The 121,896-nt window shown below is 37.1% G+C and overlaps 4 protein-coding genes across 7 annotated transcripts; 3 read left to right on the top strand and 1 right to left on the bottom strand.

Moving 5' to 3' along the window:
* Positions 1-399: 399 nt before the first annotated feature.
* Positions 400-15,245, bottom strand: serpini1 (serpin peptidase inhibitor, clade I (neuroserpin), member 1). The gene is made up of 9 exons (XM_066709390.1): positions 15,137-15,245; positions 5,909-6,178; positions 5,317-5,547; positions 4,658-4,852; positions 2,931-3,135; positions 2,509-2,606; positions 1,915-2,001; positions 1,534-1,623; positions 400-1,111 (listed from the first exon to the last, which is right to left on the bottom strand). The coding sequence occupies exons 2-9, from the start codon at positions 6,156-6,158 to the stop codon at positions 1,035-1,037; spliced, it is 1,233 nt and encodes a 410-aa protein (XP_066565487.1). The 5' UTR covers positions 6,159-6,178; positions 15,137-15,245; the 3' UTR covers positions 400-1,034.
* A 412-nt stretch (positions 15,246-15,657) lies between these two features.
* Positions 15,658-25,944, top strand: pdcd10a (programmed cell death 10a). Its single transcript, XM_066709391.1, has 8 exons — positions 15,658-15,808; positions 19,862-20,068; positions 20,880-20,933; positions 21,265-21,382; positions 22,185-22,311; positions 22,877-22,955; positions 25,104-25,186; positions 25,458-25,944. The coding sequence occupies exons 2-8, from the start codon at positions 19,979-19,981 to the stop codon at positions 25,537-25,539; spliced, it is 633 nt and encodes a 210-aa protein (XP_066565488.1). The 5' UTR covers positions 15,658-15,808; positions 19,862-19,978; the 3' UTR covers positions 25,540-25,944.
* Positions 25,945-26,170: 226 nt separating this feature from the next.
* Positions 26,171-45,245, top strand: LOC136753361 (cilia- and flagella-associated protein 337). Of its 2 annotated transcripts, none has more exons than XM_066709389.1 (20): positions 26,171-27,128; positions 28,245-28,376; positions 29,189-29,299; positions 29,790-29,966; positions 30,153-30,324; positions 32,084-32,251; positions 32,786-32,934; positions 33,053-33,286; positions 34,009-34,173; positions 35,153-35,268; positions 35,781-35,911; positions 39,635-39,733; positions 39,847-40,014; positions 40,570-40,757; positions 41,426-41,623; positions 42,120-42,331; positions 42,572-42,675; positions 42,772-42,918; positions 43,022-43,151; positions 43,525-45,245. In XM_066709389.1, the coding sequence occupies exons 2-20, from the start codon at positions 28,287-28,289 to the stop codon at positions 43,562-43,564; spliced, it is 2,799 nt and encodes a 932-aa protein (XP_066565486.1). In that variant the 5' UTR covers positions 26,171-27,128; positions 28,245-28,286; the 3' UTR covers positions 43,565-45,245. The 2 variants fall into 2 exon arrangements, with proteins under 2 accessions (XP_066565486.1, XP_066565485.1); XM_066709388.1 differs by having other exon boundaries at positions 29,189-29,629.
* Positions 45,246-61,645: 16,400 nt separating this feature from the next.
* zbbx (zinc finger, B-box domain containing) lies at positions 61,646-95,468 on the top strand. Of its 3 annotated transcripts, none has more exons than XM_066709385.1 (20): positions 61,646-61,767; positions 62,577-62,680; positions 62,964-63,077; positions 65,796-65,892; positions 67,336-67,384; positions 67,514-67,626; positions 69,450-69,545; positions 76,576-76,737; positions 78,031-78,214; positions 79,529-79,649; positions 81,656-81,759; positions 82,384-82,493; positions 82,744-82,805; positions 83,143-83,300; positions 83,928-84,229; positions 86,498-86,654; positions 89,635-89,805; positions 92,334-92,549; positions 92,820-92,904; positions 93,794-95,468. In XM_066709385.1, the coding sequence occupies exons 2-20, from the start codon at positions 62,622-62,624 to the stop codon at positions 93,870-93,872; spliced, it is 2,439 nt and encodes an 812-aa protein (XP_066565482.1). In that variant the 5' UTR covers positions 61,646-61,767; positions 62,577-62,621; the 3' UTR covers positions 93,873-95,468. The 3 variants fall into 3 exon arrangements, with proteins under 3 accessions (XP_066565482.1, XP_066565481.1, XP_066565480.1); XM_066709384.1 differs by having other exon boundaries at positions 83,125-83,300; positions 92,832-92,904; XM_066709383.1 differs by having other exon boundaries at positions 83,125-83,300.
* Positions 95,469-121,896: the final 26,428 nt, after the last annotated feature.

Genomic DNA, 121,896 nt, shown 5'->3' with positions numbered 1-121,896 from the left:
TATTCTTGTTGTTTTAATAATTGACTGCTATCGAGGGTTGCTGCCATCGCTGTTGTTTACTGTGAGACAGAGCAGTGAAACCAAAAATCACTGGCAATACACAGTGGAAGTTTCCATAGAGTAGCAGAACAGTGCAGTCTGGTGTGGTGAGTGGACATTGTGAAGTTAAGCACATACATTATTAGTATGTCTGGCACTCTCTCGCCATCGATAAGGTATATTTACGTTCTTATACAGGTCTTCAGGTCGACACAGAAACCATGAATTCATTGCAGTGAGACAGAGAATAAGGATGGATGCCAGTATAGCTTAACAGGATCGATGAGAGGGGAAATGGGATAACCAGATAACTTGGTAGGTTCCGGGTTGGATGTGGAAGAAATGAAGAGAAGCGATCCGTCAATTGTAACACATTCATTTTATTTCTGAAAAGAGCTGCGCCACCTTGCATCCTTCTCTGTACACCACAGTCAGATTTGCATTTTTGAATTTGCCAATTCGTTCGCACACTGCTTGATTCACGCCTTCCGCTTCTGCTGTTACATATATGTACTCATGCACATGGTAAGGAAATCACATATAATAAGGCATATTAGTGTATAAGCGGATTTTAGGTGACGAAATAACAAAATTAATTCAGTTATTCAGCAATTTAAATACAGAACTGCATATGTGATGCAATAAATATCTATTCTCAAATGGAACACAATAGCAAATGTAAACATATTGTAATAATTTCAATAAAATCCACTCTGTTATGCCAATGTACTGTATATTAAGGCCACTGGAAAGTAACAGTGAAAAAGCCTTAGGGTATACTGAATATTTTCCTGGAATGAAAATGCAGTGGAACACATCTTTAATTTAAACTTGGCAGCAATAATAATTCAGTTTTATACCACCTTCTTCATCTCCACGGGTAAAACTTAAATTATCAAAATACTGAACCTATTTTTATAGCGTTATAAAAACACAGCGACAATGGTACAGTGATTCATTGATGAAGTGCCCATTTTTTGACAGAATAAATAGAATTACAGTGCATCAAAGTCACGGTCATTGGTATCAATAACCTCTGGGTTCATCACTCTCCCCATGAAAAGGATTGTTCCTGAAAAAAAAAAAATGAATACATCAATGTCAGGAAAGACATTCATAAAAGATCACAACCGTCTTTACCTATGTAAAAAGAAACCCCCAGATTCCCTTTTTTACTCTTTCACTCTTAGTGTTCAGCTTTATACTTTACTTTATACTTGACTTCCTTAGATTAATAATATTAATTGAACAAAGCATTCAAGTGATTCCATTTTAAATAGATTTTTCTACTTAGCAGGATATAGAAAAACAATGAAAAGGCAGCTAAGTCATTAAAAGTAAGTCATTAAATTCTGACACATTATATTTTCTAATATTATTAGATCGTTTGAGTCATTAATCCTGTTAGCACAGAAAACTCAGTTTCCAAAGTGAGAGTAATAACTCTAGAAGACGCAGTACTGTAGTCTGTAAACAGCATTATGATGCTCTCACCTGTCTTTCTGGCTCTGATAATGAAGAAAAACGGGTGATCTGCCATCACTTGTGGATACAACACTAATGTCCTTGTGAGAGCAATCATCCCTACAGTATAGGAAATAAGTATTTTAAGTACAAGGATGCCTGTGTTCACATGCCTGTGTAGTTTTTCTGTAGTAAAAAGCAATGAAAGTTGTATTTGCACTGGTGCATGTGGCAGAGTAGAAGCACGGTAGAGAAGATGAGTGATCTTAAATAAATGGAGTCCATTGTGACCAGGAGGGGGCATTGTTAGCATTTGTGATAGGGAATTCACCGCTCTGAGTTTGGAGTACAGCAGGATCAGGACTGAATTACAGATTCGTAGCAGGGAGACGATAAAAGAGGGGAACTCGCCTGAAGCTGCGGCACCTTCGGCTCCCTCCTCTGTGACCTCCAGGAATGCCTTCTGAACGGCTTTCCTAATGAATAGACCTTTCCCATCTATGACACAAGGACAGACTCATATTAAAGTCTACAGGTAGTCTGCTGAGCTGCGGCAATATATTCTCAAAGAGTTTAATCTGTTTAGTTTTGGAGCAAAGTGTAAATGCTTTACTACACAGCTATTGATCGGCACAAGTGAAAAATAACCTATTCAAGCTATAAATGTTTTTCACTTACACAAGTATATTGTTTCCGGTCTAGAAATGATTTAGAAACTAGTTAGTTACCTTTTAGTTGAAACATAGGGTCAAAATAATGTACATCATCATGAAAATTACCTAAAACAATCCAATTTGTAATTCAGAAAAGTGGTTAGAGTCAGAGTCAGAACAGCAAACAATGTTTGATAAAAACTAAACAAAAAAATCAATTCACTGGAATCCAATGTTGTTAATAATAATTAGAAAACACAGCAAACTGCCTCAGACTGCACTATCTTGCAAACTGTGTCCAAGAAGTGATTAGACCACATGCGAATGTACATTAGGAAGAAGAAAATCTTACCAGTCATAGCTGAAAGATCAGCATCTTTAGTAAAAATATTCTTAATGCCCAGACCTTCCAAGGTTTCCTTTAAGTCAATCTTCTGTTCTACTTTAAATCTGCCAACATAATTAACCAATATGAATCACAATGATGGGATAAATTATGTTTTTATCCAGCACCCCACAGATTGTATGAAAATGTCTTTACTTGATTTGCTCAAATTGATTGTATTATCCTGCAAAAGTGTTTCCTTTAACCTTCAGGCAAACAGAGGTGACAGCTGTGCAATCTGTTAGTGCAGAAAGAATCCAGTTGAATTGATATAAAGCGTTACCCAAAGTTATCATTATACTGAACTTCTACTATATGTGAATTAAGTAATGGGGCAAAGCAAAAAAAAAGGAAAGCTTTTATTCTAGTACAGTAATATAATATCTCACCTTGGCAAGTAGACTTCTACCTTTTGCTTCTTAACACTGCTGGCCCATTCCTCTATCAGCTGAGCTTTAATAATTGGCTCCAGTGCAGCCAAAGGCACTTCTTGACGAGGCAGAACTAGCATCATGCTCATCTCCTCTCCTTCATATGGCATTTCCAACACCTGGTACACCCCGCCCGCCTCTGTAGTGCCATCACTGAATTCACCTGTACAGGAAGAGACGCGGCACACGGACCAATCAGAACCCTGTAGTGTCTAAGCCCTCACACACTGGGTGTGTTTCATGAAAACATCGGCGTCAAGATGTTTTTTGACATCGTTTCACACCGAACACATCAAATCTTTAGGACGCAAGAAACGATAAACCTGTTCATGCTGGGGGAGAAGAGGCAGAAAATAAAACCCAGATAATGAACATCATTTACTCACTGCATTTAAAATGTATAAATCAAATGGCATTATTAATAATCCATATTTGTCTATTAGTAGTAGTATCTGCTGAAGCCTGATGACACAGGCCCCAGAATCTGATTGCGTTCTCCAGTGAAGTGTATGAATGTAATTATTAATCCTATTATTGTTCTTTCCATTAGTGGGTCAGGCATGATGTTATTTGATTTCCAAACAAAAACTTAATTAAAAGGCAGATTGTTAGTCAGTAACATGAAGTACGTTTTCTTTAAATACTTTTAAAACAAGGATGGGGAACAATGCAGCTGATGACTTCTACATTACTACATGTGTATTCAACCTTATACTCCCTTCCTAAGGAGACAAACTATGCTATACATATATAGAGTATACAGTATGTGGAGGGAACTGATCCATATCGGCAGTACTTATCAAGCTTCATGTCTGTCAATCGGTAAAGGACACTGCACTGAGAAAAAGCAGTCTTCTGGGAGACATGGGGCAGTTGATTACAACACACTGTTGTAAAATCCCACGCTACTGTACTTAGTACTAAAATGCTTTTTTGTTTTCTTCCTTATGTCTTTTACAATGATTTTCTTATTGATGAGTTAAAAACACAGCATTAGCCATTCGAATATATACATTGGATTTATGGATCATGCACCAAACACAAACATCTTAAACTTTAATTCTTTGAAGTGGTATGTCCTCCGCAGAGTATTTCATACCGCATGTTAGGAAAGCAAACCTACGTCTAGCTGTTCTGCAAGACTGCACTGCATTGCAGCATTTCTTAACAATGTGAGGCTCTGATGGAGAGCACAGGGAGACTTTAAGACTTGGGGGAAACACTATACGGGTTAACAGTTAATGCAGGTTTGAGCAGATTTCCACGAGTGATTAAATGTTCTTGACTTTTTATGCAGGAGTTACACGGAATATCAGAAATAATTAATCCAATAATATCATAAGATCATATACATTATTTATACTAAAACTGCATATATATATATATATATATATATATATATATATGTATGTATGTATGTATGTATGCATACTATAAGTTGCACAGTAATGAGTCTGAACCACTTGAAAGACATCTAGGTTAAGTTTTTTCATATAGAATAGTTCTGAGAAGGACTGGCTTTCCCAGGCACAGATATGTTTAGTAGAGTATTTTACTTTTAGGTAAGTACCAGCAGCACACCCCTGTGGTAGGTAGATATCCATATATTTAAGGGGATACTATATGAACACAGAACTATTACAACCTGTAAAGCAAGTGAAAGTGGTCTACAAAGATTTACTTACCGTAGTAGAAATCCCCCTGCTGGTACATCATTAGAGTCTGCACCTCATTGCCGTCGTCTTTCGTGAAAGAGAAAGTGCGAGTGTGCTCGGGCCGAAACTGGTTTTTCCAGTTTCCTCGGAAATAGATGGCGTTAATAAGGGTCAGCCGAGTAGCACTGCTGAAATCATCCGCCGAGAGTAGGTCATGAATTTTCACTGCAAAGAAATTATATCAGATTCTTTCTTTCACCAACTTTTTTTTTTATGGAGTTTAGCACTGCAGTAATCTGTTCGAAGAGGTAATGTGAACTCTTTCTACAGAGGACAGTAATTCACACATCCTTAGTATAGTAAATTTATATATATTGTTGCATAGCTGTAGACACATGCATGCATTAGGCCTACTTCATTCTTTTTACTTTGGTTACCACTTTCCCTGAAAAAAGTGAAAGGGAATCTTGAGGAAAAATAATTAATACATGGCACACCCCTAAATAAATGTTTTGTCAGTTACAGCCACCTATGGTATAGTTTTTAGAAAATAAGAGTTTCAATTATTCTATTTTTAAACTGCTCTTTAGTGCGCTGCAAGCTACCACTTTGAGCTTTTGTGAGGAAATAAAGCTTTTGTCTGTACACTGCATAGTCAAGACAGAACTACAACAAAAATCTGCACTTACTCTCCGTGTGATTTTCCACCCACTTGTTAATATGATCGGCAATAGCGGCCGACTGACTGAAGTCCACCGTTTCCAGTTCTGCGTGAAAATACTTTTTCATCATCTGCAGAAAGTCTTCGTTAAAGTGGATCCCAGTTTGTAGGAAAAGGGCATTAGCCAGTTTAACTACGTACTGATTATCTTCTTCGGCCAGGGCCTGTGTGAGGTTCTTTAGCATTGTGAACTCCTCTCCTGCATTGCAATTAAAAAGGAATGACAGTTTAGGTTATTAATGAGAAAAACGGTAAACGGTTTAGAGATTTACATCAATATTCATTTTTTTTAATTTTTTTATCGATTTTATTTTTTAATCAAGATGTGATTTCAAAACCCTACTGCATTGAAATTTGCAAAAGTACATTTCAGCCTGCTGGACCAATTGTCCAAATGTGGATATGTTCAGGATATCTCTGTTATGTGCCCAGGATTTGTCAAGCTTGTATTATATCTTGTGTATTGGTTAAATGTGGCAGGGCTCTGTATTTGTTTTAACTTCACAGCTTTGCTGAGGTGGAGTTTTACAAGCCATCAGGCTGCTCTTTTCTATACTCACCCACTTTCAAGTTGCCATATCCCATTACTTGTCTTATTTCTTTCAAAGTTGAACCACGGGCCCCTAGCTCCACCATTCCTAAAGCAACTGCAATGCTTAGTGGGGAATAGATGATGTTTTCTTCATTTCCCACTGCCTTTAGCTGGTGATAGAGCTTCACAGAGAAGTCTGCAATTATTTCATCTTGGAGATCTGCTTGTCCACACAGGATGTGCAACAAAAGCAGAGGCAATATTCCAAGGAAAATCATGGCTCTAGAGATTTCAGAAGCTGTAATATAAGAATAGAAAAGATAAAAAATAATCTTTAAATAATGCCTCATTAACTTCTAATGTGTTTCAAACAACAGACCTCCATAAATGTCATACTGTTTAGTTTATAGAACATCTTTGCATCATATGCATTTAAAGAGCTGTTACAAAAACCATTAAATCCCTGTTCTCAGTTTGAATGTGGCTTTATGCGATCTTGGTAGAACAGAGAATTTTGAAACGTCTTTTCTCTGAGCAAACTCTGCTGCTACAGTAACCATTTATTCAATCTCACACCAACACTGTCATAAATTATTGAATAGAAACGTTTTACCTCTTGTGGTTTTTACACATTTAAGATGGCATATTTCAATGCCTCTTGTTATCATGCTGTTGCACTTTTCAGCACACTGTAATGCATCTGCAGTTGCTGAGCCTTACTATTAGACAAATAAGAGACATGCCTGTGTTTAAATTAATCGAAAGACACCTAGGACAAAACACACAGAATAAAAGGTCTGAACAACAGTTTCAAATTTCCTCTATAAATCCAATGGGATGGCATTCAACACAACAGACCTGTTCAATAGAAGCCTCAAATTCATTAAATATATGTCAGGTTTTGCAGCTGCTTATTTGCAGGTTTCCTCTGTGCTCTGCATATTGCTACACAAGCAAAACAACATTGCTGTTTTGTTTTGAACTGGAACAGTGACCTCATGCATTCCAGTGTGCCATATCCATGAATCACATGACCTAGATACACCACCTGAACACACCAGTACACAAGCCTTTGTGAGTTTTGGACGAAAAAAAAAAGCAGTGCATAGCTTTTCTACCTCCGTGAAATTGATTCCCTATTCCTTGACAGTTTTCCTGTTCTACTGCAGTAGAAACATAACAGCTAACATTCCTGGTAATCAAAAGCAATTGGCCAGTGATTGCAATTTATTTATTTTTCCCCGTAGCTTTTTTTTCCTTAAACAGAATACACATTGGAAGTACCTCCTAAAAGATGTCATGTAATCATTTGCATTATGATGTGGTTTAAACAAGGCACTGGTAAAATGGCACATACTTGAATGTAAGATAAGATGAATACAGGAAGTGTCGAATGCTCCCGAGCCTATTTATTTTCTTTCATAACATAACATCTCAGTAGTTGTGAAAACCCCCTATGGAAGTAGGTGGAAAAGGCTAGTGATTGAAGTAAAAGTTTATTTTGGCATTAAACTGAAACTGAAATGGGGAACCCCACAATATGGCAAATGGAGGTAAGGAGCTGCTGCAAAGGCGGAGACTAGCGAGGCGGAAGGATGTTGTTCTTGAGTTTGAGCAAATGGGAAACATGGTTATAATGCTCTGGAAGCGAACCACTGACGCAGGGAGAAGGAACTTGTTATGTGGTATTTATGATAGGTGATGGAGTATTGATAGTGGTATTCTTTGGGTGGGTAACATTTTGTGTCTTTCCTCCTCGATGTCTTGTCCATTTGGATTTATAAAAACAGTCCAGGGTGACAAATGTTTTTATAACCAAGTTAAAAATAAAACAGCAATACACTACTTCACTGTAGATTTAGTATGCCAATATTCCTTGCTTGTTAGATTAATTTACCTAAAGAGATGTGAAGCCCCCAATTTATCCATGTGAGTCAAAGTAACCCACCAGAAGAGGAGAATCACCCAGTTGATGGTTGGAACAAACCAGCCAAGAAAACCCACAATAATGTACTTAAACCTGTCCACTTCTGATCTTTCACAAAACCAGCAACTTTCCTTTTTCATTCTAGCATTCGTCAGTAAAACCCAAGCATGAGATCCCCTGGACTGATAAAATATTAATCTCCCATCCATCTCAGAGCAGGACAAAAACCTTCCTCTCAAGCTGAACAGATGCAGATAAAATAATAATAAAAAAGGTCAGACATACAAACAAACGAAACCGGCACTTATGTAAGAAAAATGTCTGAATAATCTCCTCACCTTTTCTCCAAGAAGGAAAATATAAAGAGATCTGAATCTGCACCCCAAAAGGTGACTGTCTATACCACAGTGAAAGCCCTGTACAGTTTTAAACTACAGTTTTCTGTTTTAGAGATCATCAGGACCTGAATGCATTGTGGGAGTGTCTTGTTTTCAAGATTAAAGACACTCTGTATAGTTTAATATTTCCAGTTCTCTGATTCTGAAGTCACAACAAATGTTTATTAATTCATCAGTGAGATAAGACAGCTTCCTGGGAACATGAAAGAGATTAAGGTATTAGTGAAATCCAAAATGCTCCAGACTCGTAATCCCTCCTGCCAGAACCACATCTCCTGATGCCTCCTCACTGGTTCTCCTATTGATTTTCCCAGTACCTCTAATTTCTGCAGAGGTGCATGATCAATACTTCCCAGAGCAAAATGGGAACACTTTCACAGTTCTTGTCATGTTGCCAGCATGAAGAGGCTTTAAAACTTATTATTTTCTTTTTCTTTTCTACACCATGATCTTTTTTTAGACTCACTTCATGTAAAAGCTCTTGCTCCAATTATGTCACAGACGAACACAACACTTCTAGTGTTTCAAAGGGAGGAATGCACCGGTTGTGTAACAAATATTCTAGAGTGGATCACCTTCTCGAAAGTCTCCGGACTGAGGCTCTGAATGTGTTTCATCATAGTTTAAATAGTTAAGAAAACAGAAACTAAAGTGCTTTGTTTTTCAACCAGATAAACAGAGTACTTCCAAAGTCCTTAAATCGAAACATATCCTTCTGGTCAGTTTCTCTAAGACGAAACTGCCTTTGTAATTCGGAGAGATCCAATGCAGCATATATTACAAGATTCTGTCTTATATGTCTTTGGGATCTTTTAGTTTTTTCTCTTAATCTCTTGGAACGCAAGAGGGGGGTGTGGGAGAGAAAAAACCTGCCTATAGGCCAGTTTTTATTGTGGTCTATTTCATGCTCAACTGACAACAACAACAGCTGAGTACTGCCATATAGAGCTGTCAGCTGCAATCAGTGTAATCTTGGCTACAAGGGCACACAGAGGGATATAGGAGAGCAGGATTAAAAAGCATGAAGTTTGTTGCAGGAATTATGCCAAATACATGGCTTTACTGCTCTGACAACGAATGACCTATCTATCACAAACACTAAGCCGGGGAATGAACTGGGTTGGTGCAGTGGTATAAAAAAAAGGTGAAAGGACAGTTACATTAATATAGAAAATTATTATATTTGTAATGCATGAATATTTAATGCTATTTTTAACTTCATGCCCGTATTACCATTTTCTTTAGATAATGGTGTTAAAATGTAATTTTACACTGTTGCAGAACCAAATGTGCCAACTGCCTTATTCTATAAATACACAACCGCCTTGTGTTCAACATCTATGCAAATGTAGATCTCCTCAATATTTATCTCCATGATATCAACAATATAATTGCAGTCTGGCTTGCTTGTGAAAGCAACCAGGATACATTTTCCCCATCTTCGCTTCGTCAATTGAAATGGAGGGGAAACAATTACGATTTTGTTTCCTTTCTTTATGATTAAACACAGCATTGAAAGCGAAGAACAGCCAGATAAAATCACTTTATATGCCCCTTTTTCCATCAGGAGTGTTGCAAATGTTAAAACAGGGATACGTTTTCTATAAAAGCACAGAACAATGTGTAATTAAATAGAGTGGTTCGATGACTGAAAAGGAATTAACAATTTTTGGTTTCATGTTACCCTTTCTTTCAAATCTAACTTTCATTCCCTTCAAAACCACACACAGTCAGACGATATACTGAAGCCCATAATACATGTTATACCACAAGGATCAGTCGATTAGCACAGAACAGGTGTGAGGACAGCATTTCCGCAGCAAGCAGAGCCGTCCCCTTTAAATTCAGCGAAGGCTTCCATGTGTAGAATACGGTTTCTGGGAAAGCAGCCCGCAACAATCCCTGAGGAACTGTGCAGAACTCCTTCCGAGAAGAATTTGTCAGATTTGGAATTGAGCATTTTCTTGATCAACATTCACTGTTAGACCTACAGCGAACAGATTTTGCATGGAACCACAATCCTTTGCCAATCAAGTTATGCATGTGTTGAACTGCATAGGCTGTTGTCATGCTGTGACAGCCGTTGAAGACAACTTTATGTGAAAATAAATGTTTCTTAGATGAGCACTTCAGTGAAGAGTAAAGAAGAACAGACTTATTTTTATTTTTAAAAGTAAAAACAGTTATCTGAGAGTTAATTTCACCATAATCTAAAATGAAAACTCGTTTTTTTGGCCAGGCCACATTTTATTCCAAAGAACCCCAGCAATCCTTGGTATGAACATCACTCTGCAGAGCAAAAACACATTGCATTATATTGTTATATAGAAGCATGTCGGAGGTCATTTGTGAAAGAGTATTTTATACAAGACACAATGCCTTACAGCCATATTTTGAGCCTGACTGTGCCAAGGGTTAACAGTTTTTTTTCTTGCAAGTACTGCTTCCAACTAAACTTTATCCTAATTCACCCTTACCATGCATTGCAGTTCCACAGGTAATGAATGCTTGTCATGTACAAATCCTCCCACATACTGTTGATTTCCCACTTCATTGTTGTGAATAATCACACTGGACTCATTCCTAGAACAGTACCTGAGACTTCTAAAAAAGCAGACTGCAAAACAGGCCAGAAGATTCTTTATTCATGGATTATGACAATCAGGAACGGTAACAGCCCCCTCCCAACCAAAAAACTAAACAAAAAAACAACAGTGGGCTGGGGTGTTTATTAATTCACTGCAGAAACCAGTGGAATAACAATCAGCTGTACCCTGAAACAAGAAACAACCTTTTTTTCTTCCTTCAGAGTTCCTAATTAAAACGAAAAACAAAAAAGGTTTAATCTTGACTACACATCCGTTCAGGCTCATAAATCATAATAACCATGATTCAGTAATGGATATACGACACGTCCCTTGGGGATCAAACTTAATTGAGCAGCAATCAATAGTAACCAGCTCTGCAGATTTGTTTATGGAAATAGGCACCTTGGAAAACTTGTCAGTATGATTTACATCTTCTGAAACATATGTGCAACTCTGTATGCTTTGCACAGATTCATCACAGACAATCACAATGACAAGTTAAGTAAGAACTCAAGCTGAAGTAGTGAGGGCTGTTTTTCCGAAGTTTAATTTGCAAATAAACTAGTAGTTTGATCTTTGATCTAATATTAGAAAGCCTTTCTTTCTCTGTCTGTGTGCCCCATTTGTCAGCTATCCACAAAAAAGGGGATACAGAAGCCGAAATAAAATGCTGTGTCTTCCATTACCAGAGCCCTAAATAACCACCAATGGCAATCGTTATGCTGCCCAAGGTCTTTGCTGCAATATCTGTCGAAATTTTAAAAGTTCAAAAAGCCCTCATGTTTGCATTGTTGCTGGCGTCCATCACCAATCTATTACCCATTCTCAGACTTGCTAAAGGTCAACTGATATTCTTGTCATGTAAAATGAAAAAGAGGGTAATCTTGTATGGGTTAAGAGATGCCACTTTTTTCCATCACTGCTGCCAAGTTTGTGAACCGCAGACTATGGCTATAGGCCTAACTTTTACAACTGAAATATTCACACTGTAGAATAAATATTACAACAGTCCACATAACTAATAAAGCAGTTTTTAAAACAGACAAGACTGCTAAAGTGTCCTATGGGACAGGAAACAATGTTGTATGGGACACATCTGAATGTCGATTACGTTTGGATCCTCATACAATAAAAACTTTGCTTCAATGAACAGAGCTGTATAGAAGCATTTCATATAGCAACGAAGCATATTTTTCCAGAACACCAACCATAATATTAATAACAATGTAAAAATGTAGGTAAAATAATCTTAACCTGCGAGAACTGCCTTATTGTTCATGCCCATGAATGGTAATTTTGCCTTGCCCTTCATGACCGTACATTCATGTGGATGTTATTGACACTTGTAAGGAAAGAGAGAAGTCAGATCAAATCAATTGATTTAACCAATGTTTCTGCAACAGAGGGCAGTACGACTTTATTATATATATATTTATGTATTTATCATTCATTACCTGGATTAGTAAAGGGCTTTAGAAACAACAGAATTTCAGATATGCAATGGATGAGCTGCACTGAGTCCCTTTATGGATTCTGTCTCTTTAAGGTGACAGGTGACTAGCTTACATTCATAATGCAGCAAACATATTATTGCAGAAACAACAGTGTCCCCTTCGATTATTGAGCCAAATGGTCGTCTAGCTTTGTAATACTATTAGAATGAGATCTGCATCTAAAATGATTACATTATATGAATGCTCTTTTTAACTGTAACATCAACCCTATAAAAATATCCTCTGACCAAACCTGCCTTTTGCAGAATAAAGTATAACAGAATGAGCATATATGGTGTTGGAGAAAATATTATGATGCATAAATTGTCAAAATGTAAGGAATTTCTATCCACAGATATTAACCTTATTAAGAGGGGACATTCTGTATACTATTTAGAATGATTACGCCCTAAAATATAGACCTAGGTTATTATTTATGCATTAGTCTAATTTATTATTCCAAGCTTTGTGTATAAAATCTAGTTTCACTCAAAATGTTGGCTAATTATATCTTGAATAAGAAGGTGCAATGGTTTTAATTGAAAAAACAACACCTAAAATCACAGATGGCCAATTTCTCTGAAAACATACTTCAAATTACTGCAGATAAAAGGTGCCACATAAAACTGCATTTGAGTTGCATCTCATTGCAGTCTAAGTCTTTCACTTGAGGCACAAGATGAATAAATCTTTCAATCCCTTCCCCACTGTCAAACAGAATAATATAGCCAAAGCCATTTTTGATCAACTTCTGCTGGAGGTGTAGTTCTATAAATGTAATTGAAATACATACACTGCCTCTGTTTCGGTGGATAAATGGTCCATTTTATTTTGTTCACAGCGACCTATAGTAAGTGTTCGTCTAGGAGATTAAGTTCAGCTTTTCTTCAAGTAAAGCAAGGAGGCATTATGCCCTGCTTCTTGGCACTTGTTCCTATGTACATTTTAATGAACTTGATTTTTTCCTTTTTTGGTTCCACTCAAGTTTACTCAACTCGAATGGAAATATAAATAAAAGCTATATGGAGTGAACTTCATAATGGTTAGTGGGAGCTTAAGCCTTTAGATCAGTATAACAATGTTTAATGTGGCAGGGTTATAGAAACCCTCCTCTTTAGCAGCGCATACATGTCTCCTCAGTATGTGCCTGAATAACTCTCTGAGACACCAATGAGGGTTGTGCTTCAGAGATTTAAACAGTAATTGGATCTGCTGCTATTTAGATTAATTGAGTTGAATAGGAGACGTTACGACTCTAAAACGTACTAAAGACATATAGTGGATTTCAGTCAAAGCACAAATATCATATCATATATATATATATATATATATATATATATATATATATATATATATATATATATATATAAACAACTACAAATACTATATTTTTACAACCACAATACCAAAAAAATTATAATAAAAAAAATATGTTCCTATTTTTACCAATTACTACTGAGAATATCTAACCATAATCAATCAATCAAGTAAAACTACTAAGTTCTTCCATCTAGATGTCATCTCCACGGGAGAACATAGGGATGGTCCTCTAATTGAAACATTTCATAACATTTTCATGCTCACAACTAGAAGACAGCCATGCCTGGGTTTCCATGTGCTTGTGAAGGCTGAGCTCTTTACACCAATAATGCAAACGAACATATTGTGGGAGAAAAATGCAAATGGCACTTTTTTTCTTGCTGTGAACTGCACCATTGTAACTTACAACATGACACCTCTCCTAAAACATTTAAGACCAATCTCTACATCATCCAGTAATGTATTGCGTGCCATTATGTTTCCTCCAGCTCTAGTCTGAAAGTGTTCCCAGCCAGAAATACTGTAAAGAATGTGACAGCCATGTACCCTCATTGGAAAGAAGGGTGCTAATGATTGCTGACTTGATGTGCTTTGTTAAGGCAACGTGGAAAACAACAAAAGCAATCAGACCTCAATAGCACACATGCAGTACACAATATTACACTTCAACAAATTGGACCATCATACACAATGAATACTAATTCACGTATCGTTCCCATTATAACATTGTGTAAATTAAGCCACCCTGTCGGAAACCCCCCCCTGTATTGTATTCACCTGCATGTCAAGCACTTGTGATTTACCCCCCACCCCTCTGTACCGTTAACACACTGTACGTATTTAATGCCTAGGCGCTTCATGCCCCCCTGAACACATTCTGCGCTTTTCTGTCATGATTTCAGGTTTGCGGTCCATGGCTTTCCCGCACGGCCAAGCAGGTTTATTCTCTTTAATCTGGAAGATCTGATACCTAGAACTTCAACTTTATATAATTCAGCAGCAGATCGCAAGCTGGCAAAAAACAAACAAAAAAAAAAAACACGCGTATTTAAAGACATCATTCTCAAACTGTAATACAGATGTGCCCCTACTACTGTCACTGACACCACTATGTCATTTATATTTCCCACCCCCCTTACAAATCATTTACACGTGTAACTTCATCTTCTTTCACTCATCTGAAACACAAAGAGGTGCGACAACTGATCTAGTATTTGATTAGTGTTGTTTGCATGAACTTTTCCAGAAAGGCAATGAGAACAAAGAGCATGACTTTGCTAGTCGCAGTCAGTCTCGCAGTAACTGAAAATGCGTCTCAAGCATCTACAAGGCTGGTGAAATAGCTACAATATCATAATGCTAATAATCATCATCATCATCATCGTCATCATACAAATAAAAAAGAACAGAGAAGCAACGCGCAACACTGACCGCGGCTGAATGGAAATGAATCACGACAATGTGGCACATCTGTTCAAGAAAAATTAATATACGAGCTGTTATTTTAAGGTATTTAAATCCCCTTCTTACCAAGTGCTATTTCTGCTAAAGATGCTAAGCTAGCTCTCCGCCTCTGGGTGCTGCCTATTCCTTACGACGCCGCGGCTGCTTCAACATAGAGCTAAATATTTCCACAGCTGCCCCGCCTGCCTCTTTGCCCATTGGCTCCTCAACGTCCTATCTTAAGAATAATTTTAACTCAAGACAACGCGATTTCATTCTTTTATTTCCAACGCAGCATATGCTTATTTCCAACATCTGCCCCCTTATACCCGTCCAGCTCCCGCAGCGCAGCACAGAAATACACAATAGCAAACGCGTGCGATTTAGTCAATGAATGACCTCGCCTCGCCGCTCCATTGGCTACGCGAGCTGTCACTCAGCGTGGGCCCGTGCGCTGACGACCAGGCGAGGGGGCGTCTGGGAGTTGTAGTTCTCCGGGCAGACGCTCCTGTCGGCGAAGGCGGAACGGGCGCGCTCGAAAGACGACAACTCCCATCCTCCACCGAGGAAGGGTGTGTCTTCTGTGGGGTGAGCCCATTGGTCGGTGCTGGTGAGACCTTGCCTCCGCTCCCTGCGCCGCTCGCTGTTCATGCGGAAAACTTCCGTCTTCGGTTAAAAAAAAAAAAAAAAATAGAAAAAGAAAACCTCAAAAAACAACAACGTAAAGAGGAGTTTTCTGAATCGAGGCGAAACAAGCAGGTACGTACGGCATCCCCAACTCGTACCGAATGTGTGTATTGGTGCCACTTCATGACATTTGCAGATCACCGGTGCACACTCAAAAACACAACTATTTCTAGCACCATCGTTATTATTCTGATTGTTGTCGATCGTACTATTCTCCCTCTGTTTCCTGCCTGTGGCCAATTCTTTCAACGTTCACGCCCGGTTGGCGCGTAGTCGGGCTGCTTGGCTTTGGGGTGAAAGTCGAGGCGAAGTGAGGAAGAGATGTGCGGAGGAAGAGAGGGCCTCGCCTCGGCCTGTTCGCGGAACTCGGTTAGAAAGGTGTCCGACGGCCCTGCCCTGTTAGCCGGGGACGGATCCGCACCTGCCGTGTACACAGTCCCCTCCAACTGGGCCTTGGTGTGCGGGCGAAGGGTGTTTCTGGTGCATGAGTACATCATCACTGATGCTCACTTAAACGGACGCGAACAGGCAGAATTAGACCGGGTTCAGTTATTAAAGTTGAAAGGATGTGCAGTAACCTTGGAAAGCCTAGTCGATCTCTGTGTGCAAGATCCATTCAGATGCGCTTCCCCACACCAAACACATTTGCAGAATCTATCAAGTTAGAAGGTATTGAGCAACAGAAATGCCAAATAGCTAACACACATAATCCTGTAAGCAGTAGCCTAATCCTCACAGGGAACTTCAGATACAATGCCAATTTGATAGGCCTGATGTTGTCGGAAATGTAGCCTAAGTGTGAAATTATGTGTAATGAGAGAATGTACTAAAGTGTATGCATTGCATGTACTGCTACCCCCGGCTGAATTGCACAACATGTTTACAAGAGTCATGACAATCGCCAAATACATATAACTTGTATGTTCGTGCACTGTATTCAGAAAGCCCTCATATCGGTCTTATTCGTGTGATGTGGTGATAATACCGTTGCTGTCAGTTTCCTGTATAAAGTATTCCAGGAACAACGTCTTAACCTTCACTTCAGAGCTGGATGAGGTAACCAGCAGTCACTTTGGCGGCAAGCCTATTTACATTGCAATTTCCCTAATTGAAATACTCCATCTCCACCAGCTTTGCACAGCCTTCTGACATTGACATATGTCCAGCACGGTACATGTAGAAAATGTTTCCAGGGGAGGTTAATTGCTGTCTTTGTACCTAAGTTTATTTAGAAACGTGCTGACCCAAACACAAGCACTCCTGGTTTATAAAACGTGCATAGAATGGACTCTATAATGGCAATGTGGTGTATCTATCCAAACATGAAGTACTATATTAGATGACTGTCGCTGATTTTTACATTTTCACTCTTGCGCCAATTTGACTTTTGTGTTTTGATTTAACGTATTTGTTTCTTAACTTGTGCCCAAACAGATTCTTCCCTGTTTGAGTGTTCTGAACCATTTATCTAATTGAAATGTCCTCCTCAACATATTTAGTCATGGGGAGGTAGACTAGATGAGATGGTGTATGCTACAGAAAGCATTAAAACAAATAAAATGAGTCGCACCCTTTTCAGAACTACATCTTCAAATGCGTGTGAATGCCGGATATAATGGAATGGAATAACACAACCGAAATAAAGTAAATCTTGAAACAGTTTGAATCTGTAAATATCTATATAGTGCAGGTTTTCAGGAGAAGGAGAAAAACAATACAATGAGTTGTATTTCAAATGCAACATGAATATGTTTTCAAATCATACTTTGCATATTTTGTAATCCTAAGGCTAGCCTGAGTAAATATTGGATGTAGATTTGCTTTCTGTTTAAAAGATTGACCTTTATACAGATACCATATAATAATGATACATCACATGCTGGAACGAGCTCTTTGAGACAGTCAATATTCATAGACTTTACTCCGTTTAATTGTGCAAGGCAGCAATGGAAAGAAGACCTTTAGCCCAATTACAAGATGTGATTGTGATTTCACTGTTCTTTTTGGATATATGTTGAGTAGTTGTCAGGTGTTTTGATCTTAAGCTCTATTCAGTATCGGTTTTGTTGTTCCACCCACAATATATATACCATACAAATATGTACTTATCAGTTTTCCAAGATTAGAGTATTTATTTTAATTCTGTGACTGGTGCATGTTATGGACAAGGAACTGAGTAAGGGCAGTGCAAAATGCTCAGAGGGAATTATGTGAGTTATGTCAGCAGCTTGGTGCAAATAAAAAATAATACAAAACCCTGCATGGTACAAATTTAGAGTGCGGGTCATATCCTCATCCCCCATTGGCACGAGAAATTACCTTGTGTGAAGTACAAACAGAGCATTGATCTAGACAATGGTTTGGCATTCAATAATACATCAAACTAAGCATTCCTTTCATTTACGATCCAAAACACATGTATCAGTCAAATATTGGATCTTCCAATTCTCTATAATAGAAGTTCCTTAGTGACAGTTGAGAATTGACAGCTTGTTGCATCACAGTCCTGCAGTGCAATGGATTGGACAGTCAGGTTTTCAACTCTCCTCTGAGCTATAGCTATTTCAGGCCAGACTTTACTTACTCTAGATCAGTGGTTCTCAGTCCTGGTCCTGTTTGAATACTGACCCTGCTGGTTTTAGTTCCAGCCAAGCTCTCAATTAATTAATTGAACCCTTAATTGAAGTGATTTCCTAAATCAGAGCCTTTTAATTATTTTTAAGAGTAGGGGTTTAAGTTAAGTATAAAATTGTATAAAGAAATGATATTATCAAGGAACCAACTTTTTTTTATCAGTTACACAATTTAAAGATTCAAATAATCAAATGACTTCAATAAAGGGTTCAATTAATTAATGAAAAGATCAGTTGAACAAAAAGGAGCAGGTCAGTATTCAGCAAGGACCAGGATTGAGAACCACTGGTGTAGATCCTAGTTATCATCTTGCAGGGTAATACTAATTTATACATTCATTACATCATTGTAATGCATCAGCCACCTTTTAAGTATTTACATAGAATCATTGCAGTATGCCTTGAATTTATCATGGCTTTAATTAAGAATACAAAAAAAACGGGTCCTCTCCAGCTTGTTATCCTTTCCACTTTAAGAATAATAAGGCACCATCATCAGCAATTACCATTCTTGCCAAAGCAATTAACTAGGAGGTGTTTTTCATCATTATCCCACCTAAAAGGTTTGAAAAGTAGGTGTGCTTTTAAAGATGCAATCACATTTTGAGGTTCTCATTTGGAGATTAATAATTAAAAAAAAGAATGCAAGAGATATTGTAACATAATTCAAACAGCTGGCAGCATTGTTTTAGAAGTTGATGCTTCCATTGATGAGTTTAATGTGAGGCTCAGAATAAAGTGAAGCCAGGTTTAGAAAAGTAGCTTTAATAGCTAGCTGTAAACCACTTAATTATAACAATGTAGCAAAGTGCATTTTGCCTACTTAATATAAAGCCTAATGAAATGGATTGTAGTTTTTGCATTGGGACAAGCAGGCAATTTAAAAGGTAATTTTATGATGGAGTGAATACAACTTTTTCTTTGGGCTATTGGCCATAATCTTGGAATCAGCTTTGAAATGTACTATTGTACTAGAATACACTACACATACAGATATTAAAGTAATGTAGTGGTTTATAAAATAGTTTGACTTTCCAAGTTGCTTACTTGATGGTCTATATTCATTAGGTGACGTAAGTGAGGTATTTCAAATCTTGAAAGGGATTTACAAAGCCAGTCTAATCACACTGATTTCCTTTCTAGCTGAGAGCAAATGTGGAAAAATTATAAATCTTTGATTTCCCATTGTTTTTCGTGTTGCAGATTGTTTTGTTCTTATACAAAAACATGTCTATTTGAAAAACAAAAAGGCAAATAGTGCAACCATTTTGCTTTATACTTAAATTATTTATGTGAATGTACTATGGACTATGTATTTGTCTTGTTAGACTCACCATTATGCAGGATATAAAATTACACGGGTAGTAACACACGAGGAAATAAAATGTTACTGTGACTAATGTCTTTCCAGTAAAGTATGTGCAAGGGACTGGCGTCTGTAGTGAACTATACTGGAGTACTAGCGGCATTGTTACTTTCTCTTTTTCTGAAGGAAATCACTCTTTGCAGCTGAAGTTTCGTTGCACCCAAAACGGAGTAACACTGCAGTGGATGAAGAGTATCCTGCTTCTGTAGCACTTTTTCACCAAAAGTGGGCCTTTGGACGAGGATGACAATGGAAGAGATGAAGAATGAAGCTGAGACGACCTCGATGGTTTCCATGACACTCTACGCTGTCATGTACCCAGTTTTCAATGAGGTAATGGGTTTTATAAATGTGGCGGGGGGGAGGTGCTTTTGTCGGAAAGGTATTCGTAAACTTAGACTTCAGGTCATGTCACATTGTGTCACGGTTTGCTTGTTTTAATATTGCAGGACTCTGTGGGCGTCGGGCAGTTTCAGCCTTGGTTTACTACATATAAATAATGATATAAGTTAATGAAGTGCACAAAATACAAGCTTCACTTAGCTTCATAATTAGCTGATATAAGTCTGTGGGCTTTATAATGCAAATTAATTGGCCGTCCACTTTGATTGTCAGTGGCCTACATTTGAACAGCAGAGCAACATGATAATCCAGGTATTTATCTGGCACTGCAGTGGGACACACACAGAGAAGTAGCTGCACAGCATCCTTACCATCTGTATGACCTTCGGGGAGTTAGACCTGTAGTGTATATATAATATATATATATTAAATAAATATACTCATTATTTTCCTCACTTCTGTCTTCTGAATCACCTGTTAGTCATTATCTCTTTATGGAAATCAGAGCTGGGTGGTTTGAATTAAGGGACAGCCTGCTGTGAGTTTCTTATCCATCTTAATATTAGAGAAATTACTGATTTATTAACCTACCGCACACAACACTATTATAATCAAAGGAAAATAAATAGAATTTAAAGCCATAGTCTGTGGAACATTTAATGACCTGTTTAGTTTTTGCATGCTTGTTTTTTTTTTTTTTTTTTTCATCACCGTTTCAGATCCGTGCTTCTGTTCTCCTGAACTTCAGTGTTTAGCTTTTCACACTTTTCATGTCACGGTGTTTGCTCTCTCTCTGTTATAGCTGGAGCGAGTAAATTTATCTGCAGCACAAACTCTGAGGGCAGCTTTCATTAAGGTATGTGGCTAATTGACTTTTTTTTTTTTTTTTTAAGTCGTTTGTAGGGTGCCTTTCATCTCTTGTTTTAATTAATACTTCAGTTTAGATTTATGCATATTGTATCAGGCTTTCAATTTTGTTTTTCACTTTTTTTTACCTTCAACTCTGCATGTTACTCCAGGTATTTTTTTAGTATTACAGACTTTAAAAGTATTTCTTCAGATGTACGTGTTCTGTAAAGAAACAGATTAATCATAGATTGAAGAGCTGCCTTACTCTGCCTCGCAGCCATTTCCTCAGCGTTTTTGAATTCTCTTCAGTATATAATGAGTGTTCCTTACCAATACAGGCTGAAAAGGAGAATCCAGGTCTGACTCAGGAAATTATAGTGAAGATTTTAGAGAAGAAAAACGTGGAAGTTAACTTCACTGAGTCTCTGCTTCGCATGGCTGCTGATGATGTGGAAGGTGCGTTTACGGATGCACAGATGCACACATACTCGAATATTTTGTTGGACCAAATCCAGTTATATTTTATTAAGTACTTTGAAACCAATTGAACCACTATGCTATGTATGCAGGGCTGGTGCCCCTTACTCATAGATGGTGCTGTTTCACCACAAATAAAAAATACTTTCAGGTTCATTCTTCCCCTGAGTTTTTAGTTTGGATTTGTTTATACCACTACAATTGGCAGTGAACTTATAATTAAAATGTTTTGTTCCCCACAGATCTCTGTATATAGGTATGCTATTCATGACTCTATGGTTGTGAGTTATGAAATCTAGATTCCATCAATATAAATCGCATACAAATGTAAACTGTACCTTGAAGTCTTGCTTCATCTCTATAAATGACTGTACAAATCTTTGCATAGTTTCTAGGCAATTGTATGTAATAGTAATGAAACATAATGTATTGTTACTGCCTTAAAATACTTAAACAATTCATTATAGCATCTAGTGCCCCCCCAAAAAACCAAAAAGAAATATGTATATATATATATACGGTTATAACTGACACACAATTACATTGCAGAGGAATAAAAAAGATAAATATTCAATATAAAAAGGTAAAAAATAATATAATGGGTCTCTGAAATTGTGTGTGTGTATCATATTTTAATTGGTGCCTTTCTCTTGTCTAGAAGTTTCATTACCTCAGCAATTACCATGTAGCCCCGTGGATGCATTTCAAATCTATAGGAAAAACTTTTCGGCTTGGCTTTCATATTGTGCATACTGACTTTCTTCTCTGGGTTCTACTTCAGAGTACATGATTGACAGGCCAGAACAAGAGTTCAAGGATTTGAATGAAAAGGCACGAGCACTGAAACAGATTCTCAGCAAAATACCCGACGAGATTAATGACCGAGTCAGATTTCTTCAGACAATCAAGTTGGTATTGATTCTAAACCTCATCCAAATCCTACATAAGACTGGTTTTAGTTGTTGGTTTATTTATTCTTTGCTTACTCTTTTATTTATAGACGTATAGATAGAAAATAATCAAATAATCTATAAATATCTATCTGAAATAAGTGATTCTCAAAGTAATATACCTAGACAATGATTTTCTTGTCTTTTTGCTCCAGGAAACATTTTACTCACCCTTTTCTAAATAAATGTTAAACCTTTAATGTGCTAATTTTTTAATTTTTATTTGCTGCATCTCATTACAGATAAGAAAAATGGCACATTTGAGAAATCATCTTGTAGTTTTTTAACTGCTTGTGAGATTTTGTGAAGCAGCCTGCAAATATGCTTTATCCTACAAAAGCTACAATATAAATGTTAATGAGTTAATTTTATTTTGAGACTCTTCAAATAAAAATGCATTTAAGTTACAGGCCTCTAGTTTAATTTCAACCCAGTATCTGAAAAGCTAGAGGTATATACAAAAATAAACTCCAATTTTATTTTTCGAATTATTATTTAATCTATTTCCAATCTTTGCCTACAGAGACATTGCCAGTGCAATAAAAGAACTTCTTGACACCGTGAACAACGTATTTAAGAAATACCAATATCAGAACCGCAGAGTAAGTACAACAGAACTGTATTTGGTATCATAAACTTAAACAAGTGAGTATTTTATTATGTAACCAGTTGATTTGTTGAGGTGAGACCATGTGCTTTCTCCATTAAATGTGGTTAATTGCAGTGATGTTTGGAGCATCTCGGCTGCATGGGTCACACTTTCCAGAGGATTCACTTTTTCCATTTTGACAAGTTATAGTTTTTTCATATAGATAATATGCATGCTTTGCAGTGTTACTCCTGTCATGTGGCCTAAACAGACTTTCTGCACTATGCAGGAGAAATTAATACCAAGAAAGCTTGAGGAGAGTTGCTTCTCCTGCTGCAAGCTGGGAATGTGCTATGATCTTCTGGCATGGCTGCATATATTAGCCATTCTTGTTCTGTATTATGCATACTGATAACCAAATCAAAACATTTTCGGGAGATTCAGCACCTTGTCATTTTCTTATTTTATGTATGAAAAACCAAAATATAATCAGTGTGTAAACATTGAGGGTATGTTCAGCACTGGTATTGAGGTATTGACTCTAATTGAGTCATACACAAGTGAAATCATATTCTATTAGGACTATTTATTTTCCTAATTTTAACTCTGTAAAATGATTATAAGGGCAGTCATTCTATCTGGATGTTGTCATTCCACATGTTTTGACCACTCCATTGCAACTGCTGTAATCTGAGTGGGAATTAAATGCAATGAAACAAGAATTTACAACCTAATTTCCATGGGAACCATGTTAATCATTTTGGACAAAGAATACTAAGAACCTGTTCTAAAGAAACTAATGAGGCGTTCATCACCCAAGGTTAGGGCTAATGGACTGAAGATGTGACAAAAGTTTCTATGCCACCCTGTAGACTCATACCCTTGTTTTTAGAGATGGAAATTGGTGCTATTTTTTCAGACTAATGGTATGCATAAGAGCACTCTTTGCTTATACTTGTTTAAGTTTCACTATGTTTAAATGAAGTCAATGTAGTGGTTTATATTTCCATTGATAAACAATTTTCTGGCTAAATATAAAGTAGGCTAATCATTGTTTTTGTAAGCTTTAATTTCATTACATTTTGAAATAGGAATGCTCAAAAGCTTAACTTATTAATAAGATGTGCCTATTTATTGTTAAGGCTTTTTTCTTTTTTTACCCAGCATTAATAAATGATATAGCTTTTTTAGGCTTTACTTAAATTATTAAAGAATGCATTTACCACACGTTTTGTTTATCTTTTCAAAATATCATCTTATTTTGTCTGCTGCGGCTGGCAGTTACATTTCCAGCAGTACGATGAATGCATTGTTCATTAGTGATATGTCCTTAACACAATTTTTCTGTTTCTCTGGAGCACCCCTTAGGAGTGTCTCATTCTAGGACTTTATTATGCAGATATAAATGTTTAATTACAGCTGCAAAACAGTTAATATTTAAATGTCAAGCATCGTAAAACACTGTGCATTACAGCAGAGCAGAAATCAAAGCAAATATAATTCACTATTCATTAGAAGCCAAACAAAAAAGGTAATTGTACCTAAGTAATGTTTTTTTTTCTGTCAAGTCATTGACTCCAGAGTCCCAGGTGTATTGTGGCTGGGCACTCCACAATGGCTGTACAAGGAGAGAGTGTTCTCTCGTTTTCTCTCTCTCTCGTTCTCCCATTCTCTTTTCCTCCCAGGGTGCATCAGTTGAGCTTTCAGTGTAGCTAGGAGAATTAGCTTTAAGCAGGTCATTGAAGTATGTACGAGTCAAGCTGTTTAATACCTTGTGTGTAAATGCCGAAATGTAAAGCAGCATGTCTGTGCACCAGTACCTCTCACTGTCAGTCAAAGGGTCTCTTGGTTAATAATGAAATCACAGTACCATGTACCGTTAATGCTAAATCAAGGCTCCCACAACAAATGACAGCCTGTCAGTGTGCTAAAACAACCTGCAGAGATGCATAGGGTTACTGAAGACAGTAGCAGTATCATTTTAAACCTGCAGAAGTCTCAATTTAATGCTGATCAGATTCAATGTAACCTGTCCCTTGTCCAGATGTTAAAGTGAGATGGATGGAGAACCAAGGTCCCCAAATAAAAGAATATATAGATAACGACTGGAATGTGATATTTTATATAATGTAACAAAACAACACTTTTATTTTATTTTTAGGCACTTGAACACCAAAAGAAAGAGTTTGTAAAGTACTCTAAAAGCTTCAGTGATACACTGAAAACATACTTCAAAGATGGAAAGTAAGTAGCAGTTTTCAAAAATAGTTTTTAAAGTATTAAGTATTATTCATCGTGTATCAGTAATTGTCGTCCCTGAATCTGTAACTTTCAGAATATTCTACTGTAAGATCTAGGTTCTAGACTGAACAGTGTATATTAATGTATATTTTGCAGTTCTAAAAATAACATCCTGACCTTAGGTACTCTTTAATCATTTTAATACGTGTCTTGGGTGTGACCTTGACTGAAGGACCAGATTACTGACTGACATTACTTTTCTCCCCATTTATAGGGCAATAAACGTGTTTGTGAGCGCCAACCGTCTAATCCATCAAACCAACTTGATACTGCAGACCTTCAGAACTGTTGCTTAGAAGCATCAATACCTAGAGGTGTAATTTTTAATGTTGGATAGGATAACCTTTATATGTAAAATGTAAAGTTTTTTGACTGTATAATTTATAAGTCTTGCTTCGTGGAATTTGAAGCAGGATGTTGGATGGATTTATTGCCAGCTTCCACCATATTTTTGTATTACTTTATTGTAGCTTAATCATGATCTCACAATGAAGATTCTGCATCACTTTTGCTATTACTATCATTCTATCCAAAAGAAAGCCAAAAGATTTTGCGCCTTAATGTGTCATGTAACATTCCTTATATGAAGTGTAAATAGTGGTATTCTGTTTCTGACATTTTAACTTGAAGAAGAAATGCAAGGTATGTATTTAACAATATTTGGTGGCAAATGTTCAATAAATAGTTTACATATGTTGAAATTGTTACCTCTTTTTTTTTTTTTTAACTGTGTGATGTTCTTTATGACTGGTTTGTACAATCTGGGAGGGAGAGAGTGAGTTGTGTGGTTAAACAGTAATATCCTTGAACTAGTTCTTTTGGTACCCTATGACATTGCCCAGCCATACTTTCACACAACAAAAATCTATCTACTATTCAATCGGTGGAAAACAAAGAAACCCAAGCAGTAAACAAGCTGTCAAAAAAAAAAAAAAGCTATTCCTCTATTGGCTTGAATGAGCTGCACTTACATACACAACAGATGGTTTTATCTAGCTTGAATTCATTGTGAACATTACATCTTGTTAAAAACAGAATTAATTCAAGTCTTTATAATGATTGAGAAACACCTGTACACCTCTGAAATAGGGCTGTTTCCTTTCTTTCATAGATAAAGGCTAATCTAGCTTTGCGGTTTTGGGCAACCAAACGTAACCCTGACAGAGATTAAGATAAGGATTTCAGATATCGGGCTAGAACTTTTAAACCGAATAGAAGATGGGGGAGGGGTGGAGGGGAGGAACAACCAATGAGTTCACAAGCAATCTCATGTGGGTGGAAACTATTAAAAGAAACTTTCTAGATTTTCATTTACAGTTTGTATGGTGTAAAAGATGCTTAGAATATAATTATTACTACTATTATTAATGGGAGAAAACCCGAAAGCCCAAGAGTAATTTTAAGTGGTATAGCTAAGTGTTCTCTGTGTTGTCAAATACAATCTAATGGAAGGCTTTGAAGTACACTGAAACCGACTGATACAATGCTTTGTTGCAGTGTAATTGTAGGTTTGGTAAATTCTCTTGACAGCAGGCTAATTTCAGTTGCCCTACAGTTGTTTGTGGCCTGCTCTGATCACCCTTGCTCAGGGGTTGTTCTCGGCTCAGATAAGTACCTCTCCACTGTCCCGTCTTTGAATGGAGCCAGACGCACACAAACGCAGTGGCTTCTCCTGTTGGTTGCCAGGAAACGTTTCCAAGGCATTGAGTGAAAAGAAAAGCTAGACTTTCTCAACACTGCTCTTAAAACAGAAGTTGCCTCCACCACATACTACTGGATACTGATTTCAACACAGGATTTTGCCAGAAACTAAACTTGCACCGAAACGAGCTACCCTGCAACCTTAAAGATTTCTTTGGGTATGATAATGTTCAGTCGCTTATAGGTAGGCTAAAGGTTTGTTTATATTTCCAATGTGTTTTGTTCGGTCTTTAGTTTTAAATCAATGGCTGCTTTTTTGGCTTCAGTCTTTGTGTTGATGTTTTAAGTTTCTTTTCAGATACAGTACATGTGATTTATTTCTAAACCAAATTAAATAAACCAATATCATTATTTTCCCTTAGTATCTTTTTTTTCTCCTTGTCTTTGGGAATTTTTGAATTTTCAATCTTTTAATGTGATTATGAAACTGAATGCATACTTGCTGTCTTTTCTGACCTTTGCTAAATAATGACTGCTACCTTCTGAGGTTATTCAGGTGAGCATATTTTTTCTTTCACAGTTCTCTGTATTAATATGAAATTTATGACATTTGTTAAAATGATTTGCTGCATTATTATGATTGGTTGTATTTGGTGAGGTCACATTCTTATTTCATTATTAACTCCTTTGTATTTTATGTTTGTGTAAAAGCTTTATGAATAGTTCTGCCAATCTACTCAAATTGTCTTTAACCTCTTCAGAAAGCAAAATCTATTGCAGGGTAAGCAGATCTGTATGAACATACCTGTTAACAGGGTGTGATTTAAACATGGGGACACAAATGGAAATTGGGCTTCAAGGCATTAAAAACAGAAAACAGGAGACACTTCTTCACACAGAGAGTTGTCACAATCTGGAACAAACTCCCCAGCGATGTGGTTGAAGCTGAAAATTTGAGAACATTTAAAAATAGACTGGATAGGATCCTTGGATCACTTAGATATTAATGGACACCAAACGAGCACGATGGGGCGAATGGCCTCCTCTCAATTGTAAACTTGCTTATATCCCTAACCTGCAACAGATTTACTGCTTTATGTGCAATACATTTTTTTAAATTCCTTTACAGTATATGTGTATACAGTTATACAATGGAAACATCTGTTTATTCTTTGTTTATTGTGTTCAGGCATGCATTTGTGATCTGTCTTGGTAATTGTTTAAAATGGTGAGAACTGTGCACAACATTAAATGGTTTGTGCAGCCCGGTTTAATTAAGTTTTAGGAAACACATTGGCCACCCTGCTGAGAGTTTTAAAATCCTGAATTATACAAGCAGCTTGCACATTTTGTTTGGAAGGTGCTGAGCAAGGACAAACTAGGAACCCTCATTGCTGTCAAAATGGATCCCAGTGAAATGAAGAGCGAGACAGAGCTGCTGGAAAACAGACTAAGCAAGAAGGATTTTGCAAAAATGCAAACCCTTTTCTTGGTAAGCTGAAAACTAATGTAATGTAAAAGTTGCAGCCCTCTTAAACCGATAAGCCTTTGCACTTCTGGAATTTTGTATATTTTTTCTTGGGCTTTTACACATGCACACAAGTCAGGGAAGATCTTTTAGACTGCACACTTCACAGATTGTCTCCATTCATAGCACTGTGTTCTTTCCTACCAAAGCAATATTCAGTGGGGGATTTACAATCTCATTTTGTTGTTTGGTACCAAAAGCAAATTGTATAGGTATCCTATTCCCCTGATAGAAAGCTACTAATGTGCCCTTGGGTTTAACATCAAGGACAGCTTTTGCACATCCATCCACTTGCTTTGGCATCTGACTGAAGTATTGATTGATTTATTTATTTTTAACCACACAGCTGGTGTAGTGGTCTGTCATATCTTGGATTGTTCTCACCTAGAAATTAGATTTTTCTGCTTCTGGCCTCCAGGGTCAATTACTGGACATCTCCTTTAGATGTGAGTTATGGATAGGCATGGCCATTTGTTCTAGTGTTTCTCAAGAGCCTAAAAATGTGAGGCTGCAAGTCATAAGGTTTCCTTGCTGTATGTTCATACCGTAAGTCATTGTGAGTCCCTTTATGCACTATGATGATTAATTAGAAATACAATCTTGTTGATAATAGGCAGTTTTCTTTAGCCGCCTGAGTTATCCAAAGTAGATAAGCTAGTTTTAGTAAAAGGTCAAGAATGAAGTGGGGGTGAGGGATGATCATCAACTGACTTTTAAAAGCACAAACCCTAGCATATAATTTCAATATCTCTTGCATTTGACATTTGTTTTTGCAGTTACCAGAGGTAAAGCAGCCAGTATCCATGATGAAAGAAGAGTTTGTAGATAAGGTCTCTTCACTTGTTGGCCGAGGCACAAAGGATGAGTATGGAGAGCTGTTTGACAAGGTAGACGTGACACGAGAAGGGTTTGTCGACTGGGACAAGCTGACGTCTTTTCTGCTCTTAGAGCTCAACGAGAAAGATGAGCATTCTAAGAGCACTGTGGTTCCTCAATGGAAACCCCTTAAAGTTCTCCCAATGTCACACAAGGAACCTATCCAGTCAATTGTGTACTTGAGGAATACCAACAGATATCTTAGCATCAGTAAGGAGGGGCAGCTGGGAATTTGGGCGGATGGCTTTACCCTGCAGAAAACAATCCGCATTGTCACAGATTCTGTCAAACTCAAAGACCTTTGGGTTACAAGTTTGGTGCTGTTGCCAAATGTGAACAAGGTAAGACGGCCACTTGTGACTTATATAATATTACACACAAGGGCGTCTGCTAAAAAATAAATGTATAAATAAAAATAATGTGATTTTTATATGTGTAGTTTAAATATTATACTGTTAATATAAGGTAAACAGAATAATGTGTTTTATTGTTCTTTCTCAGATTGCTGTTGGATTTACCAGCAAGGAAATTTGCTTTTATGACCTGCTATCTAAGCAGGAGTTCTCCTGCCAGTATAAAATCCTGGACCTTGAGCACACACCACTAAGTATGGACTACTGGTACAATCCCACTGATGCAGATGAAGCTGTCCTCAGCTTTGGGGACCTTGGTGGAGAGGTAACAAAACTTGCATCTTCATTACTGTTGGTTCTGTGTGAACTGTACTTTTTTTCTGGAAATATACAGTATATTTTGACCAACAAAAATGCAATTCAAATTTTGCAGTGCTTGGATACATAGATCACTATTATTCTCTGGTCAGCCAATAACCAAAATGTTTGTCTCCTGCATTTTATTTTGCAGGTCAATGGAATGTGTTTTACAACTGCGCTAATAGCGTTGTTTGAGAGACCCACCACCACAGTAGAGCAGGACTCTGTTATAACCATTAAATGGCAGGAGCTTGTCAATGGCAATCACAAGTGTTGCTATGTTGTGAGACACAAGGGTCATGGAAAGAGCTGGGTTCGACGAGGTAACACCAATGCATACTTCGTGTGATTATTTTTCCCTTAAATGAGCAAATAAAAAAAAATAAAAAAGGAATTTAATCCAGTGGGTGGCAGAGACCCCTAAATCTTGAGCAGTCCTTAGAAATGGCTGGCACTATAAAATACGATTCAATTAAACAAACAAACAAACAATCAAACAACACAAAGAGTCAGGAATGCCAGATGTCAGATGCCCTGGAAAAGGAAAATTGAGATGTGGCTGAAAGAAACCCACTAAACAGATATATTCTGCCTGGCTTATATTTATTGATGTATAGTTCACTATTCATAGGTTTATGTTTCAGGTATACACTTCTTTCTAGTGATTAATTCACCAATACAGTTATTTAAGAGGTACACAGAACTCCATGTTGTTTGAGGCAAAATGTAACCTATTATATCACTCATGAATTTGAGTTCAAGAGCACTGGCACTGTCTTTATTTTTTATTTTTTAATGCACTTCATATACAGTTCATGTTTGAATCATAAAGGCAGCCTCACTGTGCTTCTGTTATTAAAATATTTCTGCAGATATCTAGTGAAGAGGCTGCTTTTATTTTCGTTACCACAACAACGCACTGTAGTAGGTATACAGCCATGTGCATAGAACCGCAGTTTCTTAATTATGTCATTAATTACTTTATTATTCATAGCTCTGTCCATGCAGAGTACAGAGAGAAAGCAGCGTGTGTTTATTTATGTTGGTTGACTTCCGAGAATACAGATACAAAAAGTATGCAATGCATGCACTCGGTTCACTTTAGAAATCGAGACCATACAGAGGGGTTGCAAAAATAACACTGACACTAAACATTATAAATATATCAATACAACAAAGTATGTATAAGTGTATATTTTAAATCAGTGGGAGAAATGTTCTTTCCACTAAGATTCAGGGGTGTTAAACTCCAGTCCTAGAGGGTTCGGGTGTCTCCTGGTTTTTGTTCCAAACCAGCTCTTGACTCCTTAATTGCTCTAAGTAAATGATTAACTGGATGAATTTAACACTTCTCTCCAGACTCTGAAGGGTTCTGTGAGGACAATATTTTGAGCAATCAACATATTTTAACTTCTCAGCTATGAGACTAAAAGGTGAAAGTCTTCGATAAGCCTAGCTGAGAAAATAATGACATTAATTGGATAATTGAGAGCCCCTGTTGGAAAATAACCAGCAGACACTGCAGACCTTGGCAACTGGAGTCTGACGGCCCTGCTTTGGAGTTTTAGCTCTTCTTTTTGAAGATAAATCCTTTAGACGTTTACTATGAGAATTTGTAGTTGACATTCTCACAGATTTGTGTGATGTGGCAGAAGAACATCAAGGGGATATATGTATGACCACAGCTGGACCCCTGGTCTGAGTTTGCTGTGAACAGACAGTAGTGGTAGCAGTTGGAGAGAAAGTGAAATATTTGGGACACGTCTATCTGAAAGGAAACTCTCTAATGAACCAAAGAGATACCGGATTTAATTAATTAAAGAGAAAAATCAAGGTATAGTGAAATGATTGTACTGTAGAGAATATATATATCTGAGAATGGATCATTGTTCTGGGGGGCCTACTGGGCCCATGAACCATTGGTCCTCAATTAATAAATGATGGCAAGTGGTCCACATGTAGTTCTAATGCTGGAGGATTATGATTGATTGATTGGTTGGTTGATTTTTTTTTTTTTTTTCACAGACATCTAAAATGCAACCTCCTCCTGAAATATTTGTTTTTCCTCTTGTTTTCCATCAGTGCGATACCTTGGCAATCTGGACGCTTTTATCTCTTGCGCCACCAGCAATGTCAACAGCATAGTACTGGCTTGGAAGGAGAAGGAAAGAATGCCACTACGGACCACTGCCATCCACATCGGCAAAGGAACCAACGACTTTGACTATCACCCTGGCCTGAATTTAATTGGTAGTTCTGCTTCTTTCATCAGCTCTTCATCACACACACACGCACGCACACAGCTCTGCCATGCAATTATTATTTGTTGCACTGGGATTTATTTAATGGCATTAACTGCATTGTAATATCAGTAACTTCTTTATTAAAGTGCCATATTTTCTTTTGCCCATCATCAATGGGGGGTAAATTGCATATTTCTTAACTGAAATGAATCAAAGGGAATCAAAGTGTATGTAACAGCAGGTTTTTAATTGTAAGGGTGTCAAAGCTTACGTCGGCTAATTCAGATCTTTCAATTATTTGTCACTAATGTCTTCAACTTGCTGAGGCCTTAAGGATGTTTGCTTCTACATAATCCATGCTCCCTCTGGTATGCACGATGGGTTTCATTTCGTATATTCAGATTTGCTTTTATGTAGTTCTCCTGCACTGCAATTTGATGTATTTTATATGGCATGATCCTAATTTCAAGAAGCACCCAGTTTCAGGTTGTTCAATATTAACAAGTTCAGTGTCAGGCCTGATTCTTTCATTTTCCTGCAGCATCTGCTGGCATTGACAACAAAGTGTGTCTCTGGAACCCTTACGTGATTTCCAAGCCAGTGGGGGTTCTGCGCGGTCACATGGCCAGTGTCATTGCAGTTCAGTTCATCGTCTCAAAAAAGCAACTCTTGAGCTTCTCGAAGGATAAGGTTGGTTTTGCATGTGTTGTAATGGAGTTTAAAACTAAAATTCTGAAGCAGGACAACCTCCCATAATGCTTCACTCTGCTCCACGCAATTAGAAATACATACCTCTCTCCCTTTTCAGGTGTTGAGAGTGTGGGATGTGCATCATCAGCTGTGTATCCAACGCATAGCGGGTGTGTTCCCGAAATGCATGGAGTTCCACATGGTCCTATACTTCGACGAAGAGCACGGCAGGCTTTTGACTACCTTTAACAACCAGATCACACTGCTGGAAGCGAAACAGGAGATTGGACAGAGAGTGACAAGCCATGCAAAAGTGGTCAGCTGTGTGCTTTACAATCAGCTTTTCAAGCAGGTGAGCTTTCTTCTGTATTTCTGCTTGCAGGATGGAGGCCAGTGAGACTTCAGAAGCTGTGTAGTTAACATACTGTGATTCCCTGTCGCAATGTCTCAGAACACTGACTTTCCACTCTAGTGACCAAGTCAAACACTGATATGCTCACCAGTTGCCTTTGTGGAAAGACATAAAACCAACAACACTTCAAACGTAAGACCAACACCATATGTTTGAAGTTATAAATATATGAAGTCGTATAATTACCAGGGGAAAGCATTGAAACTGTGGTAAAAGGAGAGGGGGAGGAAGTGGGTTAGCTCCCTCAGGTGTAAACTGAGGAACGGTGGCAAAGTGACCAAAATATCTTCCAATAGGATGCTCAATTGAGTACTTTAGTGTTTTCTAACAACTGTAGAAATTACAGAGTTTGGTCTTTGAGGTTGTACTTCCCTTATACACAGTACAATCACTGCATAACAGTTGTGTTTACCTGCATCTATCCTTAATTAAATTAAACTTGTTTTTTTTTTTCTTCTCTCTACTGAAAGTACCAGGCTAAGGGAGTGCAACCACAATGGCTTGCTTTGGGCACTGCAATGCTTAGTGGCAGCTCTGGTGTTTTGAATGAGATGAGATTTTACTTTCCAGATACATTTTAAACCATGTGACCCCCTGTATTATCTGTCTGACAACGGATAGGACTTAGTGCATTGCTTCTTCCCTTTTTTTTTTTTTTAAAGGTAATTAGCTCTGATGCTGATTCCACCATTATATACTGGATGATTGATACAGGACAGAAGATTAAGCAGTTCACCAAGTGCCACGGTGATGCTGAGATCTCCACAATGGCCCTTGACGCTACCGAAACCAGGCTCTTCACTGGAGGCACTGATGGGACTGTCAAGGTCAGAGTGGCCACACAGTCACATGTCATGAATCTCTTCTCAACTGACAGCCAACTGCAGGCCTGCCCCCTGACCCTGCATCAACAAATTTGTCACTAGCTTTTCTGGCTCTCAATGTTTTGCCCTGAAGCAGCATATAAAGATCCTCCTCATGATCTGGGGCACATTTTACATCTTATTACTCCTGTCCTTTGAAAGCAGCATTTCTGAGCATGGGATTGTCCTCCTTGTTTAATTAGGAAATCCCCTTCACCTCTTGTTAGCCATCGCGTACTGAGAATTAGCTCAGAGAGGTTTCACACTGTTGCACTTGACGCAGCCCTGGTTAAGGTTGGAAATGATCTTTTGATGGCTGCTGATACCAGCTCTATATTGTTCTTGTTTCTTTGCACTGTACTGCTGCATTTGATACAAGTCTCCTTTGAGGATTGTAGGCCTGCTTGTGGAGGGGGGGTAAGGATGCAAGTCTGACAAGGGTAGGCTGTTACTGAATGCTCATATAATGTTGCTATATTGTACTAATCGAATAGTCGGGGATTCAAGTTAATTAATACAAATTATGGAAAGGAATTACTCCCAGATCCAGGAGTGGGCAATAATTCACACACAGATAAAAATGGTCCTCAGGCTGGCTTTTGAAATCTCATGTTTGAAATGAAAGCAGGTAGTCGTTTTTTTCCATTTACACAAAAGTGGTATTGACTTCTTCTAATCTTTACTCCTTCTATCTGTGGAGAAGATGGAACATGTTTGTACTAGAGATCATTTTTTTTTTTTTGTGTGTGTTATTGCGGCAAACTTGTAGTCAGTTTCAAATTTTGCATCTCTTTTGGATATTTATACTTAATATAAATATAAAAAATAACAAAATAAATAATAGAGGATATGTATGTTGTTATATCACTGACACTATCAGTGAAAAGGTGAAACACAATTTTCTGCTGCTGATACTACTCTTTATTTATGTTTTTATTTAAAGGTTTGGGATTTCAATGGACATTGTTACCATAAACTTAATGCCGGTCTGGATCAAGCAGTTGAAATCTCTCAGATCTTGATGCTGAAGAGGACAGTCTTAGTTCTGGGCTGGGAAAGGTACTCTCTATATCACCATTTAGTTATTAATATACACCAAACGAGCATGATGGGTTGAATGGCCTCCTTTTGTTTGTAAACTTTCTTATGTTCTAAGTCTTCCCTAGAGCTTGTCTGGATTTAACCCTTGCTAACCCAGTGTGACATATACATCAAATACAGAGGCCTGGTAAATTGAAAAAATATATTTTTGTCAAGCCTGTTGAATGTTTGTGACATACACATCAAAACGAGTTCTTTCGGGTAAATGCTGAGAAACAGGCTGTATTTTTCTTCCCCCTGAGTCTGCTGGTTCATTGGTCCTGAAGCTTTGTTTGTTGGTGTGACCTTTCGGCACCGCTGACATCTCCGTCCAGCGCCAACTCCATCTGACATTTAGTTCAGTAGTTTAGAAATAACTTAAACGATGTAGAGTTTGCTTTGTCTAATACCAGGGGCGAAACGACGGCCAGCTTCTCATCCTTATGTGACCTCTTGTAGGCACGGATGACTCACTGGTCTGCTCTTTCCAGGATGATCACAGTGTTCCGGATGAACAGCTTCACGCAGTTTTTCGTGCAGCCCTCAGAATGGAAGGGAGGAGTGCAGCACCAGAACGACATCCTCTGCGCAGCCATCCTCCCCCCGCAGACCTTGGCCACCGGTACACCATACTGACACATGGGCTTTTCCTGTAGATGCTCTTTTCCAAAACTGTGACATAGTTGTGAATTTTTTTGTACAACCCCAATTCTGTAAAAGTTGGGACAGTATGGAAAATGCAAAAAAACAGAGTCATTTGAAAATTCAATTCACCTTGTACTATATTGAAAACACATTATTAACACATTATTTAATGTTTTACTTTGTGAATTTAATTTATTTTTGAAAATATACACTCATTTCAAATCTGATAACTGCAACACACTCCAAAAAAGTTGGGACAGTCGACTGTTTACCACTGTGTAACATCACCTTTTCTTTTAATAACACTTATTAAGCGTTTGGGCACTGAAGACACCAGTTGGTTAAGTCTAGCAAGCTGAATTTTCCCCCATTCATCCATTATGCATTTCTTCAACTGCGCATCTGTACAGGGCCTTCGTTGCCTTATTCTGCGCTTCATAATGTGCCACACATTCTCAATGGGAGACGGGTCAGGACTGCAGGCAGGCCATGCTAGCACCCGCACTCTGCTTACAAAACCATGCGCTTGTAATCCGGGCAGAATGTGGTTTGGCGTTGTCCTGCTGGAAAATGCAGGGACGTCCCTGGAAAAGACGACGTCTGTATGGCAGCATATGTTGCTCCAAAATGTGTACATATCTTTCTGCATTAATGGTGCCCTCACAGATGTGCAAGTTACCCATGCCATGGGCACTGACACACCCCCATACCATGACAGATGCTGGCTTTTGGACCTGACGCTGATAACAGCTTGGATGGTCCTTTTCCTCTTTGGCCCGGAGAACACGACGGCTGTTTTGTCCAAAAACTATTTGAAATGTTGATTCGTCAGACCACAAAACTCGATTCCACTGTGCTACTGTCCATCTCAGATGAGACCGAGCCCAGAGAAGTCGGCGGCACTTCTGGACAGTGTTGATGAATTGGCATCTGCTTTGCACAGTAAAGCCTTAACTTGCATCTGTGGATGCAGCGGCGAATGGTGTTGACTGACAAAGGTTTACCAAAGTATTCCCGAGCCCATGTCAGGATATCCATTACAGACTCATGACGGTTTTTAAGACAGTGACGTCTGAGGGATTGGAGATCACGAGCATTCAGAAGTAGTTTTCAGCCTTGCCCTTTACGCACCGATTTTTGACCGGATTCCTTAAATCTTTTAATTTTATTGTGCACTGTAGAAGGTGAAATGCCCCAAATCCTACCGATTTGTCTTTGGGGAATGTTGTTCTCAAAGTGTTGGGTTATTCGCAGATGCATCTGTTGGCAGATTGACGAGCCTCAACCCATCCTTTATACGTATTTTAGCATTTTCCATACTGTCCCAACTTTTTCGGAATTGGGGTTGTATATTATTCGCTCTGATCTATTGCCTACCTTTTCCATGTCACAACTGCAAAGTTTATTATTTAATCTTCCCATCCTTTTTCATCTTTGGGTATCCATTCCATAGCTTCCTTTGTCCATTTTTGAACTAGTTTTCTTGCAATGTGTCTGGCCCATTGCCATTTTAACATTTTCACCCCCCACCTTTTTATAGGGATGTCCCATATTTATTCTTGTTCTCGGATCCATTCATTTATTATTCTATCTCCTGTTATATATATAATTTTTGTTTACAGGTTAACCCACATATTGGCCCCATTTGCCCTAGATCAGATGTGTAAATATTGATTTACTCATGATAGGTTTACAGACTGGTTTGTGTTTGTGTGTGTGTGAGAGAGAGAGAGAGATAGTGTATTCCATGTGCACCAGCCTGTTTCAGAAATGTATAGCATCAGAACCTCCCTTTAGACAATGCGCAGCCAGGCATAGTCTAAAATCTATGAGCAATTAAAACTTAATTTTTTTTTTAAGGAAGGTATTCTTTTTTATACTCCATTACCAACTCCTAAACTGAAAATGACCAGAGGTAAATAAAACAATACCTAATTTACATGGTGCAGAACTGAAGTGAAATAAAAATAAAAAAACATAAAGGATAATCGGTGCGAATGGGGGAGGGGGAGAATGCATGATTAGAAGTTACAACCCTTTACTAAAATATAGGTTGAGGGAAATGAACAGATAAGCTGATGGCACTCAGGAGTATCTCAAATGACTTCACAGAGCTTCACAGAGCTGTTCCAGGCCCCAGCTGGAGTACAGCTCCAGTCTCTTACTCTGGCTGTTAAAACAGATCACTGAAGTCTTTGTTCTCTTCAAGGGTATGAATTTTCTGTCTCTTGATTTATATCACATATCATCCAACTATTGTCAGGGATAAGTAAGGAAATGATACTGACAGATTTTCTGTCCATACCATGCAGTGCATGCTCTGTACATTTAATAGGAGCCTTTTGCAGCTTTGTTGCGAGTCGCCTATGCACAGAGAATACAAAAGAGCGGAGAAGTGGGCTGAGAGTAACTAACAAGCCACTTGGAACATAAGCATGCTCTCTGGATTATGCAAATCGGCAAATTAAATTATGTTTATTAGCGCGAGGAGAGGAGAAATTTGCTTTGCGGGCTGTGAATCAAAATGCAAGAGAACATTTTGCTGGTGGGATGTGCTGCTTGGAGTTTTTCCTCAGTTTTGAAATGCTGTGCAGCATGCCATTACATATGGCCAGTATGCTGCTGCAGTACATTTTCGACGAGGAAGACCATTATTAAACAGAGCGGTTTTGGCATTGCTTTTATATGTGTGGTGTTAGGGACTCAATAGCACTTGTCCACCTGAACCCGTCTGTTAACATGAGTGGTTCTGTTGAAAGGCTACCTCTTCATCAAATGAAAATGGGAATAATCAGTTGATTATGACTACAGTACAAATGTTTAAAACAAAAAATAAACACAACAAAGCTGTTCTTGACCCAATTCATAATTGTCTCTGTTGGTTCCAATCACAATCACCCTCACCCTGTTCTTGTGGAATATTAACTTTGAAGTATAATAATAATAATAATAATAATAATAATAATAATAATAATAATAATAATAATAATAATAATAACATCAGTAGTGTTTGTAATTCTCCCTGCAGTTTGATTTTATCTAGCCCTCCACTTTTCTTAAATGGCCAATCAATGTGTTATATGTATTTAACCATAAAATTATTAATTACTTAAATACAATCATTGTCCAGGGGCACGACAGTCCATCATTTGACAAAGCGTAACATCAATGCAGGACTTGACCATATTCACACATTGATATTGCTCTTGCTTTTATCTTTTGGAAATAAAAACATGGAGGCAGGCTCTTACAGTCTTGGACGGTTGTGGTGCCTTTAGGTTTCCAATCCATCTGCTCCTTCTAACTGTGACTAGCTCAAATGGACCAGTGTTAGCACTTCCCAGTTCTTTGTGGTTTGAGTAGAGCATCACAGACCTGCTGTTGTGTAGTCCTCCTGGAATATGTACCCTTGTGCTTTAGTGATGCCTACATGGTTTTCAATTGGGAAGAATGCTGTGTACTATCTTTTACTCTTTGTATAACTCTCGCTACATTTGACATTATCTGCCTTAAAGACAAGTCACTGTTAATCATAATTTGTTATGCCATTCATTTTCCAAGGGGGCTTAAGTTAATTATGAGCAATTAAGGTCATCTGTGTTAAATTAGTATTGCTTCACTGCCCCCCACCTCCTTAACATTTTTTTTAAAGAAGACTGTTAATATTGATTTTTTTTATATTTCCATTATTTCAACACAGGTAGTTACGATGGCGAAATAATTATATGGAACAACAACACTGAAAATGCTCGTTACAAACTTCATCCGGACGGCACGGGTACACTGAAATCGAAGTCAGGTGCGTCTGCTGTCTTTTGATTGGTTAATAAGTCCGTGCTTTTCAGAAAACGTATTTCTTTGATGTATAAGTTTCTAAAGAATCTGAACAAACTGGAGGTCTTAATTCCGCAGACAGTGAGCTGTTAAAGGAAAGGAAGACCTCCATTCCACCTCGGACCTCCTCTGCTTCCTCAGGAAAATTCTCCCCTTCTGTTGTGTTTAGTGAAAGTGATGCCGAATGTAACTACACTGTTACGAGACTCATCTTTTTGGAAGCTAGAAAAAGCCTTGCTGCTGGAGGTATGAAAGACAGTGTATCAAAACCAGTGTGTTCATACTAATGGCAAATGTTGTGAAGAGATGTATGTAATAATTGTGAATACAAATGTTATATACAGTACCTATAGAAAGTCTACACCTCCTTTCAAAGTTTTCACCTTTTGTTGCTTTATAGCCAACCTTAATAGTGTGGAGTATGGTATGTACATATATATGGGGGGAAAAAATACTAATTTAAATGCATGAAACTGAGACACTGACACCATTTTTTTTTTTTTTAAGTGACTGTAGTTTGTTTACACATGAAAAGATTTATTCATGCAGATATGTTTTATTTTCATTGTTTTTTTTCTTCTGTTTGCTTTTGGGTTTTGACAGCGCAGAAGAAATATACAGCATGAAAAAAGCATACAAATATTTTAAACATTGTCACTGTCACACATTTAATAACCTGTTTTACATGAATACAGTCATGTGTAGCCTAATTGACCAGTGGAGTTGCTCATCTCACTGCAAATGATAGTAATACAAAATCTGCAGCATGAAGAATAACTGCTTTTCTTGTCATGTTTTTAGACGCTGCAGACCTGGTGTCGTGTGGAGGGCTGGGATTGGTGAGATTCTGGAGCACCACGAGAATCTGCCTGGGCGCAGAATTCATTGCTCACAGGGACGCCGGCTCCATCATCATGACTGTGGATAAAACGGGCCAATACCTCATCACCGGGGACATTGATGGATGGGTAAAAGTTTGGGATATACAGGTTAGAGACACTGTCGCCGAGATCTCATTTATCAATGTAGCCTTCTGAAGCCATTTCCCAACACTGCACACTAAAGATAATATTTTCTTTTTTCGTTTGAATATGAAATGCTTTATAGCAGTCTTAGGATTGTATTCTGAAATGTAATTTTCCTTCTTCTGCAATGGGATCAGAATATAATGTCCTTCTGCCTTGAATTTGTATGGGCAGAACATGATGCCGATGTATTATTTCATTTTAAAATAGACGACAGATAAGTCAAGAACATGTTATTACAGGCAACTGGCAACACTGAAGTATTAACCATCCAAACTGTTTTTGTTTTCATGAAATGCTCAAATAAATAAATGTCATTTGAACTGATTTCAGAATTATGTATGTGACACTAGGGATGAACAGCAGCTGCACCGGATTTCAAAATAGGATATGGAGTTTCACCCTTCAGTTCCTCGACCGATTCCTTTATCCCTGAATAGAGTCGGCAGTGTATGAAAGTCTGGGCTGTGCCATTTTCCTGGAGCACTGTTTCCAGAAGCTCAGACTACGCCCTGGATTCCCTGAGCATTTGAAGTCCGGGTTCCTTGAACAACCAGCTTGCATCATATTGATTGAAACATGCATCTTGTATCTAATGGCGTTTAATGATGTTGTTCTTGGCTTTCAATTAGGAGTATTGCCTTCATTGCACTGATAGTGTGATCAATCAGCCTCCTGCTCTGCTGACAACCTTTCAGCCCCATGTGGACTGTGTCACTCACCTTGAAACATGTGTACACAATGGACAATTACTCCTCACCTCTGCATCTGCTGACTGCAGTGTGGCACTTAGCCACATCTCCGGGTCGATTGTAGGAATATTTGGACAGGTAAACACTGACTGGTGATGCACTGGGGTTTGCCAGATTGATCCTGAAGTAGCAATAATAAATACGAGAGAGACATAATGCATTAAACAACAATCTGACAGCCCTTATTGAATTGAGCGGTAGATATCTGCAAAATATTTAAATAAATAATAAATCAAGAAAGAAATTATGAAAGCAGCTTGTCACAGTGGTTTCCCTCAATATGCATTAGTACACCATTACAAAATATTTAAGCAGAGCATTTTGGCTGTGGAGACATAATTAGATTGACATTGACGGAGTGCTAATGAGATCACGGAGAAGTATCACAAAGATATTTAATTTTGATTTCGGATTATGGGATTTACATGTGCTAATCTTCCATATGCATATATGTTACTATAGATTATATCTAGTAATCCAGTGTACTGATCTTTGGCTATGTGAAAACCGATAACCTGTATCCCTGTGCCGTACAGCAAGTGGTCACTGTACTTGAGCTGTTTGCCATCCCTAGGAAGAACACTGGCGCATAAATGATATCATTGGTGAGGCTGGCGTGTGGAACTCACAGCTGACAGGATACAGGGAACAGAGCCCAGAGGAAGACTCGCATTCAGTCACCACTCCTGAGGAGATATCAGCTGGAAAGAATTCCCCAAAGCTCGCACAGGACCTTCCAGAGCAAGCTAGGGATAGTGACCTGGAAATAATGGGGCAGCCCACCCTGTAGGTCTTTTTGGTATTGGATAGATTCAATTCAACACAACTCATATTGTAGGGTATTTATTTTTAATCCACACAACTAAGATGACATTTTACTATAGCTCAAGGCACCTGAACATAATTAGAAGATGTCAACATTTTGTATATACATACATGAACACATAGTAGTAGTATGATTATTAGTAGAAATTTGGCCAAAACTAAACTTTTCTTGATGGAAAATCTAATATTGGTATGTTCCAGAACCAACCCATGGCAAAACACCATTCTATGGAAAAGATACCAAGAAAGTAAAAAAGAAATTGACCACAAACCTGCAGCATGGAAGGAGTCACAAAGTTCAATTGGTAAGACATAAATTCTCTCTCTCTCTCTCTCTCTCTCTCTCTCTCTCTCTCTCTCTCTCTCCGATAGACATTTTTAACTAAATATTGTCAATGCAGGTACTTTCAGTTGGCTGCACATTGAAGACCTCAGCAGTGTCTATGAGCTGGAGAAGCCAGATTTTGTCACAAATCCTCACAGATACTTTGGGGAGAAGCCTGAGAAAAAATCTCCCGATCCCCCAGAGATCCATGTCATTTCTGAAAGTGAGATTCATCTTATTTCAGAACACTCTTAATACAATATTGGGTTCGGCTGAAAATATCATCCAAACAATAAGTAAGAACATATTTTCTTCTCTCCCAACAGCTGTGAAAGCTGCCTTTGATGAGAAGAGTTTATTTCCCAGGGATATCCTGCAAAGTGAACATAAAGCAAGGAGATCACACAGACAGCATGGGTCTCGACTCTGTCAGAAGCCAGGCCACACACAGAGCAGGTAGGTCCCTTTAAAGATGAGAAAAGAATGTGAACATGGGGAATTGAGCTGCTTTATGTGTAGATGTTAACTGATGGTACTAATATTCTGTTAGCAACACAATACTGTGCTATTAATAGAATTTCAGAATAACCTTTGGGCTGACATTCATCATCAGAGTATAATGCAAACTCCATCACTCCCTGAAAAGCACGGCCCAGAACGAGTGTGAAATCATTTACTGGTCCTTTTGTGGCTGGCTGCAGCAGTATGTGGACAATCGAATCACATCGGAACTGCAGCTCTACATTAATATTACAATTTACACTGAGGCCAGTCAGTGTATTTGAGTCACTGTTATTTTGTGGTAAAGAACCTTCTCCTCTTCACACAGAAAACCCAAAGCAAGTTCTTCAGCAGTTTTCAGACCTTGAAGTCAAGTGATGGAGTACACACGCACAGCTGGATAATTAATCAAAGGCAAAGCGCTCCAGCTGAGGAGGGGGGTTTAAAGAACAAGGAACCATTTGGAAATGAACCTGAGTGTGTTTAAAATTCTCATTAACTGCAAGTTTCTCGAATTAGAAAGACCTTTAAAATCCATAAGGTACCTTCAGAAATACTTGACATTATCATTACTAGTAGTATTAGTAGTAGTATATTTATTACTCTGAACACAAGCTAGACAGCCCTGGAAATTCACATGCACCTATGTATATAACTATAAAAAATAAAACAAAATGTCTATTTTATCCTGATTTGTTTTCATGCCGGAAAGAACTGTACAGCTTTCAATAGAGATAATCTGTGAGGAACTGTGATTCACAGCTGGTTGTATGCTTTTGTATGACAGTTTATTTGTATTCAATGCATCCTGTAATAATGTGATGTACAGTTCAGAGGTCTGGCATACAAGTCTGAACTGTAGAGTTACTTCTTTCACTTTCAACAACATCAGGCTATCCTTATAGTCTGTAGAATTGAGTCCCATTTGAGACTCGGTTGTCTGCTGATGGTCTTATACTCATTTCCCAGGACTCCTACAAAAGTAGAATCTTTAAAAGGTTATGTCTGAGGAAGTATCACTCAATTTATGTACAAAATTTAACTCTAACCAGTAATGAGGTCTTAGTTGTTGTTGTGTTCAATTTCCAAATAGTTGTTGTGCTACATATTACTGGTGTATTTTGCAGCACTTGATTAAAATAAATCGATCAAGATTAATACACTGTTACTGATATTCAGCTCTTCATTGCATAGACGGTAAATGAGCGCTGCAGTGTAACCCAATCTTAAACTGAGATAATTTATAACCGAAGGGTTTGCCGCTTACAAGCAATACAAAAACCTCCTCCCTGCACTAATGAAACTCTTCAGCTAAGTATGTTTTTCATTACCACAGGTGATGATCTCTGAAAGTGTAACCGATCTTATTAACATTGCTTGCCTGGTTATAAGTTCCCATCCCTGATGTTAATGAAGTGGCTGAGGTCTGCGCTGGTGCAGCCATGGTTAACCGCCACTCTCTTTACTGTCTCGTAAAGATTAATGCAGATTCTTCATTCAGTGTTTGCAAGTTTTAAGTAAACTTGGACAGCTGTCATGCTATATAAAAAAAACATTATTTCCAATTCATGGCGAAGGAAGCAATGCTGAGATTTTGGGGAACTGCCAGCTGGAGAAAACGAATGGCCAAATTTAATTAAAGAAACCCTTCTATTACTCTGAATAAGGGTTTCAGCTCCTTTAGAGGCAAATTTGCTTTTCCAACTGACAGGTTTACAGGAATGCTACTAGTTGAGGAAGGAGCCCTTGTGTTATTGATAGGCCTCAACCAACATTTTAATTTAACTCCAGCTACAGAAGAGTTCGATTACACGGCGGAAAAGTGAAATCATTCTTTTCCTCAATTTTTGAGGTCACAAGAAAATCATGTTTGAAACTAAACCCCTTACTTTGGAGTTTTAATAGAATCTAAAATTAGAAGAATAAAAATACACCATAATCTATCATGTGTTATTCTAATTGGACTTAATGAATTGAAACCGCCTTAATGGTAAATTTGTAATTTATGAAAAAATAAGCAGTAACTATTAATAAACCCAGTTGATGTTGTTTCCATGGCATTTCTTCCTTACATACATACACATATTATCATGGTTGTAACTAAATGTCTGAAATCCAGTTGCTGTTGATGTTCTGGGAAGATGTGACATATTTCTTGATTAAAAAAATAAGCAAATGTTTTATGAAAATCATTATAAAATATCACATTTTTGGCTTTTTTCTACTTGGATACACCAGCGCAAACAAAACAAAAAATAATGAGATAGCGAATCGGGGCTGCAAGCAACCGTTTTTATTCTCAGATAGCCACACGCCACACACAACTCTGCCTCTCTCTAAAACTACTTCTGCCTGGCAGGAACTGGGCCCCTGTATATATCTCCTTGCCTCCCATGACCAACTCCACAAATCACAGCGCCCCCCTGTTCCCGTGTCGGGTTAACCTTCAACCCCGAAAGCTAGAATAATTCCCCTAAATATATCAGACTCCCAAATGATCCCCCACCTGCCAACAAAACAAACTGACAGACACCCACACAAATGCTGCACACAAGTCCCTCCATTTCACATAAAATCGCTACAATATGTGGTAGTGGCTTAGAATCAACAAGGTCAATTAATAAAGCGAGTTAAATTTGTGATGCCTCATTATACACTGAACAAAAATAAAAATGCAACAGTTTCAGGTTACAGTTCATATAATGGAAATCAGTGAATTGAAATAAATTCTTCAGGTCCTAATCTAAGGATTTCAAGTCTCAAGTTTTGAGGGAGCATGCGATTGACATGCTGACTGCAGTAATGTCCACCAGAGCTGCAGGCGGGTCAAGACCCTGGTGAGGATGACGGGATGCAGATGACCTTCTCTGTGATGGTAGCTGACAGTTCGTGCAGAAATTAATCAGCTGTCCGGGTGGCTGGTCTCAGATGATCCTGCAAGTGAAGGAGCCGGATGTGGAGGTCCTGGTTGTGTGATAAAAACTGCACATTTTAGAGTGGCCTTTTATTGTCAGCACAAGGTGTACCTGTGTAATCATGCCGTTTGATCAGCTTCTTGATATGCCACACATATCAGGTGGATGGATTATCTTGGAAAAGGGGAAATGCTCACTAACAGTGATGTAAAAAAATGTGTGCACACAATTTGAGAGAAATAAGCTTTTTGTGCGTATGGACATTTTCTGGCATCTTTCATTTCAGCTCATGAAACACGGGACCAACACTTTTCATGTTAATTTATATTTTTGTACAGTATACATACAGTACTGTGCAAAAGTTTTAGGCAGGTGTGAAAAAATGTGTAAAGTAAGAATGCTTTCAAAAATAGACATGTTAATAGATTATATTTATCTGCAAAATGCAAAGTGAGTGAACAGAAGAAAAATCTAAATCAAATCCATATTTGGTGTGACCACCCTTTGCCTTCAAAACAGCATCAATTCTTCTAGGTTCACTTGCACAAAGTCAGGGATTTTGTAGGCATATAGTCAGGTGTATGATTAAACAATTATACCAAACAGGTGCTAATGATCATCAATTCAATATGTAGGTTGAAACACAAACATTAACTGAAACAGAAACAGCTGTGTAGGAGGAATAAAACTGGGTGAGGAACAGCCAAACTCAGCTAACAAGGTGAGGTTACTGAAGACAGTTTAGTGTCAAAAGTCAAACACCATGGCAAGACTGAGCACAGGAATAAGACACAAGGCAGTTATACTGCATCAGCAAGGTCTCTCCCAGGCAGAAATTTCAAGGCAGACAGGTTTCCAGATGTGCTGTCCAAGCTCTTTTGAAGAAGCACAAAGAAACGGGCAACGTTGAGGACCGTAGACGCAGTGGTCGGCCAAGGAAACTTACTGCAGCAGATGAAAGACACATCATGCGTACTTCACAATCAGAAGATGTCCAGCGGCACCATTAGCTCAGAATTGGCAGAAAACAGTGGGGCCAAAAAGCCATACCTCCGACGTGGCAACATGCAGTGTTTTCAGCTTCTTGGAGCATTGTATCTCAACAATACAACAGCTGCAAATCAACTGTGAAAACCCCTAAATTCCCCCAGGCTGAAACAATTATCCCCCAAGATTTCCCCCATACAAATGTTGCCCCCAAATTCCACCCTGGGCACTTAAAAATCTGGCAACAGTGTACAGACTGTAATATGTAGCACTTTGCTCTCTACCCTATGTGATAGAAGCTTGAAGTTATCTGTGAACTGTTACCATGCCCAGGGGCGTCGCAAGGGGGTAGGCATCCCAGACAATTGCTCTCACCGGCGAAGGCTCTCACAGGAAAACTCATTACTCGTTTTATCTCCTCTTACTAGTGTCTCTCCAGTTCTTGGAATGGTGGGGCTGAGGGCAAAGGGCAGGACCCTTGATGAGCTGAGGAAAGCCTTCAGATACAATGACTCTCAAGAAGGGAAAGTTCATTACAGCAGAATTATGAACACTGCTAGAGTACATCTGTGATTAGACAAAAATAGATGGTGCAGCAGTTAGACAGTGAAGCAAATATACAGTGCACGGTAGAGAAGCTACTTCAAATGAGGTTAAGGATCATTAAATTATATATGTGAATATAGGCAAAGTATTAAAATGAAGAGAAACAACAAATCGCTTTTACTCTCATCCTCCATTGTGGGGAGTGATAATACGGCAGTGTGGGTGATGACTGCAACGCAGAGAAGTGGATCATAGGACTTGTGGCCTTTGAATCGATATGGAGGATCTAGAAGAGAACACTAGTTTCAACTCTATCAACGATTATAAACTGTATGGGATAAAAACACTCCACGAAGATGATTTCAGTAACGGTGTGTAAATAGGTTCTCAGAGCAATGCCCACTTTGTATAATGTAGGCTGTACCGTCATTTCACACTGGTTTGTAAAGAAAATAAGTGTCTGAATATGCAGCAAATACACATTGCATTTAACAGTGTGTGATAATTGAGAAAATTAAATTGCTATGTGGTCCTGTTTCTGTTTGTTTATGTATTGATTCTGGTAGGAGATACATTCTTGGCACTCAAAAGCACTGCAAAAGCAATATCGACTCAAAGGAAAGAACACACATTAAAACTGGCCAGCTCTCTCTGTGTTCAAGAGGGCTTTCTCTTAAGGGTTCAATATCTCCAGGGCAGTAGAGATTATTTTAACATGAATATCAAACGAATGAACTTCCTACATTCAGATGCATCTGCTAAAAGTCTGAAGTCCTTGGTAGATCAAACAAATAGTAAGTTCTCTGGATGGTACATTCTCACTAGAATAAATACCTAAATGTGCAGTGCAGTTAACATTAAAGTCTATGTATTAAGTCAACTATTTAGATACAAATCCAGTTTTTCCTAAAAGTTTTTATATATATGTGTGTGTCTGTATGTGTGCACGCTTAGAAGCTTAGTAGAAAGTTAACTAGCATTCAATTATATTTACGTGCAATAATAAAATGACCAGCCAGATGGAGAGCTCAGTGTTATTGTAATATAAGAATAAATACAATAAATAAACATACATACTATATAAAAGAAGAAAACTGCAGCATAACTCTATGAGTGTGTCATTATGATTATGAATTATTTAAAATTCAGATGAGCAAACCAAATGATTCTGTTTGAGACTGTCAATTAAGATTATTCCTAGTGTGTAATATTTCTGTTATGTTCTTCACTGTTAAAGATTCAATGAATAAATTGCTAGGAACTTGTAGCATTTTAATATTCCCCAGAGCTAAGAGAACCATTTAAAATTGATATATATGGTTATAATAGATACCACGCAGCATACAACCTTTTTTTTTTTTTTTCATATTACTTTTTCTTCCCAAGATGCCACTGCAAAACAATATTTGTGTAACTCCTGTTGAAATTATACTTCAGAAAAATAAAAATCTATACAATCGAGATCCATTTCCAAGTACAAGGTGTTATTATTTTCTAACCTTTAAAATATATTCTTTTCAGGAAGGCAAGGAGATTTTAATTAAAGGTAGTTTTCTATTTTATCTCAATAGAATTGCCACTATATATTTTAAAAGTTGCATTTCTAGACAAGTCTATTTACAGCACATTACAAATGTTATCTTTCATTGTAGTTTCAGACATTGAAAAATAAATTGCTTTTGTCAGAAATATCTAGGGGATTAAATATCGTGTTGTTGTTTTTAAATACAAACCTTGATTCGACCTCCTCAGTAAACATTAGGCATGTTATTGCAGTAGGGAATGAGAGAGGTGGGGCAGAAACCAAGATACCGGATTTAGACAGATTTCTTTCTTATTAATATAGAAAGAAAGCTTCACAGCGGAGTGCTTTGGTGCCACTCTTGTCATCTTCTGTTTTAATTAATAACATAAATTTAAATAAATAAATAAAGCATTAGTTTGCTTTAGGGTTGCTTTGTGTTTGTTTTTGCTTGGGTTTGACAAAGAAAGTATTAATGTGGGGTGAGCTCAGCACTCCGTGATATTACCAGTGTTCCTGTTCAAGAAAAATAGCCCCAGGTGATATGAATTCACCCTTTCATCTCAAGACAGAAATTGGCAGCATTATACACACTAATAAAAACACACGCAGCTTCTTCATAATCAGCTCAGTGTAGGCAATCAAATAAGCTTCTCTGCACAATACGAAGCTGTGTGCAAATGCATTTCATAGCTGCTGGGAAGAGAGGAATGAGTCCTTTATTGTCCCTGGTTGAACTGCAATGGAAGAACAGCATCAGCAATGTAGAAGACCACTTCTTCTGTTGGGGTTGCACTCACATTCATTTATGTATTTACATCTATATTAACTTTTAGATGCTTAATATTCACGTGGGTAATTCAAAATAATTAATTAACACATTTCTGGGAAGAGGACACCCAGTCTCTTTGTACATGGGAACAGAACTGGACCCCTGAGGTTTGCACATCATTCTTTTCCAAATTCCCAGTAATCTGCCAGTGCTGCTCCTGGGTACAACCGACATCCCAGCCAGCTAAATCTGTTTTCAGATCATCACTGGCAAACATTTAATGCAGGCATTAGAAAAACCTATGCTTTACAATCAGACATCCTTCTTTATTACAGTGGGCCAGTTTGGGAGGCTGCAATCTCTGTTGTTTTAGCAGCACCCCAGCTGAATATCACAGATGGTTAAAATATGGAAAAAGAAATTGGCATGAAACCAGGAACATGTTATGTTTTTGTTCTCAGTTTATTCAATGGAAAATACCAATAAATTGTAAAATTGAAACTGTCTAACATAAATAAGATATTTATATCCTTTGAGATGGGGAAAAAAGACCCTTTAAATTATCTCCCTCTAAAGCACTTAATAGCATTTAGCTCTGTCAAAACAGTCATAACACCAAGATATTACTTTAATATGATCCCAATTGTTCAACCTTCAGCAGTGGGTGTTACAATAGTATTAAACATGTAAATCTGCGACTACAGAGGGATACAAAAAAATGTATAATTCAATTTTAATATATCATATCAAGAACATCACTCCCAGTCAAACGGAGGAAATAATTATATTCTTGGCTCATAATTGGTTGTCTTGAGAGCCCATATTTCCCTTTCTTTACGTCACTCTGTAGAACCTGGCTGATGATTCATTCCAAACCTTTGAAAAGTTAAAACAATCAGCCTTGTAGTTTTCCTGATAGGCAAAATAAAGTGTTTGTTTTTAAGCCAAGATTTCAGCCCTTTTCAGTAGATTGGTTCTAGTGAATGCCATCTACTTCAAAGGACTGCAGGAGAACAGGTTTAATCTAGAACACACATTATTGATGGATCCTACTAAGAAGGATGGTCCTGTAATACAAATTCCAATGATGTACCTGAAGTTAACAACTAATATTGGTAAGAGCTTCAGTGTGATCGCGGAGATCTGTGAAAGGGCACCTTGTGTTGAGTTTGGAAAGTTCACTGCCGTGTGCGCGGAATACAGATCAGTCTTTATTTAGGATTAAATGATGAGGCAGCAAGCCACACATTCTGAGAATTCAATAATAGCCAGTTTTACCCACTGTCAAAAAAGGGCAAATGCATTTTCAGAAAAGTCCCAGAGTATTACTTTCAGGGAGAAGGAAAAAGGCTTGCAGTCAAACATGTAATAAAGGAGAACTGAACAGTATTTAGTGATAACCTCATTATGAAAAAAAACTTTATTTGAGTTCTAATATTAAGATGGTAAATTGTGATGATAATATTTGAGGTTTCACTCTAATTAAAATTACCAATTACATATATCTCTGACTCTATTCCACAGAGGTGACGCATGGCTTCACTGCACCATATGGGAACATCGCAAACAAAACCTATATCACCTTAATATTATCATGGAAATAGTATTTTCTTTTTAAATTGATAATTATGTGTTCATGAAGTATTGTTCAGTTGAACTTCAATGCCATTTTTCTTTCATCTGTAAATTACCAGTAAACAAATTGATTCCTTCACTTTTTTACAGTTTCACAGTTTTCTAGTGGTATTCCCATTTGTCAAGACAATGTATGTATTAGATAAGAATAATTCTACATAGTAATTGGCTTAGAACCTGTATTTCTTTCCATGAAGAGGTTTTATGTATCACATGTCCCTTTTAATTTTATTTATAGCTAGATTAATATAAATCCTGGAGTAGTCCAGCATGAACAAGAACATTACCCATTCAAACTATTTTTTTCTCCTTAATAAGTTTTAATGTATCACATTTTCATTATGCTAATTTAAGAGCCCTAAAGCGTGTCCACAATCCTCCACCAATTTTGTTATGTATATAAATTGCTCATTTACTTTGGTATCTTGCGTAAAGGTTATTTTACAAATGACAACACTAAGATGCAACTGTTGGAGCCGCCGTACAATGGGGATCAGGCGAGTATAATACTGGCCCTCCCTGGAGACAGCAATGCTATTGAACAAGTGGAAAACTTTTAACAGCGGAGCAGATAGACTTGTGGCTCTCTGAAATGACAGAGGAAGATGTGGAATTAAACTTGCCAAGGTCAGAGACAGAGGTCGATCCATTAGCATTGCTCTCTTTCAATGCGGAGTAAAACTATTGCCTTGTCGTAACCATCATTTAGGGATTGCAAATTATATAAAGTGTGTTTGAAAGGCCTTCTTATAGCTGAAATGCATTTGAACAGCTCATAGGATGCATTCAAAACACGGAGCGATGGAGAAGGTTTTAATCTGCAGAAGGCTTGATCAACTGGCTTTTGTGAAAAGAAATGCTGTGATAGTGTCAAAAAGTTTATTTCTCCACTGTGACTCTATAGAAGCTTTTTTTTTTTTTGATAAAATCATATTTACTTTTGGGCTTGTGTGAAGGCTGAATACTATATGATTAAAATCAAAGACTAATTATATTGCTGTTAATCACACTGTAAACTATACCCACTGTTGACATTTAATTTAACTATATTTTGTTGGTCAGCTGTTTCCTTTCATGTCTTGAAATAGCTCTCTGTGACTTAATACTTGTCTCTCAAGTTTCATAACTTAACAGTTATAAAATAGAGTAAACAGTGCATCTAAGACAATGAGACTGGAATATTTGCAAATAGATCCATTCTATCTATAATGTCAGGTATGCAGAAAATTAATTTACACCTATCCCCAAGGTATCTTTAGAAGTATTATAATACAGCCCAGCCATATTGAAACATTGTCTAATGTTCCCACAACATTCACATGCTATTACTATTAACCTAGTGCTTCAACCTCTGCTTCCAACATTGTATGCATGGCCTAGCTGCCATAAACTGCTATGGTTATGTGCTCCATATTCTGTGATGTACATAATTTCTTTAGGGCAAGGTCAGTTATTTGAACATGGAAGGGCATTGCTTAGTTACACAACTTTGAATATAATTATTTAAAAGGAAGCTTATAATTTGAATTTGAATTCAGTGCACTTTTATAAGCTGTAAAAAACAAAACCAAAAAAAACATCTCAGTCTGTTCAGTGGATACAGTATTTATCCACACTGGAGCACAGAAAGTTTACCAAATTGAAAGAAAATATATTGGTACTTTTCAGCTGTATTGAATATATATTTTCTCAAGTATTGCCTTCAGTCTTTTATTACAATGATTAAAATCTTCTCTACAATGACAAGTGGCCATAGTCTTTTTTCCTAATGCACATCAGACCATTACTTTCTACCCAAGGAAAAAAAAAAAAAGACCTTGACTGAAGCCTTATTAAGATATGATTTATTCAAAAAGTGGCAAGGCAGTAAAAAAAAATTGAATAGAATTATAATGATGTGATAGGTTTCAAAAGGGCCTGAACAAAAGACTCAGTCCTCATTAAGTTGATTGAAGTATGTGGTCAAAAGGCAATCAGTTTGAACTCCTCCAAAGGGGGCAAGGCACACTCATGAATTCTCTTTAAAATAATTTTGTCAGGAATATTCACAGTGGAGGAACAATAGTGTTTCACCCATCTTCAAGATTCTCGTTGCTCTGCTTAGGGAATGATCGGGACGGTCATAATTAATAGGAGTATCACCCCATGTAATAGACAGCAGACTGGAGTAGTGATTGGGGTTGCGGACATGTATGTGGAGGGTCATGGGTTTGAATTCCAGGTGGGCTACTACTGTTGCACTCTTAAAAGGCACCCAGATTGCTCAAGGAAAAACACAAAGAGAGGGAGCCTATGTACATTACTTGGGATAAAATCATCAGCCAAATAAGGAAATAATAATAAAACATTTTATTGTGGAAATTATGAGAAGAACCACTCTGAGGTTACAAAAAATAAAAATAAATCTCCTGCTGCCCATTTTAGTGGCTCAAGGCTTCAATGTTTATAATGTCTATGGATTTGGTGGGTGCAATATTGCAGCTTATTTTTGCTACATCCTATTGCGATGCAACAGAAAGAATAAGAAAAAAACGAACCATTAATGCAGCAAAATGTCAAATGGCTTGTGGCACATGTAAACACCAATTCTTTTTTACTTACACAACAGAATCTGCAGTTAAGCATTTCCAAAGCAGACCATCCGGCATTCGTTGAGGTCAATGAACAAGGAAGTGAAACATCAGCATCGGCAGGTAAGCAGAGATTCCCTTCTCCTTGTTTGTATGAAAGTAAAGGAATACAGTACTGTGTACAGCATAAGTTTGAAAAGAGATTTCATCAAAGTGGCAGTGAAAAGTTCTGTGGGGTTATATGTTTTGGCTATATTATTCTGGAATAAGTTAATGTGCATTTGGCTATCCAATATGCAGTGGGCTGATGGGACATTTTTCTCAATTAACCTCTCACAGACTATTCCTTTTATACATTTTAAAATGTCACAGGATATTAGCAATATCAAAACAAAAACTTCTCATTGCTTCTGTGTTGAACTCAATTAAAAACAATAACTTTTTTCATAATGGTCTTGTCTGCATCTGAGTGTTATAAATGAGGTTTTCTGCATACTTGAGAGACTAATACCTAAGCAGAAAATCCAGACACAGTTTGTACTACTCTAATGGCAGATCTATAACTTTGTCTAAAGGGCATTTCCCTTGAATGGCTCACTTCCATTCACTAAATGTTTAAGAAATAGGATTTCTGGGAATGGACACTTGATCGATACAATGTTTTCTCTGCATGTATTTAATTTAGTCTGGGTCACTTTGTAAATGCACAGACCTCACTGCACTGAATATGAAGGTGATATCCTACACTTTCTAACAATTTCTCCTTTCCATAAGAATTCAAGTTGCAGTTATAATGAGCATTCAGGATTATATATTCATCTTATTCTTTCCTTTTCCTCATAAACCAAAAAGTTAGTTATACAGTCTGTTCCAATACCATATATTTTCAATCATTTAATATGTAGCCCAGCAAAATGAAAAATATTAGGTTTAAGCAGTTTTGTGCCATTACAAAAAAAGGAAGTTATTATAACTCGTTAAAATAAAGTTTTGTTGATTCTGCTAAGCTTCATACTGTAATCCTCTTGAAAATCATGCCGAATATATTGTTAATTAGTTTATACTGAAATAATTACCTCCCATGGCAGACTTATTGAGGCCCTTTAAAATGGTGGCAAAAATATTTCACATCTTTGATTTAACTGGTCGTGTTTTTGAGGGGTGATAACCCAGTTCTTAATTAATTTATTAATAATGCATGAACTGTTCAATCTATCACTCAATTGTGTGGTCTTTGTGTGTTCTTCCATGAAATTAAAATTGTTTAAGCCCATATTTAATCATCTAAGGAAAAGTGCTGTGTTGAGAAAATGTTTGGTGGGCATTAAACCAGAAACAATTTATAATCAGGAAACAATATTATAAAGATTTAAATCACAGGTACCCTTACATGATCTTAAACAATCTATTGATGTATGCTTTATGATCTGAATTTTAAAAAAAATGGTAATCTGCATAATTTGCTTTACAACATGAGAAAATGTACAAAAAACACAACTTTTTAGAAGTATGTACTCGCTTCTCCCCCAAACACTACTGTTTGTGTGGATGAGCTGGCATGAATCTTTCTATGAATTTGTGAACGCAAAAGACTAAGCACTGTTAGGTAGTGATGTGACCTGTCACTGAAGAATACCTTGGTAGTACAAATTCCCTGCACCACTGGCCTTTTGCCCAGGCAAAGGTGAGAAACTGCCAGTTCAGTACCCATGAGGGAGAACATCAGTCACATATAATTTGTTATTTTTAAATAAAGTTATTAGGATATATTAATCTATCTGAGTGCTGTCGAGAGATTTTGGGAGTGTTTCCAAGATACAGGAGATGTTCATAGACATCGGAGCTATCTATAGGCAAGGTACATAGCCATTGCCAGGGAGTATCTACAGGACCTCATAGCAGCTAATGAAAAAGGTGTTTTAATGCAGTGAGATAGTAGCCACTTGAATATAATTGCTATTTTGGTTGTTTTTACTTGTTTTAAGGGAAGCTCTTTTTTGCTGGAAAATGTCATCCTTGGGATATCAGACTTGCCTTGTTGGCACTTTTCTCATTTAGACAAAGGCTTATTGTGCTTTCATTTATGTTTTAAGTATTTTTGTAAAAAGATAAACAGCTCACCAGGAAAGTTTGTTTCTTGGTCCTTCTTGAATCACCTTTAAATATTGATGTAAATAATGAACTGAAAAGCATCCTGACAAGAATCTGCAGTGCCTCAAGACCTTCCTCCATGTGATTATCCTCTAGATGGCAGTACGAGCAAGACAACCACTGACAAACACCGAATAAAGATGTACACACAAGACACAAATGCAGTATTAGCATTTCAACACAAATCTATATAACATGGTATGGCACAGGGCAGAAGAATTTCATAACAGGTTGAAGATTGGAGTCAGCACACGTTCTGAGCTCATGGCCTGCGTTTGCAGATAACAGCTGGAAATTTCAGCCATAAAGTGGTAATTTACAGATATGAGAATAAACGTGAGCTTCCGAAATTGAAAATAGCTGTGTTCGTTTAGTACCCCTCATCTTTGCACAAGTCTTTTGAATATAATAAGATTTACAACTTAGTACTAACTCCGCCATTGGCTCAAACTGTAAGCTTGCTTTGTGGTGAGTGGATTTGCGTTTGCATTCAAGGCATGCCTCTGGATATCTCCCATGTATTATTTTCTGTATCAAGCATTTCATGCTCAGCTCCCACATTATCAGAAAATACTTAATAGAAACCAGCTCTGACAGCTTGGCGGTCCACTGCATCAGCCATTTAACAGCTTGTTCTTAAGGGCTAGAACCTGTCATCTCAATGCCAAATACAAGAATATGTTCAAGAGCCACTGTTATTACTCTAGCAGTTTCTTTGATTATTCGGTAAGCTTGACATCGAAACATTTCATTTGGAATTTCATGCGCAGTCAGTTGTATTACTTCTTCCTTGTTGCAGACACTTGTCCCAAAGCAGGATCTCAGAGCTCTCAAAAATGAAATAAAATCCAAATAAAAATCAGGAGAGCAGCTTAATTAAGTTAACGGAACAGTCTTCTTGGCCATCTGTAGTCATCCCTAGTGATTGCTGACATTATCAGCAGCCTAAGCTCCCACACCATTCCCTGCATTTCATAAATTGGGTGTTGAAGACTGCCGGTATTGAAAGGGCCCATCAAATGCTTGTTCTGCTTGTCAACTGCCAGCTAACGTTCATGAGAAGTTTCATGGTTATTGAACTTCTCTAAGGCCTTTTCCCTGTTTTGAAAAGTCAGCTGTCATAAAGGCAGTCTTGCTTCTCCTTGAAAAGGTCATCAGTTCACTTGTTACATCATGGCTCAAGAAAATATATGAGACACTGTCCATCTTTTTGGTTTCTGTTTTAGCTGGCTGGAGACACCAGGCTCTTTAACCTTGAAACTCCAACGCGGGGATTTTTAGATTGAGTACAAAGGTGTCTTCCAAAGAGTGCAGTTGAAATGGCGAGGCACTGAGGTCAACAGGAAGCGCTGTTAGGGTGGAATTTCACAGCCATCATATGAAAAACATTATTTGCCTTCGTCTTATGGGACCAGGGCTATCATCACTTTCTCTATCTTTATCCCATAGGACACGAGTTAAAAAAGGAGCTGAAAATAATATAAATCTAGAAGGCTTTCAAGTAAACTGATCAATTATAGCCATGTTTCATTACATAACAACATATATCAACTATATATTGTTATTTATGAAAGGTGGACAAAATATATGTTTCGATTAGACACAATAGGCTATAGAATTATGAAACATAAACCCATTTACAACCAATTATTGATGTTCCTAAAATGTGTTCCTAAAAGAATCCCAATATGTTTTTAATGGTTAGTAATCGACATCTATTCCTAACTATATCATGTGTATATAACTATAACATGCGACCTTTGACAGTAACACATCAGATGCATATGTGAAATACTGAACATCTGTCATTGCTGCGAGCAATGCCGATAAGAAACTTCAAGAAATGTTTCATGTGACATTATTTTTGAAGCACATTAAAAAAAAAAAAAGAAATAAAAAAAATATCCTTTTTCTTTAGTATAACACAGTTGCCTAACCTACTTATCCACCTCTTATTTAGGTAACTTTAACAGTTAGGTTTAATTAGGTTTATTAGATTCAGTCTCAATGGGCCACATTTGAGGCAGACAGCTCAGTATCACTGCAGTCTTACCAATGCTTCCACTTCATCAGTATTCAGCAGCATGATTTGGTAGTTTTCTGGCTGCTGGAGCTAAAGTTAGGGGATAGGATTGCATTTTTGTGCTGTGAGTGAATAAGATTAAGTAGCAGGTAAGAAAGAAGAGTGCCAGCAGACTGTCTTAACCTTGTGTATCACAGGGTTGTGGGTTTGAAGCCCTGCACAGTGTGTCAAGCTGTGATCTGAACTTTGCCTGTTGGGAGGTGGGTTACTGTACTATCAAAGGGCACAAAAGGTGGAAACCTCCCTGAGTCTTTTTTTTTTTTTTTCTCCTTTCAGAGGGGAAGTGGAGGAAAGCTTTGGAAGACTGTCTTGAAATAGCAGCTCAGGAAACTCTTTTGAATACAAATTAGGTGTCTTTGGGCTGGAGCTTGAGCCAAGTCTCACTGCTGTGGAAGGATTTGTCTTCCAGCCGAATGACAGACTGAACGACTAGTAGAACACGAGAGTTGCTCATAGTTTTAGTTCTAGAGTCTTAAGCAAAATGATGTCCCCAGCTGTTTTAAATGTAGTTGTTTAAGATGACATTGGGTAATTATTGATTTAGTACCCTGTGCTCAAATAAAACAATATGGCCAAATATGATTGGTTGTATGATGTGCATTTCTTTTAGTTTGTGGAATAGTTATTTTCTATTTCATTTCACAATATGGAGTATATATCCCATTCCCTCCTCAAGTCCTTTTTGGTTTGCCTTTACTTTTGGAATGTTTAATGTTGCAAAATAAATATAGAAAATACATCAATGTTCACCATAGCTGAATAGGAGTTGAGCATACAACTGTATCATGGACATTATGCCCCAAAGGATCTGAGCAGATGGAAATCATAGGCTACAGAATATAATAACATTTTTATTAAAGAGTTTCAGTATCACAATGTCCCAATGTCACATTATTACTCACTGTGCACAAACATACACACACACACATATATATAGGTGCTGTTGAAACACGTTAACATTGTTTGCTGATGTTTTTAACATAACATTTTTTAAGTGTAAGAATTAAAGTATACAGACTTCAGTGGATTTTCACAGTTATATATATATATATATATATATATATATATATATATATATATATACAGTGAGGGAAAAAAGTATTTGATCCCCTGCTGATTTTGTACTTTTGCCCACTGACAAAGAAATTATCAGTCTATAATTTTAATGGTAGGTGTATTTTAACAGTGAGAGACAGAATAACAACAAAAAAATCCAGAAAAACGCATTTCAAAAAATTTATAAATTGATTTTCATGTTAATGAGGGAAATAAGTATTTGACCACTTTGACTTAGTACTTGGTGGCAAAACCCTTGTTGGCAATCACAGAGGTCAGACGTTTCTTGTAGTTGTCCACCAGGTTTGCACACATCTCAGTAGGGATTTTGTCCCACTCCTCTTTGCAGATCCTCTCCAAGTCATTAAGGTTTCGAGGCTGACGTTTGGCAACTTGAACCTTCAGCTCCCTCCACAGATTTTCTATGGGATTAAGGTATGGAGACTGACTAGGCCACTCCAGGACCTTAATGTGCTTCTTCTTGAGCCTCTCCTTTGTTGCCTTGGCTGTGTGTTTTGGGTCATTGTCATGCTGGAATACCCATCCACAACCCATTTTCAATGCCCTGGCTGAGGGAAGGAGGTTCTCACCCAAGATTTGACGGTACGTGGCCCCGTCCATCGTCCCTTTGATGCGGTGCAGTTGTCCTGTCCCCTTAGCAGAAAAACACCCCCAAAGCATAATGTTTCCACCTCCATGTTTGACGGTGGGGATGGTGTTCTTGGGGTCATTCCTCCTCCTCTAAACACGACTAGTTGAGTTGATGCCAAATAGCTAGATTTTGGTCTCATCTGACCACAACACTTTCACCCAGTTCTCCTCTGAATCATTCAGATGTTCATTGGCAAACTTCAGACGGGCCTGTACATGTGCTTTCTTGAGCAGGGGGACCTTGCGGGCGCTGCAGGATTTCAGTCCTTCACGGCGTAGTGTGTTACCAATTGTTTTCTTGGTGACTATGGTCCCAGCTGCTCCTCCCGTGTAGTTCTGGGCTGATTCCTCACCGTTCTCATGATCATGGAAACTCCACGAGGTGAGATCTTGCATGGAGCCCCAGACTGAGGGAGACTGACAGTTATTTTGTGTTTCTTCCATTTGCGAATAATCGCACCAACTGTTGTCACCTTCTCACCAAGCTGCTTGGCGATGGTCTTGTAGCCCATTCCAGCCTTGTGTAGGTCTACAATCTTGTCCCTGACATCCTTGGACAGCTCTTTGGTCTTGGCCATGGTGGAGAGTTTGGAATCTGATTGATTAATTGCTTCTGTGGACCGGTGTCTTTCATACAGGTAACGAGCTGAGATTAGGAGCACTCCCTTTAAGAGAGTGCTCCTAATCTCAGCTCGTTACCTGTATAAAAGACACCTGGGAGCCAGAAATCTTGCTGATTGATAGGGGATCAAATACTTATTTCACTCATTAACATGCAAATCAATGTATAACTTTTTTGAAATGCGTTTTTCTGGATTTTTTTGTTGTTATTCTGTCTCTCACTGTTAAAATACACCTACCATTAAAATTATAGACTGATCATTTCTTTGTCAGTGGGCAAACATACAAAATCAGCAGGGCATCAAATACTTTTTTCCCTCACTGTATATGTATGTGTGTGTATATATATATATATATATATATATATATATATATATATATATATATATATACAGTACATTTCTGCATGATAGGTCATTTTAACATTCACTAGACTGCATTAGTACAGATGATAATTTAATCTTAATGCAGTGCAGTTCACAAATGTTTTCAGCTTGAAGTAGCTTGTCATTTAAAAGGGACTTATGATCTACAGTGAATTGCAATGCATTGTGGCTTGAGCATTGAAACTGAAATAAAGTGCCTCCACCTCCCTCCCCTCTCAGATGATCCTAAGTTCTATACATGTGGAAACACTAGTATATTCACTGAGCTGTTCAACTGGAGACTGGCCAATATAAATACCACTTTTCTCGTTTAATTTATATATTAACAGGCAAAGTTTTGTTTTTCCAGACAAAAACCAAAACCAAAATGGTTCATTACATTAAATTGTATACATGCATATGAAATGCAAATGTATATTGATTGTAAAATTGTATTTCACTCAGTGAAGACATGATCAAGCCGCCCCTCAGCCTGTGTTTCCCGGCGCTCCAGCACAGCGACCCCCAGCGCCGCCGCCCGCGCTCTCGCGAGAGTTGCCCGTCTCCATGGACACGGCAACACACCGGCGGCGCCGCACTGCACGCGCTGATGTGGTGACGGCAGCGGAGACTAAACGCTTCCATTGCGCACATTATTACACACGCATTCACAGTTTGCGGGTCTAAATATTGAAAGGTATGTTATGGTTGTTTGTCCTTGGAGAATATTTTGTATAACGTATTTGTATTTAAGATAGCTAGCTAATATATTTGTATACACCTTAGTTACTAGCCTATTGCCATAATTAAAAACAACCATTTTTAAACGCGTGTTTTTTAAAAGGTTGTTTCAGTAATAATATACATTATACTTCAGTGATTTTCATGTTTTTTGGGTGTGTGAGAGAGGTAGGGTAATGAAACGTAGCTGACCGTGTATTAGTACGTATTTGTTTCCAAAATAATATTAATTTTATTACAAATGATCCTGCACATTATCTCCTAAAGTTGAAAAGAAAGTCAGAGGAAAGTGTAGTCTAATTATATCAGCTGAGCAAAGGAAGGTTATGTCCTATCTCTACTACAAGGAAAGGCATATTTTACGAGATGATAAAACCATTTAAATTGGAACCAGCTGTGATATATTGTGCTTAAATACAGTGCATTTAAATGTCTGCTCCTCCTGATTGTTAGTGTGAGTTTGATACAGGTTGTCTGTGATTTAAGGCGGTTAAATACAATAAATTCAAATCCCCGCTCTTGCTGTCTGTAAAGATTAATTTGATATACATTAAGTCCCTTTAGGAAAAGATAGAAACGTCTTATCAATTATGATTCCGGCTTCATAGAATTCTGTAATCTCTTCAAAAGCTTTCTCACTTTATTGTTGAAATACTTTTTTTTTATGACTTTAATTTGATATTGCCCATTTCGTGTCTGGAGTGAAATATGATTTAGCTCAATTTATGGTGCTATGAAAATGTGTATTTCTTCTTTTTATTGCAGGGCAGGATTTTTGGTTTCCGAGAAAAGGCTCCTTACAGAACAAGAATGAATCTGAATGATTTTGTTGTGACAAACAAGCCTAGTTCAGTAAAGCTTAAAACCAGGTATGTGCTCTTGGTTTTAATCTGTATAGAGAGCAAAAGTGAAAGCCAGTCTAATAACGGGTGAATACAGCTGTAAGGCACAAACTGAAACTGAAAGTTTCTGGAGAGCTATCTGACCTCAAACATTTGCTCACAGCCCTAACTTTTAAAGCAAGGAACATAAGGAATTTCTTCCCCCCCCACCCCATGACTGTTTCAGCAATTCCAATTTAACTAGTATGTTTTACTTTTTTATTTTGCACATTACACAGTAGCACAGCGCCTCTCATTTGTACCGCCACAGGAATCTGCGAGAGATGAAGCTGGAGACGGCGCACTTGGAGTTTGAAAGTAAGGACATGGAGAGCAGACTTCAGCAACTGAGGCAGAGCATGAGCAGAGAGAAGGAGGAAAGAGAGTATGTGAATAAGTTGTCTTTTGATATTGTTAGGGAGACTGATGTCAGTTATGATCGATGTCTTTAAAGAATGGGGCACATATTCCAACACATGTAAAACTGTCTTGATTTCACAGGTGCACACATACCCTCCTGCTAGAAACCTGAACCTGCTCTTTTGATGAGGATCAATGGATGGTGTCAATGCGAGTTTTTAACCGTTTTCTTTCTGAAAATGATTTGGTCCATCACAATAACTCTTTGGCAAGGCACCTAAAATTGGGAATTAACAGTAGAAAAAAAAGTTTCCTTACCCAATGATGTTACTCTAGAAGGGCTGCCTTTTTCATGCTCATGCTTTTCTAGATCAACACACATGCTATTCCATGTTTGCTAGACAATTAGTCTCAAGGGAATTGTAGCTGTTGTTGTTTGGATTTGTGTTGAAGCTTCAGCAGAACAATTTGGGCAGTGGGTCAACTGAAACAAATGTTTTGTAAATTCATGTTTTTCTCTTTCACCACAATTATCCTCTAGACGTTAAATATGTTCCCCTTGGGTATGCTTTAGTGAGTCACAGAAGGTAGTTTAGTTTTATTTTCTTGGAGCCAACAGCTGAAAGCATAAGCTGTGAAGATTTTGTTGACCTTTAACACAGTATTACAGTTGGTGGAGATGAAATCTTGTTGAAAGGCACTTATCACCCCTTGATAGGCAAATAGATTAAAGACCTAAAGATAAGGTTGGAGGAGTTGAACATAATTGTGAGATGCTAAAGCCATGAAACATATAACATACTAATATCCACATATATGTGTGTATTTATGTACAGTGTATTGCCATAGTAGATTCAATCTGTGTGTTTCTTTTTCCCCATATAGAGCAAATTGAACTGGAAACATAACATTAAACCACTTTGCTTATAATACTAGGCATGTAGTGCAGTAGAGGAGTAATATAAACTACAGTCTAGTACTTCTCAAGTTTTAAAAGAAATAGGGCTAAAGCTAACATACCACTCACTTTATGCACCATACCATGTTTTTGCTAAATTTCATAATGATATATATGAGTTGATAACAAAATCACTCTAAGCAAGATGGGGGGGAAGGGGGGAAATTGCATGAAAATGACTTTTTTTTTTTTTTTTTTTTTTACAAATCCCCTGCATTAATAGAGTTAATATTCTACCCAAATTTTGTCACTAATGAATTATAAAGAGCCCTTTCAGGACATATTTCAAAAATATGTGACTGCATAATTTATATAATGAAACTTTCTGGCTGTACAGAGCAGTATATATTTCATGCTACAAACCTTACCCACTCAATCATATTAAATTGCACAAGAATTCCACGGGGGAAATGAATACCAAAATAAGTTTATATCTCAGCATAACATGTATGCTTTGTTCAGTAAAATTCATATATCATTACATGTGAGCTATATTGTATATTCAGATGAAAATGTATTTAGACATAGTTTGCGCAAACGTTATTGAGAAATTAAAAGCTTGTATATCAGGCAGCAAAATGTTGAATGTGGGTGCTGAAAAAACAGAAACTTGGAACAGTTAAACTGAATGTCTACAACCAAAATATATTCTTGTCTATAAAAAAGCAACTACCTTAGTTCTTAGATCCCCGTTTCCAATAAATCAGTGTGATTGTGCATTGGGTTTTTTGTGTGTGTATGTTTAAATCATGACTTTTATATCCTTTTAGTGACACGGTGTGCTGCTGGTTAAAAGCACTGGCGAGACACTGTACAAAGTTATTTTATGTTCTAGAATGCATAGAATTCTCAAGACAGTGGCAAACTCGTGCTGCAGGCAATAAACAAAAGACACCTTTTGAATAAAACTGAAAATCATTGCTTGCAGATACAGCTCTAGGCCCTGTTTAGTACACTGTGTGACCTCCTCCCTTTCCCAACAACTGCAGCCTTGCCTGTTTCCACCAGCTAACCCCTCTTTAGTGCCACTGGGGATTTTACAACTTCAACTAGTATGCCTTGCTGTGACCACCTTAAAAAATAAACAAAACAATCTGGGATGACACAGCTGCATTGCAGGGGGACTTGCTATCTTCACAGTGGCCAGGGTTTGCCTCCAGGCAGCTCTCACAGGTGCTGTGTTAGCCCGCTCCAGCTCTTTGCTTTGTTGTTGCAGCAGTGTTGGAGATGGAGCAATGTCATGCTAGGTTGCTTTTTAGAATATACAATTTCAAATTGAAACTGTATAAAACAGATTGTACATTTATTTATTAGATTATATGTTAGATACCACTTTGTTTCAGCTAGCTTTTTGGCTGCTTGGAACGATGCTGCTGACCTTGAGAAGAATACCCCCCCAACAGTATTCTAGTGAGATTTTGTGATCTGTAAACCCCTTCATCCAGATTCACTCTGCCTCAAGGGTGAGGTCATCCATATTAATGTTAGTCTTATGGAATTCTGATGACATGTTTGTTCTTGAACTGTTGTCCATGATCTCATCAAAATACTGTCTGTTGAAATCTTATCCTCAGCAGTGCATTAAGGGGTGGATGTTGCCCACAAGAAGAAAGAAACTAAAAATCTACCTTTCTGATAGATAATAGTACCTTTAAATGATTTTATTATATCTTATTGTTGTTTGTGAAAACTTTTCAGAATAACAGTACTGTGTTAAAGAAAGTAAACTGAGTTGAAAAGATAATCTCAATTTTGGCACTTAGTGTAGTATATTTTGTATTTCAGAAAATCAGGAGGGTATCACTGGAAATCTAGTCAGCCTGGCACATCGACTACTAACCCCCAGGGAGTGGGACAAAACAAGGAGAACAGTTTTCAAAAGGTGAGGAAGCGAGTTTCTGTAGATCTGTATCATTGTGGTTAACAACAAGATTTCCAATTATGTTTACCTTTATCTCACCCTAAAGCTGTAAAACCAAATAGCAATTGTAATGTGACTTACTGCTGCAACCTGAAACTGGTTAGGGAGGGGAAAAGACACATGTGCCGCTGCCAGTCCATTTGTTTTTCTCCCCCTGCAATCCAGGAACGCGGAGCTTTATTTTCAACCTGAGGATAGACATAAAACTAACTGATAACACTCAATCCCAATAGCTTGTGACAGGAGTCTTCCACACAGTAAGCCGAGAGAACTCCAGTCCCATGCAGTGCTGGCAGCGCAGAGCCAATTATGCGCTGCCTCTTGGATGTCGAGCTGTTTCATATCATTGCTATTCATTCAAATAACTGACTGGCTTAGCTTTCCTACAGCATGTTTTAGTTTCCCAAAGTAACTGCCATCCAATCCTTGACCATCTCGACTGTGTGGTCATTGTGCTAAATGCACACATTGTGACAGGAAAAGGTCACTTACTCATGGGCAGACAGTCGGGAGATTTTCAGTATCATCTACTGTCCTTTAGTTCAAGCTGAGGAAACTGGAAGAAGGAGAAAACCGAAAGTCAGGAAATCAATAATGAATAAATATGCACCTTAATGGGCTCATTTGTTTTGATCTAGCATGCATTAGATTTCTTCTAAATGCGTCTTATTTACTGCGGTTGACTTGGAACAATTAGTTTTCTTTGTTGTCTCCACCTTACTGTGGGAGGGAACCGACTGGGCAGGAAGTTAATATATCAGGATGCAGTGCAAGTGGTTCTAAATGAGAGTGGCAGGTGTAGCTTGCTGCATTACCAAGAGGCACTGCTGGAGTCAATTAAAAACATCTCATCATCACTGGAAAAACATCTTGCTGTATTTGAAAGAAAACTGTATGGAGCAGGTGGTGCCGTACTATATCTATAGCAACAAATCCAAATGCAACCCTGAAAATTACCGTTAGAATTAATATTCACTGAATTAGAACTCCCAGTGACACCCATGGTAGCAGTTATTGATAATGAAGGGCATCCCTGTGTCTCTTGTAATTCTACAGTTCTTGCACACCTTTGAGACTGAAAAGCCAAACCAATAGGCCTAATGATATGGATGCATATGTAGCTTGGATAAAGGCCTGCATTGAATCAAAACTTTGACCCACCTGCCAATCTGCAAATTCCAAACGTGTCATTTGAAGGCAGATTTCTGTTTGTCAGTGACTCCTTTGCTCTGCACAATGGAAAGGTACTATCAAATGTGGTGTTTGGAAACCATGACTGGCAGGTAAATCTCAGCTCCATATTCCAGTTCACAGAAACGGAATCAAGAAATATGTGTCTGTTCAGCCTTCGTGGATTATTCTAGATTGCAAATAATCAATGGATGTTTTCTTAATTTTGTGCAGTTATCAGCTGGGAAAATGAAGATTAAAGTTCTCAGAGATCAACCAGAAGGTATTTGTATTAAAGATTTTCACATCTCTGTACTGTACTGTGTCTGCATTTCGTATATAGTCCAGTACATTCATGTTCGTGTGAGTTTTCATAGTAAACAGTTTTATTTATAAATTATTTTTGCCGCAGAATTGAACAAATCGCCAGAAAAACGACCGACGCCAACGGGTTCTCTGCTCAGTAGGAAAACCAAACTGAAGGGAAAGGATTGTGGACAGTGTGAATCAAAGAAGGCAGGGGTGGTAGGTGACAGTTCATTAAATAACTTTAACAGCTGCCTGTGCATTTCGTAGCAGCCTCAGATTATATAGCATATAAATCAGTGCTGAGAAAAGTAAATCATTTATGTGAAAAAAATAGATGTTATTTCTGCACAGCCATAATATTTTAATTGGTGCAATACACGGCCATTGCATGCAAATGAAGGTGTCCAAGGATTACATCATATAAATAACATTAAACATATTATTTGTTTAATGGTGCCATTTGAAAATGACAGGCTGCGGAAAAGAATCTGAGTTTCCTTTTTTAGATTTGGCTTTTAAGCTTGTACACAACAAAGCAGGAAACCCAACAGAGTGACTTTAAACTGGATCTGTTTATATAGCTATATATTAAGATTGTCAATCAATTAAAATGTTTGATTGATTCAATTATAAACATTAGTCAATTAACTGGTAGTCTGTAGGTTTAAAAAAATGAAAAATAAATTGTTAAGGTGTTAAAGCTGCAGCTATGCACAGTAATAGCACTCCTCCTCCTAATCATTGCTGTAATGTAAAGAAATTACACACAGCAGTAGTTTAATTGCATATCTGTGAACATTTGTCCTATACTGACCTTGAGACTCATAATTCCACACATCCCCAGCAAAGGAAAACTGTCTTCCACATACATACCCCCCACCCCCTGAAACAATTACCATTCATGCATACATAGCTTGTTGAATTGCAATGGAAAAAATAATGTTTATTTTAATGGAATGCATTTAAAAACTGCTCCATGTATTGGGCTGAACTGGCTTGCTAAACAAGCAGAATTTCTTAGAAATGGGTAAAGTTAGTGAATTTGGTTGCTCGGTCAATTCCAGATAACACACCCGACTGTTAAAGCAGACTGTCGTTAAAGTGGGTAATTATAACTACTATTATTATTGTGACTGTAATTATATAGAAATATAATTGAATGTGTTCTTGCTGTAAGAGAAACTGTGATGCACAAAACAGTAATTCTTAGACCCATCAAAAGGTGGTCTAGAATGACAAAAATCATTGAAGCCTATAAAACACATTTTGTAGAATGTCCGGGTTTAGTGTTAGATTTCAGCTTTTCAATTACATTTACAATTAAACCCAGTGACAAGCAATTGATCTCTATTACAGTGACCAACTTCACTTATCATAGGTGGTTATTAAGGTTGAGGCTACATGTTTGTCTGGGTTTGCAATTATAACTAATTTTGGGTCTTTTTTTCATAATCATAAAACAGACTTTTAATTTAGAAGGAAAATTAATTTTAAAAATGTGGCAACAAAGGTTTTTTTTTTTTTTAATATTTTTTTTCATAAAAACGCATACAAATACCGCCCACCCCATAAAATGAGACATATGAACACCGTAGATGTAATGAGTGAATCCTAATTTATTCCTTTTTTAATGTCATGAAATAAAGCTTTTTGTGTCCATTAAGAGTTGATTATGGCCACAGCTGTGAAATCAGGCTGCATTTCTTCCTAACAGTGAATAGAAACAGGCTACCACATTTATCTTGCCAAGCATAAAAACTGTGAAAAGGGGTTTAACGCTGCATGTACCCAGGCATGGAACACACATCAGAGGTCCCGGCTGAGCTTCTTTAAGTGACAGGGGTGTATTTGGGGTACAAGGTAGAATAGAATAGTTGATTTAAAAAAATGTTATTGCACCTTTTTTATGTTAAATCTCCATCGTTCACAGTCATTTCCTTTTTTTTTGTTTTGTTTTCTTCAGATTTGACTGCTAAGACTACCCTCTAAAGATATCTTCAGCTGCTTGTCTTTAATTATTTATTTTCTCTGTTTTGAAGATGTGTAAGGAATGTGGAGAAGACTACTGCCTTGGTTGTTTTGCCAGATTTCACCAGAAGGGGGCACTGAAGCACCACCGAATGATACCCATTCAAGTACGGCAAGTCCTGACATTCACGATTATTATAGTCCTTACAATTCCTTGATCATTAGCTCTGTTTACATTTTAACACAAATATTGAACCAGTAAATTTGGCTATTTTAATACTGTCTATACAAAACCATAACCATGTGCAAAAGACAGGGAAACAAATGGACATTATTTGTTTACCAGAAAGCCAAGTGTATTCATATTTTCCTATGTATGTAATCATGAAAACAACGAAAAATACACTCTTGTGGAAAGTGTATGTGTTAGATATGCTGACTAGAGTTTGCTTTTACCAAAGGCTTCGAATCTAGTAGTCTGTAAGGTTTTGTAAGAGGTCCCTTGATATTCCTGGTTAACAACAGGTTGCAATCACGTTGCTTTTCTGAGGTTAGTGTGTATCACATTTCTTTTTGCATCATTAAGGTATTTCTGCAGTGAGCAGCCTATACTTTCATGTGTGAAATTCAAATCTTCTTCCACTTCTATATACTGTATTATAAGGTGCTGTCCTTTAGTGACTCTTGTATCTCCACATGTACATAATCACAGAGGAATTAATCAGGCCTAAAATCCAGAATCCAACTGTAATTTCAGATTAAGAATGTTTATCTACTGTGGCTATTTAAGGTTAAAGACGTCTAAATAATAATACAACAATAAAAGAGAAACCCAATTTTTAATTCCGGGTCAGTAAAAATAAAATAAAAAAAGGTTATCTAGCACACAAGCTCGATGAATTTGTGAGACTGGCTTTATTTTGAAGTGCATTTAGAACACATAGTGTTTATCATTATATGTCTCCTTTTTGAATAATTTAACACTATCACATGTGGCCTATACATTATAATGCATAAATTATGTTAAAACAGACTATAATGCGATTTCCTTTAAATTTCTGGTTGCAGACAAAATAGTATATATTTTATCTTTCTTTGTTTTCTGTAATAATAAAGTTAATGGAAAAAAACTGTTAGAAACTACTATAGCATGGGCATGGCCAATACGAGATGCTTGATATACTTTCAAACACGCATTAATACCTGTGTAACCTAACATGGATGAACAATTGTTTTCTCTGCACTGCTAACTGCAGGGTCACATCTGTGACTAAATGTCATGCTGCTCAAATGAATTATGTTTGTCAAATAACATTGATCCAACATTGCCAGCTAGAGTTCAATACCACTAAACTTAACTATTGATACAGAATCCCTGTTGCCTGCCATTGTGAAGCAGTGTTTAAAATGTAACATAAATGCCGTTGTACTGTTGACAGCCTCCAAAATAATCCCAACTACTGCTGGATCTCTGGACAAATACTGCAGGTTATGTGTATCGGCAGGGCCGGTTCTAGACATTTGGAGGCCCTAGGCAAAATTTATATTGGAGGCCCCCCTTCTTTAGTGGTGGACTGGTGTGGCCAATGCAGGTCGGGGCTCCCCGCCCAGGATTCGAGCCACTCACCTCCGGCGTTCCACACCGCAGGGGGTTCTAGCGCAGTGGAGTGTTAAGCCCTCTACACTAACAGGCTGGGACTCCTTCCACAGGAGGATTAACACTATACTACTTTTACCGAGGGGTTACGTCACTTTGTAACGATCTCATTATGACACGAATGAGCCCTGTTACACTCGCGTATAGGGATGTTACGCTTATGGAGGCCCCGCCTCCAAGCCCGAGGCCCTAGGCAATTGCCTACTCTGCCTATAGGTAGCGCCGGCCCTATGTATCGGCAACCTGGCTATCGGCCTTTAATATATTTGGGCAGCTCCATTGCAATACATACTTAACTATACTGACACATCACATCGAATGAGTTGGAAGACTGGACCAAATGAATTATAAATATGTATGAAAGGTTTGTGGCTATCCTATTGTTTTACCATAAAACCAAAATTATCAAGAGATCCTCCTGTTTTGTAAGGATGTTTAGTATGTGGGGATAGCAACACAAATGCACCATGTGTAGTTTTCATAGGAACATAAATGCTTGTATTTCAGTACCCTTGATTTTTCATACATAAGAGATATTACTGGGGGGGATTATTTTAGAAGACACGCTCAAGACACGGCATGGAGCGTCGCTTCAGATATAAAAGATACCATTCGTTTTTGAAGACGGACACACTTTGTAGAAATTTCACTTACTTTTTCTTTTTTGATGTCTTATGATAAAGCACATGAAAAGGTATACACCATTAAGTGAAAACACCTAATCATATCTCTTGTGGGTCGTATTGATTTGTTTCCAGCTTGCTTTTCAACATCATTAAACATGCCAATACAATCCAACACAAATTACCTGGCACACTGTTAGCCTTTTTATTTCAGCTCAGGATAAATGGGCTCCATTTGTCTGAAAAATAGTCGAGAAATCCAAAGTACCTTGCACAGCAAAAATAAAACAAGATATACAGCATGCACGCTATCCTGATTGTGCCTTTGCGCAAAGGAGCAAGGGATTTTATACCTGTAGGAAACCAGCTTGAGTTTATTTACTCATGTAAGGGAACACTTTAATTTTCGTGGTGAATTAAAGGTGGATAATTGCTCTAGACATACAGAGACTACTCTTTTAAGAATACAAATCCTTGCTGCCATTCATGGTTGACAGGTTTTTGATGTGAAACGATATGTACTTATACCCCATGTGGATTCCACTGAGTTTGAAATTCAGACACATAGATAGCAGAATTAAGTTCATGCTGAGAGCAGTCAGTCAGTGAAGGTATCACATGGCCTAAATTCCTAACCTTTTTCATGGTGTTCAATTTTTTTTTCTGTTTTGTTCTTGTACAAAATGAATATTTTTCTGTCAAAGAAAATGCAAAAGAAAAAACCTCACTAATATGAATATGAATTGTTTATCCTCCCACTTAACATATTTTTCCAGTTTTCAGCTGATTATAATGTTTCAAGGACATGTGGGTATTTAACAGAGGTGAAGCAGATGTGAAAAATCTATTCTGACAGCAATAAGGAGGCCATATTCAGTATCCTATTTACAAATGTGTTTATGTAACTTGTCTACAATGTATTCATTAATAATTTGAAGTCTTGATATGACAAAGCAGAGAATGTAGTAATCTTTTTTTTTTGTTGTACAGAATAATTATTAATCAAGACAAAACCCCATAATCTGTACAGTTCTCTGCACCTAGAAAGATCACACTTCTCTGATTACAAAAATCAAAACAACTGTATCTTGGGAAAATAAGATCTTAAGACTTAAGAATTATGTTATTCTAATGATACCTAAATGTGGAATATATGATGCCCAGACTGAAGGATCTAGATGGGGAAACTTTAGTTGAACAATCTTCCCCTCAAGATACAATGACACAAATATAATGGCACTTAATACAATTGTGTACCTATTGACATTCTATAGTAAATGTTATACCTTTATTATGTAACACATCATACATGTATTACAGTTATGTCCTATTTTATTAATGTCTTTTCTATTGATATTTTCTGTTTCTTCTGTTAATGTTCTAACGGTGTAGGAATTATACCCATTTTTATATGTGGTCCCCCCAATTTTAGGAGCTCAAAATTATTTGGACAAACTAACATAATCATGAATTAAATTGTGAGTTTCAGTACTTTTTTGCAAATCCTTTGCAGTCAATGACTGCCTGAAGTCTGGAACCCACAGACATCATCAGATGCTGGGTTTCTTCCCTGGTGATGCTCTGCCAGGCCTGCACTGCAGCTGTCTTTAGTTCCTGCTTGTTCTTTTGGGCGTTTCAGGCAGTCATTGCTAAAATAGGGGGGACCACAAAAATGGGTGTAATTCCTACACTGTTCACCCAAGTTGGATGTAACTACCCTCAAATTCAAGATGAAACACTTAAAGCACATCTTGATTGTTTCCTTTCAAATCCATTGTGGAGGCGTACAGAGCCAAAATGATGACAATTGTGTCACTGTCCAAATATTTATGGACCTAACTCTGTACGAGAGAGAGAAAATAATGCATTTGTTGCAATATCAATCCCAATCAAATGTACAGTGCATCCGGAAAGTATTCACAGCGCTTCACTTTTTCCACATTTTGTTATGTTACAGCCTTATTCCAAAATGGATTAAATTCATTATTTTCCTCAAAATTCTACAAACAATACCCCATAATGACAACATGAAAGAAGTTTGTTTGAAATCTTTGCAAATGTATTAAAAATAAAAAACAAAAAAAGCACATGTACGTAAGTATTCACAGCCTTTGCCATGACACTCAAAATTCAACTCAGGTGTATCCTGTTTCCACTGATCATCCTTGAGATGTTTCTACAACTTGATTGGAGTCCACCTGTGGTAAATTCAGTTGATTGGACATGATTTGGAAAGGCACACACCTGTCTATATAAGGTCCCACAGTTAACAGTGCATGTCAGAGCAAGAACCAAGCCATGAAGTCGAAGGAATTGTCTGTAGACCTCCGAGACAGGATTGTATCGAGGCACAGATCTGGGGAAGGGTACAGAAAAATGTCTGCAGCATTGAAGGTCCCAATGAGCACAGTGGCCTCCATCATCCGTAAATGGAAGAAGTTTGGAACCACCAGGACTCTTCCTAGAGCTGGCCGCCCGGCCAAACTGAGCGATCGGGGCAGAAGGGCCTTAGTCAGGGAGGTGACCAAGAACACGATGGTCACTGTGACAGAGCTCCAGCGTGTCTCTGTGGATAGAGGAGAACCTTCCAGAAGAACAACCATCTCTGCAGCACTCCACCAATCAGGCCTGTATTGTAGAGTTGCCAGACGGAAGCCACTCCTTACCATCCCTACAGTGAAGCATGGTGGTGGCAGTATCATGCTGTGGGGATGTTTTTCAGCGGCAGGGACTGGGAGACTAGTCAGGATTGAGGGAAAGATGAATGCAGCAATGTACAGAGACACCCTTGATGAAAACCTGCTCCAGAGCGCTCTGGATCTCAAACTGGGGTGAAGGTTCATCTTCCAACAGGACAACGACCCTAAGCACACAGCCAAGATAACAAAGGAGTGGCTACAGGACAACTCTGTGAATGTCCTTGAGTGGCCCAGCCAGAGCCAGACTTGAACCCGATTGAACATCTCTGGAGAGATCTGAAAATGGCTGTGCACCAACGCTCCCCATCCAACCTGATGGAGCTTGAGAGGTCCTGTAAAGAAGAATGGCAGAAACTGCCAAAAATAGGTGTGCCAAGTTTATAGCATCATACTCAATGGTGCCAAAGGTGCTTCAACAAAGTATTGAGCAAAGGCTGTGAATACTTCTGTACATGTGCTTTTTTTGTTTTTTATTTTTAACACATTTGCAAAGATTTCAAACAAACTTCTTTCATGTTGTCATTATGGGGTATTGTTTGTAGAATTTTGAGGAAAATAATGAATTTAATCCATTTTGGAATAAGGCTGTAACATAACAAAATGTGGAAAAAGTGAAGCGCTGTGAATACTTTCCGGATGCACTGTATTTATTACATCAGTGTCTGTATGTTGTATAACAACCTGGAACAGTTCTATATTGGCTCAGATAGAGCCAATGTTTTAGTTATTTGTATTCACTACAGCATATATATAATATATATAATTTTGTTGAAGGGTTAATAGCAACTTTTAAAAAACATTTTCTAAATATCAGTTAACTTCGAATTTTGGGCTTCAGGGTAAATCTGCTTGGGGGGGGGGGGGGGATGTCTTCATGTTAAAAAGATGATAACCTAGCAGGTCATTTGTTATTAATTTAATGAATAATGTATTCTGCCTGTAGAAATAAATATAAATTCAATTTGAATTTGTTTTTAACACATTGACACAGCTTATTAATATTTTTTAATTTTGTGGTCATTGCAGCTGGAAGGTTAATCATTCAAAAGTTTAACTTTTAAAAGCATATTTCATGGTACAAACTGTAATAATACTTTAATTACACTATCATGTTAAGTTTGAGGTACTGTGTTGCTTTTAAGATTGCAGCCTTGCAGGCACTAAATAAATCCTCAATTCAGGAAAAATAAAATTTGGGGAATAACCTTTAGATTTCGGATTACAGCTGTGCAATTTATAGCTTAACGGTCTAAACACACCTGTCTATGGATCTGAATGTTTTTTCTTTCCTTTTAATTGTAGTAAGCTATAAAGTAAACAAATGTTTTTATTTTCACTATATAGGTTAAATACTCTCTCCATATGTAATTACTGTTTATGTCTAAATGTAAAGGTGCAATCATTTTCTTGAATTAATTTATACAGTGGAGGGATGGCCTGATTTAGGCATGGTTTTGGTAGTGCCATTCACCTACCACTTCTTAATACATCTTAACCGTGCTCCAAGGGTTAGTGTCTTTGCTTAGAAATGCACTACCCAGCAGAGGGAACCTACAGGAACGGCTGAATTTATCCTGAAATCATGTGAATCATTACAATTTAACACAGGTGGAGGTTACTTAACTTATTTGGTGTGTGATTTTGAAGGTGATGCATTTCACCTGAGCAAATTTTAGGATTGCTCTTACAAGGGGGGGGGGGCGGTGAGGGTGGAGGGTGAACACTTATCTATCCTAGCTATTTCTGTTTTTCTATTTTTTTTATCTATTTTGAATCTCTCTCTAGATTTATATGTCCAGTACTGGTTTAAGTAATATAGTTCACTTCACTTCAATATAAACATATGATGTACATTTTAAGTGTAATGTAATAATGTTAAGAAGTAGAACTAGATTTAATTGTCTAGTATACTAATATTATTTTAACAAAGGTTGCACATCTCATTCATGTTACAAGGTAAACACTGGTTATTTTACATGATGCACAGTGGATTTAAAGCTAATAATACAACAATGGTTTAGTTTGATTATTGTTTTAAACAATATTTTCTCCAGTTCTTTTTTTAGGTGTGATTAACTTACTTATGTGAGTTACATTGCTGGCTTACAAGACATACTAAATTCACTGCGTGATGGATTAAATTTGAATTGTAAATAAGTGCTCTTGAAGAATACAGAAGTCAATCTTTAATTTATAACTTTTATTGCTTCCCTAACAGATGGAGATCCAGACTTCCATCAGCACATTAGATGTTGTTAGTCAGTTTAAGAAACAAATTGATCCTGAAGGATCAACTGTGAAAACCCGACAGGAGGATGCTGTTCTGGGCAAGCAGTCACCTGTAAGATATCCTTCACCTGAAATTAAAAGGAATGCTGAGGTAAGTGAGGTCACTGAGGTAGTAAATAGATAGTGATTTCTTTCAACAACAGACATTTTGCATATTGTTGTGTTTTGGCTTCTAATTCTCACTGAGTGTCATTACTAAGGCATACCATCCTTTTAGGCCATGGTTTATATTGTAATTTCCACTCTAGTGTCTATGATTGTTAAAGTGTAGATTTTTTATTTTATTTTTGTTTTCCTCTAGTGCCTTTATCCTGATGCATTTCCCCCTTGTGGTTCTGACATCTTTAAATTATAAATTTCTCCTAGTAAATGTTTAATTCATAATAGTTTTAGGCTTAGTTAAACATTTTATTTTTATTATACTATAGCTGCTGAAAAAAGGAGAAAAAAAAACCTGACATCCAAATGAAAGTGCTAATGATTCATTTAATTTTTGTAACAAATTATCTGAGTTGTATGTAGCCAACATACCAATGGTTCCCAATAACGGCACCGTATCCAAATCATGATCAAATCTCATATTAAGTTCAGATTACTCAGTCACATATGAGGTTAAATTCATTAGGCTGAAATAAGCAGAACAATGCCTTACCCCTCTATTTTAATATCTGAAATCATCTAGGTGTCATTACAGTTATATATTTCTGATGTCTTTTCCGTTTTTGACATGTAATTACACAGTCACTGATTCAAAATTGAGAAGACAACCAAAGGCTTAGGTTAAAAAAAACTCAGTCATTAAAACAAATTACTGTAGATGTCACAATCTCTGCATTTAAATACTGCGAAGATTCCTCTTGTACAGACGGTTGTAATTAATATAGCTCCTCACAAGCAGCATGTGCCAATGTGTGTAAGAAAACTGGTTTAGGTTGGCCTAAAATAAATAAATATGTATTGAGTCTAATGTGAATAGAATTAGTAAATGCCTTCTGTTATGGTGCATTACAAAAGTTGCAATCAGCACTAATTTGCATTTCATAATAAAGTTAATTTTAAAAAGATTTAAGACAATTTGTACAATGACCAGGGTGAAGGGGGTACCAAGCACTGATTTTCAGTTGAATCATTTAAGATAAAAATCCAACTTGCATGAACAAACTAATTAATTAATTCCCATTCAATTAATGCACTGATGTGAAATGTTAGGTCTAATTATTTATCTTAAAGAAACATCTGGCCTTGGCTAAATGGGGAACGTTAATTTAAAACCACACTACATGCCTATATGTTAAATTATTTAATACAATTTTAAGCACTCTTCCACTGTGTGAAAGTACGAAAATATTTATGTTTAATTACTATTTCTTTCTTTCTTTGACAGATTTTAGTCCTGGGTCATGGAGAGCAGGTGCAAAACCCTACGCCAAGGGATGGAGATCAGTCTTTACTTAAGGGTGTATTTGACGAAGAAGAATCTGCACAATCTTTTCAGGAAGTATTAATGAAATGGAGAGATTGTAAAGGAGACGATAACCAAGAATGGAGCCCCTCAGAAGCTGTACCAGGTAAGGCATTGCAGCATTTCATTATCAGCAATAGTGGAGATAGTAATAGTATTCTATAATGGAGTCAGTGTACTCTTTGGAAAACAACATGACCACATCAGACTAACGTTCTTTATCCCTGCCTCGTTGTTTTGATTGGGAGTGCATTTTTTTTCGATGATCAGAATCATATTGGCCCATTTTCAGCATAACACAATTTTTATTGTAATATATTGATATGTTTATCATCTTTTAAATCATTATTATTTAAAATTATTACATTATTTGCCCTAAATATTTATTGGAGATTTTTTTTGTTTTCTCTCCTGTCTGCTTTCATTTGATCTTTTCCAGTGTCACACACAAAATATAATGAATGATCCTCTTGTTCTAAAAACTGTACAGACAGTGGGCTGATCCCTGTAGATTGATTTTAAATAGAATTTGATATTGCTAGTAGCAGAAATAAAAACCTGAACGAAATCTAGCTTTCAACAGATCGAATTCCCACACCTTGATTCCAAATCCACAAGGAATCTATGCCTATTTAGTTTCTTACCTTTTCTTCACTAGTTTTGCTTTGTTGTTATATATATATATATATATATATATATATATATATATATATATATATATATATAACAACATTGTTCCTGTCTAATAATACATTATTGGTGGAAAAACACACAATATTGTGTTTCGATATGCTGCTCTTGCAACATCTTCTGTAGGTCCCATTGTAAAGTAAAAACTGCTTACTTCTGCAGTGGAGATAAATTTAACACACTTGCATATTTAGGTAATGACTCTTGTCTTGGGAGAATTCGACTGCGTTAGATTATAATTGCTTACTTCCAAGAATTTCGTTTAGGAACAGTCCTGCTTAGTTCGGAAATTAGTTGATTTAAGGGTGTAAGTTAAAGTAGCAGTGCTTCTGAAGAAATTAGATAGTCACAGCTTTAACTTAAGGGAACTTATTTGTCAGTTCAATAAGTCGATGCGATATTCTAAAGCTGGTCAGCAGGGGAACTTTCCTGAGTCTGGCTTTCATAAGTCATGCAAAAACCTATGGGGGAACAAACGGCACCTACTCATCCCAGTCGATTTTCTTTCCTTAATTTTCACCTGTGGACTGTGCATATACCATTTCAGGGGTACTGGGAATATTTTAGACTTTACAAATGTTTACGATAAAGTGTTAAAATTGAGTCATGATACACATTTACCATGGACAGAAAGTAGTTGCTGGTCAGACATTGTGATTTGCTCCAAGCAAATCCAAAAGCCTACAAAATTGCAACTCCACACTTTCTAAACTGGGATCAATCTTTTTAGTGTTGACAGGAGTGTCTGCAGTTCAAGTAGATCTTGTACAAGTGCGAAAAACAATTGATGTTGGATTTAAGCAACACAGCCTGAGCTACATGGAAAAGCTGTTATTAAAAAAGCACAGAAGGTAAGATATGTATGTATATGTATGTATATTGTATTTTTCTTCTTCCATTCATATTTTCCTTATATTTAAAGAATGATATCCTGCACTCTGCTCTAAATGTATTGGGCTGGTTCAAATTTGTCTGATAGTTGACAGCTGCAGTTTTCAAAGGCAAACCTAAAAATGTTAAAACAATCTCTGGGTAATCTCTGAAAAGATGTGGCATAAGATTGTATGGTCCACTTATAGAAAAATGTAACTTTTTGTCATTAACATAAAACTTTGTCTGGCATTAACCCAACAAAGCACATCACCCAGGTAACACGATCCCTACTGTGAAGCATGGTGATGGCAGCATCATGATATGGGGATGCTTTGCAGTGACAGAGACTAGGAAGCTTGTCAGGGTAGAGGGCAAAATAGATGGAGCTAAATACAGGCAAATTCTAGAGGAAAACATGTTTCAGTCTGCAGGAGACCTAAGACCTAAGATCTCTCAGCAGGACAATGACCCCAAGCACGCAGCCAAAACAACACTGGAGTAGATTAAAAACAAAACGGTGAATGTCCTAGAGTGGCCCAGTCGAAGCCCAGTCTTGAATCTGATTAAGAATCTGTGACAATACTTGAAAATTGCTGTCCACCAATGATCCCCATCCAGTTTGAACAATTTTGTCAAGAAGAATGGGTGAATATTTTAGAATCCAGATGTGCAAACCTGGTAGAAACATACCCCAAAAGACTCACAATTAATTGCTGCCAAAGGTAGTCTTACTAAGTATTGATACTTGTCTAAACAAGACATTTTAGTTTTTTGACACTGTTATTTCACGATAAAAATCATCTTGCCTCTTCAAATTGTTGAGTAGGGAAACTAATTTGAAATCACATTGAAGTGTGGCTGGAAGTTCAGGTTGTAACGCAACAACATAAAAAAATCCAAAGGTGGGTAAATACTTCCTATAGAAACTGTGGAGATATTTAGTGAAAGTCTCATTCATGCATACAGAATTTGACTAAGTGTGTAGTGTCGGTTAGTTTTATGCCATATTTTATTATTTTGAAGTATGGTCCACCATATGGCTTGTTTTTAGTACAGTTAACTGGAGATCTATTAGAGAGAACATGACATTTCATGGCACATGGTTGATTCTACATGTTCTCATTTTTATAGGAGGAAAACTAGTATTAAAAAAACTTGTCAGCACATTAAAGCATATAATAATAATGACAATATGTAGGTCTCTTCATTTACGCTGTTTACATGTTCTCCCATTTATATTCATTTTACATTTTATATAGTACATAATTTACTTTTTTATTTCTTTCTTCCAGTGTAGTAATCCATTTTTCTGTCTTCCACACATTTCAAAGCAAGACAGTCTTGTTGGGAAAGTAGGGCAGAATAGCTTGAGGGTGTGCTGTTGAAGTGTCTAGCAAAGAGCCTTCGATACGGATAACAAATCCCCAGCACATGACAAAAGAAAGTGTGGTGTTTGCAGTGACAGAAAAAAAAAGAAGAAAAAAAAAAAAGCCTTTGACAGCAACCGAAATTCAGCCCTGTAAGACAAGTGATAATCTTCGGATCTGGCCACTGTACTACACAAGGCACTAACCTCGTTGTGCAGCAGATGTTTTATAAGGCAAAATGCCTTGGTAATTGTACCATAATATGACCATGACTGTCTTGCCTGTGTTTAAAATCATCCCTTCACATCATAGGAATTCAGAAATTCTGGCAACTGTGAAGGATTATTCTGGGGAAGATACAAAACAAATATATAATTTTGGTTCATTTTTCATTTTAAAATGTTTTTGTTCTTGTTACCTAACATCTGCTTTTGAATATATTTTATTTTAAGTTTATTAAAACAATCCAATTTGTAATATGTATTCTATATATCTTTACATCCTGATTACTATAGATAATGAACGGGAACCAAAAGCTGCCATTAATGTGTATAAATAATCTATACATGATTATATAATCCTGAAATCAAATTATACCTTCTGTTTTTTCTTTCCAGAACACCAATTGAACAATATCAACCAATGACTTCTGATGCTTTACTTCAGAGATCTCCTATAGGCTTGAACAGATTGATAGATGAAGAATGTCTAAATTTGACAGGTTAAATTAATTTTCTTGTATAAAGAATAATACAGTAGTCTACTGTAGGTCAACTTCTGTTTAACTCATTCAACAAGTGTGCATCATATTGGAATCAATCACCCTGCTGAAATGTAATCGTATTTTCCAAGTATAGGGGGCTAGATTTGATTGGAAGAAGGACAAGGTACTCTCCAGTATGCTTCTGCAAGATTTGATTAAAGGTCTTCAGGCAGAATCTGTAATCCATCTTTTGGATGATCTGTTTGCTTTGTGGCACACAGGAAAACAATGTAGAAAACAAAATTGTGACTTCTTTTGATATCCAGAAAAGCATAATGATGATTGTCAAAACTGGTATTTAAAATAGAAAGAACTTTGTAAGTGTCTGCTTCTTAATTTTATTTCGACAAACATATATGTGAAGGTTGAAGCTGTGGTCATGCATTAAAACATAAACATGTCTCATTGGAAACACAACAATGTAAAGGGTGTCAGTTTATTTTGCTTGCGTTAGATGTCAGAAGAAAGAACAACTGACAAGATTTTGCCATCTATAACAGCAGAGTTTGACTTTGACAGAGATTGAAATATTAAAATACACATGCTTTTTCTGTTTTTTAAATATTTCCTGTTACATTCCAGATGAGGAGATGGAGGTACACAGGTACTGCACTTCTCTTTTTACAGCAAGTGAGATTAATCAGCATAATCACCGAACTGAATCATGCTTAAGTGTTGTGGAGTTAGATGAGGTAAGGATATTCCTAATTAACTGGTCCCAAGTGAAGTAAAATGTCAAATGTGTATAAATCCCCAAAGAGACAGACTTCATACATAATATAGTAACATTTATGTTGACAACTCAATCCATGTTATAAAGTTAACAGAATAGAAGAAACTGCAGTCTGCCTTAATTGTGAATATTTGTTTAATGTAGGGAAGTTATGTTTAACTGTCATACTTGCAATGTATAAACCTTTAGAGCCTTTTTATGTTGTTCAGGAGATTGAGGACCACTTCGAGGAAAGTACCGGTGGTTTGGTGCAAGAAGCAGACACCAAAGAGTAAGACAAGATCTTAGTTAAAAACATTGCAAGCTTTATAAACACTTGTATTTACACTCAAGGCTGATAAAATGATAAAAATCAGAACTGGCCAAGATTATGATAAAAATAAATACTTAATTCATTTGATTTATTAATAGACTAATAGGATGTGAAAAATGTTGAATTCAGTGCATTTACATCTTGCATCTGTGCAATTTATCTTGTTTTGAAAGCATTATTTGAAAAGATCGAATTTTAAGCTAATGACTATAGCAATATATGCATGTTAAAATCTTGAGTCTCATAACCTGACACGTGTATTACTTGGAATCACAAGGATACCTTTTTGCCCAAGCATGAAGGAACCTAAAAAGACCAGGGTGGCTTCACCACAGCAAAATGACTCCTTAGAAACAACTGAAGTCGAAGAAATTAAATTGCCAGAAAAACTTGAACGACAAACTCAGCCTTTAACTTCAAGAAAAAGTTCCACGCCAAGGAAGGGAGTTTCAGGTACAGAGAACCTTACACTGATCTGGCGATGTTCCACTGTGACAAAAGCAATTATGCAAATTTGCAATGTCTGCTTGAAATTAATGTTGCTCAATTTTAAAGTATCAAACATGTCTGATTATGGCAATAAATCATGCACTGCCATTGAGCCAATTCAAGTATAAAGGGCTTTATCGATTGTTTTTAAATAAACATGTGAGATACCATAAAACATGATAAGGAGGTGATTATGTGCTTAGAAATGTGTTTTATTAGCATTTTGATTCTGACATCTAAATCACTGTAACAAAGTTGCTGAATTTAATCTGAATGTAAAGAACTGTGCTACCATGTTAAATGCATTGACAAAACTCATACAATGTGTTTTGAGGCTATGTGGTATGCTGACTTGCAAAAGAGAGACCAACATCAAACTGCCAAAGATAACCATTATTAATGCATTAGTAACTAAAAGTGAGTCAGATCTCTTGCCCTGATGCTTAGAATGATGTTATGTAAACTGGATGTGCTTTTAAAAGGACTACTCTGAACCCCCTGCAGGATTTTATAATCCTTTCAGAAGGCAAGCGCATGAATTGCTCACCCAACAAATGTAATTTTATCATTTTTTTTCCCACTTACATGTAGCTTCCAATGGTAAAACATCAAGCAAAACTCTTCAGCTGTCATGCTGTCAGACTGATTCTTCAAAACAAGAAGGGAGGGTCTATGAACATCCACAGGGACCAAAACAAAGAGCGAGAAATAGGATAGAGAAGCAAACCGCAAGTCCACCTGTGAATTCACATACTTCTGCTCAAACAGCATCGCTTTTGCAAAACATGTCTTTTGAAGATTCAGCTTCCACTTCAGGGAATGGTTTAAGCCCAAAACATTTGCTGGAGAGCAGCAGAACTACGGACCATGGTCTTACCGCAAAACCTTCTGCTGTAAGATATTCAGATCATTAAGTTAATCCTGTCCTGCACTTAAGACACATATACAGTAGTGTGCAAAAGTTTTAGGCAGGTGTGAAAAAATGCTGTAAAGTAAGAATGCTTTCAAAAAGACATGTTAATAGATTATATTTATCAATTAACAAAATGCAAAAAAAGGGAGTGAACAGAAGAAAAATCTACATCAACTCAATAAGGAACTCGGACTGGAGGTCAGTTGGCCCGAACATCTTGGAGAACTAACCACTGTTCTTCTGTATATTTAGGCAGCCTCAGTTGCTTCTCTCTCTTCATGTAATCCCAGACTCGATGTTGAGATCAGGGCTAATAGGGTTAATAGATTATATGTATCAATTAACTAAATGCAAAGTGAGTGAACAGAAGCAAAATATAAATCAAATCCATATTTGGTGTGACCACCCTTTGCCTTCAAAACAGCATCTATTCTTCTAGGTACACTTGCACACAGTCAGGGATTTTGTAGGCATATAGTCAGGTGTATGATTAAACAATTATACCAAACAGGTGCTAATGATCATCAATTCAATATGTAGGTTGAAACACAATCATTAACTGAAACAGAAACAGCTGTGAGGAGGAATAAAACTGGGTGAGGAACAGCCAAACTCAGCTAACAAGGTGAGGTTGCTGAAGACAGTTCACTGTCAAAAGTCGTACACCATGGCAAGACTGAGCACAGCAACAAGACACAAGGCAGTTATACTGCATCAGCAAGGTCTCTCCCAGGCAGACATTTCAAGGCAGACAGGGGTTTACAGATATGCTGTGCAAGCTCTTTTGAAGAAGCACAAAGAAACGGGCAAAGGTTCCTTGCAAGTTTGGGGCTGCATTTCTACAAATGGAGTTGGGGGATTTGGTCAGAATTAATGGTCTCCTCAATGCTGAGAAGTACAGGCAGATACTTATCCATCATGCAATACAATCAGGGAGGCATCTGATTGGCCCCACATTTATTCTGCAACATGACAATGACCCCAAACATACAGCGACGGACATTAAGAACTATAGCATAAAAAAGAACAAGGAGTACTGGAAGTGATGGTATGGCCCCCACAGAGCCCTGATCTCAACATCATCGAGTCTGTCTGGGATTACATGAAGAGAGAGAAGCAACTGAGGCTGCCTAAATCCACAGAAGAACTGGTTAATTCTCCAAGACGTTTGGGCCAACCTACCTGCCGAGTTCCTTATTGATTTGATGTAGATTTTTCTTCTGTTCACTCACTTTGCATTTAGTTAATTGATAAATATAATCTATGAACATGTCTATTTTGAAAGCATTCTTACTTTACAGCATTTTTTCACAACTGCCTAAAACATTTGTACAGTACTGTATATATTAAAAGCTGTGTAATATAGTTTGTCAGATTGCAAAATGGAATAAGCATATACCTATATTAATTTTTATGCTATGTTTTCAAGCAAATGGTTTGACAGAAGTCCACTTTTTGGCACACAATGGGTTGATAAAGCTAATTACTAAGCATTTTTTAAGAAGTACAATTGGATGAATGTGAGAAGAAGGGCAGTGTGTGTGGCTTACAATTCACACATTACTTACTGCTGGATGGTGATGTCCGCTTGTTAGATGAGTGAGAAAAGTCAGTCATTAGTGAACAATGAGCTTTTCAGATGCATGAAATATCATTAGATCGTTTCACAGGTTTTTAGTGATGCACAGAATGATTAATTAGGTAAAATTCATATTTAAATAATTTCATTTCATTTTTCATTTCTTACTGCAGTGCAGAATACTTTCAAATCCCAAGGCACTTGGAGAATGTAATTTAAAAGTGACACTTGTCCTATGTTCGTTTAATGATGCAATTCTTGCAAGGCAAGGAGAAAGAAAAGTTAACACAGAATGGTTTATTAAATGTCTATAATTACATTTTTGATCAACAATTTGTATCCCACATTTTTACTGCATCTGTCAAAATCCCATTCCTTTGGTTTACTATTTCCCATTATGAAACTGCAGTTGGTCCACAGATATTGAAACAATAGTAGTAATAATTACAAAACTGTTTTCCGTCTCATTTAAACATAATTAATCTGTATCTTCTACTAAAAACCCGGTGCCACAGGGTAATTATTTTTTTAACACAACAGCTGGTATGCATAAGGTCTAGCCCAGTGTTTTTCCATTGAATGTTAAAGGCATTGTCTGGAAAACAATATACACTGACCAGCTCTGGTAATGCAAGTGACCCAATAATGCATTTTCAATCTTCCTTCTAGGCCCTGCACAATCTTGCTGAAAGAAAAGTGAGAGACCAGTATCATGGCCTGAATGGGTTTCTTACTTTAGGCGTTGAAACTAAAAAGCTTGGCCCCAATCCTTTTCAACCAACTACATCATTTGAAAATGAGGGAGACGAAGAACTTCTGAGTGAAGGTTAGTTGAAATATATAAGACAAAATGTAAAGTTAAATTAAAGTCTAAAGTTACTAATCATTTTTTTGTTGGGGGGAAATGGCAAACAAAACTGAGATGAAAGAAGACATTGCTTTTTTTTTTCTGGTGATTAAAAAAAAAAATACATGATTTGGTAATTGTAAAAGTAATGACATTTCATATATCTCTATCAAAAGTAGTGTACTTGTAACTTAAATTTGAATTAAGTGGGTAAGATTAAGAATGCATACTGAATCTTGGACTAAGGAATTCCTCCTTCGTAAAATAATGAAAATTAGGCCTGCTGTTATGTAATGTAAAATAATGCTGGACTGCTCCTACTTTTCATTGAAACTTAAATAACTGATTAAAAGGGCACAGTAACATACAACAATATACATTACATTTGCAATCATGACTCTTTATGTACAGTGTACTTTAATGGAATACTGGACTTAAAATAACTGACATGAATTTAAATGACATATTACATCAGTATTAGAAATTCAGTAAGTAGGAACATATCTGTGTGTGTGTATTATGAGACAGTCTAAAAGGAACAATGCCCTTTGCAAGAAAAGGGTCTGTTAACTTTTTTTTGTAGAAAATTGAGCTTTGGGAGTGGAATTGTTCTGAAGGACTTAAAAAAAAAAAAAAAAAATCCATCTTGTTTTCACTTTGAAAATCCTTGGTCGTACCAATATCTTTATACTTGCTCTTTTCATTTCTACTTCAGAGCACACAGTCAACATGAACAGATGCAAGTGTAAAGATGGTTATGTGACCAGAAGTTTAAACACTGTACCAAGAGTGTCTGAAGGACACCGCAATGCTGTTGTATTAGATAAATAATTAAGCTTTGGACATCGTTATAGTTTAGCCTAACAAAGATGAAAAAACTTCTAGAGGAAAAATCATGATTCTTAAGTTGTGATGTATATTGCAGGGTACCGGTTTCCTTCTTTATATTGATTACTGTACATTAACAGATGCAAAAAAATATATCTATATATATATATATATATATATATATATATATATATATATACACTCACCTAAAGGATTATTAGGAACACCTGTTCAATTTCTCATTAATGCAGTTATCTAACCAACCAATCACATGGCAGTTGCTTCAATGCATTTAGGGGTGTGGTCCTGGTCAAGACAATCTCCTGAACTCCAAACTGAATGTCTGAATGGGAAAGAAAGGTGATTTAAGCAATTTTGAGCGTGGCATGGTTGTTGGTGCCAGACGGGCCGGTCTGAGTATTTCACAATCTGCTCAGTTACTGGGATTTTCACGCACAACCATTTCTAGGGTTTACAAAGAATGGTGTGAAAAGGGAAAAACATCCAGTATGCGGCAGTCCTGTGGGCGAAAATGCCTTGTTGATGCTAGAGGTCAGAGGAGAATGGGCCGACTGATTCAAGCTGATAGAAGAGCAACTTTGACTGAAATAACCACTCGTTACAACCGAGGTATGCAGCAAAGCATTTGTGAAGCCACAACACGTACAACCTTGAGGCGGATGGGCTACAACAGCAGAAGACCCCACCGGGTACCACTCATCTCCACTACAAATAGGAAAAAGAGGCTACAATTTGCACAAGCTCACCAAAATTGGACAGTTGAAGACTGGAAAAATGTTGCCTGGTCTGATGAGTCTCGATTTCTGTTGAGACATTCAGATGGTAGAGTCAGAATTTGGCGTAAACAGAATGAGAACATGGATCCATCATGCCTTGTTACCACTGTGCAGGCTGGTGGTGGTGGTGTAATGGTGTGGGGGATGTTTTCTTGGCACACTTTAGGCCCTGTTTAAATGCCACGGCCTACCTGAGCATTGTTTCTGACCATGTCCATCCCTTTATGACCACCATGTACCCATCCTCCGATGGCTACTTCCAGCAGGATAATGCACCATGTCACAAAGGTCGAATCATTTCAAATTGGTTTCTTGAACATGACAATGAGTTCACTGTACTAAACTGGCCCCCACAGTCACCAGATCTCAACCCAATAGAGCATCTTTGGGATGTGGTGGAACGGGAGCTTCGTGCCCTGGATGTGCATCCCACAAATCTCCATCAACTGCAAGATGCTATCCTATCAATATGGGCCAACATTTCTAAAGAATGCTTTCAGCACCTTGTTGAATCAATGCCACGTAGAATTAAGGCAGTTCTGAAGGCAAAAGGGGGTCAAACACAGTATTAGTATGGTGTTCCTAATAATCCTTTAGGTGAGTGTGTATATATATATATATATATATATATATATATATATATATATATATATATATATATATATATATATATATATATATATATATATATATATATAATCTTAATTGAAGCTGATCAACACAATTTAGAGATGTCTTACTCATAAAATCTTTGATGACCTTTGCCTAGAGATGTTGTTTGATGCCAATATGAAGTGTCTCTGTTGTACTAACTGAGAACCTAAGCTATAAGAATGATGTAGTTAGTGTGAAATAATATGGTTACCAGTATTCAATTCTTTACAGAGAAATGAGAAACCTCCTGTATATTGAACTGAACCAGTCAAATTATGGAAAAATTGATTTAGAGAAAATAATCTAATTCTCAGGAAATGTGCTTCTGTCTTAAAGTAACCATTGGAGACCATTTTTGTGTCACAATATTTTAACTCCTGATATGCATCAGGACCAATTAAAATACTCTCATTTAAATTAAATGTAAAACTTGGACAGGTATGTGGCAGTAGAGCTAAATGACTATTGACTAAATTAAGGGCAGCAAAAGTAATTGCATTATTTGATATAGCTCACACATCTCCAGTTCTTCCTTTTAACTTCTTATCAGCTCACATTCTTCTTAAAAGCAGGGAAGTGTTCTCTACTAATTGTTGGTCTGTGCAATTTGGTATGTGTAACTAGGACTCTCAGGAAAAAAAACTAAGTAAGTGACTTATGTATCTTTTCTATTTCCCCAGAAACAATAGGAATGGTGGACTGGAGGCCGTGCAGCAGTCTCAGTGAAAATGCGGACGAAGTCGTTGTCAGCAGTGTAATTGGCAGCGCCAGGAGCAGACCTTCCAGCAGCCGTTGCCATCCCATCAACAGTGGTAGAGCTGGCTCCTCTTTAAAGCAACCACCACCACCCGGTATAGACATTTACATTTCATATCAAGAGGTTTTATTGATTTAGTCACCATTTGCATGTACAAATTTGCTAAAATACATAATAGTTTAGGTTTAAGTTAATTGCAGCCTATAGTTCACGATTTAAATTATGTATAGAAAGTCTTTACTGAAACTGGGTCAATGGAAATAAAAACAATTCTTATAGCACAAGGATAGGCAAATTCCATCCTTGAGGTTATATAGATACTGCATCACTCATTGTAAATGACTAAATTGCAGAAAATGTTATACATGAAAATATAACATGTTGAATTTTACATTAAAATTAACATTAGTTTATGCTATGTTATGGGCTATGGCTAGGGTTAGATTACCTAGTAATTTTAGCCTTCCAACCAGTCTTAAGATAGTGTTTCTACTGGGTAAACTAAATCTGGATGAGTGCTGGATTGGGTGTAGCTCCAAATTATGTGCAAAGTCTTAGTTGGAAAATATGTACACTGATCAGCCATAACATTATGACCACCTGCCTAATATTGTGTAGGTCCCACTTTTGCCGCCAAAACAGCCCTGACCCGTCGTGGCATGGACTCCACTAGACCTCTAAAGGTGTGCTGTGGTATCTGACACCAAGACGTTAGCAGCAGATCCTTTAAGTCCTGTAAGTTGCGAGGTGGGGCCTCCATGGATCGGACTTGTTTGTCCAGCACATCCCACAGATGCTCGATTGGATAGAGATCTGGGGAATTTGGAGGCCAAGTCAACACCTTGAACTCGTGATTCATCAGACCAGGCCACCTTCTTCCATTGCTCTACCGGTTCACAGCTTTTCCTTCCTTGGACCACTTTTGATAGGTACTGACCACTGCAGACCGGGAACACCCCACAAGAGCTGCAGTTTTGGAGATGCTCTGACCCAGTCGTCTAGCCATCACAATTTGGCCCTTGTCAAAGTCGCTCAGATCCTTACGCTTGCCCATTTTTCCTGCTTCTAACATCAACTTTGAGGACAAAATGTTCACTTGCTGCCTAATATATCCCACCCACTGACAGGTGCCATGATAACGAGTTCATCAGAGTTATTCACTTCACCTGTCAGTGGTCATAATGTTAAGGCTGATCGGTGTGTTTATGTATTTCTTGGGAGATGCCCTTATCCAAGGTGACTTACAGGTTTACATGAGCAATACAAAAGTACAATAATACAATACAAATTTCAAATAAAGCATAATACATAGTTTAAAAATTACAGAAGTGCAGCAGTTAAAATGTAGATTATATATACATTTAATATAAAATTCAAAATATAGGCTACATGCTAGTTCAAATGGGTAACACCTGCTGACATGATTCAGTAAAGTCCTAGGTATGAGCTAAAGGGGAAATCACAAATGAACAACAGGAGCTCTAGCAATGTATTTACAAGTAAGCAGTATAATGAAACATGGTTATGTAAAGTGCAAAATTACAGGAGTGCCGAGCAGCTCAGCCCCATCAATACCCAAGCCCTAGCTAACATTCATTCATTCTAATGTCTCCATTCATTACAAATGCACAGATTTTTGTATAATTGTTTTGGAGGGAGCTTTAAATACTAAACTGATTTTCCATCATACTAAAACAAAGTAAATAATTTCAAACTTATAAAAAATGTATTGGCTTAAATATGCTTAATGTTTTATGTGAGCTTAGCCCTTTGCTTTTTTTAGTGAAGGTAAACAGACAAAGAAACGTAATGCAGTTTTGCATATCACTAAAGCCACAAAGACATTCATAATTTAACACATTTAAAAGAGGACCCTTTTCATAGTAAGCAGCCATTGATTTACATTGGGAGCTACTGGTTCTTGCATGTAGGTGTACCTCAAACTAATTTAGTATGGAATCTGGACTTAAATAGATCCCTTGGCAATGATTCTTGCATTAAAAAATAATGGATTATATAATGCAGGACCCTTTCCAAGGTAAAGTCTTCTCTGCAGATCACTCAATGGCTTGAAAAAATAATCTGTTCATTCTGTGACAGGTCTAATTTCTTTCAGTGCAAATCAAATTTTGAGGCTTCACTGTAGCTGAATTTAAACAGCTGCTGCAGTAATATACAGGCTGAGCCAAAATTATTAGGCACCTCCTGAAATTGTGTATGCTGGGTAATAATTTGTGTAGAACTCAATGGGAAAATGATTGGGGATATTTTAATTGCAAAAACATAAATACAGATTTTGTAGGACTTCCATCTGCTATAATTACTACTATGGTATGGTATGGATACCTGTATACTCATGTCCCTTTCATTGTGAGCAATGATTGTGAACACAATTATGGTCTTTATAATTGTCTTAATAAAGATATATACTTACAAAATTTGAAAATACAAGAAAGGGAGTTCCTCCTGAAGTGGGAGGCACCTCCGATATTGCTTTTCTCCTTCAAGGTGGTTTCGCTGCAAAATGCACTCAATGCTGCAAATGCGCAGAGCTGCTCTAATCAGATATAACTAGCCCCAAACACTAGCTCTCTTTTGCACACTTGTCATTGTACTCTGCAGTGGAAGATAAAGAGTCATCACCTGGGAAGAAATTATCTAAATCTTCAAGGCCAAGTACTGCAGAGGCACGGCCGCTATCCAGAGCCGCACTCGAAATTTTGCAGATCGAAACCATAGACTCCATGGAGAAGGATGATCCACGCCAAGATGATGAGGCTGACGATAGCGCGTTGGCAAATCTGGAGGAGGAATTTAAAATGCTTCGAAGAGATGAAGGTAATGATATGAAAGATTCCTTTACCAAACCCTAGCATAATTGGAAGGTACAAAGTAAAGTGTTCAATCTCAAATGATTGTGTTCCTGATAAGAGGACATTAAAATTGAACCTAAATGTAGTTCTATATGATGCAATATTGATTGGAAACAAAAAGGAAATTAAAGGGACGTTTCAAGGTTGTAAGTTGGTTATTAGCTCCAAGACTTATTTTTGTTTACAGTTTACATTTTGCTAGTTTCTGACATTGATGAATTACTTATTGGTATAGTGTCTTTTCCAGATGTTGATAAAACCAACACGCAAGATTCAAATGCCTTTCGGACTCAAGAATGGATAACAATCCAGACTGCAAAGTAGGTGAAAATATACTCATGGAAGTGGTTTGTTTTTACCTCCAAATAGAGATGATGTAGAGAAACAAAGTTGATACTCTTCTGTGTTGGGGATCTTACTAACAAAATATACTTAATACAGAAGCAAAGTAAGCACTTCCCCCCCAAATCCATTGTTATAATTTGGCAATCTTTTAAAGAGATTTTACAATGTGTTTTTAGGGCAGGGGTGTCAAACTATTGGCTGTAGGGTATGCATGTTTTCTTCCCATCAGGGGCTTTACTTCTCATTTGCTCAATTATATAGGTTTTGCATTTTTATACAGACTTTATGCTGCTGGTAGCGATGTCATAAATTAAGCTTTTGTAATCCCCCCACCCCCCCAATAACAAATAAGTAGGCCAAGTATCCGTAAGCATCGCTAGAATGATAGCCACAAGACAGTGGCTGTCAAGGAATTTAGTGTGACACCTCTGCTCTAGGGTACATTTAGTATTATGGTACATATTATGTATTATAGTGTAACACCTACTGTTTAAAATTATTTCTGGCGTGTAGTAACAATAAGTGCAGCAAGACATGATTGTTAAAGCATCTGGACATGTATCTGTTTGTAATGAGTATTTGAGAGATCTCCCTTCATATCTTAACATTTTATCTTGAGGTGTAAAAAGAAAGAGTATAATGGATTCTAAAGGCTACGTCTTGGCATTATTTAAGACCCATTTCTTAGATCACATTCCTTTATTATAGGGAAGATGCAGGCAGTTGATGCACTAATATGTGAATATTTATAAATGCTTAGCTGTGTTCATGTTTTATTCAGGAGCATTAGTTGTAAGTCTTTGCTTCCTTTGTAAGTTGTTCCAGGAATGTTGTTAAATCTCGGCTTGTGCTTTCATCCTGCAGAAGCTGGGATACTGAAGGTCACACAGATGATGAGGAGGAGATTCTAAGAGACAAACAGAATGTTATGTCACTACCCTGACCACAGAAAATGAATTAGGTACCAGTTGTAGAATTTTGTCAGTAACATGGTTCTCAGCAGGACTGAAATTAAAAATACTATAATTTATTGTTGCATAAAGCTATGATTGACCTGGAAATTAAAGTATGTACAATATAGTTTTGAATATAAAGCATATCCTTTGAAAACTGAATAATATACATCATCTCATAAAATAGTTTTAATACTGGAGAAATTAATACAATAAACATACATATTCATTCACACACACACCCCCACCCCAGGGCAAAGGTTTTATCCCAGGTTCTGCCAAGGTTTCCCATACCTCAAGGTTACTATTATTACAGAAGCTAACAAATGTTGCATACCCGAGTGAGATTTTCTTAAAAATAATTGTATCCATGATAGTGGTGATTACATTTGTGTGATTCCATGTTAATGTAAAACTATTTTAATCTGTCATTTCATTGTCTTGCTCCATAGCACTTACCATATAGTTATTGATTGTTAAAGCATATTTAATTACATTGATCATCACTCTTGTGGAGAAAACAGTGAAATACCTACTGCTATTGTATGTTATGAGTTTAATGGAAATACCTTTTAAAGTTAATGGAAAACAAAATACATGCTTTATTTATTTATACATTTGTTGGTTGTTTATGTATTCATACTCCTAAACAAAACATTTTCCAATATCTTCTGAAATATTTCAGATACTTCACGAGTAAAAAGCTGTTTGCGTGCATCTTATATTGACTAGCCAACATTTATGGAAATAAAATGGCAGGAGGCTTTAATTTAGGGTTTGTGCTTTGTACTTTACTATAATCAATCAATTTTAATGGATCCAATTGTGTTTGGTCCAAAATGTGTATGCTATTTATTTCCCATTAATTGTTGATCTCATATTGGCACTAACTGCACCACAAGCACAAATAAAACAGACATTTATACTTTCATCAGTAAACACTGATATCTGCAAATGGGGGATCTTACATGTGTTAGTAATCAAGTGATCAAAGAATATTTGAAGCTAGCACATTGGTAATGCCCCTCCTATTTAATTTAATACATAACTGCAGTTGCATGTAATTTAGAACTTATCAGTCAAGAATGAAGGGAAAGGATGTATACATTTATGCATTTAACAGCCAATGGAGTATTTTCTGACCCCTGTTTCCTAAAAACATACAATTGGAAAATACTGGCTGTTGGAAACTTGCTCAGGTTGTTAATTTCAAAAGTTATTTAAAGAGAGGAGCAGCTTCCACAGTTTTCTCTTTGTTACATTGCATTTAAATATATTTAAAATATGTGTGGCTGTCCTAGTAAAGATTTAAAAACCAGTAATGTGCTGTGAGGCATTCAAAGATTTGGGATTTTTGCTTTCTGACAATAAAACAACCACACAAAACATTTACAACACTACATCTCCTTGATCCAAATATTTATTTTGTCAGTGTAATTGACTATGAGTAATAGACCAACTGTTCCATAAATTACATTCAGCCTGGGGTGCTGATTCTGTCCTTTTTTATTCTTTTTGGAAAAATCTGTACTTTGCATGTTGACTTTAAAAATGGCTTTTAATTAAAAGTGTTTTGTTTTTTTCCATTCAAGAGAGCATCCTAGAATTAAGTGGTCAATTTTTGAATCTTTAAACCAGAAGGGGAGTTTGTGCACATTAAAGAATAATTAGGAAATAAATATATTGTGCAGCGTTTAATGTTTTTGCCAGAGGCTTAAAAATCAGTTTTCAAAACAGATAAAACGTATAGTGTAACTGTGACTGTTTTCTGTATCATCAGTGATTCTATGGTATGGCTGTTATTCACACCGTATTATTTCACAATTTAAGCCACAACAGCAATAGCAACAAAGATGGTAAATAATTGTAAAACTGTGTCTTCAGACAATCCCAAAGACTCCGATTACTACAAACTGGCCACACAGATAACCAATGGAGTGCTGCACAATGACCTGAATGGCTGATTTTGTGTTAAACCATTTTCCACACTTCAGATCACTTGGAAAAAACAGCATTGCGGCTTATCCTTCACCCTGTGGGAGTTTTTAAAGGTCCATGTGCACCATATAGGACTTTTTAAAGCATTTGCGATAACATGAACCTGCTGTTCTTAAGTACGAGCATTAATTACAGTCATTGACGATAACTCTTCAACATATACAAATTGTTTGTTAGTTGAACTTAAGTCAATAAGCTGTTGATATTGAGAACTGACGATTCTCGTTTGAGTCATAACACCAATACTTAATCAAACTAAAATTACCCCTCATACTGATGTGTAGAATTAGGTCACTTTGCTAAATTAACTGGAAAATGCATGTGCAGTCAATTATACTGTTAAATAAAGCCAAGATCTCAAGAGCTGGTCTTAAGTAAATAAGGCTTTTTATTTCCTTCTTCTAAACCCAAAACACACCATAGTGTGGCTAGCTCAGGATTCCTGAAGTGATAAAAACACTACCAAGCCTGTAATGATCTTAAAATCAATGAGAAAATAAAAAGCCTACTAAACTGCACTTTGCCTTGGGCTTCTGTGAGCTGGGGTTTGTCTCGATAGAAATGATTGACCTCAAACATGGCTGTTCATAGGCCTACAAAACACCCCTCTTCTTTTTGAAAAATGATGATTCCGTATAGACATTCAGAGTATATTGGTTGCAACCATTTAAAAATAGTATGCTATTTTTATCTCATAAAGAAATTGACAAAAATCTGCATGAACAAAATTCCTTACTTACTAGCATTTTAAAAATAACACATTTTGCTTTAGAAGTGGGAATTAAAAAAACACTTTACTTGAAAACATGTATATCAGCTAAAATGGGAATTTCATATTTGACCTACACAGAAATCATATATTTAATCCTTAATTTTGCAATTTTAAAATTAGGTAGAAAGTCTTAACATTTGAAATTGAAATCCATGTATGCATTCATATTTATTCACAGAACTGAAAGCAACATTGCTGCCAGTATCATATTTTAACATTATGGAAAATAAGTGTTTAAATATTGAAAATCACACATTTTATAGGTTGAAATATATGGTGAGGTTAATTTCTACAATATATTCTCAATATACAAAGGAAATCTAAATTTACAAAAAGGTGTCAATTGTGCCATATGAAAAATATAAAGATCAAACATTTTTACCATACTTTACACATACATAGTTTGTGAGGAGTATAGAATTTGAACTAAAGATTTACATAAACAAGGGACACCAAATAAAACACATGCTTTATTATTGAAACAGGAACAAACTAAAAAACTAAAGAAAACTGCAAGATAGTTTGTTTGGAGGCCCACATACTGCTTTCTATCTGCCCTCTATCACTATAATAATAACTACCTTAGCTTACTTACAAGGATCCAACATATGATTAGTTTGTTTTCCATAACATTTAATTTGCATTTCCTTCAATATTAATACATTTTTCTAAAGGGATGAATGTTTGCATCTACATTAGAGGTCAGGAGGTCACTTCTTTTGACATTTTCTGTACTTCTATAAAGAACAAGTTTTGACTGCCCCAGAAAGCAGCAAGTTAGCAAGGGTATTTGTATTATGTGTGTGTATGTATACACTCACCTAAAGGATTATTAGGAACACCTGTTCAATTTCTTGAAGTTGCTTCAATGCATTTAGGGGTGTGGTCCTGGTCAAGACAATCTCCTGAACTCCAAACTGAATGTCTGAATGGGAAAGAAAGGTGATTTAAGCAATTTTGAGCGTGGCATGGTTGTTGGTGCCAGACGGGCCGGTCTGAGTATTTCACAATCTGCTCAGTTACTGGGATTTTCACGTACAACCATTTCTAGGGTTTACAAAGAATGGTGTGAAAAGGGAAAAACATCCAGTATGCGGCAGTCCTGTGGGCGAAAATGCCTTGTTGATGCTAGAGGTCAGAGGAGAATGGGCCGACTGATTCAAGCTGATAGAAGAGCAACTTGCCTGGTCTGATGAGTCTGGATTTCTGTTGAGACATTCAGATGGTAGAGTCAGAATTTGGCGTAAACAGAATGAGAACATGGATCCATCATGCCTTGTTACCACTGTGCAGGCTGGTGGTGGTGGTGTAATGGTGTGGGGGATGTTTTCTTGGCACACTTTAGGCCCCGTTTAAATGCCACGGCCTACCTGAGCATTGTTTCTGACCATGTCCATCCCTTTATGACCACCATGTACCCATCCTCCGATGGCTACTTCCAGCAGGATAATGCACCATGTCACAAAGGTCGAATCATTTCAAATTGGTTTCTTGAACATGACAATGAGTTCACTGTACTAAACTGGCCCCCACAGTCACCAGATCTCAACCCAATAGAGCATCTTTGGGATGTGGTGGAACGGGAGCTTCGTGCCCTGGATGTGCATCCCACAAATCTCCATCAACTGCAAGATGCTATCCTATCAATATGGGCCAACATTTCTAAAGAATGCTTTCAGCACCTTGTTGAATCAATGCCACGTAGAATTAAGGCAGTTCTGAAGGCGAAAGGGGGTCAAACACAGTATTAGTATGGTGTTCCTAATAATCCTTTAGGTGAGTGTATATATGTAGATTGATATGAATCTTTTAGATGTCTAGATGTCCCATCACTCAGGAGTTCAGAAACCAAACGGTATATAGCAACATATGCTTATTTAGAATTTAATATAAAAGAACAACAACATCCTAATGTTTTAAGGAAATATCCACACTTCATTTAAATTCTGACTGAATAGAAGACATATTTCTTGCTTGTACTGCTTATGTGAAAGGGAAATTGAAATAGATAAACCTGCAACTGGTGCACAGAGAGCAGATACAGAAAAACAACCGTGACAGAGACAGCCAGGAATTAAAACCACAGAAAGCTGGCAGATTCTGTTTTGGTACGAGGATGTAACTGCTTCTGTAATATAATAAACCTGCCTTCCCATTTTGTTTTAGTCCCCTTCTGTCCTTGGTTTCACAGAGCCAGGAAAATGTAGAGCTCATGAGATGCCGAGAGTCAGTTCATCCTGCACTGACTGGCTCCTCTGAAAATCGGAAAGGACAATCTCAATTTTGACTCAGTTCAGGCTGTCCTTAACAAGGTGACAATAAGTAGAGTCTGCTGTAGTATTACATGTTATTATTGCTTGCTTTTATAAGTTTACAGTGAATGCATACCTGCTGTGTGATTATTGACCCCCTAACCTCTGAATCAGACATTACTGCAAGCGCTTGCAGGCACTGGGAGTCTTCTGTCAATCTTGTATAGGAGAGATAGGCGCTTACTATTTTTCTTACATACAGAATTGCAATCACAAGTATTTTATAGTTGCGTACGAGTAGCCATTGCACAGATCCAAGAGCTTCACAGCATGGAGTACCTTTAATAACATATTCAATACCCCATGATGCAATAAGGCAGATGGGAATGCAAATGACAGTGAAATATGCAACAGCAAATGAGGTGAAGGATTACAATATAATAGCCTTGAATGGTGAGCATTTCTTAAAAGTGAGAATGGATTAAAAGATTTTTCATTATGGGCAGTGTCAAATAGGTGATACGATATGACATATACATACATACTACTGATTTTCTCATTTCTTCCATTGCCCTAAATATGGAATTCTAAGGCGAAGGGAAAAAAGAAAGCCCAATCATATCACAATCATGTTTAATTATAAGTTGATATTCCATTCTGTTAACTTTAAAAAAAGGTAAACCGACCTAGAATTAGTTTTTAAAAGAAACTAGACAACAAGACAAAACAGCAGTTTTAGAAGCATGCAACCAGTAGAACAGATGAAAACATAATGCCCTTGTTAAAATCATAATGCTTGCATTGTGTAGCTGCTTTTTCCTCAGTTGCAGCTGTCTTCTCAGATGTGCTTCAGATAAAGGGAAATAGAAATTTGCAGATTTGTATCGCAGAAATCTTATTTACCAATTCTTTATGAACTGGCATTGGCTGTAAAGTTGATCAGCATTTTATCTTGGCAGGGAAATAGGAATCCTAGATGTTCTTTCATTGTAATTATTTGAACTCACCCTGGAACCTCAAGCATACGCAATTTCCATACCCACCAACATACAAAGCACTTGGATAGCATACCTCACAAACAGAGCTGCTCCAAGCAGATAACACTGTGGTGTTCCTATCCAATCCAGCAGAATCCATTTATATCCCTTGCAACTCACTGGATCTGATCCTAAAGTCTCAGGTTAGAGATTTAATTAGAATATGGAAAACCAGCCCTGCTGCAAGTTTGCCCTTGTAGCTCTTGCGATTTCCCCCCCAAGTGTGAGCTACTCCATTTTTGCACATTTTTAACTATAGTGGTTAAACGCATGACTTAGGTTGTCAGTCATTTCAAAGCCATTTATTGACTATTTGAAATATATCACCCAGCAACTCCTCTCATAAATATGTCTTTATGTCGAAAGTATTCTTACCTGTGAAATCTTGTTTGAAGAACATTTGAGGAGAAAAGATTAATAATGACATTGAGAATTATTGCATAATAGCCAAGAAGTGTGTATGGTTGGATTATTTACATATATATTACACACACACACACACACATACACACATTATATATATATATATATATATATAGAGAGAGAGAGAGAGAGAGAAAGAGAAAGAGAGTTCATGCACTATGGATACACACAGTCTCACTGCAACCAGAATTAACAAAGTATGGTGAATGCAATTCCTTCCATTACTACTACTACCACTGCTACAACTATTACTGAAGCTATAATAAAAACAACAATATAAAAGAGACGTGTGCCGTTTTAAAATTGTCATTTGTGAATTACACTTACAAAACAACAATAGAGAAATGTGTCTTGGGCTCATATCTACACCACACTGTACATAAACAGATAAGTGACATGTCACAGTAACAATGGAACAGAAATAAACAGAAAAATCTAATCATTGTTTATTTTCCCTCCGGACTCTAAGGCTGGAAATAAAAATCATTTTTCAGTTTTATATTGCATTGATATCCTACTCTTAGATGTAGGTATTGTACATAATAATCCAAGCATTACCATTTTTTTTTTTTAAAGTCCCTACAGACAATACTATGAAGAGGAGCATTTCAAGTGAGGGGAATTATGAAAGCATAAATCCTTTCTGAAAGATTTTGATGAAAGATATGTTAACTTCCACTGCAAAATCATAATACAGCCTGAGACAGAGAGAATGAGAGAGAGAGAGAGCGAGCTCTTAAAATAACTCGAGGAACATAATTATATTTTAATAAGACTTTCCCATTCATAACTGGGCAGCATTGATTTTGTGACTGAAACCAAGGCTGTGTCAACATTTGATGCTTTATAAATGAAAGACCCTTCCATCCCACCTATAACACCAATATCACATTTAAGCATTAGGACACATATTAGCGATTGTGTGGATAACATGGCCTTGATTAATGAACCAGTCAAGTTGCCAATTCAGCACCGCAACTTTCATCTTGGGTTGAAAGATTTCCAGACTCATTATTCATTCAGATTTCTGTTTAAAGAAAAAGGGGGGATTCCTTTGCCTTAACCTTTTTGGAGCCATTTAAAGAACGGAGCTCATCGGCACAGGTACTGGCTCCCCTCATCACCATGCGTCTCTCTGGTCATGGAAAAATTAAAGCCAAGGACAGACTGCTAATTTTATTGCAGCAGCAGGAGTTTTCAAACCACATGCTGATTTAATCGTATGCATGAATTGTATCCAAGTAGGAAGTCATAAAGCACTAATTGTTTTGAGGAAGTTCAAACAAGTGACATTTATGGAAATTCTTGACCATACATTTGTTAATTTAATCACTCTATTTAAGAGTCAATTTTGTTTTCCTTTCCACGGACTGCCATTTTAGAAAAGCAGAAGTGCCTGCCAATTTGCCTGTAGGAGATAACAAACAGTTACATTTTTCTTTGTTGTCATCACAATTTGTTTCTTAATTAGATTTGGGCGGCCCATAGACCTGGTGGTGAGAGAAATGAATTTTTCTGTAGGTGATAAATTATGTTTATGTGCAAAATGCAACGCCACAGCTCCTGGCAAGAGATTGATAAACTGATCTAGCCGTTTGCTAGTTTTCAAGGGCTGCTTTGCAATGCGCTTACTACACAAACACAATTTATCATGCACCAGACAGGTTACAAACCTCTCCCGCAGATGGTCACAATGGCTTTTTAAATAGAAGGAGAAGATGCAGATGTTGAACAGTTTACAAAATACTTAAATATTCAATATATTTTAATGAACCAAACCAAAATCGTATTTCTACTCTACTTTCATTTTCCAAAAAACAACAGCAAAGAGGAGAACAGAAAAGAATACTGCTCTTTCTAAGAGTGTTAGAAGTTTTGCAGCTCAAATGCTGGGAGCTAGCATTATGAAGCAGGGTCCAGCCACAGAGAAACTGAAGGCAGAGTTTTAGCAACTCTCCCGATGACAGCATGTTTATTTTCTTGACACCTTTGAACTTCGGCTCTGTCTCGGTGCCAAGTCCTCAGGAAATTGATTTTTTGTGAACTAACCACATGCCAGATTTTTTTTTTTTTTTCTGGCATTAGTTGTACAACAAAATAGGCCGAACAATGTCCCCCTGTGTTGCCTGACCTACTTTATCAAGAGGTGATTTTAATTAGTCCTAAATTCTGTGCCATTGTTTTTGTTTGGATTTCTCACCAGGTGTTCAAACATAGCACGACGATGAGCTGACACCCTCAGTGCAGCATAGTTTTGATTGTTTTTATCTCTGTGTTTAATTATTTGAAGGTATCTTGTTATTGGGCCATTTGTAAACGTTCCTCTAATTGCAATTACTAAAGACAATGCACCCTACTAATGTTATTATTTTATCCTCTAAGCCCCTTGTGTATAAGCACAAGAAAAACAATTTTTTTTCAATGGTGCATATTATTGCATGATATTGAAATGTGTTTAAGCTATTCTGCGTTTCTTGTTCCAATGTTTTAACAATAACAGGTGCAGCTACAGATACATCTTTCAAGGCAAACCACTTAGTTTTGATAAGCAAATGATATGTAATGGACAATTTTTAATGGAAGAATGCTTAAATTAGCATAAGTGTGGTGGTAAAAAAAATCTTAATGTCTTTTATACCACATTTGTTTAGTGTTTGTAAGTACACATATTGCCTATTGTTTTGAGTATCAAATGAAAAATATATTCAATTTGCTTTCGAACTCTGTTTTATGACTATAACCTTGACTATTTTGAAATCAAGCAAATTGCATTGAGCAGTACATTTAGTAAATGCATGCATTGTGTTTCTGTAATTCATCTTCATTGAAAAACTATGCAAATGAAATACATTACTGAAAGTGAAGTATTCCCTTCAAGAATTGTGTGATGGAATAGTGGATTAATTTACCCTGAAAAAAGAATTTCTAATGAACAAGACTAACAGGTGCTTCTCATTAAAAGAAGAAGGGGGATAAAACAACCTTGCATTGAACCATTGAATGTTTCTTGTCTGTTCATTACCATTTCTAAACTATATATTCTTAATTAAAAGGAATCACTGTAAAGGCAGGAAACAGTACTTGCTCCATGGTGCCAGCATCCTGACTACGAGGAACTCTATTCTATCAATTTTGTAACGTATGCAGCAATGAATCAGAGCCAAGTTCAAACACTGCACCACACTGACAACTCCATCATATGGTGAGCACCGTCCCACCAACACATTCATTTATTTAACATCAGCAGAGCCCCGGCCCTAATTAGCACAAAACTCAATCTGATTAACCCTGTCATTTCTGCCCAAGCAAGGTCTAAATGGTAATTTCAGTTAGACAATGGAATAATAATAATAATAATAATAATAATAATAATAATAATAATAATAATAATAATAACACTGCTGTATCACTTTTAAGAGTAAAAAAATCGATCTGTGTTCTGCCTTGATGTGCTTAAAGCACCACAGGGTACTTTGCAACAGAATAGAGTTAACAAGCTGCTACACCTGCAGAACAGCTATGCTAAAGAGAAGGAGAGATAGAGGGAGAGGATGAGAGAAGAGGGGTGAATTAGGAGTGTGTAAAATAGGGCTTTGAATGTCTGAAAGTAACTGCAGGATTAGTTTCTCAGCTTTCGATTAATGCCAACTGGACAACAAGAAGAGCTGCACAGTTGTTTTAGGTCTATATACTGTACGGCTTTGGAATGGGACTCCGTTGTGTGGAGAGCACTGAACTAAAGGAAACATGATCGCATGTTGAGAATCGTCATGGTCTACCTGCAGAAATCAAAGCACAAATATGGAACAGAATACTTTGACATGACTGGTCAAAATACTAGAGCAGATCTCTACACATTTCCTAATGGTTTCCTTATAAGTGTGACTCAGAAAATATTGAGTTACCCTGATACAAACACACACACTCTTATATTATAATATTATACATTCAGAGAGATTGTTAGCTCAAATCAAAAGGAGAAAAGGATATATACTTTCTGCTGTGAAACTGAAACATAGCGAAAGAGAGAGAGACAGACAAATAGAGGACAACGTGGGCTTGAATCTAAAATGAGGAGAATGGGTGAAGCACTTTTTACATTTCGCTGCATCCTGACACTTGTCCAAGAAAAGTTTACTACAATGTGACATTTTATCTTTTTAATTAAATCGTAATTCTCTGTGCATACTGTCAAAAAAAAAAGGATGTTGTACAGACACCTAATTTGTCAAAATATATACAGTATTTTTTTTCCCCTGTGAAACTGGCTTTTAAAAATGGCAAACCTTTAAAGCCGTCTTTTACGATTCTCTGCACGGAAGGACGAAGGGGTGGCTGCCATCACTTGAGTTGTCATCCTCCCTCATTCAACACAGTTTTGAAGCACTGTCCCGTGATTAGACAAAATCCGCTTCAAATTGAGGCGGGGCGGGCGTGTGACTGCTGGAACCAACAACTAAATAACGAATGTGAAAGTCACAATGTCTTCTGCAAGTGTATGTTAAATATAAATTAAGCATCAAGATTCTGACGTCCAAGGGAGATATCTGGCAGTTTTGTCCTTTTCTTTTTTTTCATAATTCCTGCCTTTGACAGATCCTCTCTGAGGTGAAGCATTACTTTCACTGTTATTGTTCCGAATTGTACACAGCCTAAATTATACACTACATTGCTCTCAAACTTAGCATACAGATGTACATGACAAAATTCAATAAACGTATAATGATGGAACCCCACACAATTCTCCTGATGCGATTAGATGAAATCCCAAACCCCAACAGATACACATGTAATACGGAAATAGAGTGGCGAGACAGCACATGAAAAATTTGTATATTTATAAGATGTCATGTTGTACATCTTTGGAATAAAAATGTTTACAACTAGGAATAATGTCTGGCAAGAAATTGCATAGCTCCACTGTATAAGAAACAATGTACATGTTATAATAGATGCCTTCGTAGGGACTGATGACCTAATGGCCGAGAAAGTGTGCAGTTAAATGTGGAAAATATTTTTTAGATTATATGGGAAATGATGACCACACTTACACTAGTCTGTATAGATGTGGGCCTTATATGATAAAACAGAACGGCACCCACTTTGTATAAAAGGTTCAGTGAAGGACATTCAGACACACACACACACACTGAAAAGCATTGATTTAGATGGCAAAATATTTTCAGCGTTAGTTACTCGAGGGAGGCTCGGTTGAAGTCTTCAGCATGTTAAAAGGAATAAACGAGATTGAAATCCAGTTCTTGCTTCCAGCTCAGTTCCTCCCATAGAACAGTGACATAGATTAGTTAATTCACACTCTGAACTGATCTGATAACACCCCCTCCACAGAGAGCCTGCTTTACGCTTCCGACCGTGTACTAAGCCAAATCCTCAATGATACCTTACACGAGAACTACTGTATTATTAAAACCACTTTGATTATATGTTTCCAGTGAGTTCAGGCACCCCGCAATGATTTGCTCTTCGGTTTTTAAAACAAACGTTGATTGGTACTGTTTCAATTTGTTTTATTCTAGATTCATTTACTTCCCCAAATTCAAAACGGGAATGTTTAATAATACACTCTCCCTTTTCCTTCCGAGGCATTTTACACCTCTTTGGTTTGATACCACTCACTTGCCCAGCATATTAATATACTTTCTCAGCTTAAACACGAGAAACATCCGTGAAGGTCTTTAATATGTGCCTACAGTGTGCAGATATATTAGGATCGTTACATCAGCCCATGCTGCAGATTTTAATATAACAAAAAGGTAAAACTACTCCATAAACAAACTTTTAATGAATATTCTACCAAATGCAGTAGAGGACAGTCTAATAATAAACCACCAAATGAATTCTCCTTCCCTCCTGAACAACCAGGGGGACTTTTTAGTAGAAAGCCAACCAAAACCTTAAGCAGACGAGCACAGAGAATGATGATAAATTAAGAAGTGTATTAATGCTAGTTGCTCTAAAATAGAAACCATATTGCCCTAATTGCTTTTGGAGCAATAATAGAGCAGATCATTACAAAGACAACGACAGAGTAGAACTGCATTCTCTGGGCAGAAGGGGGAAAAAAATGTATTGGTGTGCAATTAAATTATATCTCCTCATCAGGGGACACCAATGATGATACCTTTGTGGAAGACCAAGTATCTCATTAAGGGAGAGTTTCGTTCATACATCTCTACAGTGCCTCTTCTGAGAAATGAAACTCCGATAGAAAATGATCTGGGTGGGGTTGCAAACACAAGCTGCTGAAGATTTCCCTGTGGTACCATAGGCCAGTGATAGGAGCAGGAAGATGAAGAGGTAAGCAGATGTAATGATTGTACTGCATAAAAAAAGTGAATTCTGATATTTCATCCTCTAGTCCTGTACTAAAGCTGAACTGCATTCTATATTATTTTCATGACTATCAGCTATTTTATTTAATTATTTTGTTTAGATGGTTTTACTTGTTACCTTGGTGATAAGGTAGTCAAATATTTTGAAAATCACAGCACTGGGGTAGTCACAAAATTAAATTAAATTAGACAGAAATGAACGCATGGCGATCTAAACGCCCATGCATGTAAACAGAATGCCAGATTTGGGTTTCTGTTGATTTTGCTTCTTTATCTCCTTCAGTGAAATGACTCCCAAAAGCTGCACTAGTGAGATATTTCATAACCGCGTTTTTGTTTTGTCCTTACGGTAGCTAATTTAACTGTTGGGAGTTTTTTTTTATATATTATACCGGTATGTGCAAGATAAACTTTATTTTTATCTCTGTAATAAGAGACTTATTTGAAAATGCAAATTAGTTCATTTTTTTAATTTTGGGTGTCATAAAGTGAATTACACTGCATATACAGAGATATGTCAAAAGTAAACATGCACTGCCTGAAGAATGTGTAATTTGGCTCCTAACTTTCTATGTAAATGACCACGCTATAGATAACATGTTCAGATGGATGCAGTGCATTTATGTTTCGGGAATCTGTTTGCAATGCGAGTTGAACACCCACACAGCTGCAGACTGCAGACTCCACAGACATCCTGCAGGTAAAAAGCAATGGAGAAGCCTGTTATAATTGCAGACATGTAAGTCTGACAGCATGCTTATGTGGATCAGAAACATTTTCAGAGCAGTCCATAGCTAATACCATCTATATTTGTTGCAGAACTGCCCGCAGCAAAAAGGGTGTTATGAAAAGATTAAACAAAAACATGTCTTGCTTATTGCAATTAAATCTCCTTTCTTAACCAGGATGCATCTAAGTGCTGAAACCGGGCCTGTTTGTCCTCTCAGCCCCTATCCAGAGTCAGTCCTCACAATTAATTAATTAATAAAATAAATGCACAATCTGAGCCTGACCAAGGTCCCAGTCAATCACGGCACGCAAAGCTGATCGACCGTTTGGTTGATGGATGTCGCCTTTCAAGAGGGTTCCTCCTGACCAAGCAATGTTAGAGCCCTGAGCGGTGACCTCCCTGACCCGGAGGGGGGGAATAAAGAAAAATGCATGACTTGTCAATCAGAGCTAACGTGGTTAGGCTTTAATTTAACATAAGGCTTTAGTCTGATCTACATGAGATTGGAAAACCACAAAACTAAACAAAAAAAAAGCTATTTATTTGAAACAATTATTATTTGCAATTATTTATTTTTCTGTTTATTTCATTGATTGGATCCAATGTGTTATACTATAGTTTCACATCAAGTGAAAAGTAACAATAGAATACAATTATGCAGTTAACTGATTTACTTATGCAAATACATTAACTAGCATACAAAATAAAAACAAAAAAGTTTCTTGTATGTAATTATGCAATAACAAGTGGTATAAAATAATGGTGTGCAAAAAAATAAGCAGAATGAAATCTGACATGGAAATGAAATGAAATGTAAGAGTTAGTTATTTTACACAAAATATAGTAAAACAGGTTATGGATTTATATGGGCATACAGTTAGGTCCATAAATATTTGGACAGTGACACAATTGTCATCATTTTGGCTCTGTACGCCACCACAATGGATTTGAAAGGAAACAATCAAGAGTGTAGTAAGTGTAGATTTTCATCTTTAATTTGTTACAGTAGTTGCATCCACATTGGGTGAATGGTGTAGGAATTATACCCATTTTTAGATGTGGTCCCCCCTATTTTAGGTGCTCAAAAGTATTTGGACAAACTTACACATCATTAATAAATTGTGAGTTTCTTTTGACTGCCTGAAGTCTGGAACCCATAGACATCACCAGATGCTGGGTTTCTTCCCTGGTGATGCTCTGCCAGGCCTGCACTGCAGCTGCCTTTAGTTCCTGCTTGTTCTTGGGGCGTTTTGCCTTCAGTTTTGCCTTAGAAATCAAAACAAACCAATCAGAGAGAGAGAGTATTAGGTGTGGCCAAATCAACTATTTGGTACATTCTTAAAAAGAGAACACACTGGTGAGCTCAGAAACACCAAAAGGCCCGGAAGACCATGGAAAACAACTGTGGTGGATGACAGAATAATTATCTCCCTGGTGAAGAAAAACCCCTTCACAACAGTTGGTCAGATCAAGAAAACCCTCCAGGAAGTAGGCGTATCTGTGTCAAAGTCAACAATCAAGAGAAGGCTTCACCAGACTAAATACAGGGGGTTTACCACAAGATGTGAACAGGAAACGGGAAGACCAGATTAGAGTTTGCAAAACAACATCTAAAGAACCCTGTACAGTTCTGGAACAACATCCTATGGACAGATGAGACAAAGATCAACTTGTACCAGAATGATGGGAAGAGAAGAGTATGGAGAAGGGAAGGAACTGCTCATGATTTGAAGCATACCACCTCATCTGTGAAGCATGTTATGACATGGGCATGTATGGCTGTATTTATTGATGATGTGACTGCTGACAAAATCAACCTAATGAATTCTGCAGTGTTTAGGGCTATATTATCTGCTCAGATTCAGCCAAATACTTCAAAACTCATTGGACGGCAATTCACAATGCAGATGGACATTGACTCAAAGCATCTGCGAAAGCAACACAAGGTTGTTTTTAAGCTGAAGAGTGGAATGTTCTGCAATGGCCAAGTCAATCACCTGACCTGAATCCAACTGAGCAGCATTTCACTTGCTGAAGGCAAAACTGGCAAAATGTCCTTTCAAATCTATTGTGGTGACATACAAAACGATGACAATTGTGCCACTGTCCAAATATTTATGGACCTAACTGTATGTATGTGTGTCCATGTCCATATTTCACATGCTACCCTGAATCAGCAAGCATTATTTCACCTTCTTTCCTTATTGCTTCATTTCAAAATTAAATGACATTTAATGTTTTGTTTAATATATTCTGCTGTTGTAATGTATTTGAGACTTCAAGGCCTCCACTGTCAATTACTCACTATCATAAATAATAGTTGGCAGGAAGGTGACAAACCAGAACCTGATGGATATTTGCCTTTGTTTTGAAATGAATGAATATGACAGAAATCAGTTCAATTCGATTTCTCAGACAAATAAATGCACCAAGAGCTTTCAGTTTCCTAAATCAAGGATATCATTTAGGATGAATACACAAACAAGTGTGGCCCTGAAAAAAGGGTGTACACAGAACTATAGATATATATTAATTAAAACAAGTACAGCATTAAATGAGATGTGTGCACAAACAGAAAACACATTACCACTTTCCTGTGAGAAATATATCAGTACATTGCGCCAAGTGGACTGTTCTTCTCACTGTAACAACACACTGCTCCCTGTCTAACCTATCAGAGCTCAGGAGGCTCAAACTGTGCATCACAAACATTATACGGACTGTTTGTTTCATTATTATCATTGTTGGGATGAAAATCTGAATAAAACGTTGCACAAAATATGACAGTACAGTAACAGAATGAGCACAATTAGTGTAATTACAGGGAGAAGAAAATCGAAAGGCCTGGCAAAGGCTATCTATCTTATATTCACTCAGGATCAATTCCACCAGAGAATTAACTTATGAAGTGAATCAAATTATCCACCCAGAGCAATATCTTGTATTGATTTTTTTTTCTTTTTTCTTGAGAGGTGGTGGTCTGAAGGCAACATGGCCTATTAGTACAGATGTAACAGGGTTAGGAAAACTGCTCCAGCCACCTTTGTTTTCTTTTTTTTTTTCTCTGATAGTATCTCGCTGAAATAAATTGTAAACTAGAAATGTCATACCGTAAAAGCACTGCACTGTCAAAACACCCAGCTACCTTCTCAAGGGCAGTTACATGAGAAAAAGATTCATACCTGTCCAATCTCAGACTGAACAGAAGACAGCTGAGGCAATGACATCAGACAACAAGAAGTAAATTGCACATAAAAAAATAACTTATATTGACTTCTTGTATCTGCTGGATTTTTCTAAAGACCCTCCGCCCTCCTTGTTTGGTTTTGGACCAGCTCTTTAGAGGCCTGTCATATAATATTTGGATTTGTTTTTTGGGCTTTTTTCCCCACAGAAAAAATAGCAGGTACCACCGCACTGTGAAGCACCTTCTCAATACACCTTTACTTGTTTGACAAAGGCCTACATATTTTGGGATGCTTTACACAACAGCTATTAAGTTTAAATTTAAATACCCAATCCCATGAGGCACTTTCGAAAAGGATTGCATTCAACGAAAGTTCAATCCTTCCTGTCTTTGCTAATTAGTATCTTGCCGTTTTTCTGGGTTTTATTACAAAGCCCAGTGTGTTCTAATAAAGCACTGCATTGCTAACATTCAGATAAAGGAGCGTTGCCTGCAGCACTTAAGAATCTCATGCAAACACACACGTTACTTTTATGTTTGTGATAATGGGTGAACAGTAGGTGGCCCCAAACAACACTTTAAAGTGATAGAATTCGGTCATGTCATTTCACAACCATGGACCATGACTAACAAAAACATAACACACATTATTGTAAAGGATTATAGCTCTACAATCTTACCAAACATGCAGAAAGCTTGAGAAATATCAAAAAGTCAACCACTTAGACAGACAAAGGGCTAATACAGATTTCTGTATTCATTCCAAAGGCATCAGATTGTACCTTTGGCACCCCTCTTTCCACAATATGTAGAATAATTACATTAAAAACTGCTGCAAGAGTGACAATTCAACCCTAAAAGGATAAAGACTAATATAATTGTTATGATTATTATTACTGCACTTACCAACATTGCTAAATGGAAGTTAAGAGCTTAGTAACTCACAAATGTTAAAGAGAAGAAGGCAAGAGTTCAGGCACAGGTTTCAAGACATGAGTCTGAGTCTCCCATGGCCTTTGGAAGAGTATTTCATGATCTTGGTGCATTGCAGCACAATGCCCTATCTGCAGAATCTACCGGACTTCTGTCTCCACAGAATGTAAATGTCAGGTTCCAAGCAGGGACAAGTTCAGACATTTCGAAGAGGTTCATGTAATACAACAATAATAATAATAATAATAATAATAATAATAATAATAATAATAATAATAATAATAATAATACAATATCAATCTATAGAAAAGTAAAATGTGAATGAATTCAAAACATAATTTACAGAATAATACAGAAATGTATTATAATTATTACTATTTCAACTTAAATGGCAATGAACCCGATTCTTTCCTTAATAATACTAAACTAAAACCATAGTTTTCAATATATAACCCAATATAATTTTGTGTCCAGCTATTTCAAACAAGCCAGGATATGAAAATCAACATTAAACCTGAAAAGACTAATTTTATTGGTACAGCATCAAACACTGCAATAATAAGCCATCTGTTACCACAGGGCAATGCAGCACAAAGCTGGTAAGGGTAAAATCCATCAACACTTGGGATTGGATCTGAATGTACAGGTGGTCAATAAACATTTTTAAGGATCTTGAATAGATATATATATATATATATATATATATATATATAATTTATTATTATTTTTTTTTGCTAAGAGGCAAACCACGGAGATGCACTGATTGTGTTCAAGGACAGTACACTAATGATGTCTTGTGGAGTGATAGAAGGCAGGCAAGACAGAAGCCCGCATTTCTTTTAATCAGCTCCGGTGGTAGCTGCGAGAATTGCAATAGACAACTACAGCATTTGAAAAAAGTGCCTCAGAGAAGTGGACATATTGTGTTTGTTTATTATTATAACACAGTAAAGCTCACATACTTGGCAATATGGTACTGTGTAGCGAGTTCTAGTCATCTTGCTATATTTTTAAATCCTCACCCCTCACCATTCTAATTCTAAGATCCACTGAATAAAGATGTATTTGAATCAGTGTTATAGTAGTGAGAAAATGCCCCCTACATGTAATTTTCAACACTAGCATTGGAAATGTAAGAATGCTGTCTGTGTTTTGTGGTGTGTATCACATGGTTCTGATAATGATTTCCTGTGTGAACAAATCTCACTTTTATTTCAGTTGCTGCTAACATGGATTATGCTCTCCTGTTATGGAGCCTGTTGTGATTGCAATTGCTATGGGTGAAGGTGTTTGCATCCAAGTGGGTGCTTATGCAGCCCACATATTTTTGGTTTCCTGACAATTTATTTCAGTCCTGATGTAGTGCAGCAAAATATCATAATCGAAAGAATAAAGGCGTAATAAAACATTCTGAACTGACAATAAAACACAATGCAGTGACATATAGGATTGGCAAATTGCAGCATTCTCATTTCCTTGAGAGAAATCGGAAAGGTCTTGGTAGATTTTTGTTTGAATCTCTCATTTACACATCCATATATCAAATATTGAACTTGAGCAAACATAATTTTTCACTTCAAAGACAGACACTTTTGAAGAGATAAGATTTAATGAGACTAATATTGGGAGGCTTATTTGAAATTTGACTGTAGTTATAATCTATTTTTAATAGAAGCGATTTGGTATTTATAGTTCGCGGTTACGTGGTGTGACCTGCCATGGATGATCTCCAAACCCGAGGATAATGAGACGCTTTACATCTCCGATTATCAATCGCCTTTGAAAGGGGGGAAGGGACATTGTCTTGAATTGCTATAAAGTGTAATTAGGAAACATTAACTATTAACTATCTGCCATAGCACATGAACCATCTCCAAGCTGCAAGGAATTATGTTGGTCCGTCACAGTATGTAGTTTGGGCACCTGCTCTGTCACAGCTGGCAGCCTTCACCGTGACGGGAACTTCTGCCTGATACATCAAGGTTTTCCAGGATTTGTTGTCTACCCAAGCCAGTGCACTCGGATAGGAGCCCCATGCAGCTCATGTGGGGGGCATCTTTTGACAGGCACTCTGAAATTGACCAATAAAAACCCAACTCCCAGAAATCCCTAGTAAACATTCTGTGATGAAGAGTGGGCTGCCATCTTGCAGACCATCACTGCTCATTACATTTAACATTCATACACTAGCAGTGACATTTTATTAGCTTTTAATTCTCATTCTCTAAGCTATGGCAATGTTTGGGTCATATACCTTATGCAATAAAATCTGATGAACCTTCCAGTTTGTTTGGTTGTCCCAATTCATGTTTAAAATGCATTATGCAGTCTGGTATATTAAATAGGCAGTATGGGATACATTACAACAGTGGCATACTGAACAATAATAAATAAAAAATGAATAATACAAATCCGTCTAAAAATTTGCTTTAACATTTATATTTGTACATCTCATCAAGGCAGTGATTGTGTTTGCAACCCTGTGTTGTTGTTCAGAGGAGCTTTTTGGAATAATTAAGTAATACAAACAAATGAGAAACAAGGCAGCTTGATAAACACCAAGGATGAGTTCCTTAACATTAGTTTTGTTTCTTTACAGTAATTAAATAATTAATCTCCCTTTCATAAATATTACTTTTATCAGTGTCTTTAAACAGTTTAAATTTCTTATCCACTTAAACTTATTCTCAAGGCATTGGCTGATGTTGCTGAGACCTACACAAGCAAATAATGCATGAGTCTGAAAACATTCATTCCTACTGGTTTTCTAAAATCTTCATTAATAAGGGATTGTTATTTCCTCTATTGCAACATAAGTTTAGAGCACAGGTGTCCAACATGCGGCCCGTGGGCCAAATGCTTCCCATCTGACCCCGGGGTGCGACCCACCTGAGATTTTTTTTTTTACCTAATTAGTTAGCACACATGAACTAGCAGGCCAGTAGGGCCTAAGGCCTGGCACTACCGTTATGTAAATGCCCGATACCCGGTGTCAAGCTTTTAGGCTATACTTCCCCATAGTTTTAATTTAAAAAAATAATGTGGCCACAGACATATGGATTTATGATCTGGTGGCCCACTATTGAAAACCCCTGGTTTATTGTCCACGCAGTGATTCTGACAAATTTGCTTTTGATGATTATCATACATGAATGATGTTCATGAAAATATCTAGTAAAAATGTAATTCCCTCAAGGATCAGGAGTGATAAGATATCTGTAGCACACTTTTTTTGTTATTTTATTCTGCCCCAACACATTTTGTGAGACTTTTCCTTCTGAACTCTTCAAATTGAATTGGACACGGACGTTTTTTCTTTTTAATAATAGGCTCCGAATGGTCTTTTGTATTTATTTTAAATGCCAGAATAATATTATGGTAACATTCTAATGATTTTAGAGTGTTCAGCCCTTTTATTGAGCACTTGCAATATATAAAGTTATTAATGCATATTATACAGTAAATACATATTTAATTGTATTTTGGCTTGGATGCACTAAAAATACTCTGCCTAAACTTCATAAAACCATAATAAGTACTGTAAGAAGATTTCCACCCAAATTTAATAATTCCTTTCAAAAGTAATTACTTTTCTCATCTTCAGCCTTTTGCTTTCACTGTTTGCATCTCCAAGCACTCTATATTAAACTTTCTACTCTCTGATTCTCAGGGCAAGTTTATGCTGGAGTTTGCATAGTATATATTTGCATACATGGAAACCCTGCTGATATTTGATGTTTTATCATATTAAAGCGCAAACTATTTTCCAATAACTTTTCTGCATGTTACGTTTTACTTGCTTCTAGGGATGTACACAACTTGCTTATATATATTTTTTCTTCCTCAACAAAGTCACTGAATACAAAGTGACACTTCCATGACTATATATATTATTTGTTTCCATACATGACAGGTTAGATTACTGTAGATTATATTAGCTATTGTCACACACCAAAACTTCAAAGATTAAAATGTGCACCTCTCCCATACTTCTCCAAACAGGGAAAGCGTCCTTTTATATTTTTCGACATATGTTACATTTCCACTTTGGCACCTGCTCACTTTCCAGACTACAAGTAATCTGCTTTTCTTTCCACCTCATTAAGGATTTGCAAAAGAAACCGACCAAGATTCGGCTTCTATGAAAACTCTGTCATCCTCTCATTCACGCACAGATTCCTTCATGTATGCTTTCGGTCATATTAAATATCATTGACTCAAATCTGAATGCTGGGAGGTTTAATGGAATTTGAGGAGACATTGTTTGTCGAAACCAACATGCACCAATACATAATGTATATAAAAACTACGTGGAAGCACATATATTGGTCCTCATCTGATACATATAAATACTCCACTCCTACTGCTTCAAAACCTTCAGAGTTTTTTCTTCCCCGGAACGTGTGCCCACAGTGTATTAAATTGGGCAGGTTATTGAGGGAGCAATTGAAGCATAATCTTGATACACTCCTTGTGATGAATTGGATTTCCTACGGCACCCAATAGAGATTACACAGCATTCTTCGCATCCTCTTCAGAGTATTAGAAAGACATGAATCTTATAGCCATATGCCATCACTTAAATGGTTTGCTTCTTGTGCCCATTTAGACGACAGGGTGCAAATACCATTTTATTTGTCTATTTTCAGACATTTTCTTGACGATTGCTGTGTAAAATTTATCAAACTATGCATACCTGAATGGCTGCCCAATCAAAAAAAGCTCAGAAAGCACCCCAAAACAGAAACAGTCTTTCTATCGTTCCTTCTTTCTTTCCATTTTCTATAATTTGAGGCACAAGCAATTAGGAAATAACACTTACTACCCAGGAACAGAAATTGTGTTACTTAGTGTTATATACCACAGAAGATGCCATGCGTCTTTGCTTAGTCGTTTACATTTGAATTTATCATTTAGTAATGTTCCATTAAATGATACTCTTCTAAATCATTTAAAAATATATTTCCTTTGCAAGTAGCAGACTACAGTACCGTATGCACAGTGCTGAGTGCTATTTTTACGGTAAGTTAGCAAGTTAAATGATCATAGCTTGAGAACGTTTCAAAGTCTGATTGCATTATCCACAGATGTGCTATATTCTCTTCTCTCAGTTTTTCGGTAGAAATTAACTATAATTCAAAATCCTAGAAACAACAAAAGAAAGTAAACCACTTGAATTTAACAAAAATAAATAAAAATAAAAATAAACATTGCTTCGTGTCCAGAAAAGGTGTTATTTCCTAATTTCTCTGCCATTATCAGACCACTATCTTTGGCCAAGTATAGAACTTAACAAGGAGTGCTTGCTGAATGGTTGTAACATCATTCAGGAATTATATCTGCCTCTCCAGGAGAGGTGACAATGAAAGACTGGATGTAGTCCTGTCATGATTTATAAGCAGCTTGCAATTACTCCAGACTTATCTGAAAATTGTATACAGTACCGGGAAGGATAAAATCCTAATTAAATCTCAATTTGGGTTCACAGGGCAATCAGAAAAGGTTCAATACATTACAAAGAAGAAACTTTAATTCAATTTGGTTAATTAAATTTACAAGCAGTGTAGCACTCTAAATTGTCAAATAACAGATTACTGTTTGGGCATCTGGCTGTGTTAGCACTTAAAAAGCTCCCTCTCTCCTTTCTTCTCTCACTCTCTTGCTTTCCCATTCTTTTTTTAAATGATGGAACGGTTACACATTTAAGTTGCCCTGTGTATGTGTATAGAAATCAGCCTGTAGTGCCTGTTCGGTGAATTCCTCAAAGGTAGTCAGTTTGTTTAGAAAGTAAAGATGGAGGATTATACAATGTTTACTAATAAATTATTCATGCTACAATATCTACTTTATCTGGTTCTCATATATGTTTAATCCCATTATTGAGGTTTGTCTGAAAGAGATACTATGAGAGATAGATTAAATATATTGCATTTGAATACACAACTTTATATATATATATATATATATATATATATCGACACTTGCTAGGCCTGCTTTTATATATATATATATATATATATATATATATATATATATATACACTCACCTAAAGGATTATTAGGAACACCATACTAATACTGTGTTTGACCCCCTTTCGCCTTCAGAACTGCCTTAATTCTACGTGGCATTGATTCAACAAGGTGCTGAAAGCATTCTTTAGAAATGTTGGCCCATATTGATAGGATAGCATCTTGCAGTTGATGGAGATTCGTGGGATGCACATCCAGGGCACGAAGCTCCTGTTCCACCACATCCCAAAGATGCTCTATTGGGTTGAGATCTGGTGACTGTGGGGGACAGTTTAGTACAGTGAACTCATTGTCATGTTCAAGAAACCAATTTGAAATGATTCGACCTTTGTGACATGGTGCATTATCCTGCTGGAAGTAGCCATCAGAGGATGGGTACATGGTGGTCGTAAAGGGATGGACAAGGTCAGAAACAATGCTCAGGTAGGCCGTGGCATTTAAACGATGCCCAATTGGCACTAAGGGGCCTAAAGTGCGCCAAGAAAACATCCCCCACACCATTACACCACCACCACCAGCCTGCACAGTGGTAACAAGGCATGATGGATCCATGTTCTCATTCTGTTTACGCCAAATTCTGACTCTACCATCTGAATGTCTCAACAGAAATCGAGACTCATCAGACCAGGCAACATTTTTCCAGTCTTCAACTGTCCAATTTTGGTGAGCTTGTGCAAATTGTAGCCTCTTTTTCCTATTTGTAGTGGAGATGAGTGGTACCCGGTGGGGTCTTCTGCTGTTGTAGCCCATCCGCCTCAAGGTTGTACGTGTTGTGGCTTCACAAATGCTTTGCTGCATACCTCGGTTGTAACGAGTGGTTATTTCAGTCAAAGTTGCTCTTCTATCAGCTTGAATCAGTCGGCCCATTCTCCTCTGACCTCTAGCATCAACAAGGCATTTTCGCCCACAGCACTGCCGCATACTGGATGTTTTTCCCTTTTCACAGCATTCTTTGTAAACCCTAGAAATGGTTGTGCGTGAAAATCCCAGTAACTGAGCAGATTGTGAAATACTCAGACCGGCCCGTCTGGCACCAACAACCATGCCACGCTCAAAATTGCTTAAATCACCTTTCTTTCCCATTCAGACATTCAGTTTGGAGTTCAGGAGATTGTCTTGACCAGGACCACACCCCTAAATGCATTGAAGCAACTGCCATGTGATTGGTTGGTTAGATAATTGCATTAATGAGAAACTGAACAGGTGTTCCTAATAATCCTTTAGGTGAGTGTATATATATATATATAAAAGCAGGCCTAGCAAGTGTCGATGGAGCGGTTGAAAGCAACGGGAGGATAAGTAGGTCACATTTGTTACTTACTAAATAAAGCTTCCTTCCATATACAGAACTAAAACTGGATTTTATGTAGGCACTCGCACCATCTGAAACGTCATGCTGATATTAAAGAGTCAAAGAAAGAAAAGAAAAAAGCTCAGTTCTGCCTTCCACTAGACTAGAGTCTCATGTATGTCCCTGAATGAAACAGCTTTCTGTTCTTAATATGGTGGACAGAAATAAGCCCATTGATCCTAAACAATGGAGTATTGATTTGTTATCCATGCTGTGAAGGAGCAGGGTAGGAAAATGTCTTTGCCTCAGCCACTGAAACAGGAGTCTCAAGTCTAATGGCATTTCGAGCTTCACGAAACAGGGGAAGTGGAGAAAAACTGCTGCACTCTCCTGGAACATTGGCACTTGATATATTCATGTCTAAAATCCAAAAAGCATTACATTGAAATTAATTGCTAATCTGAATGTGTCCATTTTCTTACTGAACTCAATATTAAGTCATTTAGTTACCATGGATATAGGATAATCTGCTACACCTTCATTGAGTACCATGATAGCTTACGTTTTGTCATTTTTTAATGAAATAATAAATAAACAAAAACTAGAATTTGAATATCATAGCCTGGTCTGTTCAAATATGTTATTAATACCAATGAAGGAACTCATTTGGAAATACAATTGAGTTGATAATTATTATTCTAATGGCTCTGTAAAGATATTGTTCTTCATTAGGATGTCATCAGATTGTGTCATTAAAGTTCACTGAATAATTGTGCAAAGAAATAGAAGTAAATAAATCTTATAATTACTATTCCTAAGAATAGAAGGAGTGACTCAAGATGACACTATAAGTCAAGTACACCCTCAAAATGATCTATTAAGTGTGTGAATATGCTTTCCGTTGGTATAAGGTGCATGCGCATGTGTTTGTTTCAATTAAAAGAAGAAACAACTGGTATTCAGAATATAGCCTATATGCCTATTTGTGCAATTAGATTCCAAAACAACAACAACAAATAAACAAACAAACAACTTTTAACCTTATGGCAATTTTCTAAACATACTTGAATCGAATTAATGAGCAAAACTTTTGTTTGTTTTGTTTCTGTGTTTAAGTATTATTATTATTATCTATGATTTGGAGTTAACAGGAATATACCACCGCGCTTCATTACCTTGGCTCTTAGTGCACACTGATAATGCTATGTGCTGATTCTTCCTGGTGGGAACAACAATGATTTTGACTGATATACAGTTTCTTTATGTAAATCAGCAATTATATTTTACTGTTCATGGGGAAAAAAATAAATGCTTTCCTATGTGCCCTGTTTATTTTTTTCATTTGTGAACCCAGCAGCATCATTAGTGTAAAGTAAATAAGGTGACATTATCCCCCACCAGCATCTTTTATTTGCATTTATTATTTGAGCACCACTCAGAAAATTGTATAATTAAACTTAAAAACACAAACAAGACACCCTTAGACATTTGCAACACAATCAAATGGTTTGAATATGGACAAACTGAAGAACTTAGACAGACACATTTAAAAACAGACTAGTTGTGTTGAAGTTTTGGCCAGCCGGTGACAGGATTCTAGGTACATCATTTGGTGGATATTTTGTAGAATTTTCCAGTATATATAAAGAGGAAAATAAGGTGCGTTCTGGGTAATACAGTAAATTAGGGCAGTCAGGTGAAAGATAGAATTTCAATACATTCTAACATAATGGTGAAAACATTTCTAGAAGAGAGAGCATGGACTGGATGTTAAGACATTAATGAGTGTACAATGAAATGATTCCACATCCCGCATTTCAATTGTAAATTGGTATTGATTAAAGTACAAGTCCTCGGGGTAGCTCTGTGATAGCTGAGCTTTCCTAGGGGTTTTCATTTTCAACATTAGCCAGGTGAAAACTTACAAGAAATACACAAACACTATTTTATTTACCCTTCAATAATAATTTCAAATTTTCCAGCCCAATACTGATGCATTTACATTTATTAGAGCTGGAGTTTCTCTCTTGATATGACAGCCTCATATTAGCAATTATGAAGTACTTTCAAGTGATGGTATTTTAAAGTTATATTCTGACAGAAGAATGAAGCTTACCTTGTACACTGTATGCACAAATAATTATACAAACATATATATAAATATGCCGAGTGACAGACCATGAAGGTATGGGTGACAGATGGCTAGGAAGTAGACATAACAATGAGGTAAAAAAAAAAATCATATTTCACAATTGTTGTCTCCTGTGGTAAACGAGTTTTGATGGTGAAAATTATGAGGTTTATACGGAGCCCTGGAGCGGACATGAAATAAAAAAAAATAAAAAAAAAATATATATATATAATTTGGGAATGATTTATTATATTGTGGGAACGATTTCATTATATTGTTGGGACATTTTAATGATTTTTGGAACTACATAATTTGTAGTTTTCCCTTGTAATTCCTGTTTACATCACCACTGCACGCATGCGCCGAGCTGTCTTCATTACAGATTCGCATTCAGAAGGAAGCGATGTATGGAGAGAATTCACTGTGCAGAGTTACAATTTGTCTAAACATCTAAAACTGAATTTTCTACACTTGCGGTTTTTATTTTATGCTTACAATTCCATCCTGCGCTAGTTCAATATCATTTTCACATTTGCAGTTTTGTGTGCACGCACTTGCAATTCACTCTACATGTCTCACTGAATTTCAAAAAACAAAGTGAAGATCAGGCATCGTAGCTGATCATCGGCACCATCGATCTCCATCCTCACCCAACATGGTTGATGACACGGCAGTAGAGGTAGAGTCTAAAACATTTAACGTGGCTTAATGTGCTTTAAACATTATTTTTCAAAGTTTGTATGTTAACAGTAAAACACATCTTAATACTATGAATAAAGGATGGATATGTTTTTACTAACATAAACAATAAATTGTACCCACGATATAATAAATCGGTCCCACGTTATATATCTTTTTTATTTCATGTTCCCTCCAGG

Source organism: Amia ocellicauda, chromosome 7 (genome assembly GCF_036373705.1).
Source record: "Amia ocellicauda isolate fAmiCal2 chromosome 7, fAmiCal2.hap1, whole genome shotgun sequence".
NCBI lineage: Eukaryota > Metazoa > Chordata > Actinopteri > Amiiformes > Amiidae > Amia > Amia ocellicauda.
The sequence above is the reverse complement of the archived record's forward strand: the minus strand, read 5'-3'. Positions and strand labels throughout refer to the sequence as shown.

Coding starts and splice junctions, on each gene's coding strand:
- serpini1 (XM_066709390.1), bottom strand. CDS start 6,158: ATGATTTTCCTTGGAATATTGCCTCTGCTTTTGTTGCACATCCTGTGT. Junction 2,002..2,508: donor TGATCTTTCAGCTATGACTG/GTAAGATTTTCT, acceptor CTTGTGTCATAG/ATGGGAAAGGTCTATTCATT. Junction 1,112..1,533: donor TATCAGAGCCAGAAAGACAG/GTGAGAGCATCA, acceptor TTTTTTTTTCAG/GAACAATCCTTTTCATGGGG.
- pdcd10a (XM_066709391.1), top strand. CDS start 19,979: ATGACAATGGAAGAGATGAAGAATGAAGCTGAGACGACCTCGATGGTT. Junction 20,934..21,264: donor TGAGGGCAGCTTTCATTAAG/GTATGTGGCTAA, acceptor TTACCAATACAG/GCTGAAAAGGAGAATCCAGG. Junction 25,187..25,457: donor ACATACTTCAAAGATGGAAA/GTAAGTAGCAGT, acceptor CCCCATTTATAG/GGCAATAAACGTGTTTGTGA.
- LOC136753361 (XM_066709388.1), top strand. CDS start 28,287: ATGGATCCCAGTGAAATGAAGAGCGAGACAGAGCTGCTGGAAAACAGA. Junction 40,015..40,569: donor AAAAAGCCTTGCTGCTGGAG/GTATGAAAGACA, acceptor TCATGTTTTTAG/ACGCTGCAGACCTGGTGTCG. Junction 43,152..43,524: donor CCAGGCCACACACAGAGCAG/GTAGGTCCCTTT, acceptor CTCTTCACACAG/AAAACCCAAAGCAAGTTCTT.
- zbbx (XM_066709383.1), top strand. CDS start 62,622: ATGAATCTGAATGATTTTGTTGTGACAAACAAGCCTAGTTCAGTAAAG. Junction 63,078..65,795: donor AGAGAGAAGGAGGAAAGAGA/GTATGTGAATAA, acceptor TTTGTATTTCAG/AAAATCAGGAGGGTATCACT. Junction 92,905..93,793: donor ATAACAATCCAGACTGCAAA/GTAGGTGAAAAT, acceptor TTCATCCTGCAG/AAGCTGGGATACTGAAGGTC.